At 39.0% G+C, this 144,179-nt stretch overlaps 2 protein-coding genes and 1 pseudogene across 6 annotated transcripts in view; all 3 read left to right on the forward strand.

The window, feature by feature from the left end:
• Positions 1 to 17,118, forward strand: part of LOC308687866 (NACHT, LRR and PYD domains-containing protein 3-like) — a 25,496-nt pseudogene extending 8,378 nt beyond the window's left edge. Inside the window, exons 4-9 of the transcript XR_014032276.1 lie at positions 1 to 1,575; positions 2,095 to 2,268; positions 8,377 to 8,548; positions 13,954 to 14,115; positions 15,277 to 15,323; positions 15,407 to 17,118. The exon at positions 1 to 1,575 is cut by the window's left edge and continues 363 nt beyond it. The product of XR_014032276.1 is annotated as an NACHT, LRR and PYD domains-containing protein 3-like (transcript). The remainder of the gene's footprint in view (positions 1,576 to 2,094; positions 2,269 to 8,376; positions 8,549 to 13,953; positions 14,116 to 15,276; positions 15,324 to 15,406) is intronic.
• Positions 17,119 to 44,505: 27,387 nt separating this feature from the next.
• cyth1a (cytohesin 1a) lies at positions 44,506 to 105,241 on the forward strand. 4 transcript variants are annotated; one of them, XM_081381303.1, is made up of 13 exons: positions 44,506 to 44,794; positions 84,462 to 84,544; positions 87,530 to 87,594; positions 88,006 to 88,072; positions 88,168 to 88,286; positions 90,705 to 90,785; positions 91,006 to 91,118; positions 92,034 to 92,182; positions 95,245 to 95,356; positions 100,477 to 100,553; positions 101,333 to 101,401; positions 101,746 to 101,900; positions 103,988 to 105,241. In XM_081381303.1, the coding sequence occupies exons 1-13, from the start codon at positions 44,719 to 44,721 to the stop codon at positions 104,064 to 104,066; spliced, it is 1,245 nt and encodes a 414-aa protein (XP_081237429.1). In that variant the 5' UTR covers positions 44,506 to 44,718; the 3' UTR covers positions 104,067 to 105,241. The 4 variants fall into 4 exon arrangements, with proteins under 4 accessions (XP_081237429.1, XP_081237430.1, XP_081237431.1 ...); XM_081381304.1 differs by lacking the exon at positions 44,506 to 44,794 and adding an exon at positions 69,449 to 69,836; XM_081381305.1 differs by lacking the exon at positions 44,506 to 44,794 and adding an exon at positions 75,990 to 76,242.
• An 11,102-nt stretch (positions 105,242 to 116,343) lies between these two features.
• On the forward strand, positions 116,344 to 118,867 carry socs3a (suppressor of cytokine signaling 3a). The gene is made up of 2 exons (XM_081371222.1): positions 116,344 to 116,645; positions 117,399 to 118,867. The coding sequence occupies exon 2, from the start codon at positions 117,431 to 117,433 to the stop codon at positions 118,058 to 118,060; it is 630 nt and encodes a 209-aa protein (XP_081227348.1). The 5' UTR covers positions 116,344 to 116,645; positions 117,399 to 117,430; the 3' UTR covers positions 118,061 to 118,867.
• Positions 118,868 to 144,179: the final 25,312 nt, after the last annotated feature.

Consider the following 144,179-nt stretch of genomic DNA (forward strand, 5'->3'; position numbering starts at 1 on the left):
TCCTTCACCTGAACTAGGATATGAGGAGAAGAGAAGAGAGAAGAAGGACAAAATCAAGACTGTTCTTACCAAAGGCATCGCTGGAATTGGAAAAACCGTCTCTGTGCAGAAGTTCATTCTGGACTGGGCCGAGGGAACAGCCAATCAGGGTGTAGATTTCATGTTTGTTCTTCCATTTAGAGAGCTGAACTTGATTAAAGATCATCAGTACAGTCTTCACAGACTTCTGCTGGACTTTCATCCTGAACTTCAAGATCTGGACCCAAAGATTTATGATGAATGTAAAGTTGTGTTCATCTTTGATGGTCTGGATGAAAGCAGAATTACACTGATGTTTTCAGACAGTGAGAAAGTTTCTGATGTGACTGAGTCTTCATCAGTGGGTGTGTTGATGTCAAACCTCATGAAAGGAGATCTGCTTCCCTCTGCTCTCATCTGGATCACCACCAGACCAGCAGCAGCCAATCAGATCCCCTCCAAATACATCAACCTTGTGACAGAAATTCGGGGATTCAATGACCCTCAGAAGGAGGAATATTTCAGCAAGAGAATCAGTGATGAGCATCAAGCCAGCAGAATCATCTCACACATCAGAAGAGCAAGAAGCCTCCACATCATGTGTCGCATACCCGTCTTCTGCTGGATCTCAGCCACTGTGCTTCAAAACATCCTGAAACAAGATCTCAGTGCAGAAATCCCTCAGACTCTGACTGAAATGTACATACACTTCCTCCTCATTCAGACTAGTATGAGGAACCAGAAGTATGAAGAGAGAGATCCAGAGAAGCTCCTGCAGTCCAACAGAGAAGTGATTGTGAAACTTGCTGAACTGGCTTTCAATCAGCTGATGAAGGGCAATGTGATGTTCTATGAGGAGGACCTGATTGAGAGTGGCATAGACGTCATGGACGTCTCAGTGTATTCTGGGATTTGCACTGAGATCTTTAGGGAGGAATCTGTGATTTATCACAGGAAGGTTTACAGCTTTGTACATCTCAGCTTTCAGGAGTTTTTTGCTGCACTGTATGTGTTTTTCTGCTATTTACACAAAAACAATGAAGTTCTGAAAATATTCCTTACAGGAAAGTCCAGAACTCAGTCTGGGAATGTTCCACTGGATGTGTTTCTTAAAGGAGCAATCAATAAAGCCTTGACAAGTAAAAACGGACACCTGGATCTTTTCCTTCGATTCCTTCATGGCATCTCGCTGGAGTCCAATCAGAGACTCTTACAGGATCTCCTGATTCACACAGAGAACAACCCAGAGAGCATCAAGAAAATAATCCAAAACCTCAAACGAGGTAAAAAAAACAATATCAGTCCTGAAAGATGGATGAATCTGTCATACTGCTTGATTGAGATGAAGAAAAATTCTGTTGTTGAAAAAATGCAGTCGTTTTTCAAATCTGAAACAAAAAACAAAAACCTTTCTCTTGCACAATGTTCAACTTTGGTAAACATGATCCTGATGTCAGAGGAGGTGATGGATGAATTTGACCTTAAAAATTATGCATTCAAATCAAAAGAAGGTCAAAAGAGACTGTTACCTGCTGTGAGGAACTGCCGAAAAGCCCTGTGAGTGTGATGATCTAATGATATTACAATATGAACATAGTTACGTTTAACAAAAGTTGTAATGAAGGTTTGATAAATGTTTTCTGGAATTTTGTTCACGGTCATAAAACACAAATGACTGTAGTTAAGTGTTGTTTTCATTTTCAAACCAATTATTGATTAATACATCACAAAAAAAAAAATCACAGCCAATTACCAGTTTCTGATATTAAGTTTCTGATATTAAACGTCTATTAAAAACATGTAATAACAGAATTCATCTAAAAAGACCTTTTACAATAAAGTTTTAAATTAACGAAAGTTTTTTTGAAGCTTGCACATAATATGTGACATAATATTCATAAAATGTCACATACTGTAATTATTTTAATTGTTGGATCCTTCTGCTGTAAAGACCAGAGAGGGAAAAATCATCTTTATCTGTATGCTAAAAATTGGTTAATCAAGGAAATCTTGCAATTTGGTGGGGATATCAGCACACCAGTATACCTCTTTAACCAGAGTCCTCAATTTTTTCAGATTGGCACAATGTAATCTCACTGATCAGTACTGTGAAGTTGTGGCTTCAGTCCTACAGTCATCAAACTCCTCCCTGAGAGAGCTGGACCTGAGTAACAATGACCTTCGGGATTCTGGAGTGAACCTGCTCTCTACTGGACTGAAGAGTCCAAACTGTCAACTCAACATACTGAGGTTTGAGTTTCACATTGTGTAGCAATTAGCTCAAAGGGAAATATATGTATTATTAATTAACCATTGCGTTTGGTGGTTCTAGTGCTGGTATAATCTTCAGTTTTACCTTTGTTTGAATTTGAACGATTCCAATTTCGATTCTGCTTATGCATTCCGATTCTTAATGATTCCTAATTTCAATTTCAATAAGGTAAAAAAAAAAAAAAAAACGTAGATAAAACTTTAAAACAGTAGTCTTATTGCAAAACATTTAATTGTAGCTGAATATCATGAACAAAAATCAACAGGCTAAAGAACACTTACTCAAGGAACGTTTGCCTGTGGTTTTTGAAATACCATAGAAAAACAACTATCCTAACTAATATAAATTTCAAGCATTATTAAAGACAAGTAAACACTCATTAATTAAAAAAGAACAAATAAAAAATTAGCAATCACAGCAAATAAATACAATTGAACAAAGATACGATTGAAATATACAGTTTAAAGATTTTCAAATATTCAAGTACAGAAACTGTAATCAAATGTAAAATAACACTGCACTTTATAAATAAAATATCCATTACAAATATAGTTACAAAAGTTTTTCAGTCAAGAACAATTGAATTTTCTTTGTTTGATTAGTGTTATTGATGGTAGTTGCTGTCACTTTAAGAGTTGCCCAATATAGTTACACATACCTGAAGCACTGAGAACAGCTCTTGAATGTTTTAAAATCACATTAAAATATTTTTTTTCTGTGCGCATGTTTTGGATGTGTGTACAGTACATAAAATCACATTTTCTGTGAGTGCGCTTTATATATGTGCCCAGCACAGAAAACAGTGCGCGGGTCTTCTCGCGGTTTAATGGTTAAAAATCACTTTTTCTGTGAGTGCGCTTGGGATGTGTGTGCAGCACAGAAAACAGTTGTTTAAAGTCATATTGAAATGCTCACAAAAGAATCGATAAGAGGAATCAAAATTTTACTTTTAGAACAAGTATCCGATTCCTGACCTCAAGTATTCGATTTTTGATTCCCAACCCTATTCATTTAGGACAAATGTTTGCATTGAGAAATGGGTTTTCGTGTATATGCCCTGGAGATGTTTTGAGACATTTGTGCAGTTTTTAAGTTGCTTATGAACATTTGAATGGATAAAGTCTGATTACACCATATTCAGCACTGCTACAATAATATGTGAGCAACATGTATGTGCATGTTTGTAATTTTGAGAAATTAACTAGGGATAGGTACCGAGACCTGGTATACAGGTCCAAGGGCTAAATTGTGAAAGACATCATAGAGCAGGACCGTCTCAGTTGAGTGTCCGCTTTTGAAACCAGACTGGTTGTTTTCCAGGAGGTTGTCCTGTGTAAGAAAGGAATAGATCTAGTTGAAAAGAACTCGTTCAAGTGTCTTAGCGACAAATGGAAGAAAGGATACCGGTCTGTAATTTTACAGATGTGCTAGATTTAGAGTGGGTTTCTTAATCAGTGGGGTTACCTGAGCCTGCTTTAATGCTGTGGGAAAAGTACCCGTGTGAAGAGAGGTGTTTATGATGTGCGTGAGTGCGGGCACAACTAAGAAAGAAACGGCTTGAAGCAGATTAGTGGGAATAGGATCAAGCGAACAGGTAGTAGGGTGATTGGAAAGGAGGAGGGTGGAGACTTCTTCCTCTGAAAGCAGAGAGAAGAAGGGTAGAATGTGTGTGTTAGCTGGTAAGTTAGCTGGTGTGTGTCTGTTTGTGGTTTGGTAAACTGGCCGCTGATGGTGGTTGTTTTATTTATGAAGAATGTGGCAAAATCGTCCCCTGTTAGGGTTGATGAAGGAGGAGGAGGAGGGTTGAGAAGAGAGGAGAATGTTTTGAAAAGCATGCGAGAGTCAGAAGAATTGTTAATTTTGTTGTGATAGTAAGTCATTTTAGCAGTAGAGATATTAGCAGAGAAGGAAGAGAGGAGGGATTGATAAAGAACAAGGTCAGTAGGATATTTCGATTTGCACCACTTCCTCTCTGCACCCCTGAGTTTCGAACGTTGTTCGCGGAGAACATCAGATAACCAGGGGGCAGAGGGGGTGGCGCGGGCTGGCCTGGAGGAAAGGGGGTAGAAGTTTTCCAAGCAGGATGTTAAGGTGGAGAAAAGAGTATCAGTTGCACTATAAGTATCTAATGTTGAGAGCTGATCAGGCGGAGGAAGTGTGGATGAGACCAATGAGGATAGGCGAGAGGGTGAGAGTGAAGGAGTTGTGTTCTGAGGCAGGTTGAGGTTGAGAGTGAGGAGGAAGTGATCAGAGGTGTGCAGTGGAGGGACCAGTGTATGGTCAGTGGAGCAGTAGTGCATGTAAATATGGTCTAGTTGGTTACCTGATTTGTGAGTAGCCGCAGTAGATACTCGTTTGAGGTCGAATGAGGCAAGCAGAGTGTGGAAATCAGCAGCCTGAGGCTTTTCTAGGTGGATGTTGAAGTCTGCAAGAACTACGAGAGGAGTACCATCCTCAAGGAAGGATGAGAGTAGCACATCAATCTCTTCCAAGAAACTGCCAAGTTGACCTGGTGGACGATAAACAACAACAACATAGATTTTAATAGGCCTAGTGATGGTAATTGAGTTGATAAAGGATACAATTTTCAATCGTTTGAGATGAGAAGACCAGTACCTCCACCCCATCCGGTCAGAGAGTGGAGAGGGCAACAGGTGTTGCAGTGTCCTCTGGAATTGCCAGTCCACTGTAAACAAAGCTGATTTCATTACATCTAATTCTAGTCATTCATATCTCAGCCTATTGTCCCTGACAGAGACTTGGATCAGACCAGAGGACACTGCATAATACTTATGATATATTTGCTGCTTTTGGTTAGCCTGGGCAATTATACTACCATTTTGAGTAAACTCCTCCCTTATTATTATTAAGTAATAAAATTATGGCTCATATTAGTCTATGATAATCTTTGAGATAAGATATAACAATATATGTGCCATGCAGGCTAATATTGTATATGTTACAAGGTGGTTGCAGCAGAGATGAAACAGAATCTAAGTGCAGCAGCTTTATTCAAAAACAAACTTCACAAAACAGAATCACAGGAACATGAACAGAACAACCAACTAAACGCAACGTAGAACTGACAAATAACTGAAAGAAACACAAGGATTAAATAGACAGCAAAAAGAGGAACTAATGAGACTAATTAAAGAGACACACCTGAACTGAAACTCAAATTAAACCAGTAACCATGTAAAAAAAAACAGGCAGGGGGCGGAGAAAAACAGAACTGAACTAATTAACAGATTACCCAAACACAGACATGAACAGAAATCAAAACAAACAGACACAGTGACAGAATGCCCCCTCAACGGAAGGCGTGTCCTCACACCGCAAAGACTTCACAGGGGTGGGTTAACGGGACAGGGAGCCTACAGGGCGGTACCGACAGTTTAGGGGGCCAGGGCGGATCTGACAGTTCAGGAGGCCAGGGAGGATCAGCCTTTGTGGCCTTGCCATGGGAGCCAGGCTTGGCCACTATGGCCGGGGACGTATAGCCCCCTGGCCCCCCTACTCCCAAAATTTTCTTGAGAGTTTTCTGGGCTGGGGAGGACTCTGGAACAGGCTCATGGGTTGGAGCGAACTCAGCGGCTGGAGTGTGCACTGAGTGGAGCTCTGTGCTGAACTCTGGGGCTGGTCAGGGGCTGAAGCCATTACAGGACTCTGGTCTGGGGTAGGAGCCATCACAGGACTCTAGTCAGGGGCTGGAGCCTTCACTGGACTCTGGTCAGGAGGAGCTGGAGCCTTCACTGGACTCTGACTCGGCAAATTCTCTCTCAGGAACAGGCTTGGGAAACTTTCTCTCAGTAACAGGCTCAGGCGTGGTCAGCCATCTTGTCTGAGGGCTCAGGCGTGTCAGCCATCTTGGCTGTGTATAGTTATATAGCAGTATAGGTTATTCAAGTAACTTTTTTCATGGGCTACAGCAGGGGTTTTCAACCTGTGGGGCACCCTAGGGGGGTGTGAGCACCTGTTAATTCAGAACTGTATTTGAGCTAAAAACAAAATGAACGGATGGCTTGTAAAAATCAAGAGTACCAGAGATAATAAAATGGTTAAAGTGAATCAAAAACAGGCTTAGTCGTCACACAAAATTTGGTAATTTATAAATAAATATAAATTTGTTTATATTTTTAATGTTTCAGTTTAACTAATTATAAGTGTAAATGTTTCAGTCTACACTGGACGCGAATGGGCGATACAACACAAAATCCCTGACAGTAAACTGATGCCTTGTACTATTTCTACCAGGAGCAGCACAAATGAACGTCTGGTTTAACCCTTTAAAACCGGATGTGTCATCGACGACACAGCCAACCAAGCTGTATTCATGTCACTGTAACTCTTCAACCGTTTGCACTATCAAAATAATTCAAATAGTTCCTGAAAGTAGACAACATGCGCTTTTCACCAATATACGGCTTATTACGGTAATGTCATGCTTTCTGTCTGCAAATGACAGCAGCGCGGGAAGGAAGGATTTGAATAGAGAGATACGACGCACGGCAGGTTAGAGTGTTTTGGATTGCATAAAATAATAAAAGAAACGAACAAATGGTGAAAGAAGTGTTAGACAGCAGAAGAGGGGATTCGGATGATTTTTAATGAAATTTTGGAGGCGTATGGCCGTTACTCTTTCACGTATCTAAGCATGTAGTGCGTGCATGTGTATGTGTATGTGTGCGTGCCTATGAGTGCGTGCATTTGTATGTGTGCGTGTATGAAAAAAAGTGTCCTAAATGAAAACTGTGCAATTCAATGTTACAAAAAACTATATAATAGACTATAAAATAAAATATAATAAAACTATAATAAACTATATAATAAAATATAAAAGTAAAAAATATATAATAAAAAAAATTATTATAGTTCATTTTTCAACTTTAAAGTGTTAGCTTCTTTCGTCTTTCGTTCATGATTTTTTCTGTTTTTTTTTTTCTAAATAAAAATCAGTAAATTTATTCTCGTTTTTTTTAATTTTGTCTATTTAAATTCTATTTACAAACTCACCACACACAATAATGGTCAATAACTGTAATTTGTTGAAAGCTTATATTTTTCTGAAAAAGATGACACCTTGCACATGAAGATAGCACATTGTTTTAGAATTTTACAGTAAAAAAATCAAATTATGTGAAAAACACCTATTTTAGCTTCAGGTTCTAAAGGGTTAAGACGTGCTTTTTTGGGGCGGTAAATAATGCTGCAAAGACCAGTAAATTGAAAAGCGCAAACCTTAGTAAATCACCTTGAGTGATTCATTTAAATACTCTTCTCCCATACATTTTGCATCTGAAAGGGAAATTCCTACAAATGCATATGAAACAAGGTCAGCTGCAGAACAACTGTCCTCACCTTTTCAGCACTATTTTTTCACTGCGTGTATTTAGTAATTCCTGAAAGTAGTTTTTTAACACCCAAAGAGGGTTTGCGCTGACACAAGCTGTTAGTAAATCTGGCCCATATACTGGTGTTGTGCTCACTGTTTGAAGAGTTTTGGAAAAAGCGACCCAGGTATTGATAAATGTGTCCTAGCGATTGTGAAAGAAAACTGTAAAAACACATTCAAAACAGAATGATGGCAAATTTAGTATCTGCAGTAATTAAATTGAATTATATAGAAAATGTTGTATATAGAAAATATATGTAAATACTAATATATAAAAAGCAGTAATCATGAAATAAAATAGAAGATATATTTTGGTCAAGAATTATGTTGTCAATGCAGACTGTATGAAGAGTTTAAAAAAAAAGTGGCTTCAGTATTGACCAATTCTTGTTAGCGATTAATTATTTTTTAAATTTAAGATAATTTATTAAAATTATGTAAAGCATATTATTACATATATGTATTTTGTCTTACACATTTAAATACATTAGATACATTTTCCTTAATCTGAAATTTGCTTATTTATTATTTAATCCATGTGATGTTGTTATTATTACATGATAACTGTGAGCATCACAGTGAGATGTAAGCCTTTCCATACTATGCTGACTATGAGTGCATACAGTTCCCGCAAACATTAGTTTGTATCTATATGGTGCATCTCTAATAGATTGTATCTCATTACCCTGTTTAGATTGGTCTTCTGTAATCTCACTGATCAGTGCTGTGAAAATGTGGCTTCAGCTCTACAATCATCAAACTCCTCCCTGAGAGAGCTGGACCTGAGTAGCAATGACCTACAGGATTCAGGAGTGAAGCTGCTCTGTGCTGGACTGAAGTCCAAACTGTGTACTCAATATACTGAGGTATGTATTTTGATAATAGACTAATGACTTTTAGAATGATTAATCAACTATTCAGCCAATAAATGCAGTGATTTATTAACTGACTTTTCTAACACATGTTAGGCTAACAGTTATTATATCCAGTTACAACCTTTTTTTTTTTACAAAAGAAAAAATGTTTTTGTTTTTGTGTGTGATGCTTTTCTTTATTCTTAACTCTTTTCCTCCATTGATGGAAATTTCCAGATTTCCTTGTTTTCGCTTTTACACACGCTATTATGGATCTTCTGAAAGAGTACTGAATCTCCCGATCAAAACACATGCAAAGGAGATGCAAAAACAAGTGATATACAGTATGTAGTCATATGCATATGTAAAATAACACGATCATCAACATTAAACAGCATATAAATCAAAACTGCCTAATGTTATTAAATGAAATGAAACTTTTTTTTCTGCTGGAAATACAATACCAAATACCAAAATGTTAGATGCAAGTGAAATTTAACAATTCTCTGTACCAATTTTAATACCACAGAAAAAACTAATACTAACCTACCTTACACAAGTAAAAAGTTCTCAAGTAATTAATTATTGATAACAGGTTAGTAATAAAATAAGAACAAAAGCAGATCCATCTAACTTGAGCATTCAGTTTAGAAATACAAATATTAAATAATGAAATGTTAAACAAAACACTGCATAGTCCTCACTGTAATAATAAATGTTACTCTTTATTTCAATGTTCCACTTTAGATATTTTACTAAATATAGGTTACTTTGCAACTACATGTCAACTAACATCTTGGTTACTATTGTAACCTCCGTTTCCTGATGAAGGGAACGAGACGGTGTGTTTATGTAGTGGCATTAGGGGATGCCTTTGAGAGCTCTAAACACCTCTGAAACTTCAGAAAAGGCCAATGAAAATGAACGAGTGGAATTTGCATTGAATTGCCTAATGACAAGTGCACCCAGGCCACGTCGTAACCTTCCCAACACCTCAATTTGCCGTAGCCTGTACCACAAGGGGTGTGATAAAGGACCGTACTTAAAAATAGCCCTTTGATTTTTTTTTTTTTTTTAATAAAAGATAAAAACATCCAGCTGTGCAGACCAGAAGTTTGCGCTGGGGAAAGTGTTATTTTTCTTATGCAGAAAAAAGAACACCTCAGAGATATCATCATGCCTGAAGGGAGGCTAACATGTGGAGAATACATCACATGGACTTCCCTAGTGGGAAGTGCTTCACATGGAAGACGTTTTTGTGGTGGGTTCTGCCTGAGTAGGGAGAAACTCTACAGCCACAGTGACTGGTGGCAGAGTGAGGCTCTACCAAGACAGGGTTTACTAACAGAGAAACCAAAAAGTGAAAATGCATCAAATGAGTTTACTGTTAGGGAATCAGCACATCTGGAGCACTTAACCCAAGTACACAGGCTCACCTGAAAAGGGGCATGCCATGACTAATGGGCCTGGTAGCGAATTCATCCGCCAAATTCAGCTACCAATGAGTGCTGGAGAATAGGACCAAAAAACATGGACAAAAAAGTGCACATTATCACCTCAGAGAGGGGAAAGGCGCTGAGTGCAAGCGATACACCCAACTGGTTGACTGACAATTACCTATTTGTGCCCACTAACACTTAAGACGAAACTATCAATTCTGGATTATAAAATTTCGCATAGATATTGGATGTAGCCCAGCCTGCCTCTCTGCAGATGTCTGTCAGGGAAGCACTGTTCTCCAGTACCCTTGTGGTGCAGCAGCCACAGACGGGTATGGGACCTAAGCAGCCTGCTTTTTAAGAAATTGTACTTTTTAAAGTAGTTTAAGTAGTACTTATACTTGAGTACATTTTAAGTGATGTATCTGTACTTTTACTCTGCTATTTTCCCTCCATTTGTGGTCGTTACATGCTTGTTTAAATTTTATGTTTATCCATCAACATGATTGGCTAGGAAGAGAGTAATCGGTCTTGTGACTTCCGTCAAATAAAATCTTGCATAGAAAACTTTATCCATAGCAGTAGATGGTGCCAAATGCTGTTAATAATGGCTGCTGTGGAAGTGCATTCTTCAAGCATCAATTCAATCGAGATATCTGCATCTTACTCTAATTTGAAGAAACATGTTAAGGTGAATTTCGGATTTCTGCTTACTAAATTATCTGTATATAGGCTACAAGGCCTGCAATTTTGTGTAAGGTTGTGGGTATTGCTTACAATGTTAATAACTCCGGCAAGTGCCATGTTCATAATGCGGGAAATTCCCACTCCCATTTACTTGAGTATATAGAGAGATGTGCGATCTCCACTGCTGTGTCTGTCCCTCAAGCCTTGTTTATGCTTGGTTCAGTACTGCGAGCCTCCACTGACTGTGCACGCACCTCCCCAAACAGACTAGGCATTTATACTTGACAGGGGGTGACTGAGTTATTGTCCGCTAAACCATCAGGAAGCAGCGGTGGACCTTTATTTTCATTAAAAGACAAATTTCTGCTATTGTAGGCCCATTTTTGTAAATGTAAGCAATTTACCTGCAGAGCCAGAGTCGCTTCAAAGTTGTGCATTTTGGAGCCATGCACCAAGTTACAAAAAATGCAGAGCACACTGCTACGCGAAATGGGGGCTTGTGCACGCAACATGCATGACCGCCCACACTGCAATGACGTAATTTTGCTACGCACACCATCACGCTTATATTGGATATACATGTTCTATTTGTTAATAGGGCATTTGTGGACACATTTGTTGGGTAAAAATAGAGTTTGTATTTTGAAGTGAAAGTTTAAAGTTAGATCTTTGCATAACTCGCAGTATTATGGTTGCATTAGTTTTGGGCAATATTATCAATTATTCGCCGAAAGTGAACTCGAAAAATTTGAATGTCTGGCATAATTTTGGCATCTGACGCTGCACGGTGCATCAATTCTCTCAGATGAGTGCTGAATCTACCTCAACATTTACTGATAATGGTATATCAATTATCTTAATGACTAAATGTTTCTCTTGTGGACCATACATTAGTGATAATGAAAAAAATTAGAAGAATCAATATTTCTTGCTAAAAGTTTTTTTTTTTTTTTAAGTCTTCATATGAAGCTGGTTTTTATTGTCATCTATGACTGATTATGCTGTGTTCTGACCTAAAGAATGTTATTAGGCCTATATAATTGTTGTAATAATAATAACAATAATAACAATAATGTGCTAATTATGGAAACAAAAGAAAATCCTGACGAACAACAATGCCGTTTTCGCCATGGATCAAACAACAACTATACTTATCAGAATGATGAAAAAAGATTTATAACAAGCAGTCTTGACAATTTGTGAATAGATCACCTAGTTTTGTAGTCTATATTAAATAACATTTTCATTGAGGAGTCCGTGCATGTCAGTGTCGCAAGTGTGGTTATGTGATGATGCCATTATGAAATTAGGCAAGGCAAATTAATTGTAGGTCTTAATACAGCACACAAGTCTTCTTGCATGTGAATGGTTTAAAATCCCATTGAATAACTTTTTCTCTGAGCGTGCTTTGGGTGTGTGTTCAGCACAGAAAACAACATACGGGTCTAGCGCTTTAACCCCCTGAGGTCGGCTATCGCGCCGGCGCGATAGGCTCGTTTTTTTCCGTATGAGTGCAAAAAAATAATAAAATAAAAATATTAATTTTTATCTTATATGCTTGTGTTATACATCAATCTATCCTGTTAAGTGTGTATTATTTTTGTGTACACTCACAATAAAAACAAAGTGTTGTGCTTTTCGCCAAATAAAGAAAAATAAACACGAAGCGAGTTCTGCCTTCTCTCTGTCCGTGTAGTCCATTCTGAAACGCGTCCGAAAATGAATCATAACTCAGCGAATACTTCTCACACAGGCACGTGAGATATGTCTTTATGAAGCTTGAAATCTCCTCTTTTAAATGAAGTAATTTATATAAAAAACAAATGTTTTCAACTCATGTAATCCGTTTGAAAGCAAGGAGAGGTACCGTTTTTCCTTCTGCCTCATTATCTCTATAATCAGCTGCGGCCGCCCCGCCCCCCGCGCGATTCACATGTAAATCGTTAGATGATCTAGTATGCAGCGCACCCGCCCCCCGATCAATGCCATAAAAAGTTTCTTCATCAGACTTACTGATAGTTCATCGCGTTTTGAGTATGACACGCTTCTCCGGTAATAAAGACTCCCTTCAGATGATTCTGGACGGCGAGGAAGAATGCACCTTTTCCTCAGAGGAAGATTGTAACTCAGACGGCGAACGGCAGCATTATAGATTATACATTTTTAATGTAAAATATCTGCCACCTCAAATAAGCTTTTGTTTGCCAATATTTGCTTATGTTAAATATAATATGTTTTGTCAAAAATAAAGTTATCAAATAATCAATCAAATCCTTAACTTTGAAATATGTATGATAAAATGTATACTTTAGTTTTTACAAAGAAAGATTACACTTGAATTGTTGTTGTAATTGTAACCTTTTTAATAAAAAAATATATTTACAAGGTAGATGTAAACAAACTATTAAAAGGTAAATATAAGCCTTTTCTTTAAATAACTTTTATTGTGTTTTATTATTGACAAATTTGGGGAGAGCATAAATATTCCAAAACTGAAAATACAGTATGAGAATTAACTGCACAATTACTAGACATGTTTTCCTTGGATATTATAGGCCAAATTGCAAGCACAATATGAGGAAAAATAAAAAAGAATTGAGATGCTTCCAACTGTTGCTCTTGCATTCTTGTGGCTCAGTGACTCACCTGAATGAATGGCTAATTAAGTATGCGGGCCCCATTGTCTCCTCAGGTGTGAACCACTATATATGCATGACCGTTGACGCCCACTCCGCATATGGCCTTTCCAAACAGAAAGTGCTTTGCAAAATTCAAATCAATGTATTGTGTTATGTGAATGATAAGGCAGGGTGATTTTCACTTCATTTTGAAGAAAAAACACTAGGCGATGACATCTTTTAGACAAAAGTCTTATTGGCACATATTTAGAATGTGTTTTATGGCCTTATTTCAGAAACTTTAGTTTTTAGTTTTTTCAATAACCACGCATAAACATTATTATCTCAAAAATGCAGACATGTACATTCTTGTTGCTCACATTTCATGGTAGCCCTGTTTGTGCTAAATAGTGTGTGATTTTTTTTTTTGCCATTAATATGTTTATAAGCAACTGAAAAAAGCAAAAATGTCAGGGCATGTCAGAACATCTCAAGGACCCCAAAAACACCTTAGACCCCAGAGGGTTAATGGTTTAAAGTCATTAAAATGCACACAAAAGGAATCAATGAGAGGAATCAAAATGTTATCCTACTCCTGATCTCAAGTATTTGATTTTCAGTTCCCATCTCTACAAATGAAGTACACTAACATGAACACTCACTGTTGTCACAGATTATCTGGCTGTATGGTGACAGAAGAAGGTTGTGCTGCTCTGGCTTCAGCTCTGAGTTCAAACCCTTCACACCTGAGAGAGCTGGATCTGAGCTACAATCACCCAGGAGAATCAGGACTGAAGCTGCTCTCCGAAGCACTCAGCCATCTGGACAAACTAAAGTATGTTGACCCATAAGAATGAACCTCTCTGTTTTAATTGTTTTTGTGGATTTTAAGAAAACTGGAGTAAAGTTCCATGGTCATTGGACAAGAGGCTCTAAACATCACTGTCAGGTTCCGTCCAAACATTGTGCTTTACTGGGGGTCTATGAGAGCATTATGCTGTGCCGTTGAAGCCTTAATTCCCATTCTTACTGATAAATTATATGCTAGTCTGCGGATCTTGTTCGAACAACAACAACTGCGGAACAAAAACCGGTGGACTCTGACAAATGAAAGGGTAGAGTTACTTACATGCACTTGCATAAACACATTTTTCTATGCTTTGAAATGCTGTCTTGTGAAAGTAAACTGAATGTCCATGGTCAATGTGCTGGTTCAGGCGGCCAGGGCGGAGCCGGCGGTAAGGGTAGATGCGAATGGAATGGCGGCCATGATGGTACGAGACTCTGGAATGGTCTCAAGTTCACCGCTGTTGGAAAGGCCGATGGTGAACTGAGATCCACAGTGGGATAATACCCTCTCTACAAAAGCCTCAAAATTCTCCCGAGGTCCCACACCGGGCAGGCGTGCCTTCGTCTCCGCATTGAGGCTTGTATGGTAAAAAAACAACACTTAATGATCTGTTGGGGAAGGAGGTAAGTCACGCCAGGTCGAGGAATGCAGCGGTGTGGGCCTCGAGGGAATGCTGGTCTTGGTCCAGGCAAAGTAAGAGCACTGCTGGATCCATTTTCTGTGTTGGTCCGGTCTTCTGTTACATAATGCAGACACTGAGAGGAAGATGGAAGGTGAACAGTGAGTTTATTGAACAATAAATGAGCATTGAAGAGGTGAGCATGTAAGTGAGAGTTCAAAGGGCAATTTTGAGGGAGACACAGAGGAATGAAAGCGCTAGAGACGGTGAACAGTCCACTTGGCATCAACAAGACCAGACAGTAAGCTGTGTAGTGGCAGTGATGAGGGTGATTATGAGGTGCAGGTATGAGTGATTGGGAAATGACGTGCAGGTGGGAACCGAGGAGAGTGATGGGAAATGTAGTGCAGAGGATGATGATTAGGCTGATCTGTGACAGGTACAGTATAAAAATCATGATGTCTATGGAAAGTCCCCATAAAACATGAAAAAAAAAAACAATGTGTGTGTGTGTGTGTGTTTTCTAGCGTGGATCATGGAGGAGAGTTCAGGATGGCATCAAGACTACACAAATGTAATTCCCCAAATACACAGTTTTAGTGTTTGTTGTTTTGTTGTTGTAAATGTTGCTGTTGTAATGTGTGTTCTTGTGTTCAGATGCCGTTGATCTCACACCGGATCCAAACACAGCAAACAATCGTCTCGTTTTGTCTGAGGAGAACAGAAAGATGACGCGTGTGGAAGAGAGTCAGTCGTATCCTGATCATCCAGAGAGATTTGAGCATCCTCCTCAGGTTCTGTCTAGAGAGAGTCTGACTGGACGCTGTTACTGGGAGGCTGAATGGAGTGGATTTCATTGTGATGTATCAGTGACATATAAAGGAATCCAGAGGAAAGGAGGGCATGACTGTTTGTTTGGACACAATATGGTATCCTGGTGTATGATCTGCACTGATCAGAGATTCACTATCTATCACAATATGCAAGACACTGCCGTTTCTGCTGGTTTAGGCAGTAAGAGAGTAGGAGTGTATCTGGACGTGTCGGCCGGCACTGTGTCCTTCTACAGCGTCTCTGACACACACACACTCACACACTTACACACATTCAACACCACATTCACTGAACCACTTTATGCTGGATTTAGTGTTTATGATTCAGTGTCTTTGTGTGACATTAAACAACACACACAAACTGACTGAATGACTGACAAACACACATTAATGTTAACCTGAGATGTCCATAAAATAAATATCTCAAAGTTGGGAAATAAATGTATTTTTTACAGAGTAAAATCTAACAATGATTTGCTGAAAAATTATTACAATAAAACTGCTAAATTCCCCTAAAAATACATATATTCAGATCACTGAAAAAACAGGCCTTGTTAAATGTCACGAAGTTTAACCTGAGATGTCCATAAATATGCATAAATATAAATAAATAATGATTGAACATTATTGAAGACATTACAAGCAGAATCACTGAACAAACAGAAAAGAAGATATTAAACCTCTCAAGGTCTCCTAGGGCGTACTCACACTGTGATTTACATTGCACTCATCATACCGCGCCGGAGCACGATTAAGTCATTTATTATGCAACTTTTTGTTTTGAAGAAAACAGGAAGAAAAGCACTTTCACTAACAGAGCAATTTTCACTAGTTGTGCAGTGATTATAACTTGATTGTATTTGCACGTATTAGAAGGTTATTACGGAGGCAGCTGAAGTTGATGGAGGAATTTGCAGCTTTACTCACAAACTACAATTCCTGTTCATCAATAAGGTAACCAGAACCGTTATAAGTCTAAAAATACTCTAATTTTAATTTAATTAATTGAAAAAGTGTACTATAATAGTCAGAAAATGTTGCTGTTTTAATAATGACAATAGCGCACACAAGAGTAGCTGTTCTGTGCTCTGGCTTTGTTAGCGATCACACTACACGTGTACCACACCCGTGCCAAACTGAACCCTGGCCGTTAATTAATTCATTGATTAAATCTTGATTTCTCTGTGTGTCTCTTTTTCTTTTTTGTGCACAATGTGTTTTTGAAAACCTTGAGATTATCTGATAAAAACACTGCTGGATCTCATGCTGTAGAATCGAAGCATTATTATAATCAATGTGAAATTAATAACATGACATACAGTATGTATAATCATAGAGATAACTGTAAATTGAATATTAAACTACTGTCACCTCTGCTGCCAGAATTTCGCTGTTAATTCACATGACATGTTTTATTCAAGTTTAATCATGTTAATGTGGTCAATAAACGCTTGTTCCTGTTTCAGTCTGAACATGTTTCTTCAGTTGTTGATCTTTGACTGTTATTTTCATTCATGATAAACGTTTGTCACCCTGAGTTTCACTGTTTTTACACGTTTGCTTTTTAATGTCCAGTTTTGACTGAATCACTTTATGAATCTTCATCAAAAGAGAGTTTGGATTGAATCTAATACAGAAGAACTGTTGAACAGGAAAGTAAATGAGTCTGTGACAAATAATCAAAGTCAAAGTAAAAAAAGCATTTAGCATTTTAAATCAGAATAATAAAAAAGCTCATTGTTTATGTTTTCCATGTTAGTTTATTTTAACCCTTGTATGGTGTTCGGGTCTGTTAGACGCGTTTTCATTTTTTATCAAAAATGATACAATTAATTATTTTTTCAAACTGAGACTCATTGGCCTTGGCTCATTTTCTGTGAAGAATATATATCAGAACACATTTTTAATGAAAACACACTGTACACCCCCCCTACACATTTATATTACACACAGGATGTTCGGGTCCACTGGACCCGGGGCTAATAAAAGTGTGGAAATTGTAGGTCCTGTGTACCTTTACTCTGTCCTCCTACTGTCAGGGCCTGCTGTTAGTGTGTGTATGTTCTTGTATATAGTTTATGAGGACACAAATGTGTATAATGACATGGGTGTTACAACGTAAACATGGTTTATGACGACATCTGTGTCCTCATACTAAAACATACTAAATGGTGTTTTTTGAAATTCAAAAAATGCCAAAAGTTTTCTGTGATTGGTAGGTTTAGTGGTAGGGTTAGTGTAGGGGGATATATTATACTGACTGACTGTACATTAGAAAAACCATTATGCCTATGGAGAGTGACCGTACACCACATATCCGAGTGTGTGTGGGTGTGTGTTTTGTGTGTGTCTGTGTGTGTGTTGTGGGTGTGTGTGTTGTGGGTGTGTGTATGTGTCTGCATGAGTGTGTGTGTGCGTCCGTGTGAGAGAGAGATTGTGTGTAAGTGTGAAAGAGTGCAAGAGTGAGTTTTGTGTTTCTACTCCTGCCATTCCCACACGAGGTTGCAATTCTTAAATGTGATCTAACAAAGGTAAAGAGAAAATATTGACCATATATGCTGTTTATATTGCTTGTAATTGGGATGAAGTAAACATCTGTTGAGTATTTTAACATAACATTTTTGATTGTGTTGAATTAAAAACCCAAAAATGCAGCGGGTCCACCAGACCCACGAACACTGGCTGAGTAACAAAAATATGAACACCACACAAGGGTTAAATTAGATCTGGAGGAGCTTAATAAACTAGTAAGCTTAATAAAATATGCATTGCAATTAACCATGCTTGAGTTTAATATATTGTTCTTTTAGGGCTTGCATTTTTAGCTTTGGGTAAAAACATTTCAAACATATTTTAGTTATCAAAAATTGAACAATCCAAATTCACTTTTTAGATTTCAATTCCAAAATATTCTGTCTGTTTAAAAACACAACCTATAATATTCTGAATATTCTGCCTGGACTCCAAGAAATTTTTCCAATATGCTCCCAGACACTTTCTCCCTCTTTTTAAAATCTTGTTGAAATAAAAGACATACAACAAACACAGAAATGGACAAACAATGGCATGGAAATGACAGGTAGTCTGGAAGTACAAAATCGAGGCTCTATTTACAGTAGCGATATACAGAATACATACATAAAGCTGTAAAAAATTGCGCTGTAAAATAATGGTAATCTACTGGCAGCTGTTGTTGCTAGCAATGTACTGTTAATTTACAGCCCTTTAACGTTAATTTACAGCTCTCCTTTTTTACAGTATGTAACCATAAAAATACCATGGAAAGTAACTCATATAATTTGGAAAACCGATTGCTTCAAACAGTTCGAGTTTAAAAACTAGTATTTATACTGATAGTGTGAACTTACTTCATTTGAGTCCACTGGAAATTAAAATCTCTTGATATAAAACTGCAAACACCTAATGTGTAATAGTGAATTAAAAACATGACTTTAACTAAAATCTTTGCAGTTCGTATTTAGCGAACATTAGAATACATGTATGTGCTAATATACATAGCAAGGAGATTGTCACTGCATCAGCAACTACACAATTACTGCTTTTAAATAAAGCAACAGGCAGCATCACATCAGTGTTTCTCTGCTCATGAAGCACAGGCTCTACTCTCCAGCACAATGGTGACCCACAAAACTAATGCATTAAACTAACAGATCTCTCCTGTATCCTCTTGTGCAAAAACACATAAAACACTTCAGTTTAATATTTACATAACTTTTTTCTATGAACTTTCCCTAATATTTCAGTGAAATTAAATTCTTTCGTTTAGTAAATCTGACTGTTACGTTTTACAGTATATTACTGTTTTTCCTTGATTTTACGGTAATCTACTGGTGTCACAGAGTCACCAGATCTGCACACTTCACCCACTCGTTCACTCTCCCCGGAGTTCTGATTCACTGCACCTGCACTTCATCATCAACACACACTATATAAAGACACTTCCCCTTCACTTCATTGTCTGGTCTTGTCCTAACGTTGACGTACAGACTCCTCTACTCACCTGTAGACCACTTACCTGAACTTCACCCTCGAATCTCTGATCGCCCGTCATCCGTCTTCTGTCTTCTTTCTCCAGTCATCAGTCTGCCATATCCTGTCCCGCCATCTGCAAACAGACAGCTAAGTTCATTATCCTGTTCTGATTCTCCACTGCATACTCACCAGTCTCATCTGCTGTTCCACTCCGTGCCTCTGTTCAATAAACATCTATTTCACTATTTACCTGTCTGCCTCTCTCTGTACCGTGACAGAAGACCAGACCACATGCAGAGTGTCAGTCTCCACGGAGACTGCAGCGGATCGACCCATCAATCCGTTCGGTGAATTGGTTCATGCAGTTCGCCTTTCCCTTCTGCCCACCTTGTCTGACAACCCACCTACCGTTCCCACCGCTGTCCTTCACGCTGCACGCCAATCTCTCCTGCACTCCACACCCACTGCTTCACCCGCTATACCCGCCAGTCCCATGGCCCGATCAGCGACATTCACCGGAGAGGTGGAGGATTGCAGCGGGTTCCTGTTGCAATGCTCACTATTCTTCGAGATGCAGTCTCACCAGTTTACCAGCGAACGTGCCCGAGTAGCCTTTGTCATTTCCCTGCTGTCTGGACATGCACTTTAGTGGGCTCAGTCTCTTTGGCAGTCCAACGCATCCATAATTTCTTCACTATCCTCCTTCTTCAGTCACTTTAAAGAAGTGTTTGGCCAAACCGCCTCAGATTTGTCAGTTCACGACCAGTTGTTCAACCTGCGACAAGCCAATAACTCTGTCAGTGCTTATGCCTTACAGTTTCGCACACTGGCAGCCACCAGCGGCTGGAACGAGACTGCACTACTCACCGCTTTCCGTCAGGGACTCAATGCCAACATCTGCCAGCTCAATGGTGTATGACGATGCTATGGGAATAGAAAACTTCATCCAAAAGACCATCCGGGTTTCTCAACGTCTCACCGCCTGTTCTCTCCTAAATCCCGCTGCATATACTCCGCCCTCGGCACCATTAGTCGCCCTTCCAGCACCTGAACCTATGCAGGTGGATTCATATCATCTCACACATGCGTCAGTGACGAATCCAAAATCAACTGTGTTTATATTGTGGGAGAGAAGGTCATGTCATCACCGCCTGTCCTGTTCGACCACCACGCCCCACGGTGAGTACTATTCAACTTCCACCTCAAATAACCTCCTTGTCTCGTACCACTGTGCATATTCTAACCCCCCATATCTGTGTCTCCACGCAAGCCCTCATCGACTCTGGCTCCGCGGGGAACTTAATCTCAGTCCAACTCCTCCAGAAATTGAATGTCCACAATAAATGCTGCTCTCAGGATCTAAGAGTCCACACCATCCAAGGAAAACCGCTGGGGTGTGTTAGAATCCGGCACCTCTCTCCCACACTGACGCTCTGCATCAGATGCCTGCATTCCGAAGAGACAATGTTCTTGGTGCTGGAAGGATCCACCGCTGACCTCATCCTGGGACGTCCTTGGATGACACAACACCAACCGCAGGTCAACTGGGATACCGGGGAGGTATTACAATGGAGTGATGCTTGTTTCCAATCCTGTCTTTCTTCTGTCCAAAAATAATCCAAGTCTCGCCATGTTCCATCCATCACTCCCACACTCTCCATTAACTCCACCACCGTTGAGAGTCCTGAGGTGGACCATAACTTCCACCACACTCGCCATTGGACTGTGCTATCGACCTGCTACCTGGGGCCACTCTACCCAAGGGTAGAGTGTATCCAATGTCCAATGGTTGGAGCGGTCCTCTCACAGCGGCAGGGTCATCCTCCCAAACTCCATCCATGTGCCTTCTATTCAAAGAAGCTTAGCAGAATTACGACATCGGAAACCAAGAGCTTCTCGCCATTAAACTAGCTCTCGAAGACACTGGCTGGAGGGAGCACATCACAAGTTCGAGGTCATCACTGACCTCGAGTACCTGAGAGAAGCTAAGAGACTCAATCCTCGCCAAGCCCGATGGGCTTTATTCTTCACCAGGTTCAATTTCACCATCTCATATCGACCTGGGGATAAGAACTGTAAGGCAGATGCCTTATCGCGTCTTTACTAACCTGCTCCTGATGACTCTGCTCCTGAAACCATCCTCCCTCCAGCTATGATCGTCAGTCCAGTAAAATGGGCCATCGATGAGCAAATCTCCCAAGTTAATTGCTCCAACCCTGCTCCACCGGGAGGTCCAGAAGAGCTCCTCTATGTTCCACCCATCTTTCGCCTGCCCCTTCTGGACTCAGCTCACACCTCTCCGGGCTCTGGACACCCAGGTAGCCAACGTACCCTCTCGCTCCTCCGTCAACGCTACTGGTGGCCAACTATGCCTCAGGATATCTCCCGGTTGCTCATTCTGTGCCATTACTAACACTCCTAGGAAACTCCCTGAAGGAAAGCTGGTACCTCTTCCCATTCCACATCGTCCATGGTCACATCTGGGTATTGACTTCATGACCGACCTACCACCTTCAAACAACCACACCTGTGTATTCATAATAGTAGACCGCTTCTCTTCTCCTGCAAGTTGATTCCCCTCAGAGGATTGCCCACTGCTTTCGAAACGGCCGATAATGGTGAATTAAAATTTGTGATTTTCTCCTCCAGTGATTCTGCTTGTTAACATCAGGTGTCTTCAATAATACTCAGTCATCACCCAATTAATCACTTAATTATCTAATTAATTTTAATACTGCTTCAGTGTTAATTTAACACTCTTGAGTGTGGGGTCAAACAAACTCCCAGGAGAGTTAATTTAACACTTGAGTTTTTGCTGTGTGTGTATATATATATATATATATGTATTGCTTCTGGACCCAACTTGGCCGTGGCATCCCAGTCCCTTTCCTCTGCAGTTGGAGTTAGCTCTGGGCGAGTGTGGGTCCTGGGGCCTTGGGATTGTGCATTCCCGCCGTCTGCCCATATTCTTTCGCCCTGGATTTCTTGCCTCTTGCTTCTTTAATGCATCACATATTAGATAAGATACATACACATTTATTGGGAGCTTAGGCCATGTCCACACTAATACGTTTTCGTTTAAAAACGTATGTTTTTCTCTCCATTTTGGCCTTCCGTCCACACTGAGACGGCGTTTTTATTAATGAAAACGAAGCTTTTTTGGAAACACACTCCAAAGTATGAAGGACTAAAAATGACAGAACGAAAAATAAATAAATAAATAAATAAATAAATAAAAGTAGAAATAAATAAATAAATGCAGAAATAATAGTAAAAATAAATACATTTTGGTAATATAAATGGCTATTTCTGTATTTTTACATGTATTTATTTATTTATGCATTTCTATATGTATTTATATATTTATATATGTATTTATTTCTACATTTATTTATTTATTTCTACATTTATTTATTTCTGTATTTCCACATTTCTACATCTATTTATTTCTGTATTTCCACATTTCTACATTTATTTATTTCTGTATTTCCACATTTATTTTTCCCTGCGCATGTATGCTGATTGACCAATGGCTAACCACGTCCCCTCCACTCACTCAGTCAACATTCGGTAACAGGCGCTTTGGCAGCTGTCACAGTAGGAAACATTTCACAGGAGGCAATTGATGATTTTTTGGAGACAGAAAGATTATATATCATCTCGATGTCACCAAAAGGGCCTTAAATATGCATTGGAGGGTTATATTAATAATTTTATTGTTGAGAAGGTCGATAAGCTTCAGCTCCAGAACAAAGATTTACAGTTCACAGTGTAAACGTTATAGTTTGGTCGGTGCTATTTCGCTTCAAACGCTCGCTTTATACGCGCGTCCTATTCGCTTTGGATTCAAAATGTTCAAGCGTCGAACTAGACGCGGATACGCGTGAATTTGACGCTCTATTCGCGTTTGGTGGGAGCGCAGAATAATGAACAGGCTGCGATGTCAAGATTGCATTGCTGGAATGTGTGTGTGTGTGTGTGTGTGTGTGTGTGTGTGTCAGAGAGCGGGCGCCGGGGCGCGATCGAAGAGTGGAAACATAAAAACATACTCCATTTTGTTCATACAGGACATAATTAAAACTGCAAAGTGTTTAGCCTACTTATATTTGTGTAAAACACAACATTGTGCTTTTGTCAAACTGTAAACTCTTGTCAAACTGTAACCTACAACTGTCACCCAACCAAAATCACACACACACGCTGTTTAAAAGCCAAAATGACAAGAAAAAACATAAAAACGAATGAAAACTGATAACCGCAATGCATTGCAATGGACGAGGAAACAGAGAATGTCCAAGTGTATTGGGTTAGCTATGCGTACTGTGATTGGCTCATCGCGTTTGGGGGCGTGGCTTAGCCATTGGTCAATTAGCATACATGCACAGGGAAAAATAAATGTAGAAATGTGGAAATACAGAAATAAATAAATGTAGAAATGTGGAAATACAGAAATAAATAAATGTAGAAATGTGGAAATACAGAAATGTATAAATGTAGGAATAAATAAATGAATAAATACATAAATAAATACATATAGAAATGCATAAATAAATAAATAAATAAATAAATACATGTAAAAATACAGAAATAGCCATTTATATTACCAAAATGTATTTATTTTTACTATTATTTCTGCATTTATTTATTTATTTCTACTTTTATTTATTTATTTATTTATTTTTCGTTCTGTCATTTTTAGTCCTTCATACCAAAGTGGATACATTTGAAAACGCCGTTTTCGCGTTGTAGTGTGGACTGTGAAACCTGTGGTATTTAAAAATGATGACGTAAATTTAGTCATGTGACGCATATTTTACCAATAGATATTCATGTTTATTACCAGTATTGTGCCTGTTATGTGCTATTCACTTTCACACTGCTGCTTAAAATATCCTACATTCCACACTCTTTATATCACAGTCCTGCAAAGATGACAGAATTTACTCACATTTGCTGTCCTGCGGCAATACATGAGAGCAGTCGCGTTTTAGACCAAACATGACTCCGTGCGACCTGGGGTGCGTTTCCCGAAAGCATCGTTGGCCAACTATGGTCGCAAGTTCATCGCAATGTCCATTGAACTCTATTGGTAACGACGGAACTTGCGACCATAGTTGGCCAACGATGCTTTCGGGAAACGCACCCCTGGACCGGTGAGATATTTTACTAAATAAAATTATCCTGTCAGAAGTATTGCGCGATAACTTCATTATTTATTTTTCCATCTGAATCATATCAGTGATCTTTTGTGGGGTTTTACGCATGCGCAGTAAAGGTGAATTTAGTGTTTTCATGCGTTTTTCAAAAGTTTCTCATCCACACGACTGAAAACACCCGAAAACGCTAGTGTGGTGGACAGAGAGCGTTTATAAACGAAAACAGCCCGGTCTCACCCCAAGACTGTGTTAACGAAAATGCCATTTTCAAATGTATCCGGATTAATGTAGGATTAATGCCTTAAACAGGAGGTAAAAAAATAGAATAAATATATATATATATATATATATATATATATATATATATATATATATATATATATATATATATATATATATATATATATACAGTAGGCCTACTTTGCAAAAGTCTTAGGTCAAAAAGTCCAAAAAAAAAAAAAAGGTTTTAAGTCAGTTATTTATATCTTTTGCTGTAGTGTGTCAATAGGAAATATCAGTTTACATTTCCAAACATTCTTTTTGCCATTAATTGTAATAATCCAGTGAGATGTGTGTATGCACAAGGAGTCTGACAACAGTATGATCTGATCTCACCATCATCGAGTCCGTCTGTGATTACATGAAGAAACAGAAGAAACTAAGACAGACTAAATCCAGAGGAACTGCGGGAACGTCTCCGAGACGCTTGAAGAAACCTTCCTGCAAAGATACCTGAAAAACTATGCGCAAGTGTACCTGGACAAAAGGCGTTTTAAACACAAAGGGTCGTTACACCATATATTGATTTGAATTAGTTAATAGAAGTTAAATCATAAATACTTTCAATTTGTGATTTTATTTTTGAAAGCATTCTCACTTTACAGCATTTTAACACAAGTGCCAGTACTTTTCACAGTACTGTAGCTTTGCAGGAAGGTTCAGATCATACCGGCTGTTGTCAGACTCCTTGTGCATACAGAAATCTAACTGGATTATTACAATTAATGGCAAAAATAATGTTTGGAAATGTAAACTGATATTTCCTATTGACACACTACAGCAAAACATATAAATAACTGACTTAAAATCGTTTTTTTTTTTTTTTGGTTTGGATTTTAACATGCCTAAGACTTTTGCACAGTACTGTATATATATATATATATATATAATAAAATATTAAATTACAGTGTATTATTAAGGAGGAAAGTCAACAAGAGACCAAACCCTGGAGAAAATACCTGTCAATATTCTGATAACTGAGTATTTACAATATGTGCATTAAATCCAAATGGATAAAGTCTCGGTTACGTATGGTAACCCTCGTTCCCTGAGTCCAGGGAACGGAGACGCCTCGTCGGGGGAGTTCCCCTGACGAATTGTGATCACGCTAGGGAGACCAATTGCCTTCGAGTGAATTAAAACGAGCCAATGAACATTGGCATGCAACATTTGCATTCCGCAGCCCGCCTATCAACGCGGGTATAAAGCCCGGAAGCAAACATTGCATCATCGTTTTTCGCTGAGGAGCCGAACAGTGTCCAGCCCTCCACGAAGGTACAGCAACATGGCGACGGGACGAGGCATCTCCGTTCCCTGGACTCAGGGAACGAGGGTTACCATACGTAACCGAGACGTTCCCTTTCGTCAGCAGGGAACTCCGACGCCTCGTCGGGGGAGTTCCCCTGACGAATTGGGATCCCTACCAAAACGCCATGGTGCTGGCCCCTTCCAGCGCCCAGCTAAGCTACAGCCCTGCAGCAGTTTCCAGAAATTTTGCGGGAGCTAGCTAGGGAATCACACTGCTGTTCCACAAGACCCAATCAGTGGATATTGGATAACACTGGGAAAGCGTGCCCGTCCCCAAGGAAAATAATAATGGGGGGGAACGCTGCGGAAGCTGAGGCAGCCTAGAGGAAGGCCCTCAAATACACACATGTACTAACCACGTAGGGTAGTGAAACATATGGCAGTCCTTGAAGGTAGTCCCAGTCCGGAGGAGTGTGGAGCGTACTCAACAGGGACGACAGAATGAGTCTGTCAAGGGCAGACTGAAGGTAGCAGACCTGGTGCCGGGCGGTCCGCAACGCCTGGCACCGGAAGGGTGATGGAGGAACTCACGAGGTTAGCCGTTTGTTGGGTAACCAACGGAGCAAAAAGACGCACGTATCCGCTCACGGAATGGCGTCGCAAGCCGACACACCTATTCCCTCTAATTACTGGCCGTAGCGAGTACTCGGGAGGAAACCGGTTCCACACGTAGGCTATAAAACCTAGCGAACGTGTTCGGTGTCGCCCAGCCCGCAGCTCTACAAATGTCTGTTAGCGAGGTGCCTTGTGCCAGAGCCCAAGAAGCGGCAACACTCCTAGTGGAATGAGCCCGCAACCTGGGAGGGCAGGGCTCACCCTGGGACTCATAAGCCCTGGTGATAGCATCCACTAGCCAGTGGGCTAACCTCTGCTTGGAGAAAGCCTTCCCCTTCTGCTGGCCTCCATAACAAACAAAGAGCTGATCTGAGGTCCTAAAGCTTTGCGTTCTGTCTATATAAACCCGGAGGGCCCGGACGGGACAGAGAAAAGCTAGGGCTGGGTCTGCCTCCTCCAGGGGCAGCGCTTGCAGGTTCACTACCTGGTCCGCGAAGGGAGTGGTAGGAACCTTGGGCACATATCCGAGCCGCTTTTTTGGATTTAGCCTCCTAGCACCCTTGAGGAATCTGATGACCAGGTCGTGCTTCCCCACGGACTTACCTTCAACTACATCGTGATGTGCGGCTATTGCGGCAACATACACTTTGAGGGTGGAGGGAGACAGCCTTCAACCCCTGTTGTAGGAAGGAGAGCACGACTCTGATCTGGCAAGTTCGTGGGTTCTCCCCGTGGGAAGAACACCAGCCGACGAACAGGTTCCACTTCAGAGCGTAGAGGCGCCTCGTAGAGGGGGCTCTAGCTGAAGAGATGGTATCTACCACTGCCTGTGGCAGGCCATCTAGAACCTCCGCATCCCGTCCAGGGACCAGACATGGAGTTTCCAGAGGTCTGGACACGGGTGCCATAGAGTGCCCCGTCTCTGAGAAAGAAGGTCGTTCCTCAGAGGAATCGGCCAAGGAGGGGCTGTCGCGAGGAGCATGAGTTCTGGGAACCAAGTCCGGGTTGGCCAAAACGGGGCCACCAAAAGGACCTGCTCCTCGTCCTCCCTGACCTTGCACAGAGTCTGTGCAAGAAGGCTCACTGGGGGAAACGCATATTTGCGTAGGTCCCGGGGCCAGCTGTGTGCCAGGGCATCCGTGCCGAGAGTTCCTTCGGTCAGGGAGTAATACCACTGGCAATGGGTCGTGTCCGGAGAGGCAAACAGGTCTACCTGTGCGGCTCCGAAGATTCGCCAAATCAGCTGGACCACCTGGGGATGGAGTCGCCATTCTCCCGGAAGGGGAGGCTGACGTGAAAGCTCGTCGGCCACACAATTGAACTCCCCTGGGACATGAACGGCATGAAGCGACCTCAGAAGCTTCTGACTCCATAGGAGGAGGTGGGAGGCGAGTCGCGACATACGACGGGAGCGCAGACCACCTTGTCGGTTGATGTACGCAACGGTCGCAGTGCTGTCCGTACGGACCAGTACGTGCTTGTGTCTGAGAAACCCCTTGAGGCGACACAAGGCCAAGCGTACTGCTTGCAACTCTAGGCAGTTGATGTGCCAATGCAGCTGGGGCCCCGTCCACAGACCCGAGACTGCATGCCCTTTGTACGTGGCCCCCCAACCCTTGGCAGAAGCATCTGTGAACACCACAGCATGCCTGGAAACATGGACTAGGGGCACTCCGGCCCGTAGAAACCCAGGATCCGACCAAGGGGTGAAGGTTTGGCGACAGTGCGGGGTGACTTTGACCCGGAACGTGCCGCTCTGCCACGCCCACCTCGGGACTCGATCGTGAAGCCAGTGCTGGAGCGGTCTCATATGCAACAAGCCGAGCGGCGTTACTGCGGCTGCCATATGCCCCAGGAGCCTCTGAAACTGTTTCAGTGGGACCGCTGTCTTGCCTCGAAAGGACTTGAGACAGGTGAGCACTGACTGGACGCGCTCCTCTGTGAGGCGCGCAGTCTGAGCGACCGAGTCCAGTTCCATACCGAGATAAGAGATCCTCTGCACGGGGCTGAGTTTGCTCTTCTCCCAGTTGACCTGAAGCCCCAACTGACTGAGGTGACGGAGCACCATGTCCCTGTGATCGCACAACACATCTCGCGAGTGAGCAAGAATGAGCCAGTCGTCGAGATAGTTGAGAATGCGAACGCCTTGTTCTCTCATGGGAACAATGGCCGCCTCCGCGACTTTCGTGAAGACACGGGGCGACAGGGCCAGCCCGAAGGGTAGGACCTTGTACTGATATGCTCGACCCTCGAAAGCAAACCGAAGAAATGGTCTGTGTCGAGGAAGAATCGAGACATGAAAGTACGCGTCCCTCAGGTTGATCGCTGCAAACCAATCCCGGGGACGGATGCATTCGAAAATGCGTTTCTGCGTGAGCATCTTGAACGGGAGCTTGTGCAGGGCCCGATTCAATACTCGCAGATCCAGGATTGGCCGTAACCCACCGCCTTTCTTGGGTACAATGAAGTAAGGGCTGTAAAACCCTGACCTCATATCGGCTGGAGGGACCGGCTCGATCGCGTCCTTCGCCAGCAGGGCGTCGATCTCTTTCCGCAAGATAGGAGCATCCACTGAACGCACACGGGTAAAGTGGATGCCCTTGAACTTGGGAGGCCGGTGTGCAAGAGTTGCATAGCCGAGCCGGATGGTGTGGATGAGCCAGTGCGACGGCTTCGGGAGCGCTAGCCAGGCTCCGAGAAACTGCCGCAACGAGCCCACCCGCACCGCCGGCGTACCCGCGGAGGGGCAGCGAGGCGGAAGGCAGGGACACGGCTCCGGTGGCATTGTAGCGGCCGAGAGCGGGGTCTGGGTGTGTATTTGGACAACACCTACCTGCCTCCACCGGGGGACAGACGGCAGAGAAGACCCTAGAGTGTTCTGCTGCGGGCTGTCGCCTGGCGAGAGAAGGGGAGGAGACAAGGAGCGAGGCCCAAGGGCAGCTGCTGGTCTCCATACCTTCCCGCCCAGCGGCAGACAGGAGTGGCGTGACCGGGGTGGCGCCACTGCTATCTGAGAGCTGGGGAGAGGGGAACGAGAGCAGCGCAGATCAGGGGTGGCGCGCACTGCCATTCTGACCCTCTCGGACGGAGGAGACTGGTCTTATTTTACTGCCAGTCTCGACCGTGAGGGGAAACTAGGAGCGAGGCCCGGGGGCATCGAGTCCTGATTTCCGCCTCACCCAGCGAGAGACGAGAGTGACGAGGCCGAAGCCCTCACTGCCATCTGAGCGCTGGGGCCCGTGAACGACTTAGAGGAAGTGGACTGCTCAAACTTTGGGTACCACTGACTGGATGACCAGCGGCGGAACAGAAACAAAATTCTCCACCCGGCCCTCTCCCGGGGGAAGGAGTGGTGATGACACGCACTCCCGAAGAGCAGAACGTCACATACTCTGGTCGCTTCTCTCAGAGTTATTTCCCTACCTTTTGCTAGGGGGAAACAACTCTGAGCGGGCTGGTTTTGAGGCGCTCCTGGACCACTAGGGTGGACATCGTCTGACCGAGGGCCAGCGTTGTGACTAATCACGGTCAGTCACTAAGCGCAGCTCCACCCCGAGTCAGAACTACCCACGTGCAGTGAAAGTGCAGGGGTAGTGAGAGAGGAAAAACTTTTGCAGATTTAGGCATGTTTGGCTTGCCATATTGGCACCAAAAAGCTTCCGTACTGCCAAAATTTTTCACACACATCCAGGCACTTTAGAATAGCCCAGGAAAGTGTGGCTGTCAAGTCTGAACCTTCAGCATGAGAACACACCATTATAGTAGGAACTCAGCATCATTTTCAGAGTATAACAGCCCTCTCTCCGATGTAGCAATCGACATCTGTCCTCCCTGGAGCCCCGAATGAACTGCTTGGTCCCTCATGAGAAGGACCAGAACCCCATCCGAAAGCTTCGACGGCACACGGCACGCTGAGCGTCTGAAGTCTTTACGAGAAAGACGAGACGAACAACGTGCCGACGTGGACATGCACTCATGAGAGAACATGAACCACCCACGAACACAGTCTCAACACACTGATTAGGCATGTGAAACAGTGATCGTGGCAGTCAACCAGGCATGCAAGACAGTGAACGTGGCCATCGCCTCGATGACACACGGCACGCTGAGCGCTCAAGCCTGCAGGCAAGGCGAACAACGTGCCGACGTGGTCATGCTCTCATAAGAAAGCATAAACCACCCACGAACACAGTCTCAGCATGTTTGCGATGCGCTAGAGGAGTAGGAAGCTCGTGAGGGTCTTTCACCTGGCGAGACATTCCGCACTGTAACCCTCAGACCACCAAATGCTCATTAACCAAAGTAGTCCTCTTTTTAGAAAAGGAACTAAATTGGGGAACAAGCAAATGGGACTCAACCTCGTAGAGGCACACGAGTCTCGGCCGCGCATCTAGAGCGCCGAATGACGCGCGCTGAGTTGCCGTGACAACCCGCGCTGTCAGCCGGCGCTCGACAGCACACGGCACGCTGAACGGCTCGATCCTTTAAAAAGGGGAGACGAACAACGTGCCGACGTGGTCATGCACTCATGAGAGAGCATGAACCACCCACGAACGCAGCTTCAACACACCGATTAGGCATGTGAAACAGCGGTCGTGGCCGTCAATGAGGACAGGAAACGATCGCATCCAGAAACACACGAGTGAAACGTCATCCTGAAAAGGACGCGATCTTCACTCGTGTTGCTCTTTCAGGAAGAAAGTACTCTCTTTATTGTGCTGAAGCACACAGGGATCCAACGCGGCGACACAGCGGGGAAACTGCAAGCCCGCTGTGCGCACTCAACCGTTTACCAGCTGTGAAAACAGCTTTTGAATTAAGTGTAGACGCAGCCGGCAGACAGGAATCGCGTGGTCGCTGAAGCGCCGTCTCACCAACACAGAAAGATCCCCTCCTGAAACAGCAGACTTGTAGAGCGTAAGAAAGATACAATCTTAAGCTCATTCACTCAGAGAGGACACAACCGGTCGGCTCCGAAGCAGAAAGCGATGATGCAATGTTTGCTTCCGGGCTTTATACCCGCGTTGATAGGCGGGCTGCGGAATGCAAATGTTGCATGCCAATGTTCATTGGCTCGTTTTAATTCACTCGAAGGCAATTGGTCTCCCTAGCGTGATCCCAATTCGTCAGGGGAACTCCCCCGACGAGGCGTCGGAGTTCCCTGCTGACGAAAGGGAAAAAGAGTTCCTATTTTAGAGCATCTATAAGTCTTTATAAAGTAGGAGTGATAAAAAAGGGAGAAAGTGTCTGGGAGCTTATTGGCAAAACTTATTGGAGTCCATTCTGCCTGAATATTCGCCTCCACAAATTCAGTGGTTCAATTTCATAAGAAAATTCAACATTGCACGTCTGGCAACTGCAGGAATAACAGTAGATTACCGATGCATGAACTCCATCTGCTGTTAGTCGGCTCACCAGCAGGAGATGCAAGCGGCTGTTGACGAAGACCAAAGCAACGGGTGAGAGTCATTCATTCATCATAACTGATTTACAGAAACGGAGCTAGTGGGAAGTAAATATGCTGATTATCAGGGCCAGTATATACACTGAACAAAATTATAAACGCAACCCTTTTATTTTTGCCCCCATTTTTCATGAGCTGAACATTCCACAGTTCAGCTCATGAAATATCAGGTTGAAATAACCTATAAAGTCATTAGGGCAAAATTTGGCGTAAAAGTGTTTTAAATATGTTATAGCATGTTATATATGTCATATATGTTATATACATTTTCTGTTTGTTGCTACCCTCTTACGCTATAAACTAGAGTATAACCAAAACCTTTGAACAGCCAACCAGCCTGACAACTTGCTTAACACAACTCGCATTCATCCATTAATGGACATAATGTAAATATATTATTCATATTTTAAAGTTCTTTTAAAAGTAGCCTAATATTTTAGAGCTCATTATGTTCACATCAGCTCAGTGTGACCAAGACAGTTTCCTCACAGCAAGAATATTCCCAGTCTGAGAGCTGAAGCTTTGGTTTGCACCTAATTGTTTTGTCTAAATATTTATTCCAGCACCACTGGAGGTATTCAACATGTATGACAGTCTGATAGCCGTGCTCTCGCGCACATGCTGTGAGTGACGTCATCTCATCTGTTGAGGAGGAGTCGGTCTGAGGCTGAACAGCAGCAGAGCTGCAGCAGAGAGAGAGAGAGAGAGAGAGAGAGAGAGAGAGAGAGAGAGAGAGAGAGAGAGAGAGAGAGAGAGAGAGACTGCATGGGCTAGACAGAGGAGAGTAGCTGGATCCCTCCACATTATTGTTGACGCTCCTTCACTGTTCCTGCGTCAGTGTCTGTCAGCTGAAGATGGATGAGGAGAGCTACGGTAGGACACACGCTTGAATATCTGCTTCATCATGCCTAAAGTGATAAAAATGGCATTGCACGTGCAAGGCTGTGATTTACATCATGGAGGAAATACTGTAGCCTACATGTTGCGTGTTTCTTGAAACATTTATTGAATCGCAGTCCTGTGATGTTGAGTCCACATGCATTGTTTGCGTGGTAAACACTGACATCTTGGGAGGATTCGAATGTTATGAGTTTTGGGCATGTCTCAAACAGGTCCTTTAGACTTACAGCGCGCAGCCGTCAGATCATTCTGCATCAGCTTGCGTTCCTTACCTTAATAATGTGAAGCGTAATTTCAATGTGAACAGCAGGGTATAGAGTGATGTGCCTCAGTTTTATATTTAAAAGAGGTTCGTTCACCCAAAAATGAAGAATATCCCATAATGTACTCAACCCTCGAGCCATCCTAGGTGTATATGACTTTCTTCTTTCAGCCAAACACGTTCGGAGTTATATTAAAAAACAGCCTGGCTCTTCCCAGCTTTATAATGGGAGTGAAAAGTAACTGAGATTTTAAAGCCCAAAAAAGCGCATCCATCCATCATAAAAGTAATCCATACAGCTTCAGATGGATTAATAAAGATGAATTAATAAAACATATCCATATTTATAACTTTTTAAACTAAAATCACTGGCTTCCGAAGTTCCAGCCAAAGAGCAAGAGAAGCCCTGACTCAACGCATGATGTATTGAGGAACGAGGAGGCACAGAAGATAGAGAAAAATAAAACACTGTTCACGAATTAGAAATGGAAATTTTTAAAGAGAAATGTGGGAGGAGCTTGAGTTTGTTGCCCAGCCCTATATGTTTGGTGAGGTGTCTACTCTCACCTAAGCTTATACGCTACTCCTACATCCTACGTCATGCGTCGGAACTCAACTTTCTCGTAATGCGCGGACGGACGTTACCGGAAGCTAGTGATTGCAGTTTCAAAAGTTATAAATATGGATATTTGTCTTACATAAACACATGGCTTCGCTTCAGAAAGCCTTTATTAAAACAAATTATGTGTGAGAGTTTAGCGTTCCATAAAGCTCATATTGCCCTATTTTGGATACAAATACAACAAAAATATTCCTCTCTAAATATACAGTATGAAATAAACAACAAGTTTTTATCCGAATGAGCACACTTTTTGACTAAAAGCCTCAAGGGATGAGAGGCGTCAGCAGTTGTCAGGTTAATGTGCCATTTCCCATTTCAGGACTTGCAAAATAATTGCAACTTACTCTCTATATAGTGGCGAAATCTGCAGGAAGATGGACGCGGAGGTGGGTGAACCAGTTGGTGGTTTTGACCCCTTTTCCGTGTACTTTTGATCGACGAGTCTAACGAGTCATATTCTCGCGCTGTGTCGTCTTCTGTTTTATGACAAATGGCAGCGTTATAATGCAATACCGCCACCTATTGTACTTTGAGATGTCAACCAGGTGCTGGCGCTGGATTATTTACGCGTCATATTATTGTCCTTTGTTTGGCATCTTGGCTTTACTACCTTTATAACATTGTATCTGGAAATGTAACTAACAACTTTGCTGAGTAGGTTACTTGCCCTCTTGAACCATTTAAAAAATCTGCCAATGGTGAGCATACAAAACAAAAGCCAGAAGCAATAGCACGATAAAAACGTGTACTTAACTGTACAAAACAGTAACGAATCACGCAAGTTTCCGTGTTTACATGCTATTTTTACACAGTATGCTACGCCAATATCAACGCTAATGCTTTATGGCAACGTTACATGAGACGTCACGTCGTTATAGCGGGATTATTCTATTTTCGTTTCCAGGTATTAATATTCATTGCTGTTTTGTACACATTGACATATTCATTATAATTCAAATGCATTTTTTGACCACAATATTGTTGTTGATAAATATTGAAAGGGGGGCAACTTTTAATTACTTCTGAAACTTTTTGGGGGGCACCCATTAGTAGAAATATGAAATAGGGGCAATTTCTAACACAGCTTTGGTTTCACTTATAAAAGTATAAAATGTCAATCCTTAGTCTTGTACATCTTAGATTGCATCATCTCAGCATGTGTGTTTGGATCAGTTTAGATCTTCACTTCCATTCTTTCATCTTCTATCTGAAAACTCACAGTGAAACTTTGAGTAAACATAAAATACAATTTACTTCATTGTAGTTTTATAACTTCTGAAAAAAAAAATAAAAAAAATAATAACATTCACACAAATCAACGAAAAAGACATTGACTTTGGAGAATTGTGGAATATTTTGGTAATGACGAAATTGACCAGCTTCAAAATGCTCTTCTTCAGGATAGTGTTTGCTGTTTTATGATGTTCAGTGAGATGGAAAGACTTTCTCTTCTCAATTATTCATTGTTCAGTTTGCTGAGAGCAGAATTCATCCCAGAATAGAAAAGTGTGGCAAGTGCCTGTTACAGGATATGATTTGCCTCTTAAAGGAAATCACATGGTTTATTGCAGTTAGCTTGATTGATAGTGAACTGAGAGAATCTTGCTAGTGTGATGAAACAATAGATACACTCCCATAGACTTATGTTGAAGGAGACAAATAAGAAATCCTCAAGCAACCGCCCTGAATAATTGGCAACCACATATCAACACCCACACACACACTGCTATGACAACTTATGCCTGCCTGTTCAGTCCTCTTCAGAAAATGTATAAATGTCTGTAAATTAAATCTGATTTATTCCGTTAATAACCCCTTTATCCAGTCCCTTCAATAGGATCATGCTTTCTATAAGCTGAACTCACTAGAGCCAAATAGTGCACTTCATGCCAAATGTTGCGTGTTGAGTTTTCAATTTATGTTTATTTACATTTATTAATTTGCTTCTTTTGACTTACAAAACTTATTCAGAGTATGTGTGTGTCATTTCATAAATACTCAGAACATCAAAACCTGATGTGAACCACAAAATTAATGTGAGTCTATTAGTTGAAATGAATCAGTGTAAGGTTACTGATGAAAAGTGATTAAAAATCTGAAGCACGAGTGTGTTTCTGTCTGATCTGGTTTCTCATTGCACAACTGTTTACTCACTGACGTTGAGCAGTATACATATAGCTGTATATATATGCTGTCGGGTCAGTGTTGTAACTCAATACTAGAGGTCAATACTACAATCTCAGATCACACTGACTCAGGATCAGCTCTTCTCTTGATCGCACAGGCTCTGGAAGATGTTTGAGCTTTAAATCCAGATGTTACATCTAAACCAGCATCAGTGAGAGTTTATGAGCTGCTTTTGTAGGTATTTGAACAGTTGTGGGCCGAAAGCGTGAAGCTCTGGCCACCCGAGAGCTCTCTTCCACCCACACGAACAGTTCAACATGACACCTGATAAACTCACAAACACATGCAGAACGAGTCAACATTTCACAGCCTTTATTTATAGTTTAATCCTGTCAGACTCTTCAGATGTGTGAAATACCAACTGAAACCAACATTTTCATAAAACAAATGAACATTCTCACACTTTCCATATATGAACAATTACTCACCATCAAGTTGCTCTAAACCTGTGTTAATTGTGTGCCTCTGCAGTGACGTTTCTGAACTCACATGATGCGCCAGGTCAGAGATCAGACACACATATACTTACTGCTTATTTATGAAAATATGAAAGTTCAATACAAAACATACAATTCTATAAGGCTATAATTGTCTTAAGGCATGTCAGAATGTGAGCTTGTGTGCAGTTTTCCGCTGCTCTCTCTGTGTTCACAGATCTGCGGAGAGGAGGACAGGAGGCGTAGGAGGTGCTTTAGCGCTGCATATCACATCTCTGCCTTTGACAGAAAGACTCGAGCTGATTCTTTTCCTGCCAGTTTTATGTGCCATAAATTCAGCCTGCCTTCGACAATACAATACAGATCCTGAATTTGAACTGAGGTAGAAAAAAACAGAATCAGAATTATAATTTCAATGTAAAGTAGAAAACTGAGACTGCAGGATAGATTTAATGGTTTATTTAATTTCTTTTGATATGAATTAATCACAAACATGTTGTCATATGACATATTGGCCATTTACAGCACCACTGCATTATATTAATAATCAAGATTAGAGATTAACTTTAATTTTATTGACCATTATGGAAGAATACAATTTACCAGAATGCTATAATTATTTTCATACTTTATCAATATTTATTTTATTTATTTATATTTTAATAAAGTCAACCCCAATTACAAATTAGCAACAACAACCACTACAGTGTTTTTGTAGACAGCTGCTTGTATGATTGATCTAACATTTAATCATTTAAAATTGTTTTTTGATTTATGTACAGTGCTGTGAAAAAATAAGTGCACCCCATGATATTTGTTGGCATTCTTAACACTGGAGCTTTATTTCAGTAGTATTGATGGGTGTTGAAATATTTTTAAAAAGTTTAAATTTCACTTATTTTATTCATCAAAAATATCAAGGAATTGGAAAGAGAAAGATACATTATGTCAAATGAGAGACACTAGGGGGCACACTTGGGAGCCCCTTTGATGTTTTCAGAAAATGCCATTGGAATTGGCGTGTGGAATTTGCATGCCTGGCCACGCCCTCAGACACATGGGTATATAAGGCGGCGCTCACATATCGCGCATAAAAACGCGTCGAAAACGCTAGGCGCGCCGCGTTCTCCTTTTTCCAAAGCGCTCGAGGTGGTTGCGCTTCGGAGGCGTCTGTCGTTGCTAAGCTTGGTTCTTGTCACGTGACCTGCGGTGCGCTTGCGGCATTCTGAAAAGTTGAGATGTTTTTATCTCGATGCGGCGCGGACGCGCTTGGAAAAAACGAGCGCGTCGCACCGCGACCGCGTCGCTTCCATTATGAGCGCGCATACCGCGCGGCTACATTTGAAATAACGAACTTGCGCGCGCAAAAGACGTGATATGTGAGCAGGCCCTAAGGCGGCCAGTGTGCATCACACACTTCAGGTTTGTTCTGAGTAGCCAAGACGGCATCACAACCCCTCCGCGACATTTGAGGAGATTGATTGGCAGGAGAGACATAACATCTCATTCCCCTACATCAGGGAATGGAAGTTACACCAGTAACCGAGATAACTTTCATAACATAACAGTAACTTTCTGTCACTCACTTCGACATTGTGTCGAATGAGAGACACTAGGGGTCCATATCCTAAATGTCACTAGTACTGAACTGTGCCACGGTGCAGATGCAGGAAAGCCTCATCGTGCCAACAGCAAGTGCAGCTATGCTAACTCGCCACCTTCCGACACCCAGGTTAATGACCTCAGGTCTCCCTAAGAAGGGGTCCTCCTCATCTCCAGGGAGAGGTCACTCAGGCCACACTCTTCTGAGTTTTTTTTATTATTATTTTTACGACATGAGTACACCTGGTTGTTAACGTTGAGAAGCGTTCTCCTTCTCATTGATAAAGAAACACTACGGAGACCACATCCTACCCCAAGGAGGAAGTTATTATGTGGAAAATACATCCTATGGACTCACCAGTATGGAGTACTACATAGGGAAGAGTCTCTGTGGTGGGCTCCACCTGATGAGCCTGAAGGCAATGCTGAAGCAGACTCATATGCATCAAACCCAAGGGTTCACAGGCGACGTGGCTGCGATACCTCAAGTGGAGTGAGCTCTCACTCCCAATGGGCACGGTACCAGTCTCTGTTTGGAGTCAGCCTTCCCCTTCTGCTGACCTCCAAAGCAGTCAGAGAGCTACTCAGAATTCCTGAAGCTCTGCATATGGTCCAGGTATATGCGTACAACAGACACAACAGGGACATCCCTCATCAGGAGGGATTGTTTGCAAGTTCACCACTTGGTCCCTGTAGGGAGTAGTGAGAACTTTGGACACATATCCAGGCCGAGGTCTCAGGACAACTTGACAGTATGCTGGCTAAATTACAGGCATGATTCACTAATGGAGAAGGCTTGTGCCCTCTCGCTTAATAGTCAACAATATTATTGATCTGACTGTACTGACGCTGTTGTATGAGAACTGAACTGAGCTGGATAATGACAATTTTTTTGCAGAACTGCTTAATAGATTAAATAAACTAATTTATTTATTGATCTTTACAGTAGAATTGAATCAGCACAGCCAAAATACATAATTTTCCTGTTATCACTGTAAAGCTGCTCTGAAACTAACTGTATTCTATAAAGTGCTATATAAATAAAGGTGACTTGACTTGGCTTGTAGGTCGGCCCACCCTCTTGACAGAGGTGAGTGCAATCAGGAGGACCGTCTTTAAAGAGAGGCCACGAAGCTCAACTGATTGTAAGGGCTTACAGGTATATTTCTGTAAAGCCTGTGAGACCAGAGAAAGATCCCAAGAGGGTATGCATGCAGCGCTCCACCCTGTCCTGGAGGCATCTCTTGTGACAACAACACGACTGGACACTTGTTCTTGGGGCACTTGGTGCTTGGGTCCGACAAAGGGCTGAATAAATGGTGACAAACCGGTGTGATGGCCACATAATGAGTGCCGCTGTGCCATGCCTATCTCGGGACTCAAGCCTGAAGCCAATGCTGAAGAGGTCTCATATACATCAACCCCAGCATTGTAACCGTGGTATTTCAGCAGTACGTTCTTAAACAGTCTCATGCAGTTCAGCACTGACTATGCACAGTCTTATGAAAGACATGCTTTCATGGTGATTGAGTTCAACTCCACACCGAGAAAAGCTATGCTCTGCACTGGGAAGAGTCTGCTCTTTTCCCAGTTGACCCGAGGTCTCAATCATGGACCAGGTCCCTGTGTGCACATAACAAATCTTGTGAGTGGGTTAGCATTAGCCAGTCTCCAAGGTAGTTGAGTATGCGAATGCCCTCTGCGACCTTTGTGAAGATGTGAGGAGAAAGGGACAAACCAAAAGGAGGGTCCTAGAAGCGGTCTGTGCTAAGGAAGGATTGAAACATGAAATTATGCATACTATTGCCGCGAATCTTGGTGTTGAACACATGAGAGGATGTGTCTCTGTATGAGCAACTTGAACGGGAGCCTGTACAGGTACTATCACGTCCTTCACTAGGAGGGACAGCGATCTCTGCCCAGAGGACTGATGTGTTCTCGGCTCGTAATGAGATAGAAAGCATTCTGTTGGACCTGGGCAGGCGCCTGAAAAACTGAATCGCACAGCCAAACTGGATCGTTCTGATGAGCCAGCATGAAGGACTGGAAAGCGCTTGTCCAGACTCTGTACTAGCGGCACCAATGGAATGATCCCCGGTGTACCCGAAGTGGGCAGTTTTTTCTGGCAGGGGAAGCCATGTTGGGAGGCTTTGCATCCCTTGTTACTCATGGCGAATTATTGGAAACCCCAGATCACCCTCATTGCTCGCCACCGAGGCCTCGTACCCGGAGGTAGAAGGACCAGGACGGGAAGCAGCTGAGGAGACTTTTGTAAAAGTACGAAAGTTGTGACTGCAATGTTCCCAATGTTCCCTCTTGCAGTGAGAGCAGGATACATCCACGAACACTGTTTCATCATGAGTGCGGCCCATACAGTGAAGACAGAGCTATTGCCCATCTGAGGGAGAAAGAAGGGCATCTAGAAGGACACGGCCTTTAAAAAGACGTATCCGCCGTGAAGCTCTTTTAGAGGAATTCACTCCTCTAAGGAAATTTGCCTCTTTCATAAAGCCACTGATGCACACAGGGGAACTCCCTTCACTTATCTGTGCCAACGCTGAGAAAGACCGCTGATGTGTGCTCTGGTTCCAGCAGCAGTTTCAAGGTGAATGGAAATAGCTTCTCATGAAGGCTCCGAAGAACAAAGCTGAAGTGTGTGATGCAGGGTGGCCGCCTTATATACCCGTATATCCAGAGGCGTGGCCAGGCATGTAAACTCCACATGTCAATTCCAATGGCCTTTTACGAAAATGTCAGAGGGTTTAAGGCTCCCAAGTAAGTGACACAAAGGGAACAATATTGTGTTCAGTATCTGGTATTGCTTCATTTGACAGAAATAACTTTTTTTTTTTTTTTTACTTTTTTAATAATTATCCCATTTTTTCAGCACTGTGGCTAATGAGAACACCTGAAATTATCTTCTTTTTTTTTGTGAGATAAAAGACTAGAAGGATAGTATTTGGGATAAAAATCATTGAAGGGGCCCATGAATGTCACCAGAAACAGTTTGACAAAGGAGGAAGATGAGAGATCAGGTCTGAATGTTTTGTATGATTGTTTTTATTAAAACAAATGGGACCTGGAAAGGGTCCAAGGAAAGGCTTCAGTATGAAATTGAACTGAGGAGATTACCAAAGAAAATTCCCTAACAATTGAATGACTCTCAGCAGTAGTTTTGACACTTCATGGCCTCTGAGGGGCAGCATTGTAGCATAATTTAAGTGTCTTCTGTTGCATTTCATCAGCATTTACAGAATACAGCATTTAAGGAATAGGAAAAATAAAGGAAAAATAAAGGAAACATAAAGGAAAAATAAGGGGGGGGGTTGAATAAATAGAAACATTAATGCATAGATGATGTTGTGATTTAGCAACGAATTTGAGATGACCTGGGATAGAAAAAATTGAATGGGGTAGTGTATATCCAAAGTTCCCGCACTCTTGACTAACTTGGAAACATCAATTGTGGTTTGCAGTCTAATCATGGAACGGAATAAAAGCTTTAACTTGTTTTTTTTTTTTTTTTTTTTTTTTCTAGTTATGCCCAGCTGTGATTGTGAAATGATTTTGCAAATGCAATTTTTTTTCATAACTGTATTGGTAACTTCATCATAGTTTGAACTGAATCATAAAGAAAACATCTGTTGATAACTACTTTTACGACATAGAAAATCCAACATTTGTGTAAGATTTTGTGAAAGACCAAAATGGGAGAAAGGAAAATAGCAATGGATCATCATATTTGTGTGACAGACATAGAGAGTGACAGATTAACCTGCACTGTCTGCCAATAATAAGGAAAAACAGCTAAATATATTAGTCACTTTGGAATTATAAGGTTCTATCTGACATTTTTTGTCTAAATTGAGTTATTCACATATTCTTATTCTGTTACAATTTATTTACATTATATGATGTTTTTTATGTTGTGTACATTTTGGGACTTTTCATTTAGAAAACAAAAATATTAAAAAGAACCTTTTAATTCCAAGAAGGTGTATAAATATATGAATATTAATAATAATATTAAAGGACTGTTGTCATGTAAATGCATTGCTCAGATGTGTGTACTTCACTGCTTTAGTCTTTCAGAAGGCAGCACTACTGCCCGTATGCCTTCAGAGCAGCAGAATGAACGTCAGCTCAGGGAGGTGAAGGTCGGATGTGAGCAGAGCTGCTGAGTTGACAGACAGTCTGTTGTGTTTGACGTGCAGCAGCAGCATTTCAGTTCCCTGACTTTGCAGCTCACGCAAGAGACTTTTGTCCCTCAGCGTCTTTCTTTTTCTCGCTGTCTCTTGACTGTGATTGACAGAAAGACAGTCTGAACGATAATTGGCCGAGGCATGTAACGTGTTAGTTATGCGACTGCTGGGTGATTCTCAGTAATGCAGGCACAGTTGATTGAAGAGAAAGACATTAAAGGACAACAGTGTCTCTATCAGTGATCCAGCTGTTACAGAGTTGCACACTGCATTTCAGTGCATATTCATATGCAGGCTATTGCTTTAATGAAAGGGGAAGAATAGTTGTGGTAGACAAGTTAAGACATTTTATTTCACAACTTGTCTGTTCAGAACTATTCTTCCCCTTTCATTTCATAAAGCAATCTTTGGTTACACTTTATTTTAAGGTGTCATTGATACAGTGTAATTATATATTTAATTACTGAGTAACAATAATTAACTACATGTACTTACTATAGGGTTAGGGTAGGATTAGGGTCGGTTTAGTTGCATGTAATTATACATAATTTACTGAAAAAAAATTATTCGTTGAATTTAATAAAAAAAATTATCGTAAGTGGTTGCATTCAATTGATTTTACCTACATTTAAACAAATGCATGTTGAAGTTGAACATGTTGAACTAAAATTGATTAAGTTCAACTTAATGCATTTGTTTAAATGTAGGTAAAATCAGCTGAATGCAACCACTTACGATAAAAAAATTGATTAAATTTGATGAATCATTTTTTTCAGTGTACATGTAACATATGTAACAAGGACTCTGCAAAATATAATGTTACCCAATCTTTATATAGCGTACTTATTATAACATAATATTAGATCACAATGCCAACCTCAGACATGATATTAGTGGAACTGACAACAAAATGTGCAGAATTTAATAAGTTTTTACAGAAAGGAATTGAACATATCTGTAAAATAAAGGTGCTATTTCTACATGATCTGACCTTTTATTACTCATGACATTCTTTGGGATAGGTTGATTTTATGTCATCAAAATGAAATAATTAAATGTAAATTATGTAATAAAAAAAAGATGAATTCTATTATATTAAAATTAAAGTCAACACAATGCATCTTATCTCATTTTACTTTCATAATATGATGTATTTCTAGGATATTCAGAATGAATAAGAATGTGACTTTGAAACGATTGGATGGGAAAAGTGGGCGGAGCCAGAAAGGTTCCTAACTTCATCGGGAACTTCATCATAGATTTAATTTCATTGTAAAGAAAGCATCTGTTGAGTCTTATACCAGCTTTTACAACATGGAAAATCAAATGTTTGTCAAAGATTTTTACACATATGTGAAATATTCCTTGCTTTAAGCCAATAAAATGGAAGAAAGAAAAATAACAATAGATCATCAGATCATGTGACAGAGATAAAGTGAGAGATTTATGCCAATAATAAGGAAAAACAGTGAAATACTATTGAATGTCAAAAAGTGGGCGGTGCCAAGAATGCTGAAGCAAATGGCTAATTTGCTGTTGGGTTATGTTTTTATAATGGCCCACATGACCCGAGAACGTCATTTCATAGGAGAAACAAGTTATTACATTTTGATAAAACATTATGAAGTACAATCTTGCCTTTGTTTATTCGGGATAATGTGCATTAATATGTTGTTCACTTAGAAAGACTGGAACATGGGTCGAATTCATGTTAATTTTTGTTTGATTAATTTCATGTCTTTTAGAATAACAGACAAAATTTTCAGTGGTGTTTAATCTGTTTGCTGTTGTGTATTATATGTGTGTAGACTTCAGAATATCTCATAGTAAGTGTGTGTGTGTGTGAGAAAGAAGCAGATTAGGAGAGTAGAAGTGGAGCAAGACATTATTAGCAGCGAGAGGGGAAGCGTTGCACTTCTTGTGGCAGGTTAAGAAAGAGGAAACAAACACACAAATGAAATTGTGAGGTACTGAGTGTGCATGTCACAGAGACGCTGGGATTATCAAGCAAGGAAAAACACACTCACAAGCATGAGGACGAGTCCCATGCAAACGCTGTGAGATACTGAAACATGACAGGCACGCTGGTTTTGGCATGCGTTGCTTGACCCGGGCACTGAAGGGAGAAAAGCAGCAAAGAAAGACCAGACAAACATTCAATCTGAAGTCATGGGGAGTGTTAGTGAATTGTGTGTGTCCAGTTTTCAAGCTCTCTTGTGTCCAACGATACCAAGGACCCCTCCAGGTAAGAGCCGTCTAATCTTTCATCGTTATCATAACCAATTGTTCCTCAGGTTAATGCAACCATCATCATTATTATACTGTTCAACATTGTGCTGTAAGCAACCAGACTTACCATTTAATGACTGACAGATGATAAAAAGGACATAATAACAGAATATAATACAGACTTGGTGGGATCTTGAGCCAATATGGAGTATGTCATGGTATGTTTTGCATGGTCAATCACCAGTCCACTAGTTTATATCTCTTTGAGAGGGTAACAGCTGCCTGTGGAGCGCAATAGTAGGGTACGCACTATAATCAACATGTGATGGAAAAGCAAACTGAAGGAATGAAGTAGTGGGAGTTTGTTTCCGTCTAATGAACCTGTAGATTGTTTGGTCAGCTTAAAGGATCTTTAGTCTCTCAGGCAGGAGCCGGGGGAAGAGATCAGTTAATGCCATTAAGGGCTATATAGGCAGACGTAATCCCTCAAACCCAATGGTCAAGAGATTTTGTGAGCATCTTTTCCAAAGTTGGTCTTAAAACCTCACAAGAACTCCTAAAAGTGGCCTTTGTTTAGGTCTCCTTACTTGGTATCCTTGTCTGGATCTCACAATTTACAGGAATAGTTAACCCAAAAACCGAACACAAAAGGAAATATTTAGAAGAATAATTGCTTTAATTCCAGTATGTTCCTCACACAAAGCTACTGACTGACTTTAGAAGACGTAGACGTCATATGGACTACTGCTATGGTGCCTTTGTGATGTGTATGGTGCTTTTGCTTTTCTTTTTAAAGGGGTCATAAACTGTGTAATGTCCGCAATATGATGCATGATAGAAAACAAGATGAGGTGGAAATGCAAACACGTCATATTTTACTCAACAGTAGCTGGCCAAGCATACAGACATAACCAAACAAACCCAGAGCATACATTTGAAAACAGACCTTAACAATAGAACAAAGATGTCTGCTATGCTGATATACAACAAACTGCATTTTTTTTTAAATCATTTTATGTTTCCTGAGTTGCACTTATAATGTTTAGTTTAGAAATGAAAGGCATTTTTCCAACCCTGATTTTAGCCATCTGATTTGAATGCACTGTTTGAAGGGGCGTGAGTCTTCAGTGTAAACGCCCACTGGTGTGATTGGCTTACATATTTGCATATTAAATAAGTATTACATGTTTTTATTATTACAGCTGTCGAGATTAACCAGCGATGAGCATTGTAGTTGATGACAGACATGTCTCGAGTGCATGAATGCAGTGATCTTGTAATTGAGTCGTGATGATGAGATCAGTGACATCGTCAACTTGATTTATGTACACTCACGAACGCTTTCATCATAAATAAGTGCAAACACAAAGTAAATAAGAGATTCATTGTGCAGTGTAGACAGCGTCATTGATTATAATTGGAGTTTTGGCGAGAGTCCAGAACTCAGTCACTGATAAACTCGTGCTGTTTGATTGACAGCTCCAGCGATTATAAAGGGAGCATTTTTGATAATTTTCTGTATATAATTTAATCTCAATTAAAATACGAGATTATTTTTATGCTACTAAGAGAAACAATGTGAAGTCAGTAAATCAAGCCTGTGGCTAAACAATCAATGTTTAGCCCCAGGCTTGATTTACTGACGTATAAACAGCAATAAATAATTTTGAGGTCAAAGAATGCTTACTGTACATGAATCATATCAGAAATCACTGATCACAGATTAGTCATTTGTACGGTTACTTACATGTTGTGGGATTACTGTCAGGTTCATATCTTCCATTAAAAGTCTACAGAGCCTGCGCCGAAATCATGACTGATTTACCAAAGAACCTGCAGTGAAATATAGGCTACCGAACCAAACTAATACTGCTCGACTGAAATATTCACATAGTTGAAATAAGCACTTTCTAGCATTAGGACCATTTGGAAGGTAATGTTATTTTTAGTCCAGTTTTCTTTTTTTTTTTATTTCTCTTCTCATCTCACTAACGCGCCAGTGGGCAGGGCCAAAGATGCAATGATGTAGAAGCAGGCGTTGATAAGACTTAAAGACCGTCGCACTATTAAGCCATAATGTGACAAAATTCGAAACGAGTCGTTTTTGGAGCTTATATTCAATAAGCTGATTTCTGCACGGAGGTATGGAAATACATACACTGACAGGCAGAGCATCCTATCATTTGGTTCGAATTCTGCATTACATTTGCACCGGTTCTGGTCTTCAGCGGTCTCAAGCTCATCAATACCAATGCTAATGCTAGTCAACAAGATAGACACACCACTAGTTTCAGAAATAATATTCTCCTGTAGAATCCACAAGTCAGTGTGCTTGTAACTTTTTTTTTAATAGCCCACTTTATAGGTTGTCTTGATTCTGGAAATATGTTTTTCTACTAATTTTCTTCAAATAGGCAATATTCAGAAAACAGCTGCAAGCCATGAATCAAAACAATCAATCAGCTCCAAGATCACAGCATTAAAAAGCATATAATGACAAAGATGTAAGTGTGTACTTGTGAAGACTTAAAGACTGATTTCACTGAACCAGACTGGATTTTTAAGTTGCTTTAATTCATTTTATTATCGGCAAACACCAGTATTGGCTTTTCTGCTATAACATTAGGCAGGTATCTAAATAAGATTTACTAACGTGACCTAGCACACCTTGCGGTTCCCACGTCTCAGATTGGTTCTATGGTTGGTCACTTCAGGATTGTGCTGCATTTCACTATAAATGTGGTGATTTTTCACATATGGACTAAGTGGAAAAAAGTGGTAAAGAAAACGGTGTTCTTCAAAATGTGCAAATGTACTGCATGCAAGATGTATTTGGTCGGGCAGACATTGCCCTATCACTTTCAGTTAGCACATTCACCCGACTGCCAGATTGAGGAAGTGTTCTAGGAATTTGTCCCCATGTAGAGTCAGCATGTTGAGAGAGCGTGCTTATGGGGACAGAACCTGAATATTCCGGTTTGTAGATTAAGTTGGTGTGTGATGCACAGTATGTACGGAGGACAATAGGGAATTTGCTCCTGTTGTGCTGGGCAATGGAGCTTTGTTCAGAAATGCCGTCATACAATGTTGTTAGAGTTCATTTGAGTTCATGTTGCTGAACTCAGCGCCTCCCTCAGCTTCATCACACTCCCAACTTAAACAATAAGCCTGCATGAGTTTGAACTAATGCATGAATGCCGTCGGAGAGTCTTGCATGACTCATCTAAAGGCTCACAATTTCATACACTCAGTCATAGCTAAATTGTCGATTTAACTGTTTGATATAAAGTGCTTCTTCTTTATCATGGCCAAACCGAACATACTAATCAAGTTTTATCTTCAATTTGTATGGCATGGCCATTCGCAGAGTCTTAATTTCACCTCTCGTCCAGTCCAATGGTATTCTGTGAATGTTTCCCCTAAAAACATGACAATCTTCAGCTAATTAGCACAATGGAAATGTGAAACAAATCCCAAGATAATGTTGCTTTAAATGCTCTTGATGATAATTAGGAGTCTGAACTAAATCCCTGTGTATGTCAGTTCAGAGCAGGTGCTTTGAAATTATAGCTGCTGTCCACTGTGTGACATGGAAATTGTTCCCTAGGTTTTGACTTTCGTTAGGCTACAGCTGGAGGCGGCGACGGGGAACAGATCAAGACAAGGGTTCATTACTCTGACCGCTGGAAAATCACAAGAGGCCGACATTTAAGACACAAGATTCAATACTTCATTGCTGTACAGTATTTGCTTCACATTTTGTCTGCTCTCACTAAATTTTGGCATTACCAGTTAACATATGAGAGACTCAGCATGTTTGTGAACTCTGATGAACTCACTCTGATGACCTCTGACTCAAGGTTGAGTTACAATCCATTTTGCAGAAGAGTTTAATTAATAAATGTAAACAATGGGCACAAACGGGGTCAGTAAAATAGGCAGTAGTCAAATAACAATTTTTGGCAAACAGTCCAATGGGCTATCAGGGCAGAAATGATAATCCAGAAATGTAAATCCAATAAACAGGCAGAAGATCATAACATGAGGCAAGACAGTGATAGGGAAACACTCAGTGAGGCAGGTGAACGGGCAATACTTTGCATTGATACCCTTTTGAAAATAAGTACACTTAAGCATACTTTTAAAAAGAGCATTTAGTACAGAAATAATATACTTTAAAATAATATATTTAAGTCCATAGTAAATGTAATGTTTTCAGACACTTTATTGCATGTTATTTATATAAGAAAATTATAAACTCAATTAAACGAAATATTAAACTAATATTTAACTATATTAAATTAGTGTCGGATCTAAGTACATCTTTATATGTATTTTCATATAATTACTTTTATTTTCTTTGAAATATGGTGAACTGCTGAATGTTCTGACAAGCATTTATGCTAAACTAAAATATAGTTTTATGTAATTTCTTTTGAAATGTGCATGTCATGTATTTAAATATATTTGTAATTACACATTTGTAAAGGTGAAGTTGCATTTAGTGCATTTAAAATATATTATCTATCGAATGATACACTACAGTTAAAAACTATAATCAAGGACTTTTCATGTGCTTTAGTGAGTTAGTCAACACATCAAAATAAGTGTACTTTTTTAAATGACAAAGTATTATTAAATCACAATTATTTGAAATGTACTTTAAGGTAAAACTTTGGTTACACTTTATTTTAAGGTGTCTTTGTTACACTGTAATTATACATTTAAGTACGGAGTAATATTAAGTAACTACATGTACTTACTAGAGTTAGGATTTGGTCTGGTTTAGGGTTAGTTATGCATCATATATAGATATTACTATAGTAACAACATGTATCGTGTAACTAGGACACTAAAATAAGTGTTATTAAAACCTTTTGGTTTGACATCATTACAAGGTTCACTTTATAGAAGTGTACTTAAGTGTGAAACATAGTTATGAAAGTGACTCTCTTTAAGTACACTTAAGTGGCATTTTATTTGATTCAAATTATATTATCTGCAAATACGGATAGTTCCGGTCCTTGAGTCATGTTCAAAGCTGTTGTTAGTTACTCAATACATTTTATTGCGCCACTGCAATAAATATTAAAATAAATATTTTTTATGGACTAACCATTTTATAAAAGCAATAAGCCCCATGAAGCCATGGTTTACAGACAATTTAGAAAAACTCCTCTCCGCGTCATGCCTAACATCGGTAGCCTGGAAATCCAGACTTAAATCTGAAAGATTAATGGTCTGGCATCGACTAATGAAAATCGCCCAGCTCGAGGGGCGGCACCAAGTATGAATTTGAAAATTTCACTGCACGCAACTGGATAACACTACGACCAATCACAACAAGCCCCATACGCTTAGCTACCAGCGGAGCTAACTGGTAGATTAGACTCTTGCCGTATCCGGTCGGCAAAACTGCAAAAACGCCCTTCTTGCAAAGGAACGATTAGAGCGCCGTCTTTTGTTCCTCTTTTAGATAAAAACCAAGTCTAACTCGTTCATTGTAGATGCCAAAGCCGTTTCAAACAACTGGTGTTCATCCATAGCCATCTCGCAATGTTTAGTAAAGACTTTGACGTCGCAGTGCTGTCGTCTTCTGTTTAGCTCGCCTCTGGCCCGCCTATATCAGATAACCCGATGTGATTGGTGCAGCTCGGATACAAGGGCATATTTAATGAGCATCATTACTCGACACCAGAGTAACTCGCTGAGCAAATTCAACTTGTGCTCTCGCGAGAACTCTGGATTTCCAGGGTATAACATCGGCCCTTAGCTGTAATAAATTCACTGTAAACCACGGCTTCACAGTGCATATTGCTTTAGTACACTACAAGTGCACATTCAATACAAGCACACTTCTTTTTCACTTGATAAATTGCAAATAGGCACTCTTCTAGTAATTTGGCTTGAAGTCATGAGCCTGTTCCCTTTAGATTCCTCATGTTACGGAGTCCAGTGATACACAGCGCTTGAAGATCAGCCATGTTGGCTCTCTGCCCCACTGAACACCTTTGGGATGAACTGGAGCAGTGAGCCAGACCCCATCAATAACAATTAACATCAGAGCCTCTTCTGTCTCACTGAGTGTTAGATTTCAGACGTTTGTGGGAGAGATTGCATTAACCTCTCCCTTTGCTGCAATAATAGCTTCCACTCTTCTGGGAAGGTTTTTCACAAGATGCTACATCCGTTTGCATGTGTGCAAACAAAGACCAACAATCAAAAAAAAAAAAATGCAAGAATGTGTCCTGAATTATTTCTCTGATCAGGTCAGACATGCAGGAAACTCTTTTGACATAGACTTGTGTGTGGGGCTCTTTGTCCTAATAGTGGGATATTGTGTCTCTCTGCTCTGAGGCGTTTGCCAGGAAATGCCCACTGCTTTAATCTTTCCTGCAAGGTCAGAAACGGAGCAGAAGCAGCTGGAGAGCCAAATCCAGGACTTAGTGGATTACTCAGGCTCTTATGGCCACAGAGTAACCTCCATTCCAATTGATTCCCTATGGGCCTTGAACATGAGATATGAAATTGACTTTATGCTAACTGTTATTGTCTTTGTTACTTGTACTATTGTAATTTGGTTAGTTGGTTTTGTCTTGAGTCTGCATATTTAAAGTTTATTTCCTTGGACACGAAAATAACAATGCAGGTCTCTTTCGAGGCCCTGTAATTAAGGCCCTGTTTACAGACCTGGTAAAGATGCGCTTTGGTCGATTGGATCAGAAGTAGATGAAGGAGACACATTCCCGTTTACACCTGGTGTTTTATTCCGTCTCTTTTGTCCACTTTCAACCACTTCTGTCCTGATTTCTTCGAGGAGAGGGTCTATGGGCGGGTAAAATTTATTTATTTATTTATTTTTTTTCAGATCTTTCGATCTAATGGACAAAATGAGTGTGTGTTAGAAATCAGGAATGGTGAGAGAACATTGTGCTTGATACGTTTTTCGTCTTCAAACCAAACTTGGGTCTCCAGCCGACAAAGTTTAAGAGCTCTGTCTAGTGCTCTTCCCATAATGTTCATGCATTAGGTCAGTAGACGGAGAGTAGACAGTATTTTGCGGTGGTTTGAACACATGAGCGTTTACACTACGAAAGAAATCCGGTCGAATGTGTTTTAAACTACCTCTGGAAGTGGTGGAAAGTGGACAAGCACAAAAAAAGCTTTTAGTCCCCGTTTACACCTGTATTTAGCGTCGTCCACTTGTGATCCGATCCACCAAAACTCTTCTTAATACCAGCTGGAAACTGGGCATATGATCAAACTTAGTTTATCTTGGCTGTGGATCTAATGGGATCTGAAACACACACAAACAAAAATAAACTACCAACACACATTCCTCCGTATAGTGTACGTAACATTGGCCCAGATAATTTATGTCCTACACAAATGCACAATATAAAATGAACCACCACAAAGCAAAGCAATGGTAACACAGAGGATATTTCTGTCATTATTTCCTTTTCAAACCTGTAATTTTTCTATGATACTCACACACACAAGTATTATTATTATTTTTAATCAAAAGGACATTTTTAGTTCATAATGAGCACTAAATGAGTTCTGTGTAAGCTTCTGAATAGACACATCTGTTATCCTGTGCTGTGTGTTTCTCAGTCGGAGCCAGCAGGGGTCACTCACTGCATTTCTCTTCGAGTAGACTTTCAACTGTGATCATAGTGCCTTTGCAAGCTTTAACGTTAAATGGTGTTCAATGAAGTACTGAAAAGCAGCATGAAATCAAATTTAGCACCAATTACTTTTTCTTCTTCCAATTTTAAGATTGTTGGATATTTTGACATCATAAAATTCATAACATCTTTTTTTTCCAGACAGTTGAAAAAAAAATATCCCAAATACACACTTAAATGTTTATCTTAATATACTTTCTCTGAATCTGTAGAGTTCAATTACAATGCATCGTGAAGATTGTTCTCAAAATTTGTTTTTGTTTTTTAAATCTCCAGCACTGACTCAGTCCTCTCCTCCTCAGCAGCTTTACATGCACCAAACTTTACAATTTTATATCTATCAGTACTCTGAAGGTTTTTACCAAGGGGTTTGTTCATATATCATCCACACTGATATAACATTTTATCCTAAAAACAGTCCTGTTGGCAGTATTTTCTGATTTATAAGAACCTTTAAATGCAATATGTCAACAGCATAAATCCATTTAGAACCTGGCTTTAACCAATGTTCAGATTTCTGTTCTAGAAATGCAAACTAGTGTGTATTTTAAAATATTTTTTCCAAAAACTTGTAATACACAACAAACGTATTAGTGTACTGTGATGAATCAAAGTATAGGTGATATTTTGTTAGATCAGCTGTGGTGGACGCTCAATATGTGTTCCTAGTTTCAGTGTGCAAAATTCATCAGTTCATGTTATTCCAAAAAATAAAATAAAAAAATGTTTTCTTAAACGTTCTTGATTCACCTAATAAATGACTTACCTCTTCTGCTTTTTGTTACTTTTCAACCACTCCACTCCAATCACATGGCTCCATTCTGGTATTTTATTTAATGTTTTTTTCTTTAAAACGTTACTGAGCAGTCAGATAACATTATTAGTATCTGCTCCTGGAAAACCTTCCCGCAGACTTCAGTTCCAGCACACCTGCCTGTGATCTTCAAGTAACCCTGAACACCTTGATTAGTTGGTTCAGGTGTGTTTGATTGAGGTTGGAGCTCAACTCTGCAGGACATAGAGTTAGGGGCCATTTACTCAACACCATTTTCAACTAAAATCTTAAAACTTTTAATGCGTTTTGGCCGTTAATTTACACGACAACTGTGTTTTGGGGGCCTCAAAATGCACATTTTTGAAAGCAATCCCATTATTGTCTAGGTCTAAAGTACAAAAACATGAATTCGTGAAAACAGGGATGTCATGTGCATTTAATGTGTGATTACTTGACAACCAAAACAACAATGACTACAAGACTGTGCTTTTGCTGCTCAAGATACTGAGTTTATTAACGCTTTATCTGTAGATTTACTGCAACCAGCGGAGACGCACAATATACATACGCCAAATTCTAACATCACCAACTACTGGCTGGGCATAATACAGCATTTTTAGTGTTTTTTGCCGATCCATGTGAACGGGATCATTTTGACAACGTTGTCGTCTGTACATGAAACTTTTCAAAGACACAAATGAAAAACTTTTCTGATTTTGTTGTCAGGTAAACGTGCCCTAACTCTCTTATAATATGATACTATAATACTATAAAATTGAATATCTTAAGAGAAGTGAATGGTGTGAACAACATTATAGTAGTACAGCCCAAAACAGATCTATTTGTGTTGGCACAAACTTTAAACCCTTTCGTAAGCCATTCCTGACACATCAGGTTCAACCTCGTCTGTTTATCTGTGTGGTTTGTAATGTTGATCTGAGTGGCAGATGCGGTAGGTAGATGCTGGATTTGGCCTGTGTGAGGGCGTTCATGACTGAGCTGGTCCTCGTTCCCACAGCCACATTCCAGTGTTCCCGGCACTGCCTTGAGAAACAATACAAGGAAAAACAACATTCCACAAATAGCCGCTATGATAACACGGCAACAATCACATTCACAAGGCAGTTTGAGAGCATGCATTTGGTCGAGTACTAGAGGAATCCTGCAGCCTTCATAAGATGCAGACCTATTTTGTTCTTTTTATTTGTGTTTGCTAATGCAGGATTTGAACAAACCTTAAACCACAAGTATTAAACTGATGCATAACACATCCTGTGCACAGTTTGAATGATATATTCCCGATTGTGACGTAGATCAGAGTGAGGCGGCTTCTGGAACAAGAACATATGTGGGGCAGGGCTTGATTTTGTCCATGGGGATGTGATTGGTTGGTTGGATGGTTGTGGTTTGCTATTGGTGGATGTGAGTGACAGGTTGCCCCTACATGAGCTGTAAGATTACGAGGCACATGAATTAAAAAAAAAAAAAAAAAAAAAAAAATAATAATAATATATATATATATATATATATATATATATATATATATATATATATATATATATATATATATATATATATATATATATATTACAATATGTATTTTGATTTCAAATGCACTATTTTCACTTTGTGAGAGATAAAACCAATGAAAACATCTCACTGACTTTGATGGAGGAACCCGAGACAAGAATATCATAGAGACCCGAGGAGCTTTTTGTCACCTAGCAAAAAGTCTCCTAGCACTGAAGTCATGCTATTCATAACACCAACACCTGCCATTTTTAAAAAGCTGCGTACACACACATTTTACATATGAACTAACAGACAGAAAGAAAATGTTAACAGCACATAAACAAACAGAAAGCTAATGTTAACGGCAGAAACTTTTGTTAAAATTTTGTACTTTTGGAGTTACTTTTTCGTATGTTACTTTGTTTTTCCATGACTTCATCAGTCTCCATGTTGAGAGAAACCGTGAGTAAGTGCAGAGGCGTTGTGTGTGAACATGATGGTTACTGTACATCTGATGAGCATGCATTTACTCATCTCACTTGTACAAAAACATATTTACTATTCTTCAAAACGAATAAAAACAGTGAAATGCTAATATTATGCAAACCTGCAATACCTAAAAATGTAATAAGCATTGGTAATAGGTTGATCTAAATTGGTATTATCTCTAATTGTGTAGTTAAATTTAACAGCTGACAGCTAATCAAGAAACATCATTTACAATAAATTGGTATAGGACAGTATGTAAAAAGTATATTAGAATGCAGAAATGGTGAACAAGGGAGGAAATATCTGATTTGTTATTAAATAGGACTGGACTGGAAAGATGAATATAAGTATGAAGTGACAAGCTAATGGGCAGCAGGTGGCAGTAATGCAACTTTTTAATGCAACACCAAGGAAGAAGAAGAAGACGGCAGCTATTCAGCCTAATTCATTTGTGAGACAGTCTAAGGATGGCCAAAACCAGTGAAATATCAACTGATTTGAGAGGAAAGCTAGTAAAATTCTACAAGGAGGGCATTTCAATCAGGAATATAGCAAAAAGATTAGACATGCCTAGAGGGACAGTCTTTTCCATTGTGAAGAAATTTAGAGAGACTGGTGATGTGAAGAATTTGCCTGGTCGTGGGAGAAAGAAAAAGACAACACCCAGAACAGACAGACTTATAAGACAGTTAGCAATGAAAAACAGAAAATGTTCTGCTAAACAAATTGCCGCTGAAGTCAAAAAGGCCACTGACACAGAGCTGTGTGCTCAAACCATTCGCAACAGGCTGAAGAATGACAACGGGCTGCATTCCCCAGGAGAAACCCTTGATCAGCAGGAGAAATTAAATAAAACGCCTCCAGTTTGCTAAAGAGCATATCAACAAGTCTGCAGAGTTTTGGAAATCGATCCTTTGGAGTGGTGAGAGCAAATTTAACATGTTTGGCAGTGATGGCAAAACTAAAGTGCGGAGAACCTCCTGCTGTAAAGCAAGGTTATGGTGTGGGGGTGTATGGCAGCTAGTGGACTAGGTAAACTACATTATATTGATGGAACTATGAACTCGGAAATGTATGTGGAAATCCTCCAGAGTCAGATGCTGCCATCAGCCAGGAAGCTCATGGGCCGTCGGGGATTAAAGTACTAAACTGGCCACCGCAAAGTCCAGATCTGAGAGCATCTCTGGGAGTTGATGGACGTCTCCGCCTGGATGAAGTGCCAAAAAAAAAAAACAGGAACTGAAGAACCTGGGGGAATATTGAAGTTCAGGTTTGCATGAACCTGGTTGACCGCATGCCCTGGAGACTACAGGCTGTCACTGAGGCTAAGGGTGGCTCAACAAAGTATTGATAGTTGTGTTAATATTGTCATACTAACAGTTGTCCGAATCATTTTTGATTGATTGTAATCCATTACATACCTTTCTATCAAAGTTTTCTGACATTAGCAGGATGAATTTGTTCTGACACAGTTATTACCATTTTCTAAACTATAGTGAATAAACTGTGATAATGTGAGAAATGTTGATGGTGTCTGAATAAAGTTTGGTTTGACGTGCATTTGACAAAAATTTAATAACTTTTTTTTATTCAAAAAGAAACAAGCCAGATGAGAAAAAGCAACGCAAAAATAATGTAATGCATTGCTTTCCATTAAAAGTAACTAAGTAACGGGTTACTTTTAACGCAAAAAGTTACTTTTTAGGGGTTAACGTAATACTGTACTGTAATGGCTAACTTTAAAAAGTAACTTTCCTCAACACTGTATAACAGAATTTACCTGTCTGTGACGTTGTGTTCTTTACTCAGCCTCAGTGTAATGCTGCACTGCAAGATGTCGTAGGAGATTTAGTCTCTTGGCTCTCCTTTTTGCTCTTTCAAACGAATAACTTCTACGTCTACATTCCATCTCTGTTATCACAAATCCCACGACACAACAAAAATACAGCTCCGATTACGCCGCCCTCCATCCTCCAGTTGTTGACGCGCTTAAAGGGATAGTTCACCCAGAAATTAAAATTAGCCCATGATTTACTCACCCTTAAGTCATCCTAGGTGTATATGACTGACATTCTTCTTTCAGACGAATACAATCAGAGTTATATTAAAAAATGTCCTGGCTCTTCCAAGCTTTATGATGACAGTGAATGGCTGTTTCTGTTTTGAAGACCATAAAAGTGCATCTATCCGTGATAAAAGTGCATCTATCCATGATAAAAGTGCACCTATCCATGATAAAAGTGCATCTATCCGTGATAAAAGTGCATCTATCCATGATAAAAGTGCACCTATCCATGATAAAAGTGCATCTATCCATTATAAAAGTGCATCTATCCATCATAAAAGTGCATCTATCCATGATAAAAGTGCATCTATCCATTATAAAAGAGCATCTATCCATCAAACAAGTGCATCTATCCATCATAAAAGTGCATCAATCCATTAAAAGTGCATCTATCCATCATAAAAGTGCATCTATCCATGATAAAAGTGCATCTATCCATGATAAAAGTGCATCTATCCATTAAAAGTGCATCTATCCATCATAAAAGTGCATCTATCCATGATAAAAGTGCATCTATCCATGATAAAAGTGCATCTATCCATGATAAAAGTGCATCTATCCATGATAAAAGTGCACCTATCCATGATAAAAGTGCTCCACACGCTCCGGGAGGTTAATAAAGGCTTTCTGAAGAGAAGCGATGCTTTCGTATATAAAAAATATAACATGTTACAAAGCAAAATTCTAAGTTCTGGCCAAAAGCAGTCTACTTACGCCTATTAGCATTCACTACCATTAGGTTGACTTGCGCGTGAGTAAATTTTGGGCTAATTTTCTAATAATCATGGGCTAATTTTCATTTTTGGGTGAACTATCCCTTTAAATGTCGTCACTGTCGGCCAGCTTATGCCACTTCAGAGCTCCTATACTGACAGTGCGAATGCAACCAGGAAATTACCCTAAGGGAAAATGTAGCTCTTGGGGGACCGTCCTGGTGGCTATAGTTTAATATAACTGAGTTTCTATAACTACCCTTTAAATGTGGATTTATGGGATGGGCCACTTAGTATTACACAGAACACCCTACAAACCACCTAGTATTGTGGCAGCAAGATTTGCAAAATCAAGCACCACTTACACATTCTTGTAAAATATAGGTAGCATAATCTGGAATTGTACACATTAAGTAATATTTACTGTACAGAACATGCCTTTTACACAAAGGGCAATAGGCACTTTAAAACAAATCATGTCACATTGACATTTACAAAATATTTACATAAACATCAGATTTCCAGCCCACACATCCAGGCATATAATTTGCATGTCGAATGGATTGCATAATTTTTTTTACTGCATTATAGTCTGAAAGTTCCTGATTGTAAGATTGACCTGCTGTCTAAAAACAAGGGTTTCTTGTCTCAATATAATTGACGTATGTAGGTCAGCTGGCGCAGTCGCGAGGCATTCTTCATATGCGGCTCAACAGAGGACACATTGTTAGACTAGGACACAGTGGTGAAATCTGTTAAACTAGGCAGGAATGTGCTTTAGCCATTGTGAAAAAGAAGTATGCTTAAATGTGTGCTTGTACTGTACTTCTCATTCAAAAAAAGATGTGAACACGTCACCATTTTCAGCAATACAGAAACCGCTTTGGCCGTTCATTTACACAACAACAGCGTTTTGGCGGCCTGAAACCCCAAACTTTTGAAAACAGGGTGAAAATAGTTTTTGAAAATGATGCGATTCAGTAAACTACAAAATTGTGAATGCACATACGTATTATGTGTTCAGTCTATAGGCACATAGTGTTTCTTTACGAAGTGACATCGCCACCTACTGGCCTGGCATGAATAATACAGCATTTTTAATAATTTTGCCGCGAATGGGGATAATTTTTTTTACGACACTTCTGTCCGTAAAAAAACATAAAGGAAATATGCTGTATAGTACATTGTTGTTGTGTAAACGTACCCTTAAGCACATGTAAAGTACTTGATTATAATTGACTGATTTTGATTATAATTAACTGCACTGTGTTATTCAATATTACGTTTGAAGTTAATATATTTAAGATGTTCTAAAATGCAACTTCATCATGACAAGTTTAAATTATTTCAGTTTATCACGAATGCTTGTCAAAATGGCAGTTTAACTATATTTCAAAGACAACAGAAGTAATTATGAAATTACATATAAAGATGTGCTTGAGTCCCACTTAAGTGGGTCAAAGAAGCAGTTAAAAGTTCAGCTAATTGCATTTAATATGAATTTAAACCTTAATACCTTTTTTATTTGATTGCAATTATCATTCAAATAAGTGTCTGAAAACACTACATTCAGTTCGCACTTAAGTATATTTGTCACGGCTGGTCAGGCAAAATCAAGAAGGCGATCTAATCGCAGCACTTTTATTTTTAAACAAAACAAAAGATAATCCACAATGAAGAAGATCACAGGAAAACCATGTGGCAACTTAAACAACATAAGACAAAGAAGTGAACAAACTGGGGTGTATTCCAGCTGCCTGATCTCATGAAATGATTCTCTATAGCACGCATTTTATATATTGTGCAATTTATGCGCAGAAATTAGTTTTTACTTGCATATGATACACAGTGTAAACCCCTTGGGTAGGATTAGTGGTGTGGGGTATGCGTATTACCTATTAATATTGTGCAAATTGCACAATATATAAAATGCGTGCTATAGCATTTCATGAGATCGGGGTTGATTCCCGAAAGCAAGGCTATCTTACCGTCAAACATACCCTGAACTCTAGGCTGATTAACCCAAAGATTGCTTACTCGAGGTATGCTGGTTCCAATAACGCGTCCGGAGTAAGTTCATCCAACTCAGAGTATGTTCATGGTCAACACACCAGACATTCTCAACAGAGGTACGAATCCACGAGTCACCATGGAAACTAAGAAAAAGGCACCATACTACTTCCTCTTTAATGGCGGTTTACATACTTGGTGAATATCGCTACCTATTTGATGGTTGTGCAATAATTTTTCCATCTTTTCCTTTAATAATCCTTAAAGCTACAATATGTATTTTTTTCCGCTGCTAGGAGTCGCTAACCTCTAACAATAACAAAGGAGTAGGTTGATGACGCATAAGCGGAATTATGGAACTTGTCGTCATGCCAATGGATCTAATAATGTTTATGGATGAGTGAATACATTGATGTTTTTAACATGACTGTGGTGTAAAGCAGGGCACGATTGCTAATGAGAGACATTCTCATTCATTCTACAACTAACTTACCCGCAAGTGCTGAATTACTACTCACACAGGTCAGTTTAATAGACTAATGAAACTTGTGAGGTAACGCAGCACTGTGTCACTTGGTCTACATGATCACACTAAACTGCATTTGATTGTGTTGAAAGTTATAATGTTATTCTATGTGTTAGTTTGTCTTTATGAGACTAGCAGTGAGCGAGATCAACATTATAATAATATATAACTATTGATTAGTTTTATGTACATTTGCTCACCTGTCTAATAAAGTACATTCAAGCGCGGCGTGTCTGTCAAGTCCAAGTTAGACGTGGGCGTGAAGCTCTCGGCATCTCGAAAACGCCACGCTGATATTGATCCTCGTTTTATTTCTCCTTTTGTCCCAAAGTCTGTTTGCCACGGTCCATAATGTTTGAACGAAACAACAACAGTGCGAGCTTGCCGCTAGACGTAACGCAGTTGTCCACGTCTGTCGCCATGGTTACCATGGCAGTACGAGCGGAAACCAGGGATAGTGAACATGGACGAGCCATTATTTAAATTTAGAATTTCTCTGAAATTAAAAATCTTTGGGAATTGTTGGGATATTGTGAGTATACAACTGCAGGAAATATATCACACTGTGCAAGTGGTTTTTGGATATGTTATTACAAAAATCTTACATATTGTGCCTTTAATCACTGTGAATAACTATAGGCTATGTTGTTTGTTTGATGTTAATTATATAATAAAAAGAAAGACTGATTGAACTAAATTACAGTCTGTGCTTGCAAAGATAACATGGCTGTAAAAGTTTAGTCATTTTAGTTCCATATTGCTTGAAAGGTAAGATATGTCTTTCTTATTGTTATGAAAATACATTAAAAAAAAACATCTGATATATATGGCTACTTACATAAGCTGAAAGTTACCTCAGTTTTTGGAACTGAAAGTTGAGGTTATCTGCTTACATAACCTTACTGATCTGGAAACAGTGCAACTACTTAACTAGCAGGATAACAACTCAAACAATGAACAATGACAGAGGCAAACCAACTCGAAGTCATACAGAAACACAGACCAAACTAAATGAGCCTGACAATATTCTTTTAAAGTGTTTTTTCTATACTCTTTTTAAAAGTATGCTTCCAAAGGCCATTTCTTTTTCACAACTAAGCGAGTACTTACCAAAACAAAGGCTTTTCCTTTTTTCCAGTTTCTGTTCCTGAAAGCACTTAGGGATAAAGTTCCCCTTCATCACTCCGCTTGGTCTTTGTTTATTTTGAAACGCAATACTTCTCTCATCTCATCATGCATGAGTGTCTGTCGACAAAGAAGACTTTAGATTTGATCTCAAATGGCTCATATACCGACATGATTATTTAGTATGTAGGCTACTCATCAAAATTGGCTAGAATTATCTCGCTAAACTGCAATAAACATGAAATAAAAATTCACAAGTTTCCAATTATATGTTATATAATATGTGGTAACCAACACTTAAAGGAGAACTCGGCAACTCTAGCGAACTCTAGTCACTTCTTCGCTGATTTTCCCTTTAGTTGTCGCATGTTTTCCCCACGAGCTCCCCCTACAGCTGTGGGGGGGCGTATATTTCACAACACGGTCGTAAAAAACTCACTTGCGGCGGCCTCCTCCTCCTCCTCTCTACCGCTGCTCATGTGCGTTTGTTTTGATCGGAGCAAGCCAACTGTATCGTGTGGAGCTACGTCTACCGAGGTGGGTAATCTGGTAATACATCATACATGCATGTGTGTTTATGTCGAATTGCCGTAAAGCAATTCGTGTTTCGCGCTCGTTCTCGTTTCTCACGTATGGAGCTAGAAGAGTCTCAATAAAGATAAATGCACAAACTGCATTCACATATGCACACACAGGATACACAAATGCACACACATGATTCATAAATACACACACAGGATACACAAATGCGCACAAAATTCACAAATGCACACACAGAATTTAAAAAGCACAGAACGAGCACGTGAGCGAGCGAGGTGGGTGGAGTTCTGCCAGTTGGTTGAGACCATTTTTTACAGTCTATGGTTGAGGCGGTGGGCCGGACCTCGAAATTCCGAATTTAATACTTACCTCTCAGCTGTGTACGTTTTTTTTTTTTTTTTTGCTGAGGCCATGTAATAAAATCGTAAAAGTACTGCAGACATTGTTTCCAACTTTGTTGTTTGCACATTTGACGCAAAATGTCCTTACAAACTCTTACTTTTTTAAACCGGCAAGTAAGCAGGAGTACTAATCATAACGATAGAAAACCTCCCGTTTCCTTGACAACCAATAAATAATGAACACAGTTTCTACAGCGGAGGCAAAGTAATCTTTGTCAGTGACCAAGAAGCTGCGTTCTTTAAATTTTAATTTTGCTTTAATCTAAAAAAATGTAATTTTAGTAATGTAGTTCAGTAATACTGAAGTAAAAATGAGGTGTTTTATCCGTTTAGCCTCAAATGTAAAAAGCCCTGTAACTCCTTTCCCAGACAAGTTGGGCAAAGTCTGTTCAATGTAGCCTACACACAAATTATTTTTATTAATGCAATGGACTGTTGCCTATGGCTTGCTCAGTTGGGGATATTTAATTTAATTAATCAATCAACAATACTATTGATCAGCATTACCAAACGTGGACGTTTTCCACTAGAAACAAACATTGATGTATTATTTTAATTTAATACTGTGAAGCTGCTTTGATACAATCTCTATTGTGAAAAGCGCTATATAAATAAACTTGACTTGACTGTAACGGCACAATGCACATCCGTATGTCATATTTTCCTAATGTCTGGTACTGTTAAACATGTTTTCACGTGAATGAATAATGATATGCAAGTGATGCATATGACATACCCAAAAAAAAAAAAAAGGTTGTTGCTCAGAAGTCATTCTGAATAGACACATAACCAACATATATTTAGAAATCCAACCCTTGAGAGTTTACATTTCAAGTCTCAAAATTAATATTGATATATATACACGCTTAAACACAAACAAAAACAACAAATATTAAGAATATATTTATTAAATGTATAAAAAATTTATGTGAATTTAGGATTGCAACTTATAACCACAACTAAAACATGGGGATTTTTTAAAGACAATCATCCCGCACATCCTATTCTATAATAAAATCAGCTAATCGAATATTTGAAAATCGTGCCTTATCCCTAATTAATATAGTATTATTGTGTAAGTGCATGACATGACAAGTAGCAAAGGCAGTGTAAGTGGGGTCAAATGTTCATAGCAAATTTAAAAATAAAACAATGTAGCAGCATCATAGTGTAAACTACCAGTGTATTTGTGCAAGAGTCAATCAGCTGCCCTTAGGTTATTGGAGGGTGGGGGTGGAAGGAAGAGGCTCTCTATGATTCCCCTATAGAAAGTTAAGAGGATGGATTTTTGGGAGATGAGCCTTCCTCAACTGTGGGAGGAAGTGCAGAGGTTTTTGGACTTTCTTGGCCAGGTTCTGTTGGTGGTGTCGATAGATCGAGATGGGTCATCTGTGATGTGGATACTAAGCAACTCTGTGATCTTGACCTGCTCCATCATGGTGCTGTTGATGTGATGATTGTCAACGATCACCTCTGTAGTCATTTGGGTGTGGAGAGATATGATGTTGTCCTGTCCGTGTCTGTGTTAGATAAACAACTGAATTATATTCAGATAAATAAACACAGAAAGCGCACATTACTAGATAATATTCAATCACATTTTTCATCTTGACATTTGTATTAAGACTACTGCAGTTCTGACCACAAATAATTTTGTTAAATAGCTCAAAAACAGCCATCTTTAACTAAAATATTTTTCCACCATATTCCATCTTATACCTGTTCTGTTGTGTAGGTGAAGCCCAACCACTGACAGATGTACCATGCACAGAATTGTGTCATTGTATAAACTGTGACAATCAACCATAATTGGCTTAAATAACTCCATGACTACCACTATAAAGTTGATTTAAAATCATTCTTTATTTTGGTTTGCACTCTTTTTAGCTGATAATTAGTCTAGCTTACTTGTAGCCTAGGTAGCTTGCTGTAACCAACCTCGACATACCCTCCCGTTTACCCCGTGATTCTCCCTTAGTCAGACTTATTTCCTGCTGTCTTCCCGTTTAAAATTTTTCCCGTAATAATCCCGTATTTGAAAACTCTTTGCTTAGTTTATGTACCGAATTATTATTTTGGATTAGCCTAAGCAGCATACCGTTAGACCTAGCTTTAGCCTACTGCTCCACTTACCAACATTCTTTCGTGGCTAACGTTACTGTTCTCATCAACAACAACCAGTGATGCGCGGGTTGATCCGAAATGAGCGGGTGCCTGCGGTTACGAGTCATCCAAAAATATTTTTAATGATATTCGGGTCGCGGTCGGTCGGATCGTTTGAAATAAAGATGCCAATTAAACCTTTGTAATTGATATAGTTCTAGACACAATTTTCTATGAATACGTTTTAAATTTAATTTACACTTTATTGGCTGAATAACTGGCGCGAAGATGACGCACGAGCTCAGTCTGCAGGTAGAGATGGAGGCGGCAAGAGAAAAGGTGAAGACTGGGGAGTGGAAGCTCCGCAAATACACAAATAGAAAGAGCAAAGTGTGGGAGACATTTGCCGAAATAATGAAAGATGATGACCAAAGTGCTGGCTTTGTCATGTGTAGGCTACTTCTTGCGATGCTATTTACACATTTGATAACCACAAAACTGGCACGACCAACCAGGCACGGCGCCAGGATTCCAGTTTTGGATAAGCCAGACCAATTGTGGGTGGGCCTTAAATTAAAACGTTAAATAAAAATAAAATAAAAAAACGTTATCCAATCACTGAATAAAAAAATATTTACTAATATAGCCTACTGTTATCTGTGCGTATACATAATATAGATTGTAATAGCTTGATGCTCTTTAAATATTGTGTTGCATTGTAAAAGTAAATCCGCGATCGCTCTCCATGGTTCTGACCAAAGAAGAGAGCTTTGGAATCTCCATTATGAATATACCTGGGCTGCATTTTCCGACAACATTGTCTCTTAGCGCGCTGCGATAACTTAACTAAAGGTATACTACCACTAAAGGTACATCATTGCTAGGCGTCTTCAGGGCTATCATCCACTCGTGAGGCAGAGGCGCTGAGAGGCAGAGGCGCTGGCGCCCTCCTAGCAACGGCGCTGTTTTTGGTAAAACATGATTTTGACGACTTCATTAAGTTTTGTTTTATAGAAAACTCTTTTTAAAAGATTTTCGTTTTGTATAAATTGTATCTTAATTTTGATCAATGTTTTATCAATCAATTGCCCGTATTTATTAAATAAGAAGCATATAGCAGACAAAATAAGGCGCCGGTACGCGATCACTGCATGTGAACTGGAGGGCGCCGAAACTCAACTTGTGCCTCACAGATTTGATAAATATAGGCTATATATTACAGAAAGCTTGAAATGTCTACTTTTAAACGAAAATATTCAAACCAAAATAAATAGGCTATACTCTCTGATTATGTACTAATCCATATGAAATGTGCATTTCTCTCTGGCGTTCATGGCGAGTCCGCAATCTCCGCATTGTCAACTTCATCTTTGCAGCGACACAGAAAACACCAGTTTATTACTAAACAATTAAATGTCTCCTTGCTAATTTAGACACATTCATAATCATTACTTCAACCGGTTCTTTGTGGCAAGCTTTAAGCGTGCGGTCATTACGCGTATTCCTGTAGGCTAGCCTTTAAGTAATTCATTTAATATAAAGGGGCGATTTGTCCACGAATGGCTTAAATGAACAACTAGTCGACAAGAAAAAAAAATAGTCGGAGGCAGCCCTTATTCCACATATTTTCGAACCAGCAGGCCATCTGGGTTGGGCGAGCGACCATGAGCGGAGCGGAATATTCAGAAATGCGCTCTCCGCTCACGAGCTCTGATCGGAACAAACCCGAACCTCACTGTCTGCTGAACTTGCGCAGAAACATCAAAATAGACATAGCCAGCTTTTTAAAATTGTTTTTAAAACTAAACATTTAGACTATTTTAGTTCAAATTATGAGCTTATATTGACGATTTTTTATAATTCTTGACAAAATTAGAATATTAAGTTATATTAATAGCTACGATGAGCATTATAGCTACTTAAAAAAAAATGCGGGTCAGGAAGCGGGTCGGGTACAATATTTTCTTTTTCGTTTTTTGCGGTCCGAGTTGCGGGCGGGTTAGTTGAAAACGTCGGTCGGTGCGGTTTGTTTATACATTGACCCGCGCATCACTGACGACAACACTCACGGCGAACTATAGCTTGCAGTCTTAAATACAACTTATATGAAAAGCATTAAGATATAGGGGTGTATAATCATTGTAAAACAAATCTTACCTTGACGTTGTCTTGCCGAGACACACCGGTCTCTTCACTTTGGGTTGTAGACTGTACTAGACTCAAAACTGACGCGACGTCGGTTCAACGAATAACGTGATTGGCCAAATCTATTCAACAAGGTAACAACACAAGCGTTGATTGGATCTCACTCCGGCCAACGTTTGTGATCAGCTAGCGAAATGAAATCTATTTTTATACTTTAATGTGCAACAATTGGCGTTGGAAACAATCATTAATCTTTTTGTGAATTATTCATACAGACAAAAATGAGCCACACAGCTGCTGAGTAACTGTCAAATCAAAAACTAAACGAGATAGACGGACTTGGCCCACCGCCTAAGAAGCCGGTCTAAACCAACTGGCAGAACTCCACCCACCTCGCTCTAGCGCTCGCGCCCACACTTCATGTGATTGGTTTACAAGTAAACAATCTCCCACATGGGGTGCGTTCTTGTGATTGGCTAAAACAAGGGACGTATCTGATTGGTCACAGGTCATTCCCTGTTTAAAAAAAGGCATTTGTGTGTTGAGCCAAGTCAGGGGAGTCTCAAAATTCACACACAAATGCAGTGAAGTTCACAGACCGCAAGCAGTTTGTAAATCAAGATATATTTGTGTGTGCATCAGAAATACATTTCTGAATCTTGTCCTGAGCATTTGTGAATCTTGTGTGCATTTGTAAATTTTGTTTTCATTTCTGAATTGTGTGTGTATTTATGAATTTTGTGTGCATTTCTGAATTTTGTATGCATTTGTGAATCTTCTGTGCTTTTTAAATTCTGTGTGTGCATTTGTGAATTTTGTGCGCATTTGTGTATCCTGTGTGTGTATTTATGAATCATGTGTGTGCATTTGTGTATCCTGTGTGTGCATATGTGAATGCAGTTTGTGCATTTATCTTTATTGAGACTCTTCTAGCTCCATACTCACGAGACTTCCTATTTCTATCTTGCCGGGACGGTAGTCCCCAAGTTGCAAGGTTGGTTTTCCGCCTGGGAACGCTGGGGGGAGCGGGGAAAGTCACCAATATCACCAGAACAGGTTGTTTTACCATCCAAATGATTTCTAGACAGTTTTATTAAGTTAAAAAAGTTAACAAGTTCTTCTTTAAACGGATTCCACAACAGGTGTGGTGCGTTGCCTCACAACATTGTTTGGTGTTTGTGACAGAAATCTCTGATAATTAATCAATTGAACCTTCAGGTTTCAACACCCTTCTTTAATTAGCATGACTCATATTAATGATATTTATTGTATTTAGCTTATATAAGTAAGTATGTGCAGTTGTATGGCCAAAGTACAAGTCTGTTACACTACATGAGAGAGATATAAAAATGTATCTTTCTGCACATTACACTTGTTTTATTGGCTGTTATCTCTCTCATGTCTCTCTTATATCGGCTCAGGGCCACACACACAAAGACGCACACATACTCACACACACGTTCAGGGCCGTTCTCTGTCTGTGTTCGTCATTCGCTCTCCCTGCCCCCACCGACACACACACATACTCTCGCACTCACACACTCACAGCACAGGGTGTGGATGGTGAAACTCAATACTGTGGCTTTGTCCCAAACCATACTGAGCTTCCTACCTAGACAGCATATAAGGGCACTGTATATGATCCCAATGTGATCATTTACTGGCCATTTTAAAAGATGTTTGTGCTCATTACAGTAAGACATTGTTAGTTGCTGAAGTCAGAATCAAGCCATAAGCTAGTATACATTAGTAAAAAGTTCTCCGTCAGAGAGAGTTTATGAGTGTGATGTATGATGCAAATGAGTGGCTGTTAAAGTCAGCATGAAAGTAAGTTGGGATAGTCTTTTCTTCTCTATTATGACATTAGTGAAACGGCTTCGGAGAGCTATAAGGCGAGGCTTGATTTTGTCCATGGGGATTTGATTGGTTGGTTGGATGGTTGTAGTTTACTATTGGTCGATCTCATGTGAGTGACAGGTTGCTCCGCCCACGCTCCAGTAATCACATCATCGGAGAAGAGATGAGATGTAAAAGGGATAGATGTGATATATGATAAATCCTCCTGTAATGAGACCGTGTTTTTTAATAAAAAATATAATATAAAAATTTAAATTTATGATGAAAGTTGTCAGAGTAGTCTATGAACTTATTCAATCAGTTCATGTTAAGTTGATTATTTTTCACCAGCATATGAGGTCAGTGTTATGTGATTTAACGTTTTAATTAGGCTATTATGTTTTATATAACTCAATTATAGTTAATTATAACTAAATAAGTAATTTTGCTGCCCTGTTTCTCGAGGGCCATAGATAGACAAGGTGGAAAACTTGAGAATTATTCACAAATTACAATTATTCAAGCATTATACTTTTGTATCTGGGACATTTAATAGAATCACACAGGCTGTTGGTATACAAATAAGCCATATTATGCCAAATTTAGCTGTTTAAAAGATACAAAAAATGTGTCATAGGCTATTTTCAAATAAAAGCTGGCCAGTTATTTCTGATGTGTTTATAAAACGGGTTGCTCAGATTTTGGTTATCTAATAAAATTGCGCCCTGTGTGGCAGCACGCTTTATTATTCACTCGGCCGTCAACAGTAGGCAGTGATCAAGTGATCAAGTGATCGAGTGAGTGTGTGAGCTGAGTTTTGAGACACGGCCCGTGTGTTCCCGCATTCAGAATCACTGTGCTCGCGGTCTCGGGTGCGCGCTCGGGATTGGCTCGTTACGGTTAGAGACACTCCCCCGATCACGGCTCACGGACGAACACCCTTCCTCAACCGCAAGCCTTCCGGTCTCGAGTGTTATGTAAAATACCCGACTCTGTTCTCGAAAGTTGACTGTCTAAAGTTGAGTTGTAGTTGTAAATCGAGCCATTTTGAACTTTTTGTTGATTTATTGTACGGTATCGAGCGATTAAAGAGCGCGCGATGGTGTTGAAATCTGAAGATGGAGTCGGTGAGTGACGATCATCGACAGATGTTACTTTTACCAAACTTATTTTTCATAAACAACACGCGCTTGTTTATCTATATTGAGTGTGTGTGTTTGTGTGTGATATCCGAGATACATTAAAAATTCTATTGACATTCACCATTCAGCGCTTGACTTCTATAGAAGTTGATATCAGTGTTTTTCCCGTAGTATAACGTCTATTTTTTAACGGTGTATTTATTTAGATTTAGTGACACAAACTAGATTAATATAAATAAATAAACTAATATTATGTTCGTGTTTCTACATGTACCTTTACTTTGAGGACAATCATAATAAGTAGGTTGTTATGGGGAATGAGTGTGATATAGTAATGCTGCATGGCAACAATACCCCCTCATGTGAGCTGTCCATCATCTCTTCTTTGTAGTGTATGCAGTTTTGAATTATTCATCATGTCGAATGAAAGGCCTCTGGTTTTGACGAGAGATGAATGTGTTTTATTGTTCCATGATCCTCTTATGTGCAAACATCACAGTTAATATGCTTTCTGTTATTTGAGCTGTGAAGAAATCCCTGTGTGTGTTTGCAGTTCAGTGTCTGACAACTGGTTTTGTCCTCACTTTAAGTCCTGCATGTTTGCCTGTTTAATTCGTTCACTTCCTAGTGTGACTCAAACAGGCTGCGACTTGTCTGAACCAACTCTTGATTTCAGAGCAAGAATACACAAAGTATTGCACATACCGTGAACAGAGTTTCTGAGGTTTCCTGGACGTTTTGCTGTAGTAACATGCTGTAGTCGTGTGTGTGTGTTTGAAACACTTGTTGTCTGTCGCTGAGGAATGTGGTTCAGCTGTCTGGGTTCGGTGAGGGGGATGGGATGTTTTCTGTGGGAATGCTGAGATCTCAAGGTGACAGACTTTTGACCATATACAGGATCAACAACTTATTTTGGCCAAGAGCCACTTACAAAAGAAACCAATTTGAACAATTTTGGACACCGAACACGAAACAAAGCACAATATAGGCCTACATTTGTGCTGATGGGATGCTTCAATACATATTTGGGTCAATTATGGACAAACCCAACTGTTGGGTTTAAAAATTAGCCTAAATTTACACTAGCAACCACATAGCAACACATCCATCCATCCATCCATCCATCCATCCATCCATCCATCCATCCATCCATCCATCCATCCATCCATCCATCCATCCATCCATCCATCCATCCATCCATCCATCCATCCATCCATCCATCCATCCGCACTGATCCCAATTATAACTTCTACTTTCTAAATAAATACCCAAATGTACATGAAATACCGATTGGTGTTTATATTAATCTGTTTGAGATACAATGCTTATGTTAACAGATCATCAGATTTTTCAAATTCCCAAATTTGGTTAACACGAATATTTCATGTTTGATTACTCCTAATTACATATTTTAACAGATGAGAAGTATGCCTGGGTTGCTCTTTCCCATAGTAAGGGTGTGGACCATCTAACGGCCTTCTGAGAAAGAGACTTGACAGGAAATGTCACCTTACGTTGAACCCTGACAGGAAGAAGCATCCGTCTCAGCTGAGGATCTTGGGAAACGCAGTGCAGTTTAATATCATTAACGTGTCTGTGACCTGACTGTTGAGTTGAGCTGCTATGTAAATTAGGATGTGATTGATTTATTTTTTCTCTCTCAGCTCTGCTCGGTTTCCTGTCTGTGTGCTGTTGGTTATCTATGTGTGACCGCCGTGGTCACGTGACTTCCTGTCTTGCGTTCTTCAGGCGCTGTGTTTATCAGGTGAAGGGCATGGTGGATGTTGACCGTGTGCCTGTTCACACCATCAGTAGATGGAGAGATAGAGGACAGAGATAAAAACATCTTGTTTACTATCACAGAAAATAATTTCATCCCTCAGTTTATATAATCAAGTAAAAGTGGTTTACAATTACAGCAGAAGTCTGTGGGCAAGACATTGCATCAGAAATAAACATCTTGAACATTGTGCATTGAGCAACGTCCACCTGCAGGAATTAGCTTACTCCTGTAATGCATGACTAGAAGTTCATCCACTTTTATGCCCCTTACCCATTTTATGCCGCCATTGTAAGTGCATTACTACACAATTTGCTTGTTTTTATAAGCTGACGTCACATCATGTTTTGGAAACAAATGTTGGTTTGGTTACATCGAATGTGTTGGGGTCAAATAGACGCCCATTGGTTTTCATGCAGTTTGCCAAAAACCAACACTTTGAAAAACCACAGTCAAGTAAAAAAAAAAAAAAAGGGAAACCTTTACTGTAGCTTTTTTCAGACTAAAATATGAAATACATGAGAACACATGAGGAATAGCCTACATGGAATTTAAGACTCAAAGTTTACTTGAAAATTAAGACTTTTTTCTTCTGAATAATTCATGGAGAATTCACCTGTTCGCTCCATGGGTTCTTCATCTATTTGAGTTTCAAAGTGAAAATAAAGCCTTTTTTTTTTTTCGGATCTCAATAAGACTGAACATTGCAGAATTGAAAAATGTGAGAAAGGGTTTGAAAACCAGACATAACAACATGACTTAATGCAATAAATAGGCTACTACTTACAATAAGTACAAATAATTTGCACCATAGTGTGCATATGTCACTGCATGTAACCATGACACACACACACACACACACACACACACACACACACACACACACACACACACACACAAAAACCTTTTATATATAGGCCTAGAGAGAGAGAGAGAGAGAGAGATTTTAATTATTTATTAATAAACTAGTGTTTTCTGAGTCAGTGTCGGCTGCAAAGATGGCTGCTAATGACAATTAGAGAGAAATGCACCTTTCATACGGATGACATAATCAGAGTATTTGTTTTCTATTTGAATTGGTTCATTTTAAAAGTGGACATTTCAAGCTTTCTATAGATTTCGATCACCCTTTCGACTGATGTCTTACTCTTATCTGTATGACCAAAAAGGACAGAGTAAGTTTTCTTTGCTCTTCGCATGAACACTTGGATATGAGACGGATAATAGTGCACATTTATCTAGGTTAACTTTAGAGTAAACGGCCATGTAATTGGCTAACCACGGCTTGACATGCTTGTCTGGGACAAGTGAATTTTTTGAAGGGGCATGTGAAAGAGAATTTTACTTGCCCAACCAGACGAGTAGCCCGATTAAAACATCAATAACAAAAAATAACTAGGGAATCACAAAAACACGAGATTGATTCTGCATTCATTTGGCGACTGATAGTGAGTAATAATAATATAATATATAATGTACTGGTGGTAACAAGGTTGTGGTGTTGGAGAAATGGAAACAAATGAGCGGAAACAAATAGCCTAAACTCAGTTAACTTACAAATAAGTTAAAACAAATTAATATTTACTATAACCTATGATACAGTTAAGCAACATCACACAACCAAGAGTGCTGAAGAATACCATCACGATTGGAAATGTGACACTGATTTCATATGACAGTTCAATAAACAAGTAATTAAAATGAAGTCACTTATATTTTAGATGCAATATTGACTCATTTTAATTATATTTCAGCAGCAAAAATAGTTCCAAACAAAGATCACAGCAGAGCCATAATTCATCTCAGGAACACTTAACCGTGTTTTGATTACTGAATGTTTCAGCATTATGAATGAATCGTTTGAGTCAAAGATTCAATGACCCATTCATAAACAACTTCCTCATTCCTGAACGAATCAGTCATTTGAACGAATCGCTTAAACAAATGACTCAATGACTCACTCATTAAGACGGTCACCTGCCACCTCCTGCTTGTGGTTTAGTTTCGTGTTTAAAAGTATCATTCTTTCCAAAATGTCTTATTTGTATATTCCAAAAATATATAAAACAAACAAATCGCTTAAACAAATGACTCAATGACTCACTCGTTAAGACGGTCACCTGCCATCTCCTACTTGTGGTTTAGTTTCATGTTTAAAACTATCATTCTTTCCAGTTTGTATTTTTTTTTGTATTCCAAAAATATATAACAATCTCATGACATTGTTTAATGCACTTGTATTTTTTCAGTGTAAATGATTTAATTTGATCGGTAACAGCCCTATAGTGTCTTATTATTTGAATTTAATTTATTGATCAAATTCAAGTATTTAAAATGAAAGATGATGCATTAAAACGATTTGGGGAAAAATGCCCTTTATAAAGGTTAAAATATCATAAAAATGCAGATTTAAATATGTCAAAGCCGACTGATGGGAATATTGCTTCAGAATAAATTTTTTTTTTTTTCATGCTTCAGTATTTTTTTCTGGACAAGCTTATTTTTTACTTAGACAAGTGAAAGACCGATTTACTTGTCCAAAGGACAAGCACAAGAAAAGGCTTAATGTCGAGCCCTGCTAACGTTACGTTGCATGTTTCAAATAAGCCAAATTTAAGGTCGGTGAATGATTTCCTGCCCGTTATACTGTAATAACCACAAGGACCCGATCTGTCCCTCACAGGCTGTGTGGCTTCACATCTTTCTGTGGAGTTTAGCCTATTTCTGCAATAACTGACCAAATATAATTTGGTAGACTAAGCCTCTTCTCATCGACTAACGTTTAGTTGATTATTCGGGAGCAGTCCTAGACCAAATCTTCATGAATGAAAGTTTTTAATATTAGGAAATGTTTATGAATAACTCTAACATTTCCCACAGTAATTGTCATCAGAGGTAGGCCTAACTGTATATGGCGTGAACCTGTGCCTCAATCAGGATTTGTAGTCATATGTGGTGTTTACTCATCAGATTTCTCCTGTGCGCTTTGGTTTGCTCACATAAACGGCAGGATGTTTACTCTGCAGAGCTTCAGGATGTTTGCTCAGCACATCGGCCGTCAGCTCGGGCCTTCCCCTCACAGCTCGCACATCAGATCTGCAGAAAAATCCTCCGGTGCCTCATGATCCTTTAGCTGGGCTGATGATAAAAATAAACCGGTCTGCATTCCTCACACAGGCCTTGAAACAATCTCTTATTGTTGCGCATGTTATTTTTGGCTGATGCTCTGCTGCCTTGATTCCCTGGCTTTCGCTCAGACCCGTGAGTCGTGTGATATTGAAAGCGTGTGCGTGACACAGAACTGTGTCACCACCTCAGAGATCTGATTTAAGAGCCTCTCAGGACACACCGAGGCCGGTCGCTTCCAGGAAAAGCATTTCAACGATGATCTCAGGCCTTGATCACTATTACAAGTTTATCGGATTAGATGAGCTTTATATGGTGGGCTCAAAAATGTGGATAAATACATAGTAATACAGTTATACATTTGTGGGGACTTCAAAACCATGGCCTTGACATTGCTGTGCTTTGCTGTTTGAGCTTCGCCAATGTTATATTTCCGTTATACTCTGTGTTAGTGAAGTAGTGATGAAACTGTGACTCATTGGCCAGAGTGAAACTGGTGACATTTCCTCCCCTGCTCTCCTTCGTCATATGAACACAACACTTCACACACCAGTATAATGTGGCTCTCAGATAATGTGGATTTAGAAGAGTTACGATTGAGACTGAAAGGGAGAGTTCACCCAAAAATGAAAATTGTCATCATTTACTCACCCTCATGCCATCCCAAACCTGTTTGCATTTCTTTCTTATGGGGAATACAAAGGAATATATTTTGAAGAATGTTGGTAACTTGACCGTTTTGGTGACCATTGACTTCCATTGTCTCAAAATACCTTCTTTTATGTTCCACAGAAGAAAGAAAGTCAAACAGCTGAGTAAACAATGACAGACTTTTCATTTGTGGGTTTATAGAAAGGTTTTAATAGAAAGTACATGCCTGAAATAAGCAAACCGGTTTAGTTTCAGTGGGATGATCTCTTCCTGGGAGTTTTTTTTACAGAATAATATATGTGCATTGTGGACCAGATTATATAAAGTCTGGCTATATGAGACTAAATTTGCGATTGTAGAGAAAAAAAATCATTGTTCTCATTGTCCTTTTGGTTGGTACTAGTGCAACTTGGGCTTGGGCCAAGTCACAAGATCCCTCTTGGTGCCAGTGTATCCACTTGATCGATAAAAAAGTGAAGAAATTAGAAGTAAATGTCTGCAAGAAAGAGCAGAGAATGACCACTAGATGGGGCAATCCTTGTTTATGATGGCATTAAGTCTGAGAGAAGGGAGGAGAGAGAGACGAGTGTGGGATGGAAAGGACCGTCTGCACATGGACTTCAGCAGTATGTGAAATGTGTCTTCCTCTTTCTCGGTCTGCCGTAGCAAACGTCTGTATGTGTCATGCTTGACGTCTAATTCTTACCTGGATGAGTTTGGGTTTGAGTTTACCTTTACCTGCTTTGGATAATGAAGGAGAGAGTTTTGATGAGTAAACAGAAGTGGACTGATATCAGGACGACATATACATTTCACTAAAGATTGCAGAATCAGGTCAGTTCGCTGTGATATTGAAATGGCTACTTGGCAGGGTGTTGTTGAGACTTTCCATGCTAGTGTGCCGTTGTACAGTTTATTTGCTTTAGAATGAATGCAAGTGCCTGTAATGTGAACTGTCTCACATATTGAGTGGTTTGATTGCAAACAGAAGGATCATTTGTGGACTGGATAAAACTCTCTGCAGTGTTGAGCTTTCACAGGACATGTGAGGTTAGTGGTACATGGCTTCTGCCATCCTTCACGCAGTCATTTGTGCCTTTTCTGCTGCATCTAACAGTCACTGGCTGACCATCAGCTTAAGAGATATTGCGTATCTAGGAGGAGCTTTGATTTTACTGGTTCATGTTCAGAAGGACAGACAATAGGTGGTTGGTTTGAGCCTAGAATGATTCTGTGATGCACTGTATTTGATTCCAGGCACTATAGGAATGTTTATCATGGGATTTCTGAAACAATTTTCAGTTTTAGCCAAACTCAGGCAGAAAAGCCCCATGAAGAAAGGCATTGTCTCATTTATCGAGAGCATAGTTGGATTGATTTATGGAGTTCAGTCATCAATTATCTGCCCACTATCATATCAGTGTTCATTCGCCAAGAAGTCCCACGCTGCCCTTGGAAATGCGGCCTTTTTCAGCAGGTCAGACCTGGTGCCCAGTACATTAAAGTGAGTCTAGTACTTTGAACAATGGCATAATACATCCAAGTGAATGCAGTTTCTCAGTATTTCTGTCGTGGGGTCAACCTTCCAGAGGTGAGGAATGTGTAATGTGTTACATTTGAGAAGTAAAGCCAAAGAGCTGAAAACAAGATACAAAGTATTTGCCACAATCTAAATCCTGAGGTGTTTCATTCTTACCATAGTAAACAGCTGCCGCTAGTGCTCACAGTGGTACTCGCATTGATGATGCAAATGTTTCACAGTGTAAAGCTACTGATTAGTTCAGAACGGCGTAAAAAAAGGAAGAAATAACCAACATGGGAAAATTACGTCGGTTAGAGGTTTTGATTACTTTTCGATTAATCGTGCTGGTCTAGATTGAGGTGGTACTCTGATTCGAATGAAACACACACATGGCGAGACAGCCTAAGAGAAGTGTCTTTGACTGATGACCAGACTTGTTTCATTGAGTAAATGTTTAATGTTTACAAGCTGGCAGGACAGATGTGGCTCCTTTACAGAGGCTTTGTGTTTTGCAAATCCTATTGAATGAGGAGAATCGGCTGTATTTGAAAGATAAGATTGTCCCGAGAGAAGGACATAAAGGTGGATAAAAGCAGAGACACTGGAAATGTTTTCTTAACAACAAAGAAGCAAGTTGAGGTGTAGTGGTTAAGGTTCAGCACTGGTTTCTGGTCCCCATAAAGAGCGAGCCTAGCCAGCAAGTAAGTAGCCATTTGCCACATTGCATCCATTCAAACTCTTGTAGGATTGCGGGGATCCGAGTGCCTGAAAGAAACTCCCGACAACCCAGCGAAAACATGCAAACTCCATGTTCAGCTGGGGATCGAACCAGGGTTATTTACCTGTAGGGGCAGTCTACCTCCTAGAGTAGGGATCATGTCACGGTACCAAAATTCCAGTAGTCTGTACCGATACCATTAAAATTTTACGGTTCTCGGTACCAGTTTCAGTACCACAGCAAAATCTGTTGGAACTTTTTTTCTATTTTATTTAATTATTTGAAAACAAATATTAAATTCAATTTAATGACTTTATTTATGACGGTAATCATAAGTAAATAATACATATAAGCATTAAAGGCTACATGCTGTTTAAACGTAAATATTGCTTATAAAAATCCCATGGAGACGTAGCTAAATCTACTGTACAGTAGCCTAATTATTTCTGTCAATTTCTTCAAGTTAAATCGGACCTTTATTTTGACGGGTTGCCGTGAAGACCTTTGAGTTTCTGTGTGTGTATCATATGACGATAGTTTTTTCTCAAATTAAACGGTAAAATGCTCATGAAGTGACTATCAGAGTGGCTCTGGAGATGAATTTCATCTTGTCATCATGTGAGGCAGCAGACTGAAAACAACGAGAGCGTCACTCGTGCTTCAGTGTGTGTGTGTGTGTGTGTGTGTGAGGTAAATGAAACCGCGCGTCTGCGCCATTCATTCACACAGTGACAAGCAGAACATGCAGGGTTAATATTTAAATAGTCTTTTTGCAGTTTAATATACACAGACACTATATATATCGTGGTATATATCGGCTACAGACAGTGCTCAGAGTAAAAAAGTTAGTCTGGAGTCCCACGCTTAGATAAAAACACGGAGGCGACTTAAAGCAGCTCCTATTAGCGGGTACCGAATAGGCATGTGCCGGTATCAACTTTTCATGCTGCGATTAATTGATTGAGCTTTTACCACGGTATACGGTATTATCACGATATTTTAATTGCTCAAGAGAAATGTATGGATTGGTGGGGGGGATGTAGAAAAAAAAACTACTTGCATTACAATAGTGATTGTCAAAACATTTGGTAACTAAATAGAATTTTACACAATTTTCACCCTTTCAATTCTTGGGATTTGATTTCAATCTTGATTCAGTATTGACTTTTTGGATTAGTATTAGGTAGGCTCCAGTAGATAGACGTTAATTTTTCTCAAGAAAAAATATATCTCACATAATGCTGTAAACATACAGAGAGCCCTGTCAGCTGGTATTATTAAAGGTTAAAAATTAACTAATTAAATTAAATATAATTTGGTTTTCATTATAATAACAATTATGACACAAGTAAAAATATAATACAAATGTAATATAGTGCACATATTTAGCAAAATACTCCTCTCTATAGCTATTTTTTTCTAGTCAACTATCGGGGTGGTCATTAAATGGCTTTCCTGAGGTAAATGTAACCTTCTGTGACATAATTGTTCACCTGCAGTTTTATTGACCTCTTTCCGTGGTTGAAAAACACTGAATGATCAATATTATGTATGAGGCACCTTTAGGTAAGTTGTAGCCTACTGTATCTTTAAATAAAAAGTAACAGATGATCGGTTTGCTTGAACTGAGGCGCTACAGTGATCTGTCAAGTCACATTTACAAGCACCAAAACAGTATTTGTTGTCTGAATTTCGTAATAAAATGGACAGAACATGAGAGCTGAGAATTGTTCTCATACCATAATAACCTGCTCTGTCTAGTCTGTCGGTCTCCGTGTCCTCTTTGCTCCGCGATTTTTCTTTGCGTGAGAAACTGCATGTGGCGCGAGAGCGTTTGAAAAGTGTAAATTGCGTGAGTCTCACGCTGAATGCGTATTGACAGCTCTGCTTTTAGAAGGGGGATTGATCGTCGGCAGCGTTCCTCCTTCCGTCATGCTTCTTCTCCATGTGAGGATTGTTTACATTAGACTAGAGCACGCACTGCGCCGCATGCACACAGTGCTAATCCATGTGGGGATTGTTTACATCAGAGTGCGCACGTGTTTCGCGCAGCATATACGCAGTGTTTGTTTAAGCGGTTGATGGAAAATAAGCTAATACGCGTTCTATAAATATAAATTCTGATCTATTATTTTTCACGGTATTTTGAAGTGCCCACGATAACAATATCGTGCATATTCATTACCGCGATTTATCGCATTACCGAATACCGGCACATGCCTAGTACCGAATGTACCCGGTACTACAGGAATGCTGGTATCGTCACATTTTCAGTACCGACTTGATACTGAAGTGCCGGTACTTTGACAACACTATCCTAGAGTTAAGTGTTGAGGGTCCGACAGCTTGTGTCCTGTTCTTTGGAGCCTTCTGGACCCTTCTACTTGTTTGGCCCTGAGCTGTAGTCACCATGGCACACCCAGGTTGGATCCAGTGGGATTGTCTGTAGCATGCCCAAAGGTGGCATTGCAGGACTCTTTCCTCGCTCCAGTCCCTGAGATAGATGTCTGTCAGCATCTACTTTCAATATCCAGCAGCACTGTCTCCAGTTGTCTGTTGCCTCAGCAATGTAATTGTGTTACCGTTACTGATGGTCATATATTCCTACAATGATCCGGAATGAAATCAGAGCTCAGGTTCTGTTGGAGCTGATGCATTTCTTTGCAGCTCAGTCGCTACATATTAAAGCTCTTGAGCTTTTGATAGAAGTGATGGTGTGGGCATATTATTTGCTCCCTGGCTCCCGTAGGCACATGTTAAACTGGGTTAAATCTGAAGGAGGAGATCCTCAAGTATTAATGTCCTGACTTTGCGAGGAGAGTTCTCCAAAGGTTCTGGACGGAAAATAAGAATGTGCCAATCCTGACAGCATTAGAGCTTGGGCTCGGTCCTCAAGGGTTCATGTCAAGAGGCTCTCTGTAATTGTGGTTTTTCTTTGCTGGGTTGCGGTGCCTGTGCCATTAGGAAGGCCTTCACCCTTCCATTCAATCAGAGCGATTATAGAGCAGCTTTTGTGACTGATCAGAGCAAAACACTCTTCACTCTTTACGGCTTAGATAAGGACCGCAGAAACAGGTCAGTAAAAACTCCTGCTGCTGTCAGAGGAGAGATGTGAGCATGCACACTAAATATGTCAGCGAAAAAGCACATGATAAACGAGGTCAATGAATAAGCTTGCTCTGGATAATACCCTGATCAAACCAGCTGAGCTGTGTTTTACAAATCCAGATCCATGGGCATTGCAAGACGCAAGTCGAGAGATGCTGGTTTCGGCTCTTTGAATCTTATCAGTCAGAGACATGTTGGTTTTCTTGGAATATGAACCTTTCATGGTTTCATCCCAATACCAAAAATTGTTCATCCCAATACCAAAAGACACACTTTTTTTTTTTTTTTTTTTTTTTACCTCAGAATAGTTTATATCTCACAGTTCTGACTTTATAACACGCAATTGCGACTTTATTTCTCAGAATTGCGACTTTATATCTCGCAATTGCGACTTTATTTCTCAGAATTGCGACTTTATTTCTCTCAATTCTAACTTCATATCTCGGAATTCTGAGAAAAAAAAGTCACAATTCTGACTTGATATATCGCAATTGTGAGAAAAAAAAGTCAGAATTGTGAGATAAAAAGTCGCTATTATTATTATTTATTTATTATTCAGTGGTGGAAACAAGCTTCCATAGATAATGACTCTTTTTATGTGTTAAAAACAATCTACTAAATAAAGACTACTTCATTATGAAGAAAAATTACCCAATGCCACTTGAAAAAATGTAGGCAAGACATCATGGCCCTTTGTCGGTTAATCTTCAACACTCGAAAATACTCAGTCAAGAATACATGACTGTAATGCTTCCAGTGTCTTGAACTGGTGCATAACTGATTCTTTTAATTTATCACAATCATAGACATACTGGTTCACCTTAAGCGGATACTCAATCAGAAGTCTTGCACGTTCACAGAGAACCGCTTACTTCCTGGTTGCAAAATAAGCTGGACAGGGACAGAAAAAGAAGGGTTTTGTTTGTGACTTGTCTCTCTAGCTGTATGTGTGGGTTCATGCGTGGGATGTTGTAGCATTAGCATGTGTGGGTGATTCTGATTAGCAGCCCACTGACTATCTGTTGCATTGAAATTACTCAATTTCAGACCTGATCTGATCCTGCAGCCCTACAGTTTTGAGATTGACCCATTTATCAGTTTCGAGCTGCATCAGATAGCTTTTGATAGGTTGTGCTACTTCCGTCTTAATTCATATCAAGTGATTTGTATACATGGCGCTTTTTTATAATCATTAGGCCTAATGCATGCCATATTGTTTAATGGCATGCATCATGTTTAATTGTTTAATATTGTTGTTACAAAAGATTTCTATTTTTAAAACATTGGCTCTTTTTTTTTTTTTTTTTTTTTTTTACTTTTTATTCATCAAAGTATCCTAAAAAAGTATCACAGGTTATGAAAAAATATTAAGCAGCAGAACTGTTTCCAACACTCATAATAAATCATCATATTAGAATGATTTCTAAAGGATCATGTGATAGACTGGAGTAATGATCCTGAAAATTCAGCTTTGCATCACCGAAATAAACAATAATTTAAAGTATAATAAATTGAAAACCAATTATTTTAAATTGTAATAATATATCACAATATTAAATTTTTTTCTGTATTTTTGATCAAATAAATGCAGGCTTGATGGGCAGAAGAAACTTCTTTCAAAAACATTAAACATAGTAATGTTTCCAAACTTTTGGCCTGTACTGTATACTAGCATGATTTATTTCGGTCCTCCATGACGGGTTCCATCACGTCTGTGACATTGACCAATAGGAGCACAGAATCTCCTCCATACACCGCTTTCAAACATGGCAAAACGAAAGGGAGGCGATGGTATTGGTGCGGCTAGGTGGAATAATGCAATTGAAACAATACTCCTGCATTTATTATGTTCCCTCGAGGGACGACCACGGGATGAATTCAGGAGAATGATAGCAGAGGCGCTAAAGCAACCCAGAAAGTACTGGAATTAGTATTAAGTATAGGCAAGATGCCAGTGGCATATTGGGACATTGGGCGGCTTCACTTTTCTAAAATTGAAGAGAGTGAAGGTGTTTCGTATAAATCTTTTTTTCCAGTCTACCCGCAACTTGCAATAATTTCAGGAGTCATGATCTGACACAGTGACTTTCGAAACAAAAATATTGTGTTGTCTGAACCAGACATTACAGCCCCCAGTGAGCAAGTCTGAGGCAACTGTGGCAAGGAAAAAACTCCATAAGATGTTTGGGCAGCGCCGGGAAAGAACCTGTGTGGGGAGCCCATCCTACTCTGGCATTGCAGTGAATTCATTTTCTTCATGTGGGTTTCTCGAGAAAAGCGAACACTGAGCTCTCTCTTCACCTCGTTTCATTGTTCATTGCTGGAGGAAGCAGAAAGTGTGTTTGCCACTTGCATGACTTTGAGGGGGTTTCCATCATCCAACTGCATGTGAAGTGGTTCACCATATCTTTCCCTCAGACTCTCAGAACTTACAAGGGTTTTTTACATTGTTCAATAAAGAGTTTCTTTTCAAATGAGCTTTTAGAGGTCTAAATTTCATTTTGCACAGTATTACGTTTTTCTAAATAATTGGTGACTAAATTGCTTTAGCGTCATAAACTTTCCTCTGATGTTGAGAAAATAAGCGTAATTCCAATGTGGTTTTTTAGAGTACAACTTTTTCTCATGGAAATATTTGGTTCCCATAAATCTGGATGTCTTGTCTCTGTTTCAGGAATTTAAATTAATGCCAAAAATCTTGTTTAATTAATGCATAATGCATAAAGGACTATATTCAACACATTTGTAGCATTTAGTTTTTCCCTGAAATCCACTTGTGTTATATCATGTAAAGTGTTTTGTGGTCTCAAACAGGACCAGGGTTGAGAACCACTGTTTAGAGAAATATATGTAAATACCTGTTATGAATCTCTGACCTCCACGTATTGGCATAGTTCACACACTGTAATTTATCCAGGAGGGTCGCTGCTGAATACTAAATAGATGGCGATTAATGTGGGCGGCCATATGTTAATAAGCTCACGGTTGTGACTTAAAACTATACAATTTAGTTATATTCAATGATTTTGGTGGACTTGCGACTTTAAATGAGTTTTGAATGTTACAGTAGGAAAATTAAATTTCAGAGGGATGCTGTGAGGTGACGAGTGTTTGTTCTCGGCACCCTCACAGATGGGGTTTGAAGCACTGATGGGTTGCCATGGCTACAGGAGGATGCTGTGGGTGAGATCTCAGTCACATGGTGAATAAAAGTTTGTGCCTGTGATTGAGGCGTCTGGCTAGAGAGCACTAAAGCCCATTTCTGCGATGCTGAAAGCGTCTTTCAGGCTAGTGTGTCGGTCTACTGCAACTCAAAAGGGTTTTGATTGATTTGTGCTTTATCTTTTGGATCAGTTTGAGGACATTTGCAAGTATTTACGGATATCTTTATTTCCTTGGTGTCTCTTGCACATTTGGAGTAGTTTTACTCATGATCCAATTACGATATCATAGTGCATTACAAGATTTGTGACAAGGAAATCAGGCCTGGTTATCATTTCTTTTCAGTCATTTGTTGGTTATTGATGCGTGTATGCTTGTAAAGATGCTGCTGGGTAATATTGTGTCCTATCGATTCTGTTCACAGTCCTTTCGTTCACTAATCTGTCTTCATTTCACCATATCACCACTAAAATATGATCAGATCAATGTGTAAGCCTAGGTCACTGGCTATGAAAAAAAACATATTTTTTATCTCGTTCTCAGTGCCTGACGACCTCACGCCTGAGGAGCAAAAGGAACTGGAAAACATCCGCCGCCGAAAGCAGGAGCTGCTGGATGACATTCAGGTAATAATAAACTGCTGTGAATCATTTATTCAACTCTAACTCACTATTCAAAAGTCAGTCACGCTCTATATTATATTACAATTCATGCATGGATTTGACTGGCTTATTCATTTAATAATCTACAGTTCAAGGATCCAGACTACAACCAAATGGTAGCATTTTGCTAACGACTGAATTTTTGTCAGAGGTCGCATTGGTGCCACCAGCACGTTGGCCAAATGATAATAGCTGCCTTTTATGTTGCATATAAGAAACGGCACATCAAATGGCAACCTAAACAAAAGTGAAACGAAACTGTTTACTTGCGGGCCGTTCTCGATCATCATGCTACACCGTAACTGCACATCGTTTGAAATCACCGAAGAGTTAATAACGTCGCAGCGAGATCTAGTGGGAAGCATTTAAATTTGGCGCAGAATTCTGTTATAAACCATAGATATTAGATCAAACAGCACTGATATGGAAACCAGGAGAGACATTGTGCTATGAACGTTGTTAAATGAAGTTGTTAAAGGCTTTTCAATCCACAAATCATCAACATTCACCATCCAGCAATGTAGCGATGCTAACTGTAACCATGGTATTGTGGCAGAATGTTTGTTTTACATCATCTCAGGATTCGTACAACCTTTTAAGAGTGAAATTTAAGCACTTTAAGGGCTTTCAAGTGCTTTACACTTTTTCCAGCACTTCAAAGCTCAAAATATGATCCAATTTTAATATTATTTGTAGTGTGATGATTTATAAAACTAAAAGTTTGCCAATGCCAATGAAACGCTTTAAATTAAAAAAAAGAAAAACATGAAATTACCAATATAACCGGTAGATGGCGGCAGAGGAGCACCATTTCCACTCCCTATTATAAGGAAAAAAGTAGGAATTAGGAGTCTCAAGAAAAACAAAAACTTTTCTTCAATTTGTGACTTATTTACTAATTTTATCTAATTTTACATTCATTTTATAATCACTGAAGCTGTCGGTCAGTTCAGTGTGATACTATAAAAGAACAATGGTACATTTAATAAGAGTGGAATATTTACTGTTGTTAATGATAGTTAATGATTTACTGTCAAATTTACAATAAAGAAACAAGTATTATTAGTAACTGCACTTCTTAATGCAAAACAATACTAATATTTTTTTTAGTAAATATAAATAAATAGTAAAAATAAAAATATAGTAACAGAGAAATATAAAAATAAACAAATAAACAAAATAATAAATAAAAATAATAAAAATAAAATAAATCATTAGTTATATTATTATTTAATATTATCCCACAGCTGCTATATAAGATGTAAAAATGTTTTATTCTGAAATAATAATAATAATTATAATAACTTAAAGAATCTAAAAGTATTTGTGGTTTAAGAATTTGACTTGTCATTCACCAAGTATGAACACCGTTAGTCCAAAAAGGAAATGACTCAAGCTGACAGGAACAGGGTGGACTTGTTTAGAAAAGGACTCTCACACATGAGCCAAACACTGATCACTTTCAGCTCTACTACTATAACACAGTCAGATGGATTTGATCTGTCAGGGCGCTGACCTCCAGCATACTATACACTTACTTAAAATTCCTTTAGTTTTCCATGGGAATGTATAAATTCCTAGCACACTCCGTTTACATTGGTAACAAATTTAAGAAAACTTCCCTCCCCTTTGCAAACTGAATTTCTACATCTCGAGGTCTCCTGACAAAAGTGGTTCTGTTCTTGAGGCAGCTTTCCTTTGGGAGGACAGACGTCTGAGGAATGTGTGTTTTCTCTGGTTTTGGGAAAACAAAAACAGGCTTTTTTTTGCTAGTGAATTACAAACAGGAAGAAATTACTTGAACTTTACAAACACTTGAGAGCGAATTTCACCACCATACAGTTGAAAATGAATACGAGGAGGGAAAACTCTTCATTGTGTGACCTCAGGACCAGCCCGGCTCCAGGCCGTCACTAAACTCTTGGCAGAAGAGACCGGCCTGTGCCCTAAAACCATTAATCTCCCCAAATACATGGTCAAATAATCCAATTTTGATGTCTGTAGTCTTTACTTTGGGGCCATTCTCCAGTTGTCCTCCTTTAATGTCATGTATATGCCGTCTAGAGCAAACGATTCATCCGCTGGAATTAGATTTGAGCCGTTAATGTCAGACCTCGTGAGCTGGGACAGGACACATGCAGAGAGTGCCACCATACTCTCTCTTGTAGTAGACCATGGTTCCTAAAAAAGGTGAAGATTATCCTACTGTTCATAAAACATTCACTACTAGGCTTCAAAGATATAACCAGTTTAGATGGAAAGGATCTCAAACTGACTAGCTGAAGATTTAACTGTAGCTAAACCCATTAATGGTAGGGCTGTCACTTTGTGAAAAAATCCGTTTCCATTTTAAACGCCAAATATAGGCAGATCCACTGAAAACTAACGGGCATTAGGAGGAACGTAAAGATCGCTGCGGGCGTATCGTGATGAGCTGGACGCGCTCCGAGAAGACCGTTAAAACCGATTACCTATTTTCGTTTTCGAAACTTGTGTTGGTTGGTCCGATCTAGGTTCCTTAGGCTACTTCCTTAGGTTCACGGTACTCTCGCCATCTCTGAAAAGCCAAGCGTATGTTGATTCTTGTTTTATTACGAGATCTGTCGCGATCTCTTTTTACCAGCAGACTCTTTTTTTTTATAAAGCTTAATTCCCGGAGGTTTGAGATTAAGCCATTCTCACTTATTGCCACTTCCACACTTGTAAAAGTAGCCGGATCAACTTTCCTCTATTTACGGATATGACGAGACTCGCGTATGCATACAGTTGTATGACAATTACTTGCTGCTGAAAAATTCTTGTTTGGGTTACTGTTTCACTCACAACACAACTCTAGACACGCGTGTGTTGTTGTTTTATTTCTCATCTGTATTGACCACTATGGTGTGGCGTAATTATCTCTGGAGTCTCATTTGATTTGAACCCTCTCATTTCCTCATTTCTCCACAGCGTCTGAAGGATGAGATAGCCGAAGTGACCAGTGAGATTGAGAACCTGGGTTCCACCGAGGAGAGGTGAGTGGACGTCCCCTCACAGATTACTCATACACACTTCATTTCCATGTGTCACTTTATGAGTCATGCGTGAGGTCAAATCTGCCTAGCATCTTAGCATCTAGCTACGCCATCGTCTTGAATGTCAACCCATCCTGTTTTTATTCAAATCTGTTAAACTGTTCAAGAAAATTTAAGTCACAGTATTTCCAGAGAACTGTCTTTTGTTGTTCAAAATGAGAACCAAATTGCAATTCCCAATCCCATTTGGATTCCACACGACCTCTTTGTTCAAGGCAGTAGTTGTTTGGGTCCATCAGCCAGAGATTATGAAGCATATGACATAAACCTTATGACATCTTTTGTAAAAGGGTATAAAACAATAAACATCAGGAGTTATGTTTTATAATCTACTGATCATTGTCCCCGCAGGAAAAACATGCAAAGGAACAAACAAGTGGCAATGGGCCGTAAGAAATTCAACATGGACCCCAAAAAGGTGATTAAGCAGTCTATTAAAGCGTATTCACTGAATGAATTCTGTGTGTATCATATGTCTTAGAGGCTAAACACCTTGAGCGTGTGTGTTTGCAGGGGATCCAGTTCCTCATTGAAAATGACCTTCTGAAGAACACCAGTGAAGACATCGCACGGTTCCTCTACAAGGGTGAAGGTCTTAACAAGACTGCAATAGGAGACTACCTGGGAGAGAGGTGTGTGTGATTATTAGTACAAATAGTGCAACCAGCACATGATTTGTTGGAGGCGATTGGGGTCACAGGCCTTTAAAATAGAAAATTAACTTACATAAAGCAGTAATAATAGTGATATTATTATTGTATTGCAGCAATTTCGCATAAAATTTATTCATAATTTGTTAAATTCATGCTATTTTTTTCAGGTTTTAGGGATATCTAAGTGCTTTGTAACTTTTGGTACTTTAAGACATGGTCACATTAGTGAAATTTCAGTGAATATCGCCAGCAAAAAGGTCTATAATCCACTGTCAATAGAGTAGTGATGCACAAAGCACTATTTAAACAAGTCTCTTTCAAACCAAGCACCTTTCTATTGGTCAACGTGACGAGTTTGCATGAAAAACGCGAACAGGATGTGAAATATGTGTGGAGAAATGCCATTACGGGAAATTCCAAATTGCAAAGACTTCTATTGAAATGACTGGATTTTCATATGTTTTGCCGAGCATTGGTTTTAGAACCCAGAAGTGTCTCAAAAGTTTATATGTCAAGTCCATTGCTTTGGTGTTGTATATTTGCATGGCTATATAAATACTATCCAATTAAAATCCGAATCGATAAAATATTATAAATGTTGAATTCACCAAAATGCATATCGTGTAAAAATTCGACTTCTGAGAATGGAAATGGTATTAGATCTCTTCTACAGCTTTAAATCCACCTAATATCTGTCAACTGGCCCTTCTGGTTAATTCCTGGAAACCAGTGTCCTCTTCCCACTGTAATTTGCTGAGAGACAGGATAATGTGGGTTGTCCTGTAAATCCCATCCGCATCTGTCTTTGATTACCCTTTTATCCGGACTCTAAGCTCATTAGACTCTTCATATTTAAGGAATGCTGACTCAAACAGGACTGAAATTCAGACATGTTATTCTAGTTCATTGGGCAACACCTAGTGACTTGGTTGAATTCCTTCTTTTTTTTTTCTCTCGATCTCATCCTGGGTTTCGTTGCCTGCGCCTCCTTGTTTTCTGTTCTTCCTCGGTTGGGTGTGGCTGCTGAAACGCTCAGGAAACGGAGAGCAGAGCTTTCTGTGACAGCAGATCAGATTGTCTCTCTGAGCACTTCAGCTCCTCTGTTAGGGAGGGGGTCTGCAGTGCTGTGTCCCATGAGTGGACTGTCACCAGATCACCGGGAAAGGGTGTAGAGAGGACGAGATCGCCCTCATTCCCCATGTGGGATATCACATCCTCCGCTTGCAGAGGATAAATGTCATGGTTTCGAAAAATGATGCAGTGCTGAATGATCTCACATTCACTCTGTCTTGAGTAAATCTTAAGCTGCGTCCCAAATGACGCACTCATGCACTATGTACTCATGTGGTAGTACTCATGTACTCATGTAGTCACACTATTTATACTTAAAAACATAATTGAATCGTCATTGGGACACAGCTATAGACAAGAGATCACATAAGTGACACATTTTATTATCTTTATTGCATGTAAAAGTGCAGTATTTATTCAAAATGTGTCCTTTTGTGTTCCATGGAAGAGAGAAAGCCATACAATGACATGAGTGGTTAACAAAATTACAGAATATGTATTTGTTGGTGAATTATTCCTTAAAGGGACAGTGCGCTAATAAATTAAAATGGTCATCAATTACTCACCCTCATGTTGTTCCAAACCTTTCAGACTTTTGTTCATCTTCAAAACCCAAATGAAGATATTTTTAATGAAATATGAGAGCTTTCTGTTAATTCTACCAAAACTTTCAAGTTTTGAAATGTTCATTAAGTCATTGAAAAAGTAATCAATTTGAATAGAGTGTTTTAATGCAAAACTGTTGAAGAGGCATGATTTATGAAGAACAGATTCAATTTAGGCTTTTATTCACATAAATATTCGTCAACACACACACACACACACACACACACACACACACACACACACATATATATATATATAAAAGAGAGAGAGCACATCAGTATATGGTAAATAAATGATGTACTAAGGTCTTATGGGTTTGGAACGACTTGTTATTGATGGCAGCATTTTTTGAGTGAACTATCCCTTTAAACTACTGTTACTCCAATAAAGGCCATATTGGAGATAATTAGCGATAATGATAAAGATTAAGTTCTAAAGATTTTAGAATTTTTTCCCCCAGCTGATGAACAATAAAGCATTGACAGCCAATCAGAATCCATCCTGCTTTAAAGAGCTCGAACATTTAAAGCGACAGTCGACAAAACTACAGCTTGCGCTTATAATAAACAGAGCGTTATCGTCCGTTGGTGTGAATGCTATTATAATTATCGTTGTAGTTATCTTTATACTTATCATTCTTGGTGTGAACTGGCATTACGATGCTTTGGATGAAAGCGTCTGATACTGACCTCTTGCTCTCATTTCCACATTGTTCAACAGGGATGAATTGAATCTCCAGGTCCTTCATGCATTTGTGGAGCTGCACGAGTTCACTGATTTGAACCTGGTCCAGGCTCTCAGGTAAAACTTGTAGTTGTGAATAACTGTAAATAATATGTATACTGTGCATGTTTGAAATTTACAAAAGGTTTAAAACATTTGCCAGTGTTCAGTATTCAACCAACACAAACCGCATTGGGTACAATATACTTCAACCCAGTGTTCTCCACTTGACCTTTCATTTCCATATCCTTCTTATGTTTGGTCAGACCTAATATCACTGATGTTCGTCTCTACACAGGCAGTTCCTCTGGAGTTTCAGGCTTCCTGGCGAGGCACAGAAGATTGACCGAATGATGGAGGCGTTTGCCCAGCGCTACTGCCAATGCAACCCGGGAGTCTTTCAGTCCACAGGTGGGTCTACTTTACGTTGTAGTCTGTGTTCGGTGTTTAAAGGTGCTGGATGTAACTTTTTCACTCTACTAAAGCATAAAAATACCATAATATGTTTGCATATATTGAGGAAACATGCTAAGTTCATACTCGTTTCTCTGAAAAACACTTCTACAGCCAGTTATTTTACTTTGAAATTGTGTTTCCAGGCTGGAATGTTTGTTATTGTTTTGGTTTGTGATATTGAACGTTGCCAATTTGCCAATTTTCATTGTCCATTGCGCTCGTTCCTGTTGTGTGAGCTCAAACTGGCGACCTGTGTGAGCGCCGTCCAGTCTGAGGAGCAGGTGGCAGGAGAAACGACAATCTCCGATATTTTTAGTTTGACTGCAGTACCTATTTCGACCACTAGTTGTCATTCTTACATACTACACCTTTAAACCTTCGTTAATAACATTTCCAAGAAACATGAGCAGTGCTTCACCAATACTGCTTTCTCTAGAAATACTCACAAATTGAGAGCTGGAAATATCGAATTAGACACACTCAAACAATGCATTTATCTTTAAATAAATGCCATTTACCAGTAGCCGATATTTACAACACATGTAAATATAGTGTAATGAAAGTTTCCTGGCAAATGGCATCAACTTTTATTATGTAATGCTAGCAGAATGTAAAAATCATGCACACATGCACACCCTTTAAGGCCTATTTGCTGTAGATGTATTCGACTCTCTTCCTTCCAGGACGTTGCTCTTGTCACGATCACCCTCTGTAACTCCACGTCTCCTCATTAGTATTCATTCGAGTTATGAGAGTGAAATATTTAAATGGCCAGAATGCCTCTGAAAATGATAGTGTTTGAAAATGCTGAATCAGAAGCAATGTCAGTGTGGATGTTTGTAACGAACTGCTTGTTTGTTTGTTTTGCAGACACATGCTACATCTTGTCCTTCGCCATCATCATGTTGAACACCAGCCTTCACAACCCAAACGTGAAGGACAAGCCCCCAGTGGAGCGCTTCATCTCCATGAACAGAGGCATTAATGAGGGAGGAGACCTGCCAGAGGACCTGCTCAGGGTTGGTCTCCTCTCACTTCTACTTACGTCTATAGATGTGTTTATATTCTTGTGTTTGTATTAGTGTTGTAGTGCTGTATGCTATCTTTGTCCCTTATCCCGATTCACTTTCACCAGCACTCCTTAGAAATCACTTACTGCACGGGTCCGTGTGACGCTTCACAATTCAGTTTTCAGACCGTACAATGCAGAATGCAAAAAAATATTTTTTTTCGTGTAATTCATCAATAGATACGATACAAACATTTGAATAAATTAAATCTTACCGCTTTTCTATTTTTCCATTTTTCGTCTTGTAATTTTTGCGGTGGTGTGATCTCGTGGTTGTACTGTACCGTGCAAAATGAACAAGGGTATAAAAGGTATATTAATAAAATAAAGAAAGAACGAATAAGTCGGGAAAAACAAACAAGGGGAACACCAGACCATCGGGATTTCACTTTTACCGGCTACTCCCAAAGGCCAGTATTTAACAGAGTTAGACTATTAATAATAAAATGATGGCACTTCAGGTGAAAAAGGTCGTGTTCAGTCTTTTAAACTTCTCCTCAACATGCATGCAGTGTAAATGCAGTTGCATCAATGAAATGATAGTAAAGTGAGTCCATGGCCACACCCCAGTGCTAATGGTATCGCCCACAGCGCAAATTACACGAAAAATGGAAAAATAGATAATCGTTTAGATTTCATTTATTCAAATTTTTGTTTCTGAACTCACAATTTAGCAAAAGTAAAATTGGGAAAAAAGGGAGAAAAAGGCAAATATCCATTGATAAAGTAACCAAAGAACAAGAAACGTCATTTTTAGAGCCCGACCGATATATCGGCAGGCCGATATTATCGGCCGATATTAGGCATTTTCAAAACTATCGGTATCGGCATTTATAACGGCCGATAAATGAATGTTTCAAAAATAAAATAAAAACGGACGAAACACCCTTCAACAATGTTATGAGTGTTGGTGTTGTATAGTTTGTCCACCAGAGGGCACTCTACACCGTCCCTGTTGGCAACACTCGTGTATAACGCGCCACACATTCAGCAACCTGTTGATCCAGCCCGAGTCGGGCAGAGAGAACCGCGAGTGAGATCAGCGGTGAAGTGTGTTCATGGTGAGTTGGTCACGACTCACGAGACATACATTGCTTGAATAACAATAAAAGAACATCCCTATCAGTTCTCTTAACTCAAATAAGGATGACAAAATTCGTGACTCATTCGTGACCCATGAGTGAAGCGGAACAACGCGACGTAGGCTATATTCACATAAAATGTTAACACTGCAGTTCAAAAAAGTTCATAATGTGCATGTGCTTTAATGCTTTGTCGGTTAAACATTTAATTTTAAATACTGATGCGCTGTTCTAACGTGTGCGTTTCTCAGCGCGTACATGTGAAGCTCACATGCACTAAAAGCCTTTCTACCAGCGCCTGGATACTGGACTAAGTTATCTTTCGAGTATTATTGTGCTAATACTGTTAAATACACACAAGACTTACATAAACAAAGTCGGTTGTCTAAAGTAAAGGCAAAAATTGAGAGAAAATCTGCTTGTCAAATGCGTGTACATTAGACGTGTCGTGCTCAGCTCTTAAAGAGACAGTAGCAATTGTAAACACACTGCCGCTTGTCCTTAAAGGGATAGTTCACCCAATAATAAAAATGATCTCATTATTTACAGGCACTCTAATGTTGTTCCAACTGTATTAATTTCCTTCTAATATTTTTCTAATATTAATAGTTTGAAGAATGTGGGTAACCAAACAGTAGCTGGTCCCCATTGACTTCCAAAGGAGAAAAATATACTATGGAAGTCACTGGGGTACATCAACTGTTTGGTTACCCACATTCATCCAAATAACTTATTTTCAACAGAAGAAAAAAACAACTTGAGAGAGTAAATTATGACAATTTGAATTTGTTGTCAATTTGAATGTGAAATTGTTTTTTTTTTCAAAGGACTAAACGTTTAGTCTTAAAACAAAATCTTAAGTTTGTATTTTTATACATTTTATTTATCAGAACTTTAATATATTTTGATGTTCCTCTGTTCTGTTGTGACAATAAAAGAAACAAATTTCTTTTTAAAATGCGTTATCATATTATTTTAGTTAAAACTCATAAATAACTACAAATAACTAATGTTAGGGAAATTTGTTAATGTTTTGTTGCGCGTTTCTGAAAAAAATTAAAAATAAATTTAAAACCAACAAATATTTGTACCGGTATCGGCCTTCAAAATCCTTTATCGGTCGGGCTCTAGTAGCCATCAAAAGTTTGTACACACCAATTGTAAAGTGTGTCCAAACTTACTGTACTATAATACACATAAATAATATTGCTACTGTATTATAATATACACATAAATAATATCGGCCGATATATCGGTATCTGGCTTTTTTTAATCGGTATCGGCATCGGCGCCCAAAAATCCATATCGGTCGGGCTCTAGTCATTTTTGCATCTGCATGGTCTGAAAGCTGAACTGTGAAGCGTTACACGGACACTGCACCTTTAAGGAAATCATTCTCAGATTTACACCGTAACAGTCTGATATTCAAAGGGGTTATTGGTCTACATTTTCTGATTCGTCTTTCTTTGTTCGCCCATCAGGTATAATTGAGGACGTAAATGAAAATAAATGTACATGATTAAATTACTAAAACGCAGAGTAACAAATGGCAAGAGTGAGCAGAACAGAATAGCAGGAAATGAAAGAAAACATGTTCAGAATTGAGCTTTAATTACTTTGTTTACAGGAAAAGTCCAATAGCGATGTGTAGATTGTGTGATTTAATGAATGTTTCTAACGTGACATTTGAAATTATAAAATATATATATATATATATATATATGGGCAGAAATTGGGAAATAGTAAGTTGCTCATGGCTGGCCTGGACCCACTTTATAGACTAGATGATATTGTCCAACAATGAATAACTTTTTTTGCATGCACTGTATAGTGTTCTGTCTCTCCTTATACGGATATTTGAGTCCGTCCTGTAGGTGTGTGTGTTTGTTCATCTTTTGAGCTTCATAGTCTTTTGCTTTGACTCCTACAGAACCTATATGACAGCATCAAGAACGAGCCCTTCAAAATCCCAGAGGATGACGGCAATGACTTGACACACACTTTCTTCAACCCGGACAGAGAGGGCTGGCTGCTCAAACTGGGTGAGTGGGACTACATGAGTAAATCTCACTTATGTTGATGATCGTTCATATTCTCTACACCTACATTTGAATAAGAAGTGTCCTGAGAGTCACACACACACAGTCACTTCTATAAGCTCATCTGATGATCCTCACACACTATACAGTAGCACATCTTTCCCTCTGCACTCTTGATGGATCAGTATCTCTTGATCAGTATCACATCTTATGAAGCTAATAACACTTCATGATCACAATGATTCAGTGCACGACTTTAAGCACATCCTTTTAATTCGATTTGGATGTTGGGAATCAATATCCCAAGCTGTCGCTGTCATGAGGCGTAAGAGAAACTGCACTTTGAGATGGACACTCTCTATAGATAAAGAATTATAAGCCTGTTCATAAACTTGTTCGTAATACTCTAGTTCCCCTTAACAGGTTTCAGGAATTTCTGTATAATACTTAATATTCACAGTTACACTGCTAATGAGAATAATACATTATAACGTCTTGAATTATGACGAATTATACTCATTACAAGTAAATCCATGAAAATGCGATAAACACACAAAGTAGATTCTGTATTGATGTACTACATGCTCATTATTATAGCCCAGGCCTAAAAGGTTCTGAAAAGAGATATTATCCGCATAAACGGACAGGAAAATGAAGTGTGAATTGAATGTCTGCTGATTCCAGTGTACACTTGTACTTTGATTCCCTGTTTTGTTTTTGGAGCGTTCCTCTGTAACTCACAGTACTTTCTTTGATCAGAGAGGCAGCGTGTGGGGAGTATGATTTCCTATTTAATTTAATTATTTTGTTTCCTTTTCTTCCTCATTTGTTTGTTTGTTCCCATGATTTTGGCTGTTGTCTTTCCCTCAGGAGGTATGTACACCTGTTCTTCCCAAACAATCGCTCATCTCTCCGCTCTCGGGTGCTTTTGGTGATCAAGCCTTGCTTCCTGTCCCCTGTTTCTGTTATTAGCCACTGTAGGGTCATTATTTCCCATGGGGTTCGTCCTTCCATGAGTTCACTCTAGTTTTTTTTTTTTACATGTTCCTTCATTTGTTTGTCTGACGGCTCGTTTTATCCATCGAATCAGCGATTCGTCCACGTGCCGCCCTGTCTCTGTATGGTGGCGGGTGCTTGGGTTTTGATTTTGTGGCCAGTGTATTGAAGAGCACCTCTCTCTGTTTGCTGTGGTGTTCGATCTCTCTCTCTCTCTCTCTCTCTCTCTCTCTCTCTCTCTCTCTCTCTCTCTCTCTCTCTCTCTCTCTCTCTCTCTCTCTCTCTCTCTCTCTCTCTCTCTCTCTCTCTCTCTCTCTCTCTCTCTCTCTCTCTCTCTCTCTCTCTCTCTCTCTCAAGTGTCATTTGCACTTTGGGAGCTGCAGGATTTTCTGCTTCCTCTCAGTCTGAACGGAGCCCAACAAACACCAATGAAAACTGCAAGAGAAGAAAATTAAACGCATAAGATTAAAGGATAGTTCACCCAAAAATGAAAAAAAATCCTTATTCAGATTCATTGGAAGTAGGGGCGGGCGATATTTTAGTAGACGGTAAAAATTTAATGTGAGCTTGCAGTGCTGTGCTGTCATGAAAGTTTTATTTTTATCAGCATGCATTTTTAAGCCTTGCCAGTTTTAAACATTCAAGCAATTTTACACCATTCGTTTGGTTCTCAACAGCTCGTGTGCGTCTTATCGTTCTTAAATGGGCAGATACACAAAAGATCATGTCAAAATGCCCGTATTGGTGAGTGTCCTTGTAAACACAGTCAGTTATTGATTGAATAAACATAAACTTATACTGTGTCAATTCATTAGATCTGTGCATTCGGCCTTAAAGTGACAGCAGCTTAATAAACCTGATTTAATCAAATATAATGTTAATTAAACAAAAATACAAAGAGAAAATCACCCTCTGTTCTCGACTGAATGACTTTTGTAGCTTTAATTCATACAGAAAATACTATGCAGGTTTATTTGATTTATTCATTATCTGTAATATTTCATTTTTTTGATAGACCTAAAAAGCTTTAAGCACTATTTATTCCATTTGTATGTTTTTTTTTTCTGTTGTATTTATATTTATATTAGTTTAACTTGTCTTCAATTAGCTTCTACTCACATTAGTTAGACTAGTATTATTTTGTGCGGTGAATTGGCGTCGAAAATTATGAAATTTCAATTGTATCTAAAATTTTGATGTCGCAATCTTATTTCAGGCAAATATATTATATTATATTATATTATATTATATTATATTATACTATATTATATTATATTATATTATATTATATTATATTATATTATATTATATTATATTTATTATATTATAGTGAAATAAAATTACTAATATCGTGACACAGGTTTTTGCTCATATCGCCCACCCCCATTTCTATGGAAAAGAGCAGCGTGGACTTTCTTCAAAACGTCCTCTTTTGTGTTTTATGGAAGAAGGAATTCTTCTGTTTGGGAAAAATGACTTCATTTCTCTGTGAACTCTTCTTTTAAACATGACGTTCAGTCATTTCACTGCTAATGGTTGTAATGGCTGGACTGGTGAACATTCAAGTGGTGTTTGATCCGTTTAGACTGAGTCAGAAAACTGCATCTGGACCAAAGACTGCTATTCTTCATGCTCTACGTAATGTGTGTGTGTGTGTGTGTGTGTGTGTGTGTGTGTGTGTGTGTGTGTGTGTATATGTGTGATGCTGTACTGCAGCGCTGAGGAAAATGTGTGTGTGTGTGTATGTGTGGTCAGATCGGACTCACCACTATGATGCTGGGTGAGGGTGGGTTTCAATTGATGGATCAGACTGACATCACGAATCTAAGGTGTTTCATTTACATCAGCATTCATGTAATAGATTCAGTAGCACTTTAGTTTAGGGTCCAATTCTCACTATTAACTAGTTGCTTATTATCATGCATATTACTAGGATATTGTCTGTGTATTAGTACTTCTAAAGCACATATTAATGCCTTATTCTGCATGACCATATTCTACATCCCTTAATCTGAACCAATTCCTGAACTTAACAACTACCTTACTAACTATTAATAAGCAGTAATTAGGAGTTTATTGAGGCAAAAGTCGTAGTTAATAGTTGGTTAATAGTGAGAATTGCACCCTAATCTAAAGTGTGATTGTAATATAAAAAATCTAAAGACGTGTGATTGCTGTAGCTTCCGGTTGTCTCGTGAGAGATGTGACTAGGAAGGCCCATCCATCGCCCAGCGCTGTATCCGTGTCAGTCCTCCTCACTCCCTCTGAGAGGTGTTTCTGGACCGGCTTCTGCTCTACGACCGTAATAACAGCCCATAACTCAGCCAATCAGCTTGCTCAGAAACTCTGATCCGTGTCCGTGTGTGTGCCGCTCATGCCAGGACTCGGATCAGGATCAGGAAAGCTTTAGGGTGGTCGACCTGCCCTGTTTGTGTGCCGTGCCGGATCACATCTGAAACTACTTTAAATAACATTAGGCCTGTCACGATCATACATTTTTCGCTGATGGTTTTTAAAATATTTTACTTGGAAACATTTATTTAAATAGGCCCATAAAAATGTATTTACAGCTGTGGAAATAATATTTTGAAAGTTAAAATATTTCTCAAAATATAATATAATATAATATAATAATGGTCAAACTTTTAACATAAGTTAGTACAGTAAAATAATAAAATGTTATTTCAATTTCAAATAAGTATTTTCCATTTTAATATATTTTAAAATGTAATTAATTCCTGTAATGGCAACGCTGAATCATCAGCAGCCAGTCACATGATCCTTCAGAATAATATTTTGGATATTTTTGCTAAAATTTTAGTTATTTGAATTGCAAAATGTTTTTTTAAACGTTTGCAATAAGATCAAATAACTGCAGTCAGACGATTAATCAATAATCGTGACAGGCCTAAACAGCATTTTGCTAATTATTTTATAGTCATTAAGAACGCAGATTTTATGAGCTCATATTCATTGAGAGACTTCATATGATATTTGTACAGTACTTTTACTGCAAAATCAGCTACATTATAATGTGAAAATTAAATGCTGAATGGATGGGAATACACCTTCCCCTGTATATCCTTCTTTTTTCCCCCATTTTTTAATTTTGTTATGATTAATAAGTTATTTAAACTATGGACATGTTATGCTTCAACTACCCTGACACACAGTTAGTTAAAAGTGTATTTGGTTGCACTACACTGTCTATTAATTGTGAAGGCCACTGTGATCAGGTTTCCCTGCAGAGGTCAGAGGTCATCCTCGGGTCACTGAGACCAGTGTTTACCTTGCAGTCCCTATAGAGGGGGACGTGGGAAAATGAGCTCAACCTGATAGCAGATTACTAACATCACCATATGTGACCCTGGATCACAACACCAGTCACGAGTCGCACGGGTATCTCTGTGGCAATCGCCAACAATACATTGTATGGGTCAAAATTATCGTTTTTTCTTTTATGCCAAAAATCATGAGGATATTAAGTAAAGATCATGTTCCATGAAGATATTTTGTAAATTTCCAACTGTAAATATATAAAACATGTATTTTTGTGAGTGAATGCAGCACAATCGCCAACATAAATGAACAACTTTAAAGGAGATTTTCTCAATGTTTAGATGTTTTTGCACCCTCAGATTCCAGATCTTCATAATAGTTGTATCTCGGCCAATGGAAAGCTTATTTATTCAGCTTTCAGGTGATGTATAAATCTCAATTTAAAAAAAAAGTTGGCCCATGTGACTGGTTTTGTGGTCCAGGGTCACACGTAGAGCCCCGAAGTGATGTATTCTTGTAGTCCCACCCATACGTGTGCATCGCACGGGTTCCCCGGTCCCTCATCGGGGGTGTTTAGGAAGTGAAGGGATGTTTCAGAGGAAGAGCAGCTGTCAGGTGGTGTGTGATGGTGGTGGAGGGTCACTGACGGACTGGTTTGAGCATGGTGTGCTGCTGGTAAGGAATGCTGTGCTTGGGTCTCATTGGACATGGAGTGGCTGTAGAAGAGCTCATTGTCTGTTCATCCGTCTGTCTGTCCGTCTGTCTGTCTGCTCCTCTGCCGCTCAACTCTTCAGCTGCTCGTCTGACGGCTCGTGCGCTAAAGCTAACGCTCATCTCTTGTTCCTCAGGGGGACGCGTCAAAACCTGGAAAAGACGGTGGTTCATCCTCACTGATAACTGCCTTTACTACTTTGAGTACACTACTGTAAGTACTGGAAAACATGTCATGCTGCAGTAGGAGATTTATGTTCATTTGTCTTATTAGACATTATAGTCTCCCTATAAAAAAATTATATATATATATATATTACATTTATTTAGTCTCTTATGCTCACCAAAGCTGCATTTATTTGATTAAAAATACAAAGAAAACTGTAATATTGTTAAATATTATTACAATGTAAAATAACTTTTTTCTATGTGAATATATAGTAAAGTGTAATTTATTCCTGTGATCAAAGCTGAATTGTCAGCATCATTACTCCAGTCTTCAGTGTCACATGATCCTTCAGGAATCACTCTATATTGATGATTTGATGATCAAGAAACATTTATGATTACAACATATATCCAACTTATATGTTGAAATCTGACTGAATCTGATGAATAGAAAGTTCAAAAGAACAGCATTTATTTGCAAAACTACGATTCATCCAGTCACTAAACAAGTGAAGTTTCTATGAGCGAAGTCATTGAATAATCTTCAGATTAGTTAATCATTTTTAAATTGATTGCAGCAATTAACATTTTATCAGAACCTCCAGGAAATCACATGCAGAGAATCGTGATCTGTGTGTGAACACACACACACACACACACACACACACACACACACACACACACAAAAATCATGATTCTCAATTTATCCAGAATCGTGCAGGTCTAATATGAACACACACATACACACACACTATCGGTCAATTATTATTATTTTTTTTAAAGAAATTATGATAAACACAAACTAATGTGTCTCTTTTCATGTAGGATAAAGAACCAAGAGGCATCATCCCTCTGGAAAACCTCAGCATTCGTGAAGTGGAGGACAAGAAACCGGTAAAACGTCTTTTTCCGCAGTTTAAACTCCATTTATCTGGAGACAATCAGATGAATTTACTCTGCTATGTTTGCATGATGATCTTTTACCTTGAGAGAATTCAACACTTGGCCTGCATCCCAATAACACATGCATACTATAGTGTGCTAGGAGTAGTGTGTCCTAAATCAGATTATATTGGGAATAGAGGGGCCAAGTGTGTCCGGATACAGAGACACGCATTATTAAAAGTGATGGATTTAGCTTGATTCTGACACTCCTCTACACTTGACTTGACTGTGAGAACACCGTGTCTCCCTCTAGTGGTCAGACGTGTGACGGTCTGCCTGTGTTTGCTTCTCAGAACTGCTTTGAGCTCTTCATCCCGGATAATAAGGACCAGGTGATCAAGGCGTGCAAGACCGAGGCTGACGGACGCGTGGTCGAGGGGAATCACACGTTCTACCGCATCTCTGCTCCCACCGTTGAGGAGAAGGACGAGTGGATGAACAGCATCAAGTGAGTGTTGCTCGTCTGAGTAAAGGCATATTCTGCTTTAAATACAGACACACAAACTGAGGGGCGAGTATTGAGTATAATCCAGAATATTTATTTTGGGTCAGGTCCAGGTAATTGTTAAATATCCCTGTTTTATTACACAGTTCACTGGAGTCTCTCTCTTGTTTCTGATTGGTCAGTCGCAACATTGTGGAGGCAAATATTTTCTAGTCACAAAACATTCAAGCGATTTCCTACATAGCTGTGCTAGTTTCACGTTTATCATTTCACTCCACTCTCTTTTCTGATATGATATGTCAATATTTAATGTCCATTTAAGTTGTAAAATGTACGTTTATTTTGTAACTATGACCATCTGATGGGACATTATTCCTGACTTGAACTTTTCCTGACTTGAACTATACATTATGCCTTATTTCAAGACGCATTTATTTCTATAGTGCTTTATACAATACAGTTCAGTTTAGTTTTGTTTCAATCTGTTAGTGAAGTCAAATCAATAACATCATTGGATATTAACTGTCTTTTAAACTCCAACCTATTATTATGCTATTTTCAAGGTTCCTAATTTTGTTTTGGAGGTCTCCTACAAGAGGTTTACATGTTCTGATTGGTCAGATGACCCAGTCTGTCGTGATTGGTCTACACTGCTCTGATTGGTCAGATGGCCCAATCTGTTGTGATTGGTCTACTCTGCTCTGATTGGTCAGATGGCCCAGTCTGTTGTGATTGGTCTACACTGCTCTGATTGGTCAGATGACCCAGTCTGTTGTGATTGGTCTACTCTGCTCTGATTGGTCAGATGGCCCAGTCTGTTGTGATTGGTCTACTCTGCTCTGATTGGTCAGATGGCCCAGTCTGTTGTGATTGGTCTACTCTGCTCTGATTGGTCAGATGGCCCAGTCTGTTGTGATTGGTCTACTCTGCTCTGATTGGTCAGATGGCCCAGTCTGTCGTGATTGGTCTACACTGCTCTGATTGGTCAGATGACCCAGTCTGTTGTGATTGGTCTACTCTGCTCTGATTGGTCAGATGACCCAGTCTGTTGTGATTGGTCTACTCTGCTCTGACTGGTCAGATGACCCAGTCTGTTGTGATTGGTCTACTCTGCTCTGATTGGTCAGATGGCCCAGTCTGTTGTGATTGGTCTACTCTGCTCTGATTGGTCAGATGGCCCAGTCTGTTGTGATTGGTCTACTCTGCTCTGATTGGTCAGATGGCCCAGTCTGTCGTGATTGGTCTACACTGCTCTGATTGGTCAGATGACCCAGTCTGTTGTGATTGGTCTACTCTGCTCTGATTGGTCAGATGACCCAGTCTGTTGTGATTGATCTACTCTGCTCTGATTGGTCAGATGGCCCAGTCTGTTGTGATTGGTCTACTCTGCTCTGACTGGTCAGATGACCCAGTCTGTTGTGATTGGTCTACTCTGCTCTGATTGGTCAGATGGCCCAGTCTGTTGTGATTGGTCTACTCTGCTCTGATTGGTCAGATGGCCCAGTCTGTCGTGATTGGTCTACACTGCTCTGATTGGTCAGATGACCCAGTTTGTCGTGATTGGTCTACTCTGCTCTGATTGGTCAGATGACCCAGTCTGCTGTGATTGGTCTACTCTGCTCTGATTGGTCAGATGCCCCAGTCTGTTGTGATTGGTCTACTCTGCTCTGATTGGTCGGATGACCCAGTCTGTTGTGATTGGTCTACTCTGCTCTGATTGGTCAGATGACCCAGTCTGTTGTGATTGGCCTGGTGTGAACCAAAGTCCTTCAGGCCTCAGCTACAGTCTTTGAGGGTTAAAGTAGACGTTGTTCACCAGCAGCCAATGACGAACATCTATGGCTTTATGCTAATTTCTTACAAACCCATGCAGGAAGTAAGACTGGCGTTACCGATACCGAGACTCTTTTCAGCAGTTCAGAATCGAATCTCTCTTACAGGACACAATTTAATTTGTCATACAATTTGATCTTTAAAACTTTGCGGACCTTTTACATTCACTATATTACACACTGCATGAAAGGTGACATCTGGAAGAAAAAAAGCATAATGGAGCAGTTTTTCCTAATATTGTTCCTCTTCATCTCCAGAGCGGCCATCAGCAGAGATCCTTTCTACGAGATGCTGGCGGCGAGGAAGAAGAAGGTGTCGTCTGTGAAGAGACACTAGAGCTGCTCAGGTGTTACAGATTCAGGACTACTGGAGACAGTTGAGCTGTGAAGAGGCGAACACAACCCCAACTTCACCGAGACCAGCGAGGTCAAACCTGGCTCCACTCTTTTTAAACGTCTTCTTGCTCAGCTCAAGCGCGTGTGTGTGTGTGTGTTGGAAGGAAGTCAGTGGGATTTTTAACTGGCTAATGCTTCCTTGAAACCCCCAAAGAGAACATTTTTCCTCACGCTTAACCAAAATACGCTCTTTCTCTTTCTCTCTCTCTCTCTCTCTCTCTCTCCCTCTCGTCTCTCTTGCACACGCGCGCACTTGCATTATCTGAAATCAGCAGGTCTGACAGAATGTGGAAAACCAAACGAAAGTTCCTACGTGCGTCAGAGAAAAAGGAAGATTTCCTTTGTGCTATGAAATGTACAGGCAATAAGTGTATTTTTACATTTTGTATCGTGTGCACAAATAGCGGCTTAGTCCTCAGAGGTTTATTTGTGTATTTAAATGTAAAAACATGTTCAAAAGAAACGTCTATTATTTGCGACAGAAAAGGAAAGGGTGGTAAAAATCACCCTAGATGCGTTTCGGCCCCTGACGGGAAACGGCTCCGTGGGAATTTGTTTGTTTTCTTGGCGGACGCCAGCGTTTCTTGCGATGCCACATGCGGATATAGTGTGTTGTGTGTTCACAAAATGAACGGTGGCCAGCTAAGGATTCTGGGATATCTTCATTACAAGGATATCAAGCATTGGTACTACCTCTCAGACAGACGGGACGGTAATGTTTTTATTTTCCACAAGGTCTTTTAACCCAGACCTCCCAATAAAACGCTTATCATAAAATGAGTAAATGTGCCTAACAACAGTTGAAAGTCCTCGGGATGCTCCAGTGCCTGCTCTCGCGTTTCTTTATCCGTCTAGCAGTTATTCTTCACGCTAAATATTCAATCTAAGCAGTATTGGTTTAATTTATCAAAGATGTACATACTTTAGTGTATAGAGAATATTGGTTTCCATTTTATAAATGTGTGTACTGTGTGTAGCAGTATTGTACTAGTTGAGTGCCATTTTCTTTCTTTTGATTTTTTTTTTTTATTATTATGATTATTATTTGGATTTTCTGGAGGTCGATACCATCGTTCTGGTAGCCAGATCATGCTGAAATAAAGATGTTATAGCAGATGTGCTTGTGTTTTGCTTTTTGTCCTCGTCTGATTCATTCACACACGCTCTGAGATCAGCTGTTTTTCTCTCCTCAAAAGATTGCAGATTGCAGGTGCTCACTTAAAACATGAACACAATTCATACGCAGTATATGAGAAACACCAGCAGGTGGCGTCATCATGACATCTGTGCTACTTTTCCGGCCCTGAAGGGTATTCAGTGAGTTTCGGTTGCACTTTATTTGGTAACTCAGTGTCCTTGTTACATGTGTTACATGTACTTACCGTAGTAATAACAGTAAATTATGCATAATTACATGCAACTAACCCTCAACCAAATCCTAATCCTACCCTAACCCTACAGTAAGTACATGTAGTTGCTTAATATTACTCAGTACTTAAATATTAATAATTACCCTGTATCAATGACACCTTAAAATAAATTGTAACCCTTCGTCCTTTGTTACAGTGTAATTATATATGTATTACAATTATACAAGTTCTGCGTAATGTTAAAAGGATTAGTTCAACTCAAAATGAACATTTCCTGATAATTTACTCACCCCAACGCCATCCAAGATGTTAATTTCTTTTCCACTGAAGAAAGAAAGACATTTTTCTGAGGAAAACATTTCAGGATTTTTCTCCACACTTCAACGGAAACCAAATTGTTGAAGTCCAAATCAATGCAGCTTCAAAGGGCTTAGATGTGCTTCAAAGGGCTCTGCATGATCCCAGCTGAGGAATGGGTCTTATCTAGCGAAACGATCAGCCATTTTCTAAAATGAGTCAATTATCTGGAAATTTCATTTTGACTAAACTAATCCTTTAAGTAACCCTAAACCAAACCCTATTCCTAACCCAGTACATGTTGTTAGTTGCATAACATTATGAATTATTTACTGTTATGGGGGGAAATGTTGTTTTGGGAAGAGCTATACATTTCCTTGTCTTCTCTTACTTCCTGGTCACATCAGTCTCAAAACAGTGTGACACAATTTACAGAAAACTGTCTCATATATTTAAAGACTTTTATGGACTACTACTAATCAATACTCCCAACGGTCAGTCAGCCAGCTGAGATATTTCCTCATGACACACTCTTATTGTAAACACACACACACACACTGTTAGCTCTACTGATAACACTCTCTCAGGGAACAGAGGGGCGTTTGACATTTTCCAGAAACAAGAGAGAGATAGAGAGAACACAGCATAGGAATGAAATGAAACCAGAAGGAATGCTTTTTGTTTTGGTAATTTTACGCCTAGTTTTGGGAAGCGTGAACACATGAGAACACGGTGTGTCTTCAGCCAAGGGCCTTTTAACAAACCGGACAAGCGAACAATAGATGTGCTGGAACACTCAAGTCATTTTTTCTGTTGTGTAACTGGATGTGCCATTCAGTATTGGGACATCTCATATTATTTTAAGGCAAAAGAGTGCGTTCTTTAAAAAAAAAAAAAGATTAGTCATATGAAATGCGAGTTCTGATAATGTGTACAATAATTACTTTTTTTTAAGTTTCAGAGGAAGGCAATTGCTGAATTCAGAATCACATACTAGCATACTATTATGCCATATCTTTCTATGGCAGAAATAGTTAAGAGTAGTATGCAGGTTTTTTGCATCCCATGAGATCACTTGCTGAATTTGAAACCATTGGTTCCTAATTCAGCAAGTGTCTCTTGCTTCCCTTCAGAGCATTAATAAATTGTGGTGTGAAACTGAGCCTCAGGTAACGAGTCACATGACAGGTTACTGAGCTGTGATTGGATGATCACTCTCAGTGGTTTATGTATATGGTCAAACTAGTAAAAATAAACAACTGACCCACTGACAATCACTTATGGTCACTTCCAAATTGAAATGACTTGAAACATTGATCACCTGAATTTCATGGATTAAAAGCTTAAAGGAGAACTTGGTAACTTTTTTAACTTAATAAAACTGTCTAGAAATCATTTGGATGGTTAAACAACCTGTTCTGGTGATTCTGGTGACTTTCCCCGCTCCCCCCAGCGTTCCCAGGCGGAAAACCAACCTTGCAACTTGGGGACTAGCGTCCCGGCAAAATAGAAATTGGAAGTCTCGTGAGAAGCGGGAACAAGAACGAGAACGAGCGCGAAACACGAATCGCTTTATGGCAATTCAACATAAACACACACGCATGTATGATGTATTACCAGATTACCCACCTCGGTAGACATAGCTCCACACGATTCAGTTGGCTTGCTCCGACCAAAACAAACGCACATGAGCAGCGGTAGAGAGGGGGAGGAGGCCGCCGCAAGTGAGTTTTTTACGACCGTGTTGTGACATATACGCCCCCCCACAGCTGTAGGGGGAGCTCGTGGGGAAAACATGCGACAACAAAAGGGAAAATCAGCGAAGAAGTGACTAGAGTTCGCTAGAGTTGCCGAGTTCTCCTTTAAAAAATCTATTCAAGCCACCATCATCAATAGTTTGCAGACAGTGATTTATTGACTAATCGCATTCAGAAACATAATATATTTATTTATACCTAGTGACACTGCTACATGTCTTACCTATTCTCTGGAGATGTTATGAAGGTTTGTTAATATTTATAACTAAAATACTTAATGGGTTGCACTTTATTTGACAGTATGCTACATGCTTACAGTGTACTTACCTTAGAAAGTACAGGGTAGCATAAGGTAACTAGGCTAAATGGGTTATGGTTAGTTTTAGGGGTAGGTTCAGGGTTAGTACCTGGTTATTACCCAATTAGTGTACTTACTGTAAGTACAGGACTGTAAAATAGTGCAAACAAAATTTGCATACCAAACCAAGTTAATATGATTTTTCTATATGAAATGTACCGACCATGCATGTTTACAAAAACAACACACACAAAAATAAAAAACTATGCATTTGTCTATCAACTAAAATTGACAGGTTTTAGAATGCATAAATATACACACTCACACATATTGATATAGCCTATATTTATAAGTAGCCTGCATCAATTAACAAATGAGACTTTACAGTCAGTAAAATTACCATAGTGATGCTTGCTTGAACAAGCAGGACTAATGGAGGGTGTAAACAAGTGCATGCGGTATATCCAGCTCACTTAAATATGCATCATCAGTGCCCGAACTCAGTGTGAGGGTTTCCTTGTCCTGGATGGGAAACTGGGCGGCAGCCAGCGCACATTATTACTGTACGTGCCAGCATACTGGAAACACCGAGCAGTCGAGGCTCACTTACACTAGCGTGCGTTTGGTGTCTCATGCTGGAGTGAAGACAGATATCTATGAGCTTGCCGGATTCCTCGTCCTCTCTCTTAAACGGATCCATGTGTAAACTCACAGACTGCCAGTTAAACAGCCCGTTTCCCAGAAGAGAGAGCTCCTCCCGGCTTCACACACACACACACACACACACACACACACACACACTCCTGCCTGATTCAGCAGCAACCAATCATACACGGAGAGAGACTGCTGTAGAGATATTATTGTAGGACAAGAAAGACAGTGTTTCATTCTACACTGGATGTATTGTGGGAATAACAATAAAGATGCTGCCACAGTCAGAGTTTCTTGGAAACCCAGGACATAAGTTCACAGTGAGGAGGTTTATGATACCTGGCGAGAGCTAACGTTAGCCGCTAGCCGTTAGCATTAACATTAATCGGCAGTTGCTGCTCATGGGCGCTCACCACTGGATACACTTGTTTTAAAGAAGTCACATCACTTGAAAAACATCTAATACAACGTAATAAAGTGTTTGAAATGTAGGCCCTGTATTTTATTTGTGTGTGTATTTCATCAAAATATATATTTATTTTGAATGGCATCAACAGAGATCCATGCTTTTTGGAGTTAAATGTAAAATCATGAACGCTTCCTTATTGCAGCCTTAAGTTTACCAGAAATGCACCTGTACTTGTTTAAGATGAGAAATGACTTGGCAAGAATATTGCTCTGTTTTGACCTAGGCCCTACATCTATAAACCTATGATCGGAAAGTAATGTGGAGCCATCAAAACCCAATAAATCCATAATATAACGTATCATTATGTGGCTTTGAACATCTAAGCCATATGTCTAATGACTTTAGAAATCCAATAAAAATCAATGCAATAGGTTGAAACAGTTGAGATCATTCAGCAGTAAAAATATGTGAATAAAACATTTTTGTTAAACTACTAGTGGATTAAAAACAATTTATAGTAATGGTCTAGAAAGATTAAAAGCAGAAAATACAGTTTGATTTATTTATTTATTTTTTAAAGCATTTACTTTTGATTATTTTAAATTAGGTTCTTTAAGTTGTAGATAAAATTGTTCTATTGCATCATGCAAAACTTACCAGGTTTACTGATATTTGATATTGATAGGCTCTCTGGAATCCTCAATGTCTGTCATCAACATTTAAATCCTGTAAACAAATGTCAATATTAGGCAGATTTGTTGCATATCAAGTAACCAACTAAGCAAGCCAGAAGCCAGAGGTGAAAAAGGTGACAAAGGCAAAAAAAAAAAAAAAAGGAAACGTAAACATGAGATTGAAATGATTCTTTAAGACTGTAAAAGTAAACATAGTTTTTTTCTCTCAACTCCAACAAAGGTGAGCAAGAGTTGAAAAGGCCAAGCAGAGTTGGTTTCACTGGAACAGATTGTTCTGTGTTTCTCAACTGAGAGACTTGGCGTGCTTCCAGAGGTGTTTCCTATTGGCCGATAACCCTCGTTCATGTACAGGGAACAGGGAACAGGGAAGTGTCCCGAGATAGCAGGCCTCAGCCTGCTTCAGTTCTCTGGTATTTGAGCTCAAAAGATGTTCAGAGGAACAAAAGAGTTGCACATGCAGCCAGGCAAGGCAATATGAGTGAACTGGGTGTCAGATTCCTTCTTGTTGAACACTGCTGTACTGTTAATTCTCACTGGCTGAGAAGAGAACCATGCTGGAGGACGTGCAAACAGAAACGAAGAGAAGAAGTCCAACAGGGAACAGTCGCACCTCTGAGAGTTTCAGACCACCAGGCCATCTGTAGGGTCTGGCCGAAACCTGCTCTGTGCCATTCAAATACTGCGCCCTAAGGGGCTGTTTACACAACACCGTTTCCAACTAAAAACGCAAAACGTTTTATGCGTTTTGGCCGTTGGGAGCCTGAAAATGCAAACTTTTGAAAACCGGTTTCAAAGTGCACGTTTTTGAAAACGGTCTCCATGTAAACAACAAAAACGTGAATCTCTGAAGACGATCTCGTCATGCACATGCGTATTACGTGTTTAGTCTATAGTGTTTCATCGCCATCTACTGGCCTGGCCACAGAATACAGGGTTTTTAGCCGTTTTCGCGGATCCGTGTGAATGGGGATCGTTTTAACAATGGTGTCTGTACGCGAAAAAATCAAAGGAAAAACTCAGTTTTAAGCGTAACGTTGTTGTGTAAACGTACCCTAAGTCTCACAATTGATTGTTTAGCATTAGCATGTTGATAAGCTAACTACATAGCAAATCTCATCTGCATGATTTGGTGTGTTAAAGTCCTCCCGGGAAGTTCGTACGTACGAGGTAGGAAGTCGGAATATGTTTACGACGACAGGTTACGTTCAAGTCACTTTCGTTGGAGTAAGATGGCCGTGTAATTTCTCTTAATTACAATTAATAAATGAAGCCACTGCAAACGTTATCATAACATAGGGGAAAAATGCGTTTTCTTTTGAATCCCCATGTGCAAGAATGTGAATAAGGGCAGAAGTCATAATGTAAAATTAGTTATTTATGCATTTAAATATAATACATTTTTGTTTGTACTCTACAAATTAGCACTTATATTCCAGTACAAATGCACAGTGCAATAAAAAAATACATAACAGCTTGTCCCTTATATTGTGATCTCACACAGCATAATATTTTAGTCCATACAGGGAGACATTCTTACATTAATTAACGACAGAACTATGACGTTGAATGCTCGTAGTTTCTTTTGCGCTTTATTTATATATCTGTCTCTATCACATTGTACTGTGCAAACATGTTTACAGCAAGGACTCGGGGCTCTACAGTGTTTTCTTATGGAAGAGGAAATACGTCTCAGTTTTTCAGATGTTTAAACACTACAGATTCTTTCCAGATGAAGTGCTCTGTCCTAAATCACACATGAAGTGAACTTCCAAAATTATGGCCTTCACCTTCTCCTTCCGTCATCTTTACAACAGAGAGTCTGAATCAACACAGAACTGACTTAACACTGAACATCTGAATGCATTGTTTTCCTGTCATCTCTGTAAAGCTGCTTTGAAACAATAAAGCGCTGTATAAATAAATCCAGGTGACTTGACTTTCACACATCTGTGAAGTGCACTAGAGCCTATAGGGGCCTAATTAAGCACGTTTTAACATGCAAACACACAGATTTGAACATAGAGTTCAAATCCAAGAGATTACAACAATAGAGTTTACATAGAATTTACAACATAGAGTTAACAACATAGAGTTTACAACATAGTGTTTACAACATAGAGTTTACAATGCTAAACTCCACACCAATGTTCCTATTTATAAAAACGGTCTTTGATATGGAAAATTTCCAGAGTTTTCCCGAGTCGGAGAACAGCAAGTATTTGGAAATCTAAGCAATTCTTGCCGCTTGTCGTAAAGCATTGGACGTTAACTGTGATAACATTAATTATGGGGCGTTTCGATTTATACAACTTTAAGACAGGCATATGTTTCTTTGTGCGAATGTTTGTTCTCTGAATTACATATGCACATTGGGGAAATTATCGTATTGAGATTAAAACTATGACGTCTTCTACTCTACAGTTTTTGAATGAGGCTCCAGGTCTTCTGTCCTGCTCCTGAGACCCACAACCTGCTTCAAAAATACACTAAAGTTTTCTGTTTTCAGTTAGAACGGGGTCGTGTTAGCGGCCCCTAAGTTAATAACTAATGATCTTTACAATGGAAGTGAATCAATCAAAACTAACTTTAGCTGGACAATAACTTTATTCTAGAGCTGCTGTAAAGCCAAAACAATCTCTGTTACTGTAATTTCCTATTATCACTGTAAAGCTGCTTTGAAACCAGCTATATTGCTAAAAGCGCTATATAAATGAAGGTGACTTGACTTGAGCTTGTGATCTGGCTGATCCTGAAGAGCTGGATCTGCTGGTTCAGGTGTGATGGATTAGGATTGGATCTGAACTCTCCAGAGGGTTGAAGACACTCGACCACAGTGGGTCCCATCTGCCATTTCAGGACTCATAAAGGTGCTCAAGCTCACTATGTTCCCTCAATGAAGCCCATTACTGGAAAACTTTGGACTCCGGGAGAGCGAAGCGTGCCAGTTGGGATTGAGCCTGTCTTACAGGTTGGAAAATGTGGTTCATTTCCTTAATTATTTTGTTCGCTCAGTTCATGTAAACAAACAGGATTTGTTTTCCCTCACAGAAAACTGTCCTCATGGGGACCAAAGAATGTCCCACAAAATTAAATAACTGGTATTATTATAGGGACATTTTGTTCCCACAATATAGGGTTTAGCAGGAGCACACACACACACACACACACACACACACACACACATTATCTCTCTCTCTCTCTCTCTCTCTCTCTCTACGCATTACATCAGGTTAATGCCATTATACCATGCACAAAAGTTTTAATGTCATCATTTATAATAGATAGAATATAAAATATAAAACTAAAAATAACATAGTCAAAAAAAAAAAAACTGAAAGTAAATAATGATCATGTGTTAATATGACCCGTCCTGCTCACTGTCAGTGGTTTTACGGCCCGGAAAGATCAACAAAAAGGGTGATTTCAAACTGATAGGAAAACAATGTTGACATTCCACCGATCGTAAATTATTAATGTTATATTGTTGATATTTCCTTTTCTGTTTTCTGTTTTTTTATTATTATTATTTGCTAAACAAATATATATTTCCTTCCTGGAACAACTTTAAACCGTTTTCTGTTTCCAAAAGGAGGAAACAAGGAAAACTGATAAGAGTTCCCAACATGCAGTCAGGATACTTCCTTCCATTCAAGACAAGCATTATCATGTACAAATAATTCACACTGTCTGATGAAGTGTGTGGACAACTACAGGAGCTCATCGTCTAGGTGTGTTTTCTTTTCCATCCCATTACCACTGAGCCTCTGCCACAAGTTTTTTTTTTTTTTAATACAACAATATGCCATCACATGGCTTCAGTGAATCCGACTGGTTTCTTTTAATAAGCAGCTCACGGTCTCACCGCCAGTCTCACGAGAAGGTTTTCCCCACACATGAATCATGATGAAACACAGATGGCTCGCAGGAAACCTCAATGAGATCTTATCACACACAAGCCTAAATGCTTATCAAGTTCGCGTGCAAAATATTTGACCTATCTGGATTATTAGACTCAATAAGTAATAATATGATCGATTGAACAGTGTTCCCAATGTGAACCATGCTTAAGGAAACAACGATTGCTGGGGATTTTTATTTGTGCATGCAGAGAGCAATTCTACACTAAAACAAGGAAATAAGTGGCTTTATTTTATTCAAAGTACATACTATTACAAACTGTTAATGCTGTAATATAATCATGGATCTGATAAAACAGGAATCCTACCATTTTCCCGGAAGTTTTTCTGCACACTGTGAATAAATAAAATGTTAGTTGCCTATATGCATGATTTTCTTAAAGGTACAGTGTGGCATAATATGAGGCCTTTATCTAAAAATGTTTTAATGAAACACAAATTCAGTCATAAGTACACTTTGGACAATATGGTACAGGTCATATGTTTTGAATATATTGGATAAAATAATCAATTCACACTTTTTAACGGTTAAAACGGCATTCGTTTGTTTTCTATTGTTATTTAGAAGTAAATTATTGGTGTAATCAAATGCACGTGTTTTACCATAACCAACTGAAACGTTCATTTCAAACATATAACCATTTAAATCAAAACAACAAATACAACTGGAAATAATACTTATGAATACATACAACATAAAATGAATAAAGCTTTATGAAAGTGTGATATAAGTGGATAAATTACTTAAATTACTTTCTTCTTCCTGCATATATGCACTCATGTGTATCTTGGAATATGGCTATATTTGTGTGAATATGTGCTATATGTATTTGTGTAGAATGGATAGATTACAGATTGCACAATATTAGATATCACCTCCCTTTACTAGTGAAATCTCAAAAAAGGAGAACTGGAAGCAGAACAGAAAATACTGAAGATTATGCATTCCTGCGAAACTCCTACAAATTACCACCTCATTTCTCACTAAAAACTGTGAAATATCTTACAGTAACATCATCTTATCAAAAAATCCATTCTGTTCCAACCTTTTACTCAACTCTTATCTTCCCTGACCCATATCCCTCCATTATTCTGCAATAGACTGAGTGCTTTTATACGAGATGAACTTGATAAGAGGCAGCTCATTCTCGGACTCTGGTAAACTAGCTTTGTTTAAATATAATAAAACCCTTCCTGGATCTCATTACAATAATCAACATTACATATTTGCTCTGAGCAAATGCTATCTGGAAAGTGCACTGACTTATTATTAACACACTGTTCCCACATAAGTCGCTTGTTCTGTGTTGATGTACACAGACAGGTTGATGATGGCATCTGTGTGTGTATCTGGGTTAGCAGGAAAACTGAAACCAGAAACTCTTCTTGATGGCTGAAGATGATAACGATAATGATTCTGATACTGTTCCTCTGTTGTATTCTCTGTAAATAAGAGCAATGACATCAGTTGTGTTTTAATTCCTTTCTATGCAAAACTCTCTACTTGAAAACGCTCTGGAAAGTCCAGTGCAGTTTTTCCCTGTGAGGACGAGTGGAAAACCGACCAGCAGATAGGCCTACACACACTCTATATTTTGTCCAGTTTCTAACGAGACGCGTGTCTTTCTGTTCCTTTTTCTCGGCCAGACTACCCATATTTTCAAAGTAATTTTAGCCTACGTTTCTGCCTGAGGAGATTCAGCATTTTCAGTAAATGAGCTTCACCGCTCGCATGCTGTTGACTGTATTGTTTATGTGAAACCGCATTAGTCAAGGTGACTTATTTAAAAAAAATGTTTTGATAATGATCACTTATATGATAATCTTTTAATATAGGTCAATGGCATGTTTGGGAATTGTTCAGATAAATTTGGTAACACTTTACAAGAAGGTTCATTATTTAAGATTATTAACTATAGTTAACATGAACTAAGAATGAACAATACATCTAAAGCATGTTTTAACCTTTAACATTTACTTATACATTAGTGAAATCAAAGGTTGTATTTGTTAACATTAGTTAATGCACTGTGAACTAACACGAACAGCTGTATTTTTATTAACTAACATAATAAATACTGTAACAAATGTATTGACCATCGTTAGTTCATGTTAGTTAAAACTAATGTTAACTAATGAACCTTCTAGTAAAGTGTTACCATAAATTTGAATGAAAAGTACAAAGGATTTTTTTCCACTCAGAAACTGGAATTTCCTGATTTTTTAATAGCATTTTGTGTCATTACCTATTAGGGGTATATTTAAAATGTATAATATAGTCTTTCAGATATGATATAGAAATAGATGCATATCATGTAAATACATGTTTATTATTTAGCCTACATAAACATGATTATTAGGCTACGCCTACATTGTTTAAAATACATGCTTTGGGCAATTTTCATTATAATTAATTAACGTTTCTAGCTAAAATAAAATGCGTGCTTTGTGCTATCTTGTTAACTTTACTATTACTTATAGGCTTTATTTACTTAGTATCTTATAATCGTAAATTAAGCCGACAACATTAGCGTCCTCTTGTGGATAGACATGCGTATTCAGTCAGACTATCGTGTCAACACACTCGTTGTTGGCCTCAAATGTGCTAAATACCATACACTTTGTATGCACTTTATCATCTAAACAGATCCTTTAACACGCATGAATGCACACATGGCGCGAATTTGTGCCCGAAGAATCGTGGAGAATTCGAAATTCGCATTATCACTTGTTACTAGGAAACGGTCTCTGTTCATCAACAAAGGGGAGGTGTGTTGTGTCAGGGAATACGTTTACAGTAAGACTGTATATCTGGAAGAGTGGAGACAGAGAGAGAGAGAGAGAGAGAGAGGGAGAGGGGGAGGGGAAGAGCATGTGAAGTACCAGGAATAGTATTACTGACAACCTACCCTTACTGGAAGAACCCCTGGGCGGAGCCAAACTAGAACATGACGAGGAGGCCACTACAAATAACACAGGAGTTCAGCACACCAGCGAAGAGAAACACTAACTTCTCTTAACGAGACACGGGTTGAGTTGAGGAGCGAGCGAGAGAGAGAGAGAGAGAGTGAGACTTACTACTGTGGATATTACAAACAGTTCCCATCTATCTAAAAAGACTCAAAGGTAAGAGAGGGTTTCAGAATATATTCTTGGTAAACTAATCAGAGTGCCAGCTCTGACTTTATTTTTATTGGCTTAACTTAGTAATTCTTACTCCTTAATAGCTAATAGAACAATACTTAGGTTACACTTTATTGGTAACACTTTATTTGACCGTCATTGTTACATGTTACATGTAGCCTAACGTTAGTTGTAATAACTATAAATTGTGCATTATTACATTCAACTAACCATAAACTAAACCAAACCCTAATCCTAACCCTATACAGTAAGCACATGTAGTTTGTTAATTTTACTCAGTACTTAAATGTATACTTACAGTGTAACTAAGACACCTTAAAATAAAGTGTAACCCTTTATTTTAAGGTGTTTGTGTTACCGTGAGTAATAATAATTAACTATATGTACTTATTATGAGGTTTGGTTAAGGTTGAATTGCATGTAATTATACATAATTTATAGTTACTACTACAGTAAAATACAGTAAAAATGTCAAATAAAGTGTTACCGACACTTATGTTCAGCCAAGAGCTATTAGCCAATTATTTTTAAATTTTGTCAACCAATCATAATTATAGCAAAATCAAATAGTTTTTGTATTTGGATAAGTTGGGTATCTTCACTACATGTACTTCAATCTGCAATGATAGAACAGTATCAGATGTCTTGGTTTGATGACTGGCTTCAAACCCCTGCCCCATTGACTCATTGAACGTGTGTGTTTCCTGTGGTACTCATCAAAGTCTTTCTCCACAGGCTCCTGCTACTCGCTTTGAGAGACTCACGCCATGGTATCCCACAGCAAGTTTGACAACGCAATGAGCAGCAGCCTTTTTGATGCAAGCATGCGGCTGCCGTCTCACCGTTACAAAACCTTCAGCTCCAAGCTGCAATACCAGATGGTGCAACACGCCATCCGAATGCTCCAGGAGAGCGGCTTCTACTGGGGGTCCATCAGTGGAAAAGAGGCCAACCACCTGCTGAACTCGGAGACTAACGGGACCTTTCTGGTCAGGGACAGTTCGGACAACCGCCACTTCTTCACGCTCAGCGTCAAGACCGAGTCGGGCACCAAGAACTTGCGGGTTCAGTGCGACAACAAGTCCTTTTTCCTGCAGACAGACTCCAAGAGCGCGCAGTCCGTGCCACGCTTCGACTGCGTGTTGAAGCTCGTCCATCACTACATGCCCTCGCCCAAAAGCAACCTGTCAATTGGAAACTCAAGAAGCGCGTACTACATCTACACAGGGGGGGAGAAGATCCCTCTGGAGCTTTTAAGACCCCTGCCTTGCATAATGTCCTCCCTGCAACACCTCTGCAGGAAGACTGTGAATGGACATATAGAAGTTTCTGACAAGAGAGAGGAGTTGCCACAACAGCTCAAAGACTTCCTTCAAGAGTACGATGCTCCCATTTAAACAACTGCTAGCTGATAGAGATGCACTGATCTGTGAGCTACGGTGAATGAAGAAACGAGGGGGCCGAAGCTAGTCGAGACCCAAAGGTCGTTGGAGGCTTGATGGGCCAAAGAAGTATTGAACTGTTCATGAGTACATGGAGTTGGCGGGTACTGATGGATTGTCACGTGACTGATCTCCAAGCCTCGTTCTTGCCAGTGAATGGACATTTGTACTGTTCCTTCGCTTGTACCAGTGCCAGTATCTGTGGGCACCAATCACTGCCTCTGCACTGCCCCGAATCTGCAGGGAGAGACAGAAAGCCATTTAACCGAAACCAGCCGCCACCGCCTTCTTCCAAGTAAATATTTGTGCCTTTCAAGGGAAAAAGGAAGAAGTGAGTAACAGCATAGCACTGAGGCACAAGCTGTTGAGAAACGACTTCTGGCTGGGAACAAAAGAGTCAAAGCAGTTCGGATAAAAACACACCAGGACTGAACATGTATAAAAATGGACTTGTACTTGAAAGAGCGACACTTTGAAACAAAATGTGTGTGTGTTTGTAGAGTCGACGTGTGAGTTTGTGTTTGTGTCGGGAGCAGTTTAAACGACACTGCTTGTCATTGAATGTATTAACATTACATGAGTGGTCTAACAGATCGCCCATGTTTCACCTTGTCATACAAAACACTGTTTACATATATGAAGATCGGTTATCTTTTGTAAGGACATCTCAACCATGTTGGTGATGTTACGTATTTATATTTATATATACAAAAAAGAACATTTCAATAATTTATTAAAGAGCACTATTTTTGTACAAATGTATTCCATGTCTTGGGTTTTTCATTTCTCAAATGGTTGAAAATGTTTAAAATGGTTGTAGATGAATCAGAGCTGCCGGCGCCTATGATTCAGATTCCCGCAGCTCTTCTACTGGAAGGGTTAAAGTTGATTCAGAGATATTCACTTTAGCGAGCGGGAATGATCCTCCCCCCCGCTCTCTCCGACAAGGCTGTTCCAGTAAAACTTTGACTGATATGGGGAAGCTCAGGATTACAGTCAATGTTTTACTCACTATTTAAAGGAACAACCTTGGACAACTGAGTAGATATGATATGCGAAGCGAGATAAGCGGTTATATTGCAATTAAAAGGTAATTACAAATGATAACATTTTATGGTTACACGGTATCTTTGTTACTCTGTAACTATACATTTAAGTACTGAGTAATATTAAGCAACTTCATTTACTTAGTATTGGGTTAGAATTTGGTTTGGTTTAGTGTTAGTTGCATGTAATTGTGCATAATTTAAAGTTATTACTATAGTAAGAACATGTAACATGTAACAGATACTAAAATAAAGTGTTACCCATTTTATTTTCGGGTTACACCTAAGTTCGATGGTCTACTTTAGACATTTTACTGACTATAAGTAACTTTGCCAATTTATTCAATCTTATTTTCTTTTAATATAAAGTACGTAATCAGATTATATTCACAAAAAGGTTACAAAACATTAAACAGTCAATAGCTTGAACACACCTACTCGTTCCTTTATTGTTACTATTATCTAGCAATAGTAAGTCATCAACTATGAAATAAAACAAATTGAATTATGTAGTGATTAAAACTTGTATTAAAATCTAGCTTACAGCCCATTTATACGTCTAAAAACTCATTTCAAGCATTTAAGCAGATCAAAACTTATAATAAGAATCATTAATTCAGTCAAGTGTCCACAGCTTTGACAAGTGTGTGTGTGTGTGTGTGTGTGTGTGTGTCAGGGGCGTAGTTTGTGGGGGGGTTGGGGGGGAGATAACCCCCCCAATATTTAAATCTATGCATTACAACCCCCCCGATATTTATACCATGATCACATGAAAAATATGCAGACCCAAACTTCAACCCCCCCAATGTTCAAACCAAATCTACGCCCTTGGTGTGTGTAGTAACAGCTGATCTCTTTATCTCTGAGTCTAGCTTTACTCGGTAGAGACTGTGACAAAAGGGAAGAGGTGTGACTGTTTCAAACTCTTTTGAACTTGAAGTCTGCTGGGAAACCAGTCAGATTTGTAAAGTCATGCTATGTGTATGTAGTGTACTTATACAGCTGGGGAGTGTGTGTGAGGGGTTCGTCTGAGAATGTGAGTGTGATAGAGACTGATTGTATTTGTGTGAGTAAGAGAATGCGTATGTGACAATCAATGCATTGGCAGAATAAATGTGTCACAATGAGGAAAAAAATCCATTCGTATCAGAGTTCATACCTTGATGAAGCTTTTAACGCTGAAATTCAGTACACACCTTTTTCTTAATTGAAAACTGCACTACGGTGATTCATTCATGTTCAAACTCAAACTTGTGCTTTGGTTTCATGCTGTGCTAAATTATCCCCTTCCAGACCTATTACAGAATTTTGCAATAAAACGCAAACCAAAAGCTTTAAGGTCACACCCACGGAATTATCACACAAAATTATAAATCTCGAGTATTGGTCGAGAGGGGAAAAAAAAAAAATTCACCACTGAGAAGTAAGGTGCTTCTGACAAACAGACAGCTCTGTACATTTTGTACTCACAACCCTTTGCCTCTTTCTTCTTCCTGCTACACTGACGTTTACAGTAAAGCGAGAAAACTACACACCTGTCTCACAACACATGAGAACAATGAGAGCTGTACCGAGGAAACAGTTTCATACCAGCCGCACAAAGGCGTGCAACCACGCATGTGCAGAACAAACCTTTACCAGAGTTCAATGATAGTCAGCTGTTAGTCTGCAAATTCTCTCAGCTGTAAATATGCAGTGTTAGGGAAAGCTAGTTAAAAAGTAACTTATACTTCCTTAAAAGTAACTAATTCTGTTACTTTTTATAGAATGTAATGTGTTAGTAACTTTTGCGTTACTTTTTCTATTTTTAAACTTGCGTTACTCATTTGAAAAAGTAACTTAAAAGCAGAGCTGGGTATAGCAACTGATTACATTTAATCTGGATTATGTAATCACATTCCTAAAATTAAGTACTTGTAATTAGATTATATTACATTTTAAAATAATTGTATTCCGAATACAGTTACTTTTTTATTGATTACATGATTACATGTTATTCTCACAACAGCAGTAAAATATTCATAAATCATTGATTCTCCCTGCTACTTATCTTTTATCTTTTAAATGTTCCTTTCTAAAAACACAACTGCTTGTATACGTTCAGAAGGTCTTCCGGGTTTGTGGAATCGTAAAAACTGACCAGAAAATATATTTAGCCTATCGCTGAAAACTGAAAACTACGCAGCAATTGAACACTGTATTTAAAGAAATAAGTGTTTTCTCAACATTGCATATCTAATCAACTCCTGATTCACACATTAATTATTATTTGAATCATCACTCAGTTTCAGTGAGTTATTTAACCATGCATTAATGTCTTTCGAAGGCCTTTTGTCTTTCACACACATTAAAATTTACAAATTCAGTAATTTCATATTAACGTACAATTTTGGGATTCCCCAACCTTTCTTGTCAGCTGAAATTTCTTTGACTTAATATATCTACTTGAAAACCCCCTGAGATTTTCATTTGTAAGTTAGGTCAATCATAAAATTCAGTCAATAAAAATAACATAGTAAATAATAAAATTAAGTTCACGGTTCTCTGATGTCCTTTAATGGTCACATGACATGCAGGCACACAAATAAAGAAAAGTAATCTTTTTACTATTGTTTTATTTTTATTGTTTTAATTTTTAATATTTTTTTTATTATTATTTATTTTAATTAAAAATATGATTTAATTACCTGATAGCTTTTCATTGAACTCACAAGCCCCCTGCAGTGCATCACAGACCCCAGTCTGGGAAACCTTGACATAATGTAATATATTTACCTTCTCTTTGTATTTTTATATCAATATGGTAAAATATTTTTTACTCAAATCAAAGTAATAAAAATTAGGCCAAAAGTAATCTAAAAGTAATCCAAAAGTAGTCCGATTTTATTACCTTAAATGTGTATTGTAAATGGATTACGTTACTAACTACAATTTTTGTCTTGTAATTTGTAATCAGTAACTGATTACAATTTGTAAGTAATCTACCCGGCTCTGTTTAAAATTAATACGTTACTTTACTCGTTACTTGAAAAAAGTAATCTAATTACGTAACTCGCTTGTACTTGTAATGCGCTACCCCAACACTGTCAATATGTGCTGTCAACAATGTGTTTGCTGCACCCTCAATGATAATAAAATAAAAAAGAAATACCATGAAAGATAAATAATGAACACAAACTACAAAATCATGCTGAATTTGTACTTCTCAAGTCATAGTCAATCCTCCCAGTGACCTTTGATTTCAGATTTGAAACTGAACTTGAAACTTTTACATTATTTGAAGAATGTGTTGTATGCAAGTATGCTGAACTCCTGTTAAGGGGTTATGGGTGTTTTCCAGGGAACATATGCTGTTTCTAAGCAATGTTGCCAATTATTTTCAATGGAAAGTAGGTAAAGCCTGCTCAGAAAGTCTCTAAGGTTACATTTACATTACATGGTGAAAATGACCCAATTTTGATTGTTTTCCTCCCATGTGGCACAGATCGGATATGACCCATGAACTTGTAAGCAGAAAAAATATCCGATATTCTCCGATCGGTTTAAGGCCTCATTCAAATGTGGAAATAAATCTGATATGAATCAGATACATGCATTTGCACCTGCCATGTAAGCAACTAGTTGCTTTTTTGATAAAAAGTCGCTTACGGGGTGTGAAAAGTCGCTAAAATCACTTATTTGGCATAAATTTTGCTAACATGTTCTCATTGAGTTGTTAGGTCTCGCCCTCAGGTCTCTGTGATATGCTCGTCTCTAGATGTGGATCAGTTCCCTCTTTCAGTGGAAGTCTATAATATAATTTTGCTCATTTTATTGTCCACTTAGGAAAATTAGAGCATGCCTCTCTCTAAAAAAGCCAAATGAGTTTGGAACAGAAGTTTAACGCTGAGGATTAATGGTGTGTTCAAATCTAACCCAATAGCCAGCACTACAAACAGTTGTTTTTATTTTCAGTTGCTGTGATAAAAAAAAAAACACAAAAGATCCTTTCATGAGATTGTTATTTTTCAGTTCTAAGCCAGCGGCCAGAGCTTTCCAGTGTACTCGTAATCAAATGTAAAATTCTCTAGTAGCCGGGAGTGATCATGTGATTCCACAGAACTTCTTTTGTAATTACACAACACAGTGAGCAGCGATAGAGGCTTGCTGTCGTAAACACTTCACGACGTCTCTCTCTCTTTCACAAGACGTGTGCCAACCTGCTTTTGTCTTTCCTGAGCTCAACGTGTGTTGCCTTGACAGGGCTCTTTTCTTAAGAATTAAGGAAGTTGTGGATTTAAAGAGAACCCATTCAAGGAAGTACAAATGACACTAAATCAAATGTAAGTAGGACTAAAATATCAGAGTTGAATTTCTCTCCAGCTAAGTGGAAGTATGAGGCTAAAATGATTCATCGACAACACTGAGGTCAAATATTAAGGAATTTACCAAAAATTTCAGAAAATAAATAGAAGGTTGTTAAAGTAGTGCAGCACTTTCGGTAAACACTTCATTTTAAGGTGACGTAGTTACACATGCACTTACTGTAATAATACCTATAATAAGTAACTAAACCAAACCCTAACTGTAACTCTATAGTAAGTACATGTAGTGCATTAATATTACGTGTTATCAACTTTACAACAGATGTCACAAATTCCCAGAACACTTATCTCAGATGTCTATGAAAATAAAGCGGTGCCTTTATGGACACTTGTGATAACCAGTGCTTACGACATGAAGGGCTGTAGTAAAATGAGAAGACGCCGATCGCGATCAGAGGGACGTCCCCTTACAAGCACCTCTTTGTCATTTTTCTCATTTGCAGCTGTGGAGCTGCGCTTTTCCCGTATGACGATAGGGAAATGATGTAATCTCTGTGCAGAGAAGCGGCTGTGAGAGGGTTGGCGTCAATATTTCGAAAGCCTTGAGCTCTGTCTGTAAACTACTGGTTACTGCCCAAAAGTGTACAGGTTTAAACACACTGCTCCAAACAGACTCATAATCCAAGAAACATCACAAGTGCTTGTTTGGCATGTTTCTGTGATACAGCGAGCCAGTGGATAAGTGGAGTGAGTTATGAGGGCATGTCTAACTCCTACTCATACAAGTGTAATATGTAAACACACCTTCATGTACATAATCACACTCATTGTGCTTATAGCCTAGGACTATGACTACTTTAGCCATGTTAGGACATGTTACAGAATGATATAACACCCTGGACTCTCAGTGACGCAATGACATTTCGAGACTTTCTTTTTAATGCGTTTACAGGGCAACATACAATGTAATGTTTTAATTCAAATAAAGTTACAGAATAATAAAACTAAAGGTGCATCCAAATTCTCAAAGGCTCAGTGGAGTGCCTTGAAAAGCGCAGCATTATTCAGTGTGTTGATGTAATTTCCACTGAAACAGAAAGACGGGGGGTGCGGGGGGGGATGTCATATCTAAACATTCTCTAATCAACATATACTTTGCTTGATAAAGAAAATGACTCAAGGCGGTTGAGTTCACGAACTCTCACGTGACGTATAGATGCCACATTCAAGCACTCCAGACACAATGACGTGTCCACCATCTTGGAACAGTCAACATTTCAGAAAGTAAAATTCTATGCTTTTTCCAAGATGCCACAGCATTGCTGGTTTTAAAAACTGTAAAGATTTAAATTCCTGAAGAAGTGGGATAACCTTTCACTGGTGCGAATGTGTTGGTTGGTGTTTTTATATGTACTAACTGAATATTACAGGTTTTAAACTATGTTAATTTGATGGTAAAACTCCATCTTGTTTTGTGTTAATGATAAACTAAATCCTGTGAAAATCACTTGCTTAAGTCTATTGCAAATATAGATATTCATACATTTGCATAACTACGGTTGCAGATGCTCTTGAGTGTTGACGGACCAGCTTTGACTGTTCCAATATGGCGGACGACTAACTTATAGCGGCCCATAGAAACAGCCGTTAATCTATATATATCTATGGTATATATATATATATATATATCTATGGATGGGAAGGTCACGCACGACGTAGGCAGCAAGAATCATCCCATTGTTTACTAGAGGATTTTAAATCCCGGATACACACACGAACGGACCATTTCTAACAATAAACTGAAACAAATACTTATATCCAGCAATGAATATTTGTTTTGGGCAGCACTGCTTCTCCTCATTTGTAAACAGTTCTTGGCGCATATGTCACGCGAGAGGTTGTGAACTCAGCAGTCTTGTAAACACGATTAGCAGAGCTGGACAAAGGCGAGCATCTGTTGATTAAAAGTTAACAAAAAATTATTTGAAGGATTATTTATTTTATTTTATTCTGAAAGTGTCTGATCGTTTGGCTAGAAAATATGTCAGCTGTGGTTGTGTGGAGCCCTTTAAAGCTACCAAAATATGGATTTTGGACTGTAAAAAAAAAAAAAAAACTTTCCTCCAAAACCTTAATTTCCCTTCGGTTGAGGAAATAAATTCATATACATATAGGATGGCCTTGGGGTGATTTAATAATCAGGAAATATTCATTTTTGGGTGAACTATTCTTACACACTTCCCGGACAAAAAAAGTCCCCGTTTGGATTTAAATAGGCAAATGCTTAGAGTCTATGACTGGATCCTTTTTGTAGTGATTAATATGTTTCTAGCATGTTATATGTTTGGCAACAGTTCTTCTAACTCGAATTGATGGAGTGTGTAGCTTTTCATTTCTTAAACAACCATGTAGGAAGACACATCATGGCCATATTCCAGGATGACAATGCCAAGATTCATCAGGCTCAGATTGTGAAAGAATGGTTGGGAGGAGCATGAAGGATCATTTTCACACATGAATTGGCACCTCTGAGTCTAGACATTAAATTCATTGAAAGTCTTTGGGATGTGCTGGAGGAGACTTTACAGAGTGCTGGACTCTTGCATTAACAATACAAGATCCTGACCAGAAATGTATGCACCTCTTGATGGAAATCAACATTTGAAGAGTTCAGATGCAAAAGCCTTTAAGTGCCATCTGAAATTTTCTTCTAAAATGTTCATTTTTATCAAGCTTGTATATTTAAATTCAATAATCTCACTTAAATGGCATTGAAGATTACCTATTAATTGTCATTTAAGGGAAATTACTGAACTTACTGTAAATATACGAGCTTGATAAAAATGATCGTTCTATAAGAAAATTTCAGATGGCACTTAGAGGCTTTTGCATCTGAACTCTTCATTTATTTCTATCAAGAGGTGCATACATTTGTGACAGCGGCCAAAACACATAAAAAGTGTTCAGTTTTTAATTGAAAACTGTGTTGTGTAAACAGCCCCTATAGTTGTGCTGAACAGTTTGTCCCCAGGAGCAGGATTGAAGACATCTGACTTATACTGTCACATTTCAAACAAGTCCATGATCTCTATGATATGTATCTCCTCCAGTCTGTGAGATTTTCCAAGCAATGTAAAGTCTGCGGGCAAAATCGTAAGAATCACAATCCTCAGCACTATTTGTTACATGCCAAAGATTTTCTTTCGCTAACCTTATAAGCATGAGCAGTTAAGCATGAGGACTGCATTCCTCAGTAAGTAAGCTAATCTTTCTTAAAGAGCACTTCTCTGAAATGGCTAAAATGCTCTCATACAGGATGTTACTAATCTTGATTACGAACTATCTTAAATGACATTACAGCCCTGTGCATATCTGACAGCATTGCTCAATATAAAGCCAAAACGAGCACTGCAACATCCTGCTTACAACAGCACGCTAAAATAGCAGCGCAACAGAGTTCATGGAAACAGTAAAAGCGGATGACATCATGCGTATTCTTGTCCAAAATGAGGAACAATTTACATAACTCGTAAAACAATGGAAAAACTATTTATACTTCAGAACAAGTAGATAAGCATGTTACAATTTTATAGGTGGCATGTGTTTCAAGTCTCCATAGAACGTTGGATGCAGTTTTGGTTTGAGACTTGAGAAAACGGCAATTGTTCCCACTTTGTATCTAAAACATTTAAAAGGTGTTTTCCCTCTAAAGGCCCAGCAAAGTGTTCCCTGATTCAGGCGAAATTCAGGGGGAACGAGGGTAAAAATACCAGACAGACCAGTCAGAAGCCCTGAGGTGATTTAGTTCTTCTTCGGAGTTCTGTTGTTTTGATTTTGAACAGAGATAAAGAGCTCGCAGGAATCCCCGGCGCTCCAGTGGAACTGTGACAATAGATTCCTTAGCCATCTGAGAGAATATTTCTATTTTTAATGGCAGAAACAGTAAGGATAGCTTCGGGCAGACAACCGCAACAGCTGGTTTGGATCCGTGTTTCACAGAAATACATAATTAGCACTGAGGACATTCAGTACCTTATTAGAAGCAAGTCATGCGTTGCTATTACGTAATGACCACACCTCACGACTTCTGAGCTGAGCATTTACATGGCATTTGAGTTTTAACCATGAAAACAAATGTATTATCTCATAACACAAAACATTTAGGTCATTAAATAGTAATTTCACATTGTTATGTCATTTAAGACAACACAATGTTGAATTGAGCTATTTTAAAGATGACAAGCTGAATTGGCAACCGCATACTAGTATATTACTCGTACTATGTTTACCATGTCTTATGACAGAAATAGTAAGAATGCTAGTATGTGGTTCCATATTCAGCATGAGACAGTTAACACTATTCCCATATTAAGCCAATTAAAACAATACTCTGATTAAGAAACTACTAAACAGTGATTTCTACCTTAATCCGGCTAAAGTCACACTAGAAGTAAACACAAATCGGATTAAGACATGTGTAAGACATGTACACACTTTAATCACACTAATGTCGTGTGGGAGTTTTCGCCACATTTTGTGACAGGACACATACACACACGGCTGTGGTCAACCGTTTCGTTTGACGGCAAACAAGAGAGCATGGCTTCAGAATTTGTATCCGCCCTCGACCCCTCGTCTGTTTGCACGTATAGCATGACAAATAATTTACTGCACTTGAAGCTTTTGTAAAATTTAAAATGAAACACCCAAAACTGCATATGTGACCCTGGATCACGAATCCAGTCACGACTCGCACGGGTATATTTGTGGCAATAGCCAACAATACATTGCATGGGTCAAAATTATAAATTTTTCTTTTATGCCAAAAATCATGAGGATATTAAGTAAAGATCATGAGTAACACTTTACAATACGGGTGCACAAATCTGCATTAATTCATGCTTAACTAATGCACAGATAATCATGTGTTAATGTATGACTCATGAAGAAATTAACCATTAATTAATGATTACTGCATCAGCAACTAATACAGATTCTAAATGATTAATAGATTAAGTAATATATGAATTGTTATTAATTAAATGTGTCATAATGTATTCATTCCTTAATAACTTATTTTATTAACTAAAAGTGTAAATTAATGTGTTAATTACCACAGTTGGTCAAATTCATGTACTTCAACTTCCAGTTGTCTGCTTTAATTAATCATAAACTAATGATTTGCAAATGTATCATTATGTTATGACTTTACTTGTTGAGGCACATGACTATTAACTAATTGTTAAGTAATATGCCATTTATGGGTTTACATGGCACCAAAATGGCATATTACTCATCAATTAGTTAATAGTCATGTGCCTCAACAAGTAAAGTCATAACATAATGATACATTTGCAAATCATTAGTTAATGATTAATTAAAGCAGACAACTGCAAGTTGAAGTACATGACTTTGACCAACTGTGGTAATTAACACTTTAATTTACAATTTTAGTTAATAAAATAAGTTATTAAGGAATTAATACATTATGACACATTTAATTAATAACAATTCATATATTACTTAATCTATTAATCATTTAGAATCTGTATTAGTTGCTGATGCAGTAATCATTAATTAATGGTTTAGTTCTTCATGAGTCATACATTAACACATGATTATCTGTGCATTAGTTAAGCATGAATTAATGCAGATTAGTGCACCCGTATTGTAGTGTTACCAGATCATGTTCCATGAAGATATTTTGTAAATTTCCTACCATAAATATATAAAACATGTATTTTGTGAGTGAATGCAGCACAATTGGCAACATAAATGAACAACTTTAAAGGAGATTTTCTCAATGTTTTGATTTTTTTGCACCATCAGATTCCAGATTTTCAAATAGTTGTATCTCAACCAAATATTGTCCTATCCTAACAAACCATACATCAATGGAAATCTTATTTAATCAGCGTTCAGATGGTGTATAAATCTCTTTAAAAAACAAAAAAACAAAAAAACAAAAAAAAACCTTGTGACTGGTTTTGTGGTCCAGGGTCTCATATGGTACCATAACGAAGAACTGTATGTTGATAAGGAAGGACGGCGTGGCATGGTGACTTAATTGCGTGTGCCATTAATCGATCTATGTTCTATACATGTAAAACAGGAAAGGAATATAAAAGCAACTCATGTATTCTGAATATTTTCTTATTCAGAATAAAGTCAATAAATTAAATTACTGCTGTCCATGTAAACGTAGTGACTGTGTTATGATCACTTTTACATTCTGTCCAGTGGACTGTGTATTTGCTTTTCTGCTTCCGTTCGGTTCTTTTGTTTCCTTTCTGTTTCCTATGGGTTACCGGTTATTCCCTAGTTTGTTGTCATGGTTACTGATTGCTTTTTACACCTGTTTCTTGTTCAGTTTATCTCCTGTGTATAATAAGCCCACGGTTTAGCTCTACTCACTGTCCAGAATTGTCTTTTTGTTTGTGAAGCTGTTATGGTGATTTTTGACTCATGTTTGGATTACATTTTTTGTTTACTAATAAAGTAAAATGGCTCTTATTATATCCTACTCACCTCTTCATTTTCTTCACCGTGACAGTTTTCATCAGTGCTGTTTAATCAGCTTTTTTGGGTGAATTTAGTGGATGTTTGAAGTCTGTTCTCTTCAAGTTTACACAGGTGAATAACCACAGATGTAGAGAGTAAAAACTATCAACATGATTCACTTACTTACACAACCACAAATGTCTCAAGGCTACACCTTACTTTGATGTTTTAGACATTCTAGACATTCCACTTTAGATATTTTAGCTATAAGTAACTTTGCAACTATATGTAAACGTTCTCTTATTAGAGTATGAGGCACACACATGACAGTGCTGTCTCACAATCTCGGTTTACACAGATCCGCAAAAACAACAAAAAATTCTGTATTCTGCTGCCAGGCCAGTAGGTGGCGATGTCACTTTGTAAAAAAATCACTACGTTCCTATAGACTGAACACGTAACACGCATGCGCAGGACATCACCGTTTTCACAAATTCACGTTTTTGTAGTTTAGATGGAGATAATAAAGGTGTCGTTTTCAAAAACTTGCACTCTGAAACCCATTTTCAAAAGTTTGCATTTTTAGGCCACCAAAACGTTTTTAGTTGAAAATGGTGGCGTGTAAACGGCCCCTTTAGTAGACTGTTAGTAGACTGTTAGTAGACTGTCAGGTTGGGGTTAGTAGGACAAGTTGACGCGTAGCTGCAAAGTTACTTATAGTTATAGAATGTCTAAAGTGACTATTGAGATAAAGTGCTGTCTCAATACTTTGTCTTCACTTTGATCCCTATATCCATTTTTTTTTTTTTTTGTATTTCTAACCTAGTGATCTTTGAAATGTTTGCTTGAAATGTGTGCTTGTACTATCTTTCTTTAAAATACCAGTTGCTTCATTATTTTGGCATTTACAGCGATGACATTTTTTATTTTCCAAATGCCCTTTGGTCCTCCTACATGACCTAACATGTTTTGTCATATGATTAGTTATGAGTTCCATTTAGTAGAAAGGGAACCAATTTAAAATTTCACTATGAATAAATAGATGTTTGAAGGGATTGGAGTTTCCATGTACTGTAGTTACACAGAAAAGGGCTAAATGCTCACATGTATGCATGTGACTCCACAATGAATGCCAAGACCAAACGAAACAAAGAAAAGGTCAAAATATTGAATGTCCTTTGTTTCATTTTCAACACATTCAGGCTGGACAGTTTCTGCTTACTGTAAAAGTGCAAAGCAAAGATGTTGAAGTAGAAAGTGAAAAAGGAAAGAAGAGAAAGAGTAAAAAGGTGATTCATAGCGATTCTCAAAGACCAAAGCTTTATTGAATGTCCTTCCTTTGTATGATAATTAATGATGTTTCTCATGTAAAGGGTGTATAGTATGAGAACTATTACATAATGTCATTTCTGGTGATTCTATCAACACAGTTCAATAAAAACATGGAATAATTAAACAGCCTTTTAGCTTTTCCTCGAAATAAGCATTAATATTTGATTTTGCACCACGGAAGGTTGTGCTTCAAATCCAACCTTAGTAAAACAAAACAGCTGAACATGTCCAACTCAGACATATAACTGAGTCTTGTGACTTACACACATAATAACTATGTGCAATTCCCCTCTAGAACTTTCTGAATATTAATGTCAATCTATCTTCAACCTTTATTCAAATATTATAAAACAAAAATGTAATAAGGCAATTTAAGTTTTCAAAACAACCAACATTTTCCCAAAATGTAAAAACTTTTTTGCATAATTTCAGTGTGATCTTTTGATCCCACTATAATAAATCCAATCTCTCAGCACAGTCCAAACACTGAACAGCAAGAAATGACAACATTACAATGCCTCCTGCATTTTTGCAGCGTGAGATAAAGGTCTGTCTAAGATGAAGCTCGCAGACAGCGATGGAGAACGCCGTCTCTCCGTGAACTTCAGTGACACTTATCATAACAGATCACAGCATGAATCACACTGGCTCTCCGTCATTCACCATTCTGCTCTCTTTTTCCTACAGCACAGTTTGCTGGCACACAATAAAACAAGAGAGGAGATACATAATGAAATTCAGATATTAAAAGTTGCCTAATTGTTTAGGAGTCTTTAGATTGTCAGTGCCAAATCACAGGGTTAGCCTTGTTTTTAGTGTTAAAGGTTTTTCACTTTTCTTGTTCAAGTTTTCTCTAAACAAGTACCTACAGTAATTATATCCCTGATCCAAAAAATCAAAGAGAAAGAGAGAGACAGCAATGCGCCTGCTCGTTTCAACTGGAAAAGACAAGCGGTCGCTTGGAACTACTCCCAGAGAGAGAGAGAGAGAGAAATACACTGCAACCATGGTGACCGCTCCAGATTACAGCCAGAGACTCTGACGTCAATGGAAACCTCGCAGCACAAAGCCCAGCACAAACACAGCCCTCGGTGCATCCATGGAAACTAGCTGCCCACCTGAAATAAATATGATATTACTGTACCGTTGCTGTTGCCAAAGAGCCCACATAGAAAAGAGGAAACTTTAAAGAAATATGTTTCTAAAGAAATTATGTTTAAAAGCCATGCCAGTTGAAACTCAACCTGAAGTCCCTGACATGACACGGATAAAGCACAGGATTATTGACTCTCCCTCATGTCGTTACAAACCCTAATCTTTCCATATAGCAAAAGTTTATAGTCCCACATTTGACAAAATAACTTGTGTTACATATTCCAAGTCATTTCCAAGATTAATTTTGGTGGGAACTGACAGAACTGTAGTTTCTTTCAGTTTTTCCCCTCCGTTTGGCCCTAAAATACTGTGTTCATGATCATTTGAAATCAAATTTCAGATTTTCCGTGTTGCCGTTCTCTCCGTATTTACGATTATTTGCTTTAGCCGCTTCCTACAACGCACTGGATCTTACACTGGAAACCAAAAGGAACTCACAGCCGCTAAACGTTTACTCTTGGAATTCTTGAAACGGGAATAATACAAGTCAACACCATTATGTCTAAAAAGTTTGCTAAGAAGTATTTCCTACTAAAGCAAGGCGATATTTGACTCTGTTAAAAGCTGTGGCGTTTAGCAAGTCAGCCCTGGGCCCATATGCAAAACAAATTTAACGGTCCCCCTTCAGTTAAACTTGCGCACCGGGAAAATGATGTTTAAAAGCCAGGAACCATGGCTATTTGGAAAAAGGGAAGACAGCAGCCTTTTTTCCTCTGTTTTCTCTAATCGGATAACCCGTGTTCTACTGTTTAGGCAACCGAGTTTTATTTAAAGCCCATTTTGCACGCATGAAGTACCTCTTTAACCTGTCATATATGAGTAGTAACATTTCATCACAAAACAGTGGAGGATGCCAAAGCAGCGGATCATTTTGCTTTAGTTGGTTATAAACACTGTGTTCTTAAAAAAGATTTGTAAGACTGCCCGTAAGACTCACACTGCACAGTTAAAGGCATTCTGCCAAGATGTTCTCTCGTAACAGTGAAATACTCTGAACGTTGGCCAATATTACAAAAATGGGAAAGACGCTGGCTTGCATGTGAAGATATTGTGTCACTGCAGAGTGTCGTTGATCAATCTCCTGGGCAATAGAACTGAAAGAGGTTAAAAGAGACTTACTGGAAAGACAGAAAGCTGTACTTTTCAATACTTGGTAGTGACTCTGAACTTTAAAAGACATTGTCCATGTTTTGCTACGGACTGTTGGGGACTGTGGGTGTGTGTGTGGGGGCGGGGGGCGGCGGGGGGGGGGGGGGTCAGCCTTTAGAATATAAATAAAAGAAAACAGCCGTTGCAATGGCGTGGAAAGCGGTTGGCGCTCTGTCTTTATAAAGTCGCACTGAAAGACAATTCCACTGAATCATTCTTCAGACCGTTTACTTGTCACTGTCTGAACAAGCCCAGCATAGACCTTATTCACCATTGAAAAGCACCATTTACTATCAAGAGCTCACTGCAGCAACTGATTATATATTGTTTAGCCAAAGCATCACTGAAATATTGACAATTTTTATTTCAATTAAAAGTTGTTTGTTTGCATGTTTTGCAATTTTTTTTTTAAAAAAAGTTCTGTCTTTATTATTTTTAGTGAAAATTTGGTAGTCAGGGTATGTGTGTGTTTTTTTTTTTTTTTTTTTTTTGGTTTAGGGTGGGGGGTGGGTGGGGGGGGGGTATCAATAAAGTTCGAAAACCACTAGTGTAGACGAAGTTTATTGTGGACAACGTCCCTGATCACTTCAGTCTGACCTTAACAGTTTGAGAATAAGAAAAAATATGGAAATGGTTAGCCTATAAGCTGACATCAGGGAAAATAAAATAAAAAATAGAAAGTAATGAACTCATTCATACATAATAAAAGTAATAAACTCAACAGAGGTTCACTGCATTCCAAGACCAGAAACAAGTACACAAACACTTTAGGAACTGCATTCTGACAACTCACAAAAATCAAGGTTGTTTATAGCTTGAAGCATCAGGGTTTGCACATTTGCACAATTAGAAGATAAATAATCCAAATTAAAGTCATTAAAATATTTGTACTAAAATAACATCATCAATGAAACAAAAAACAAAAAAACTATTGTTGCATGTAAATTACCAGTAAATTAGATGCTGGGTTTGACAGTATTTCACAATCAGCAGAAGATGGGCAGTTTGATGTCATTTCTTGTTGCTTTCTCAATTATAGAATTAAGCAACAAGATTGTTGTGATGAAATGCAAGTTCCAGGTAACTCAGTTACAAACGTGTACTCTTAGTACCTTGTAACACCAAATTTATCTCTCACTTTAGTTTTTAAAATAAACAATAAAAAGAAAGCAACTGACCGGCTCTTACTTGAAAGACCACAGGAAGTCACGGCCCTCATGTTTAATTTGGTTGAATTCAGTTCAAGTGTAGTTACAAGAACCAGCCATGGTTCTCACACATCAGCTGCTGTGTCAACAGCCAGGCACTTCCTCTTTCTCAGAAATTATGAACATGATGCATGCTAACTTTACGCCACAGAGGTGGGCAAGATCGCACGCTGCCTTTCACAGCTCTTGCAGTGTCTACAGAAACTCACACCTCATGTAGACCCCAAATGTCAGCTGTCTGTTCGGCCTGATCTAAAATCTAGGGTCATTCTCTGTCAACTCAACCGGAGAAATTTTTGATTTTGATCTTTTTTTCTTCTTGTGAAAGAAATACATAAATTAAGAAGAAAGACACAATATTAAATGTCATGAATGTATATTTACTGAGTAATTCACTGTTTTGTCGAGGAGGTCAAAATGACAATTTTCACCAGAGATTTGATCACATTTCAGAGCGGTAAAAATGAAAGATGGCAGCATCATTATTTTATTTTTACACAGAGATTGGTAGGTCTATTAGTTAAAGCTGTTGACTTTAGTGATCTTTCTTCTATTATATGCCAACGGTGACAGTTCAAAAATGGCAAAAAGCACTTCTGGTTTACATGCTCGCTCAAGAAGTAGAAACCAAGTAGAAACTAACCCTAACCTAACCCTAACCCTAACCCTAACCCAGATATCTTAATATCCTTTTAAATTCATGTTTTAAAGGCCCTATATGTTTCACTCCCAGAGATCTTAATGCAGTTCCACGAATAAACTGGTTAATTGTACACATTTTTAGTGGTTGAAAACCAAATGTGGGTCACTTTTCACACAGCTGATCATTTTTTTAATATCTGAGGAATATCTGAACAACAAATTATGTTAAAACTAGCAATGTATCTCGTTTTTTTAACACAATTGCATAGAATATACCTTTCTGAGTGCCATAAGTATAATTTTTCCAAAGTTTGCATGCCTGTAACACTAACAGTATTAATTATATCTTAACATCCTTCTAAATTCTAATTCTTAATAAACTTTTCTTTTGGAATCTTCATTTTTAAGGCCCTATATCATTCCCAGAGATATTGAGATGTCAATAACAATAGAAAAATATGAGCCGGGGAAGCTTCTGAAATTTGGTTGATTTGACATGGAATGACCCTTTAATCCTTGACGTGGTCTATACTGGATACAGTTTACAGATAGCTTATGTGTTCAATCTCTGATGTACTCCACAAACGCGCTTGTGTCTGTCGACAAAAATAAGGACAAATGGAGTTCAGTTTAAACAGCTGGTTTGAGTGTTTGTACAGACTTCAGAAGGATCCCAGCGTCGGGAACAAGTGGATGGTTTATCTTAATGGTGTCCTGAATCGCTTTGGAGGATTATGTGTTTGTTCGGAGCATTTGACTACAGATAGTTTTGTACAAGAGGCACAGGGAGTTTACAAAGAAACTTTTGTTGACAGATGAAGCAGCCATCTTGGATCTGACAGCAGCTGCATCACAAACCGTAATTAAAAGCAGTCTGTTTTATATGGATAATGGGTCACACTTTAGATTAGGGTCCAATTCTCACTATTAACTAACTATTAACTATGACTTTTGTTTCAAACTCCTAATTAAGTGTGCTTGCTGAAAGCAGCACACTTATTGTTCTTCTTAAGTTTTCTTATTATTATTATTATTATTCCCGGGAGAAAAATTTTGGCCAGCTCCTGCGCCTAGGCCCTTTGAGACAGAGACACCGTTCCAACTTTAAAACGTTCGGTCAGTACCGGTGTAAGTTGCTCGCGAAGATGACATCACAAGTCCATGTCGTTTGTCCGCCATAGTGGATTGAACAGGAAGCGAAACTAAAGTTTCACAGGTCACAAATTTGGTCCGAACTTCACGAAACTGGACGTACATGATCCTTGGACCAAGCCTCGCATAAGTTACTAGAAGGATTTTTGATTTTCGGAAGCGTTTGCCCGTCACAGCCAAACGAAATCAGCGGCGTAGTCGCCAAACAGGAAGTAGTTCATATCTCAGGAACGCTGTCACGTATCGAAACCAAACTTTGTACATTAACTCGATACTCCAATGTGAGGATGTACAAGATAAAAAAAAATTAAAAAATTACAAAATTTTACATTATTTGGCAACCCCCCCCCCAGTTTTTTGGCCAGCTCCTGCGCCTAGGCCCTTTGAGACAGAGACACCATTCCAACTTTAAAACGTCCGGTCAGCACTGGTGTAAGTTGCTCGCGAAGATGACATCACAAGTCCATGTCGTTTGTCCGCCATATTGGATTGAACAGAAAGCGAAACTAAAGTTTCACAGGTCACAAATTTGGTGCGAACTTCACGAAACTAGACGTACCCGATCCTTGGACAAAGCCTCATCAAAGTTACTAGAAGGATTTTTGATTTTCGGAAGCGTTTGCCCGTCTCAGCCAAACGAAATCAGCGGCGTAGTCGCCAAACAGGAAGTCGTCCATATCTCAGGAACTCTGTCACGTATTAAAACCAAACTTTATACATGAACTCGGGACTCCAATGTGAGGAAGCACAAGATCTGAATTTTTTTTTATTTTTATTTTTATTTCAGGCTAATAGACAAACCCATTTACCTACGTCTATGCAAGTGTTTCACCTTTTGATGTTAATGCATTTATTTAGACAGTAGGTGGCACTGTTGTATTACATTTCACAGAGCAGCCAAGTCAGTGTATATAGACTGCATTCGTTTTTACCAGGTTTGTCTTAATAAATGCAGGCATGAATTTCGTTTTTTGCATTGGTCTATTTTAATCATCTTCATTTATTAATATATACAGATTTGTATGCATGAATTGTGTATTTCCAATCCTCAAAGCAGTTAATAAAAAAAAAAAAACTTTATACAAAATACATCATGCTCTTCTTCGATAACCGAACAAACAATTCATTGTCTGTGGCTGTGTTTGTGCGCGCGGGAAATATGCTGCGCATAACAATAGAAAACAAGGAGAAACGCACAGTCTCATGCTCAAACAATCAACAACGTCGCTCTAGAGGTGCGTTGTGGACTGCGAAGTGGACTTCACAGGGTATTCCCCCATCTTAAGTTAGAGTCTAATCCGAAGGGAGCGAACATGTTCAGTTCGAAGGGCACTGCGCATGGCATAGGGAATAAGGGAACATCGATACATCACTTCACAGGAAGTGGAGAGCGATGATCACACACCCAACAGTCATTTCGCGCATCAGGTCATCACTAGTCAGAACGGTCATAATAACTAACGATGGAGGAGTTTACGTATGTGTGTAAGTAATACATTTCGCCATTGTTATACAAATGACAGTATTTTTAACGGTTATTGTTGTGAATATTACATATACTATTTTTGATGATTATAATTTACCTCAGTGAATGCAGCCAGCTTAGCTAGTTTGTGAAGTAAAGTGATTTTATTTTAGGTAGTTGTAAAATAGTGCAAAATAATTGTAAATATATAATATAATAATAAAAATTAAAATATGAATGTAGTCCTATATATATTTGTTATATCATAATCTGCGCGACTCCGTCGTTGACTTTCTTTGATGACATTTGCTGGGTGTTTCTAATGAGCGGTTATTGTCAGTGAAGTCCACTTCAACTGATATACCGTGCTCAGGGAGTAGGGGAGCAGTGAACACTGCATATGGACCCTGTCGAATGGAACGCACATTAGATGTGTAAAAACAAGTGGAAAGCGCGAGCGCGCCGCTGTCTCCTTTCGCTTGTTCTCCTGTGGCGTCTGTCGTTGCTATGCAACCATGAACTGCGCTCTCCATGATGACAAGAGCTGTCTGAAATCGCTCCCTATCCACTATATAGTGCACTATTTAGGGTGTCGGCCATTTTGTAGTGGTGTCCGAATTTTGAGTGAACGACATCATTCCCTACATTCTTCACTACTTTTATCCACAATCCTCTCTGAATTCGAGTGTACATACGATGTACACTTGCTGAGAAACTATTTCCCACAATCCATCACGATAAGGCGATTGAGCGCGAATGAAAAATAAACAAAAATGTCACCATGGCAACGGTGCACCCGAGTTAGAAAACAATCATTTATAAGACCAGACGCCTGGTTATTTATTTATACATACCGTTATGTCTATATTTGAAAAATCAAATGTGTTGTGTAGTGTTTTGTTCTCTTTTATTTTCACATATAAATTAAAAAAGTAAATAAATATGACAAGCAAGTGTTTTTATTATCTTTTTTTTATCAAATAACGCAATAAACGTGAAAAATACATACATACAATGGTTACATACAATTCAAACAGCCAAAAAAAGGAAATATTAAAGATGGGTAGGTAATGTTTATGACAAATTGTCCGAGCTCTCTGGCACGTGATAATTATGTCAGCGTCCAAATTCTTTGCTGATGTAGTGCACTCAACTGCCATTCACTATGTAGGGATTAGTGAACGAGTGAGCGGTTTCAGTCACAGCTAAGGAAGTATCAGCAAAAGATTACTAGATTTCTAGCCCTTGCATTAGCTTTACTACTAGATATATTTATGGAGATGAAAAATAATAAGGCGCCCTGTACAGCTATGATCAGCTTTTCGGCCGAGCATTCAATGTTGTTACGCTGCAAGCTGATGGTTCGTTGCTGCCGCGCTCTATCACACGCACACCATAAAGAGCAAATTGTTTTTTAATGTTTCAATTTCGTGATTAAAATGACATAATTAGGAAGCGGATAATTTCTTCATAAACAGCTCATTATGACTCAATGTTAGAATGCTGCACCTACACTCGATAGTGTGAATAAGATCAGCGCAACGCAGACCACTGCATTGACAGGGTAAAACACATGATCTGTCTACGGCCAGGGCTCAGCGGAAGATAGAAAATGCCGGTCCAGCGCTGATTGAGGAATTAAATTCGAAAATAAAAGACAGTTTGACATCTTTTTTCTCGCATTCTCGCATTTTTTCTCGCATCTATCCACTACCTGCTAACGTTAGTGCACTGCACCCGAGCAAGCACACTTTGCAGTTCCTCCGGAAATGCATTTTTCTAGTTACTTCTTAACAGTCCCTCCAGGATTTCACGATTTTTTTGTGTGATTTTTGCGATCAAAATGACTGATTTTGTGGTGGTAATTTCCAGAAATTTGTGAAAAAAATTGCGATTTTTATATTTTATAATTAGGACATCACATTTACCATAAAAGTATTATGTCAGATGCACAATCGTCATACATGACACAAATCACAAACAAAATGCATAAAGCTTGTTTATTTTGGTCTAATCAAATTCTCATCAAATTAACTTTTAAAACAACCAGGAACATCCAAGAAATGATTTAAATAATCAAGTACACTCAGTAATGAAATAAGAACAAAGGAACAAATAACAAAAAGAAACAAAACAGGACAAATAAATACAAGGATACAGTTACAAACAGTGGATAATTTACGTTTTTTTTTTATTATTATTGTGCTGTAGCTATTGTTGTTGCTTGATTAACATTAACAACACTGACAACAGCAGGTAAATTAGGTTACTGTCACTTTAAGACCTACTACAGTTATGACAAACGTCCCAATCAGTTATTACCATAGACTGTAAAAAAATATGGACGTAGTGTCCGTGACGTCACCCGTAGGTTTCTGAAGAGCATTTTTGAAGCCTAAAGTGGGCGGAGCCGGCCGTCGCCATCTTGGCCTTGCGTCACTCCCGGATAACAGAAAATAGGCAAACAGGCGGGGCGTGAGTGGAGTTGAGGAGCCTGGCTAGCTATCTGAAATCCCCTAGCTCGACGTGATCGAGTTAGCTGATGATGTAAAGCCAATTAAACTTTCCTATTTTTGCCCTTCGAAATATTATAATAGTTAAAAGACATGGCTACAAGTGAGACTGTGTATTACTTCGAGAGTGTTTGTGTGTGACAGTGATTTTATGTGCATACATGTCCGTTACTCTTTCATGGTCCGTCAGCGCGGCATCGCTCAAGTTCGTAGAGAGCTTATTCAGTCCATATTAAATTCTGATTTTGGCCGTCTCTCAAATGGGTTAAACCATAGATATATTGCCTTTGAAGTGCAAGTAAATGCGCTAGAAAATCCGCGCTCATTCATGTGCATTTATTGCATGGACGGAGAAAGCGCCGACGCCAGCATGATTTCATCTGACGACGCTGACGGTACATAAGCATATTATAATCCATCTGTTCCGTGAGAGCAGAACGAACGAGCATTTATTGACGTTTTAAATTTGAAAACCCCAAAAAGCAACGAAATTGTCAGACATCCATTAGTGCAGGTTCACGGAGGAAAACAACTGAAATACAGCGCTGGTTGTTCTCTCGAACGATAACGACGGAATCCAAAGACGTGGGCTTTGTATCCAAGTATTAAATTGTATGAAATAATCCCGAAAAAAGCACAAACACTGCAGAGATGGCAAGTTCAGCAGCTAACATTTGCTGAGGTGAAGTGACGGCTAGTAACAGCAGACAAACGGCTAGCACTGACAGCGGCAATCCATCTGTCACTCAAGTGGCCACTGGCCACACCCTTAAATTTAAATATTAATCAACTAAACGGACGAGTTATAAAATATTTCACCCCCCTCACAGTTGTTATGAAGGGCAAAATTAGCTGTATAGACCAAAGCCACATAGAGATCCAGGCTGTAAACATATTTTTTTCTGCTGTAAAGTTGGTAATTTTAACATGAGGGAGATACAGATTTGACTCACTTCTGCAGCCAGGCCAAGCGGCCAGTCAATGAATTGCAGTTTAACTCACTTCCGTGTTGGTTTCAAGAGAGAGACGGGGAGGTTGCCGCTTGGTTATTACTGATAGTTTTACGTAAATACTCGCCAAGATGAATATTTGAAGTAATTGTTGCTATGTGTATTTGTTCAAGCGCTATAAAGAGAATTTACGATGACAGGCGGTGACACGCAGTCAGTCAGTCACACACACACACACACACACACACACACACACACACTGCAGTCAGGCAGTCACTCGGTCAACACAAAACAATTTACCCCCACTCTCGTGCATGCTCTCGTGCAATATATCAGGATATTGCGTAGCCCGCTCCTTGGCGCTTATGTGAGAGGGCAGGTGAGACAAATTTTCTTTCGCCATGTTTCTGACAGACCGCTCACAGACATCACGCGTGCGCAACATCTGTATCCACGTAAAATGCATTGAAACTTTAATTAAACTAGAGATATTTCAATTGGGTGATTATAATTTAATGTTTTGTGAGGTCTTTTTCATTTTTGTGATTATTTTGCGGTTAAATGAGGAATTATGCAGGATCGCAAAAAAATGCGACAATTTGTTGATTTTGCGTTGTATTCAGCGATCGCGCAATCGCGAAAAACTGGAGGGACTGTCTTAAATATAGATAGTAAGGTAGTTGTTAAGTATATGGAGTAGGATTAAGGGATGTAGAATATGGTCATGCAGAATAAGGCATTAATATGTGCTTTATAAGTAATAATAAAAATAAAATTTCCCAGTAAATACATGATAATTAAGGCCCTTTCACACCGGATGCGTAACGAAAAAGCGAAACGAAAAAGCGAATAGTTCGTGTGCGAATAGTTCGCATCAAAACCATTCACATCAGCCGCGACCCGAATTTGCGACGTCTGTGACGTTCAGAGAGCTTCAACATTCCAAAACTTTCGCGCGAATCGCGCCGACAGCTGAGAAAACATGGACACTTCATCATCATCATCATCATCCAGTCATAGTCATAGCATCCAGTGAAGATGAGCTTTTCATTTTATTTAAAAGACAGAAAAGAAGGTTTTGGGTGCACCCAATCTTACAGAACAGAAAGTCTGAAGGGGAGTATGCTTATGTGCAGTTTTTTTTTGCGTCTTCAACAGTGCGTTTTGTAATGTAACTACACATTACATGTAACACACGAAGTAAGTTAAAAATCATTCGACTAGAAATATCACACAAAGAATGTATAGTATAGCCTACTAAAAGCAGCCCTAAATAGTCTCACTGCATTTTGTTACGTGTTCAAAGTAAACACGGTCTCTGTCTCTATCTTTGACGATAATAGTGTTAGCTTTCTATCCCAAATGTAGTTTGGCCTGCTAGCCTACACAGCACAGGACTATCACACAACACACTCACAGTCGTGATAACCGGTTGGTTGGCAATGCTACGCCACACATTGTCTTTCAAATCGTTGTCCTTGTAGTATGTGAATTGGCTGAAGCCTATTCTGTCGCCGCAAAAGTAAAAAAAAAATCGACATCGAAGCGAAAAAAATAAAAGTCGTTTTTTCGCCTCAGCACATTCGCGTTCGGTGTGGAAGCGCTCATTACACAAACAGCTGATCAAAAAATAAACCCATCGCGCGAATTATTCGTGCGTCAAAATCGCGTCCAGTGTGAAAGGGCCTTTAGTGTAACACAGTTAGACGTAGAAGAAGGAGGCGGGAACCGGCAGACATTTAAAGACTTTAATAACGTAAAATAACCAAACAACAAAACGAAAGTAAAAGAGAGCAGTCCGTCACGGACGACTGCTGTCACATATAATAAACAAAACGCAACACAAGTCCAGGTCTGTTCCTCTCTCACTCTTCACTGTCGTCGCTCCTCCTTTTATGCCTCCGCTCCTCCGTGAGAGACACGAGATCGGTGCGTCGCGCAGGTGTCACTCATTATCGCTTATTGCTCGCCACAATAAACAACTAGCTAATAGTGAGAATTGGACCCTAAACTAAAGTGTTACTGGATAATGTCTTCAAAACACTTGCTCACATGCAATAGCAAGTGGGCGTTGAAACTGTTTCCTATGCAATGATGTTAGCCAATCAGAACAGAGGCTGTTTACTGACAAGCCTTAAAGGAGCCGCACCTTAAAAACTAATAATGTTTATACAGAGAGGGTCAGAATGACAGTTGAAAATAATAGATTTTACCGAATGTATATTTGTTATATTTGTAAAAACTGTATTAAAATTATAAGTGAACCTCAAGGAAAGTTTTACAATAATTTAAAAAAATCCATGTCATGACTCCTTTAAAACCGGCAACAGGGTGAAGAGGCGCTGAGCATCTATTTCACGCAGCGTGCTTGGCGATTATTTCTGGTTGCAGAGAGTTGAAAAATGTTCAGCTTTGGGTAAAAATACAATACACCTCTAAAGAGGAAGAGCGTCTGGCTGTTTTCAGCTGGCTAAAACGCTTTATGCGGCCTAAGGGATAGGGTTTGTGTTAGACTATAGTCAAAAAATATATATATCCTAAAGGTCTACACTGTGAAGTTGTACATAAAACAAAGATTATTGGAGTATGTTTAGAAAGTAATGTCTAACAATGTCAAATGTCAAAATGTCGGTAACACTTTATTTCGATAGTCCACT

This window comes from Scardinius erythrophthalmus, assembly GCF_964197995.2.
Source record: "Scardinius erythrophthalmus genome assembly, chromosome: 1".
Lineage (NCBI taxonomy): Eukaryota > Metazoa > Chordata > Actinopteri > Cypriniformes > Leuciscidae > Scardinius > Scardinius erythrophthalmus.

Coding starts and splice junctions, on each gene's coding strand:
- socs3a (XM_081371222.1), top strand. CDS start 117,431: ATGGTATCCCACAGCAAGTTTGACAACGCAATGAGCAGCAGCCTTTTT.
- cyth1a (XM_081381303.1), top strand. CDS start 44,719: ATGGGGAGTGTTAGTGAATTGTGTGTGTCCAGTTTTCAAGCTCTCTTG. Junction 87,595..88,005: donor CTGGGTTCCACCGAGGAGAG/GTGAGTGGACGT, acceptor TTGTCCCCGCAG/GAAAAACATGCAAAGGAACA. Junction 95,357..100,476: donor GGGCTGGCTGCTCAAACTGG/GTGAGTGGGACT, acceptor CTTGTTCCTCAG/GGGGACGCGTCAAAACCTGG.